This window comes from Lipophrys pholis (assembly GCF_963383615.2).
Source record: "Lipophrys pholis genome assembly, chromosome: 22".
Classification (NCBI taxonomy): Eukaryota; Metazoa; Chordata; class Actinopteri; order Blenniiformes; family Blenniidae; genus Lipophrys; species Lipophrys pholis.
In genome coordinates, this window is record NC_137644.1 from 2,675,608 (window position 1) to 2,805,607 (window position 130,000).

Sequence of the window (130,000 nt, forward strand, 5' to 3'; positions counted from 1 at the left end):
GCAGGATGAGTTCCTGAGTTCAATCCTGACATTCTTAATGTGACCTAATGCTGAAGATGGTTCTGACGTTCCTCATGTTCCTGGAACTTCTTTTTGGCTCCAATGAATCTTCAGGAAGATCCAGAACCACCTGTCCTGGTGAAGTTAGTAACGGAGGATTAGTGGATTAGTAGTGATGTGTGTTGATGTGTTCTACAGCCTGACCTCCTCTCTGATCAGCTCCATGGAGCTTCTCTGAATGCTGAGCGCTCTGGAGTGTGTCCACTGTTCAGTAGCTGCTGGGAGAAGAACTGGGGGGGGGGGGTCCTGGGCGAACACCCGCCTCCACCAGACGCACCTGAGACGGTGATTCTCAGTTCAGTATGTTTGATCAGTAGAGGGCAGCACTGAGCTTCACAACCTGTTATTTCACTGTCAAACTCCAGGATGTTAAAGACTTTCATTGAATCATCACCAGAAAACCTCTGAGGTGGAGCAGTGGTGAGAACTGTGGCCTCACGGGGAGGGGTCGTGGTTCATTCACTCTCTCTCCCTCTCTCTCTCTCTCTCTCTCTCTCTCTCTCTCTCTCTCTCTCTCTCTCTCTCTCTCTCTCTCTCTCTCTCTCTCTCCCTCAGGGGCGGGTTTTAAAGTTCCTGGTAAAAAGTGATGGTTGCACTCAAATGAAGCACAGACCATCTTCTTCCTGATTCTCATCCTCTCATCCTGCTGGGTAGGCGTCACCATCCATTCATCCTCTCATCCTCTCATCCATTCATCCTCTCATCCTCTCATCCTGCTGGGTAGGCATCACCATCCATCCATCCTCTCATCCTCTCATCCATTCATCCTCATCCTCTCATCCTCTCATCCTCTCATCCTGCTGGGTAGGTGTCACCATCCTGTCATTTCTTTCATTCACACGTTTCTTCATCTCAGTCAGATTATTCCAGGATAGAAATAGTAGAAATGGTTCAATTCCCACTGTGAAGAAAAGCTGAATCAATCCTGTTTGGACTGGATGTCAATTCTAGGAATAGCAGAACCAAGTGATTTGTGTGTGTGTGTGTGTGTGTGTGTGTGTGTGTGTGTGTGTGTGTGTGTGTGTGTGTGTGTGTGTGTGTGTGTGTGTGTGTATGTGTGTGTGTGTGTGTGTGTGTGTGTGTGTGTGTGTGTGTGTGTGTGTGTGTGTGTGTGTGTGTGTGTGTGTGTGTGTGTGTGTGTGTGGTTTCATGCTGGTTTCCTTGGTTAGACACCCTGCTGGTTCTCTTGGTGAGCGGCTGCTGTTAACCCTTTCACCAGGACTGAAACCAGCCACAAGCCCAGAACCTGCTTCAGAGTGACAGGAACTAGTTACTGAAGTTACTGAAGTTACTGAGTAACTCCCTCACCTTCAACACCAGGCACCTGGGTTCCAATCCTGGACCAGCTGCAGAAAGTTGGCCTGTAACAGGGGAGAGATTACAGTTACTATCCACCTCTGAGAAGTTGCAGTTTATTTGATAATTACTGCAAATAAAAAGTAACTAGTTACTTGGTAAAGTTCCAAGTAATATCCTGCCATAGCTGTGTTATCCTAGCATTAGATGAGCTGACAGTGCTGTATAATCTGATGATAGAGGAGGAAGATGCTCTATAACCTGGATGTTAGAGGAATATGCTCTATAATCTGGATGTCAGAGGAGGAAGATGCTCTATATTCTGATGTTAGAGGACATCAATGCTCTATAATCTGTATGTTAGAGGAGGAAGACGCTCTATAATCTGATGTTAGAGGGGGAAGGTGCTCTATAATCTATATGTTTTTGAGGAGGTTGCTCCATAATCTGATGTTAGAGGACAAAGCTGCTCTATAATCTGGATGTTAGTAGGTGGAAAATGCTCTATAATCTGGTTGTTAGAGGCCAAAGATGCCCTATAATTTGGATGTTAGAGAAGGAAGATGCTCTGTAATCTGATGTTAGAGGTGGACGATGCTCTATAATCCGGATGTCAGAGGAGGACGATGCTCTATAATCTGATGTTAGAAGAGGAATGTGCTCTTTAATCTGGATGTTAGATGAGGAAGATGCTCTATAATCTGATGTTAGAGGAAGAATATGCTCTATAATCTGAATGTTAGAGGAGGAAGACGCTCTATAATCTGGATTTTAGAGGAGGTAGATGCTCTGTAATCTGTATATTTTGAGGAAGTTGCTCCATAATCTGATGTTAGAGGACAAAGCTGCTCTATAATCTGGATGTTAGAGGTGGAAGATGCCCTATAATGTGGTTGTTAGAGGAGGAAGATGCCCTATAATTTGGATGTTAGAGAAGGAAGATGCTCTATTATCTGATGTTAGAGGTGGAAGATACTTTATAATCTGGATGTTAGAGGAGGAATATGCTCTATAATCTGATGTTAGAGGAAGATGCTCTATAATCTGATGTTAGAGGGAAAATGCTCTGTAACCTGGATGTTAGAGGAGGAAGATGCTCTATAATCTGGATGTCAGAGGAGGAAGATGGTCTATAATCAATACACTTCAGCTGGACTGACAGAAGAAGCGACTTTCTGTTCATGTGTGATCGCAGCAGATTGGAGGACAGAGCAGCGATTGTGCTGCGTCACTGCAACTCTTCCATGTGACTGCGGCTGCCAGCGTTGACTTCATAATCAGCATGAGGAGGATGGGAACCGAGCAGAAGGAATACTCAAACACCTCTCCTCCATTTCAACACGCTTTTTCTTCACTAAAGTGCTTGTCTGAATCCAATCTGCGTGGCGCGTTCACTGTCTCTTTAAGAGCAGTTTGGTCCGTGGTGCGTTCACAGTCTCTTTAAGAGCAGTTTGGTCCGTGGTGCGTTCACAGTCTCTTTAAGGGCAGTTTGGTCTGTGGTGCGTTCACAGTCTCTTTAAGGGCAGTTTGGTCCGTGGTGCGTTCACAGTCTCTTTAAGGGCAGTTTGGTCTGTGGTGCGTTCACAGTCTCTTTAAGAGCAGTTTGGTCCGTGGTGCGTTCACAGTCTCTTTAAGGGCAGTTTGGTCCGTGGTGCGTTCACAGTCTCTTTAAGGGCAGTTTGGTCTGTGGTGCGTTCACAGTCTCTTTAAGGGCAGTTTGGTCCGTGGTGCGTTCACAGTCTCTTTAAGGGCAGTTTGGTCCGTGGTGCGTCCACAGTCTCTTTAAGGGCAGTTTGGTCCGTGGTGCGTCCACAGTCTCTTTAAGGGCAGTTTGGTCCGTGGTGCGTTCACAGTCTCTTTAAGGACAGTTTGGTCCGTGGTGCGTCCACAGTCTCTTTAAGGGCAGTTTGGTCCGTGGTGCGTTCACAGTCTCTTTAAGAGCAGTTTGGTCCGTGGTGCGTTCACAGTCTCTTTAAGAGCAGTTTGGTCCGTGGTGCGTTCACTGTCTCTTTAAGAGCAGTTTGGTCCGTGGTGCGTTCACAGTCTCTTTAAGAGCAGTTTGGTCCGTGGTGCGTTCACTGTCTCTTTAAGAGCGCGTCGGAAACTGGTCCGGTGGTGAAAGTCCGCCGTCCTCCGTCAGGCTGCAGCGTTTCGTCAGTTCTTCACGTTGAGCTGTTTTTGTGGGAGCTGATCGCAGTTCGGATCCTCTGGAGCTGTTCTCACTGCTCGGCCCGTCAGATTGAAGAGCTGATCACAGATTAAAGGGTTAAATGAGAGAAGCTTTCGGGGCTGAACTCGTGATGTCTGCAGAGAAAATGGGTGAGTTCAACGATAAAAATGCCTCAAATATTCACATTTATCTCTTCAAAACCTCCGAATGGCGCCTTTGTTTTGATCATTGTGTATCATAAACTCTGTTATTTAATCCCTCACGGCTCAGAAATTTATTAAATAAATCACAGTAACTATTATTTTACTTGTAATTAAACGTATTTAGGAAAAAGATATCTGTGTAAAAATCAACTCTGAATTATTTTTACTTGTCTCATTTGTGTTTAATGAAAATATACAGTAAATATTGATATATTTAGTTTAATTTGATAACTGAGAGAAGGAAAGAGAAATAAATGACAGTTTAACTAAGGAGATATTAATGTTTTTGCTCCTTCTCTCTCTCTCACACACACACACACACACACACACACACACACACACACACACACACACACACACGCAGTCCCGCCTCCTCTAGAATGAGGATTGGCCTATTTCTGAAGTGGGCGTGGCTTGCACAGAAATCGATTTTAGGCAATTAGCATGAATTCCATAGGCCAATAATTGTAACGTCTTTATGGTAAATTCTTGTTTTATAAGAATTTCTTCCACAATATTGTCTTTAAATTCAAAAGAACATTAATTATGTGTCAGTTTACTCAATTTATCGTCTTAGCTTTGCTTCATTTTAAGATTAAAATATGTTTAGTTGCGTCGTTCGATTTGGAGGCTTTAAAGAGACAGTACTTCCTGCAGTACCATGACTGTGCATTAGGGGGCATCAGAGAGCTGCTGCTGTGCTCGTTAGCTGCCACGGCTCGCAGCGCCCCATGTGGTACAACCAGGTATTGGCAGCTGGTTACTTTGTCAGCATAGAGTCTATGGAGATGTGGAAGTGAGGTCCTAGTTGATTAAGGTGATGTGCAGTATTTTATAGCTGGGAACATGAGATATTGTGTTTTCATAAAAATAAACTTTAAATGCTCACATTTCCTGCTCAGTTCAACGGGAATAGAACTGACGGAATTCCGTTGGTACTACCAAGTACCGATTCACGTAAACTCAAATGGTCTGTGAGCCTGAGCTCAGGGCAACAAAACCCAGGCTTTACTCCTTCCAATCCTGTCCTCTGACTCTGTGTCGTCCTGCAACTCTGTCTCTGTGCCGTCATGTATTGAGACTCTGTGCCGTCATGTATTGAGACTCTGTGTCGTCATGTATTGAGACTCTGTGCCGTCATGTATTGAGACTCTGTGTCGTCATGTATTGAGACTCTGTGTCGTCATGTATTGAGACTCTGTGCCGTCATGTATTGAGACTCTGTGTCGTCATGTATTGAGACTCTGTGCCGTCCTGCAGCTCTGACTCTGTGTCGTCATGTATTGAGACTCTGTGCCGTCATGTATTGAGACTCTGTGCCGTCATGTATTGAGACTCTGTGCCGTCCTGCAGCTCTGACTCTGTGTCGTCATGTATTGAGACTCTGTGTCGTCATGTATTGAGACTCTGTGCCGTCATGTATTGAGACTCTGTGTCGTCATGTATTGAGACTCTGTGTCGTCCTGCAGCTCTGTCTCTGTGCCGTCATGGACTCTGACTACGAGGTGTTGACGAAGGAGTTTGTGAAGATGATGACGGACATGATCGTCCTCTGCGCCACGTTGGCTCTCTCTCTCTTCTTCTGGGTCGTTTCCCTCGTCTTGAGCAGCTTCTCTGGTGAGTCCTCTTCATCTTCATCTTCCTCCTGCTCCTCTCCATGAAGGGAACACGTGATATTTTCTGGTATTGAAGCTCCAATAAGACGTTGACGATGTGTTTGCAGGCTCACTGCAGCCGGTGTCGCCATGGCGATGGCTGTTCTCCATCCTGGTCCCGCTGGTGCTCACCGTCCGAGCGCTGAAGAGACGCAGTCTGGACCGTTCGGGGGCGCTAGGGGGTGAGAACCATTAGCTTTAGCATTAGCATTAGCTACTGTGACAATTAGCATTAACGACTGTCGACTTTGACCTTTAGCTTTAGCATTAGCTACTGTCTGCTGTGAGCTTTAGCATTAGCTTCTGGGCGGTGAGTTTTAGGTTTAGCATTAGCTACTGTCTTCTGGGAGCTTTAGCATTAGCTTCTGGGCGGTGACTTTTAGGTTTAGCATTAGCTACTGTCTTCTGGGAGCTTTAGCATTAGCAGAACCATTGTGTCACTGAGCATGCCGATAGCTTTAGCATTAGCAGCTGACAGCTTTAGTGTTACGATGCTGATAGCTTGAGCATTAGCATGCTCAGTGAGCATGCTGATAGCTTTAGCAGCTGATAGCTTTATTGTTAGCGGCTGATAGCGTTAGCGGAGGACAGAAGCTTTTTGTGGATCTGGAGCGTTAAAGTGACGGAGGTTTGTCTCCGAGTCACAAGACGCGATTAAAGTGCTGAAGGTCGGCGTAGCGCTGCGATGACGGAACACTAGAAAGAGCAGAAGCAGATTACTCCGCCGCTGAAAGTAGGTCCGTCAGGTTGTTGACTGCTTGCTGTCTTTCAGCCCTGCTGGTGGGATTCGTGCTGACAATGGCGAACTACAGCTTCTTCTCCGCCTTGCTGGCATTCTTCGTCACATCGTCCCGGCTGACGCGCTGGGGAGGAGAGAGCAAGAAGAAGATCGACGCCGAGTACAAAGAAGGTCAGTCTGCGTCTCCACAATCGCTGCTGAGGCTCAAATCTCCCCGCTCGTTTTCTGACCATCTCCTAGGAAGTCAGAACAAGTCTGCCTCACGTCATCAGACAGAACGAGTCAACCCAGACAGAACGAGTCCGCCTCACGTCATCAGACAGAACGAGTCCACCTCACGCCATCAGACAGAGCAAGAAAACCCAGACAGAACGAGTCCACCTCACACCATCAGACAGGACGAGTCCACCTCACGCCATCAGACAGAGCAAGAAAACCCAGACAGAACGAGTCCGCCTCACACCATCAGACAGAACGAGTCAACCCAGACAGGACGAGTCCGCCTCACGCCATCAGACAGAACGAGTCCGCCTCACGCCATCAGACAGAACGAGTCCGCCTCACGCCATCAGACAGAACGAATCCACCTCACGCAATCAGACAGGACGAGTCCGCCTCACGCCATCAGACAGAACGAGTCAACCCAGACAGAAAGAGTCCGCCTCAGGCCATCAGATGTAACAAGTCTGCCTCACGTCATCAGACAGAACGAGTCCGCCTCACGCCATCAGACAGAACGAGTCAACCCAGACAGAACGAGTCCGCCTCACGCCATCAGACAGAACGAGTCAACCCAGACAGAACGAGTCCGCCTCACGTCATCAGACAGAACTAGTCAACCCAGACAGAACAAGTCCGCCTCACGTCATCAGACAGAACGAGTCTACCCAGACAGGACGAGTCCGCCTCACGCCATCAGACAGAACAAGTCTGCCTCACGCCATCAGACAGAACGAGTCAACCCAGACAGAACGAGTCCGCCTCACGTCATCAGACAGAACGAGTCAACCCAGACAGAACGAGTCCGCCTCACGCCATCAGACAGAATGAGTCAACCCAGACAGAACGAGTCCGCCTCACGTCATCAGACAGAACGAGTCAACCCAGACAGAACGAGTCCGCCTCACGCCATCAGACAGAACGAGTCAACCCAGACAGAACGAGTCCGCCTCACGCCATCAGACAGAACGAGTCAACCCAGACAGAACGAGTCCGCCTCACGCCATCAGACAGAACTAGTCAACCCAGACAGAACAAGTCCGCCTCACGTCATCAGACAGAACGAGTCTACCCAGACAGGACGAGTCCGCCTCACGCCATCAGACAGAACAAGTCTGCCTCACGCCATCAGACAGAATGAGTCAACCCAGACAGAACGAGTCAACGCAGACAGAACGAGTCCGCCTCACACCATCAGACAGAACGAATCCGCCTCACGCCATCAGACAGAACGAGTCCACCTCACGCCATCAGACAGGACGAGTCCACCTCACGCCATCAGACAGAGCGAGACAACCCAGACAGAACGAGTCCGCCTCACGCCATCAGACAGAACTAGTCAACCCAGACAGAACGAGTCTGCCCCACACCATCAGACAGAACGAGTCCACCTCACGCCATCAGACAGGACGAGTCCACCTCACGCCATCAGACAGAGCAAGAAAACCCAGACAGAACGAGTCCGCCTCACACCATCAGACAGAACGAGTCAACCCAGACAGGACGAGTCCGCCTCACGCCATCAGACAGAACAAGTCTGCCTCACGCCATCAGACAGAACGAGTCAACCCAGACAGAATGAGTCCGCCTCACGTCATCAGACAGAACGAGTCAACCCAGACAGAACGAGTCCGCCTCACGCCATCAGACAGAACGAGTCAACCCAGACAGAACGAGTCCGCCTCACGTCATCAGACAGAACGAGTCAACCCAGACAGAACGAGTCCGCCTCACGCCATCAGACAGAACGAGTCAACCCAGACAGAACGAGTCCGCCTCACGCCATCAGACAGAACGAGTCAACCCAGACAGAACGAGTCCGCCTCACGCCATCAGACAGAACTAGTCAACCCAGACAGAACGAATCCACCTCACGCCATCAGACAAAATGAGTCCACCTCACGCCATCAGACAGAACGAGTCCGCCTCACGCCATCAGACAGAACGAGTCCGCCTCACGCCATCTGACAGAACGAGTCCGCCTCACGCCATCAGACAGAACGAGTCCACCTCACGCCATCAGACAGAACGAATCCACCTCACACCATCAGACAGAACGAGTCAACCCAGACAGGACGAGTCCGCCTCACGCCATCAGACAGAACGAGTCCGCCTCACGCCATCAGACAGAACGAATCCACCTCACGCCATCAGACAGAACTAGTCAACCCAGACAGAACAAGTCCGCCTCACGTCATCAGACAGAACGAGTCTACCCAGACAGGACGAGTCCGCCTCACGCCATCAGACAGAACAAGTCTGCCTCACGTCTTCAGACAGAATGAGTCAACCCAGACAGAACGAGTCAACGCAGACAGAACGAGTCCGCCTCACACCATCAGACAGAACGAATCCGCCTCACGCCATCAGACAGAACGAGTCCACCTCACGCCATCAGACAGGACGAGTCCACCTCACGCCATCAGACAGAGCGAGACAACCCAGACAGAACGAGTCCGCCTCACGCCATCAGACAGAACTAGTCTGCCTCACGCCATCAGACAGAACGAGTCAACCCAGACAGAATGAGTCCGCCTCACGTCATCAGACAGAACGAGTCAACCCAGACAGAACGAGTCCACCTCACGCCATCAGACAGAGCGAGAAAACCCAGACAGAACGAGTCCGCCTCACACCATCAGACAGAACGAGTCAACCCAGACAGGACGAGTCCGCCTCACGCCATCAGACAGAACGAGTCCGCCTCACGCCATCAGACAGAACGAATCCACCTCACGCCATCAGACAGAACTAGTCAACCCAGACAGAACAAGTCCGCCTCACGTCATCAGACAGAACGAGTCTACCCAGACAGGACGAGTCCGCCTCACGCCATCAGACAGAACAAGTCTGCCTCACGTCTTCAGACAGAATGAGTCAACCCAGACAGAACGAGTCAACGCAGACAGAACGAGTCCGCCTCACACCATCAGACAGAACGAATCCGCCTCACGCCATCAGACAGAACGAGTCCACCTCACGCCATCAGACAGGACGAGTCCACCTCACGCCATCAGACAGAGCGAGACAACCCAGACAGAACGAGTCCGCCTCACGCCATCAGACAGAACTAGTCTGCCTCACGCCATCAGACAGAACGAGTCAACCCAGACAGAATGAGTCCGCCTCACGTCATCAGACAGAACGAGTCAACCCAGACAGAACGAGTCCACCTCACGCCATCAGACAGAGCGAGAAAACCCAGACAGAACGAGTCCGCCTCACACCATCAGACAGAACGAGTCAACCCAGACAGGACGAGTCCGCCTCACGCCATCAGACAGAACGAGTCCGCCTCACGCCATCAGACAGAACGAATCCACCTCACGCCATCAGACAGAACTAGTCAACCCAGACAGAACAAGTCCGCCTCACGTCATCAGACAGAACGAGTCTACCCAGACAGGACGAGTCCGCCTCACGCCATCAGACAGAACAAGTCTGCCTCACGTCTTCAGACAGAACGAGTCAACGCAGACAGAACGAGTCCGCCTCACGCCATCAGACAGAATGAGTCAACCCAGACAGAATGAGTCAACGCAGACAGAACGAGTCCGCCTCACACCATCAGACAGAACAAGTCCGCCTCACGTCATCAGACAGAACGAGTCTACCCAGACAGGAAGAGTCCGCCTCACGCCATCAGACAGAACAAGTCTGCCTCACGCCATCAGACAGAACGAGACAACCCAGACAGAACGAGTCCACCTCACGCCATCAGACAGAGCAAGAAAACCCAGACAGAACGAGTCCGCCTCACACCATCAGACAGAACGAGTCAACCCAGACAGGACGAGTCCGCCTCACGCCATCAGACAGAACGAGTCCGCCTCACGCCATCAGACAGAATGAGTCCCCCTCACGCCATCAGACAGAACGAATCCACCTCACGCAATCAGACAGGACGAGTCCGCCTCACGCTATCAGACAGAACGAGTCCACCTCACGCCATCAGACAGAATGAGTCAACCCAGACAGAAAGAGTCCGCCTCAGGCCATCAGATGTAACAAGTCTGCCTCACGTCATCAGACAGAACGAGTCCGCCTCACACCATCAGACAGAACTAGTCAACCCAGACAGAACGAGTCTGCCCCACACCATCAAACAGAACGAATCCGCCTCACGCCATCAGACAGAGCGAGTCAACCCAGACAGAACGAGCCCGCCTCAAGTCATCAGACAGAACGAGTCCGCCTCACGCCATCAGACAGAACGAGTCCACCTCACACCATCAGACAGAACGAGTCCACCTCACGCCATCAGACAGAACGAATCCACCTCACGCCATCAGACAAAATGAGTCCACCTCACGCCATCAGACAGAACGAGTCCGCCTCACGCCATCAGACAGAACGAGTCCGCCTCACGCCATCTGACAGAACGAGTCCGCCTCACGCCATCAGACAGAACGAGTCCACCTCACGCCATCAGACAGAACGAATCCACCTCACACCATCAGACAGAACGAGTCAACCCAGACAGGACGAGTCCGCCTCACGCCATCAGACAGAACGAGTCCGCCTCACGCCATCAGACAGAACGAATCCACCTCACGCCATCAGACAGAACTAGTCAACCCAGACAGAACAAGTCCGCCTCACGTCATCAGACAGAACGAGTCTACCCAGACAGGACGAGTCCGCCTCACGCCATCAGACAGAACAAGTCTGCCTCACGTCTTCAGACAGAACGAGTCAACGCAGACAGAACGAGTCCGCCTCACGCCATCAGACAGAATGAGTCAACCCAGACAGAACGAGTCAACGCAGACAGAACGAGTCCGCCTCACACCATCAGACAGAACGAATCCGCCTCACGCCATCAGACAGAACGAGTCCACCTCACGCCATCAGACAGGACGAGTCCACCTCACGCCATCAGACAGAGTGAGACAACCCAGACAGAACGAGTCCGCCTCACGCCATCAGACAGAACAAGTCTGCCTCACGCCATCAGACAGAACGAGTCAACCCAGACAGAATGAGTCCGCCTCACGTCATCAGACAGAACGAGTCAACCCAGACAGAACGAGTCCACCTCACGCCATCAGACAGAGCGAGAAAACCCAGACAGAACGAGTCCGCCTCACACCATCAGACAGAACGAGTCAACCCAGACAGGACGAGTCCGCCTCACGCCATCAGACAGAACGAGTCCGCCTCACGCCATCAGACAGAACGAATCCACCTCACGCCATCAGACAGAACTAGTCAACCCAGACAGAACAAGTCCGCCTCACGTCATCAGACAGAACGAGTCTACCCAGACAGGACGAGTCCGCCTCACGCCATCAGACAGAACAAGTCTGCCTCACGTCTTCAGACAGAACGAGTCAACGCAGACAGAACGAGTCCGCCTCACGCCATCAGACAGAATGAGTCAACCCAGACAGAATGAGTCAACGCAGACAGAACGAGTCCGCCTCACACCATCAGACAGAACAAGTCCGCCTCACGTCATCAGACAGAACGAGTCTACCCAGACAGGACGAGTCCGCCTCACGCCATCAGACAGAACAAGTCTGCCTCACGCCATCAGACAGAACGAGTCAACCCAGACAGAATGAGTCCGCCTCACGTCATCAGACAGAACGAGTCAACCCAGACAGAACGAGTCCGCCTCACGCCATCAGACAGAACGAGTCAACCCAGACAGAACGAGTCCGCCTCACGTCATCAGACAGAACGAGTCAACCCAGACAGAACGAGTCCGCCTCACGCCATCAGACAGAACGAGTCAACCCAGACAGAACGAGTCCGCCTCACGTCATCAGACAGAACGAGTCAACCCAGACAGAACGAGTCCGCCTCACGCCATCAGACAGAACGAGTCAACCCAGACAGAACGAGTCCGCCTCACGCCATCAGACAGAACGAGTCAACCCAGACAGGACGAGTCCGCCTCACGCCATCAGACAGAACAAGTCTGCCTCACGCCATCAGACAGAATGAGTCAATCCCGACAGAACTAGTCAACCCAGACAGAACGAGTCTGCCCCACACCATCAGACAGAACGAGTCCACCTCACGCCATCAGACAGGACGAGTCCACCTCACGCCATCAGACAGAGCAAGAAAACCCAGACAGAACGAGTCCGCCTCACACCATCAGACAGAACGAGTCAACCCAGACAGGACGAGTCCGCCTCACGCCATCAGACAGAACGAGTCCGCCTCACGCCATCAGACAGAATGAGTCCCCCTCACGCCATCAGACAGAACGAATCCACCTCACGCAATCAGACAGGACGAGTCCGCCTCACGCTATCAGACAGAACGAGTCCACCTCACGCCATCAGACAGAATGAGTCAACCCAGACAGAAAGAGTCCGCCTCAGGCCATCAGATGTAACAAGTCTGCCTCACGTCATCAGACAGAACGAGTCCGCCTCACACCATCAGACAGAACTAGTCAACCCAGACAGAACGAGTCTGCCCCACACCATCAAACAGAACGAATCCGCCTCACGCCATCAGACAGAGCGAGTCAACCCAGACAGAACGAGCCCGCCTCAAGTCATCAGACAGAACGAGTCCGCCTCACGCCATCAGACAGAACGAGTCCACCTCACACCATCAGACAGAACGAGTCCACCTCACGCCATCAGACAGAACGAATCCACCTCACGCCATCAGACAAAATGAGTCCACCTCACGCCATCAGACAGAACGAGTCCGCCTCACGCCATCAGACAGAACGAGTCCGCCTCACGCCATCTGACAGAACGAGTCCGCCTCACGCCATCAGACAGAACGAGTCCACCTCACGCCATCAGACAGAACGAATCCACCTCACACCATCAGACAGAACGAGTCAACCCAGACAGGACGAGTCCGCCTCACGCCATCAGACAGAACGAGTCCGCCTCACGCCATCAGACAGAACGAATCCACCTCACGCCATCAGACAGAACTAGTCAACCCAGACAGAACAAGTCCGCCTCACGTCATCAGACAGAACGAGTCTACCCAGACAGGACGAGTCCGCCTCACGCCATCAGACAGAACAAGTCTGCCTCACGTCTTCAGACAGAACGAGTCAACGCAGACAGAACGAGTCCGCCTCACGCCATCAGACAGAATGAGTCAACCCAGACAGAACGAGTCAACGCAGACAGAACGAGTCCGCCTCACACCATCAGACAGAACGAATCCGCCTCACGCCATCAGACAGAACGAGTCCACCTCACGCCATCAGACAGGACGAGTCCACCTCACGCCATCAGACAGAGCGAGACAACCCAGACAGAACGAGTCCGCCTCACGCCATCAGACAGAACTAGTCAACCCAGACAGAACGAGTCTGCCCCACACCATCAGACAGAACGAGTCCGCCTCACGCCATCAGACAGGACGAGTCCACCTCACGCCATCAGACAGAGCGAGAAAACCCAGACAGAACGAGTCCGCCTCACACCATCAGACAGAACGAGTCAACCCAGACAGGACGAGTCCGCCTCACGCCATCAGACAGAACGAGTCCGCCTCACGCCATCAGACAGAACGAATCCACCTCACGCCATCAGACAGAACTAGTCAACCCAGACAGAACAAGTCCGCCTCACGTCATCAGACAGAACGAGTCTACCCAGACAGGACGAGTCCGCCTCACGCCATCAGACAGAACAAGTCTGCCTCACGTCTTCAGACAGAACGAGTCAACCCAGACAGAATGAGTCAACCCAGACAGAACGAGTCAACGCAGACAGAACGAGTCCGCCTCACACCATCAGACAGAACGAATCCGCCTCACGCCATCAGACAGAACGAGTCCACCTCACGCCATCAGACAGGACGAGTCCACCTCATGCCATCAGACAGGACGAGTCCACCTCATGCCATCAGACAGAGCGAGAAAACCCAGACAGAACGAGTCCGCCTCACACCATCAGACAGAACGAGTCCGCCTCACACCATCAGACAGAACGAGTCAACCCAGACAGGACGAGTCCGCCTCACGCCATCAGACAGAACGAGTCCGCCTCACGCCATCAGACAAAACGAGTCCACCTCACGCCATCAGACAGAACGAATCCACCTCACGCCATCAGACAGAACGAGTCCGCCTCACACCATCAGACAGAACGAGTCCACCTCACGCCATCAGACAGAACAAATCCACCTCACGCCATCAGACAGAACGAGTCCACCTCACGCCATCAGACAGAACGAGTCCGCCTCACACCATCAGACAGAACGAGTCCACCTCACGCCATCAGACAGAACGAATCCACCTCACGCCATCAGACAGAACGAGTCCACCTCACGCCATCAGACAGAACGAATCCACCTCACGCCATCAGACAGAACGAGTCCACCTCACGCCATCAGACAGAACGAGTCCACCTCTCGCCATCAGACAGAACGAATCCACCTCACGCCATCAGACAGAACGAGTCCACCTCACGCCATCAGACAGAACAAATCCACCTCACGCCATCAGACAGAACGAGTCCACCTCACGCCATCAGACAGAACAAATCCACCTCACACCATCAGACAGAACTAGTCAACCCAGACAGAAAGAGTCCGCTTCACGCCATCAGATGTAACAAGTCTGTCTCACGTCATCAGACAGAACGAGTCCGCCTCAAATCATCAGACAGAACGAGTCCGCCTCACACCATCAGACAGAACTAGTCAACCCAGACAGAACGAGTCTTCCCCACACAATCAGACAGAACGAGTCCGCCTCACACCATCAGACAGAACTAGTCAACCCAGACAGAACGAGTCCACCTCATGCCATCAGAAAGAACGAGTCCACCTCACGCCATCAGACAGAACGAGTCCACCTCACGCCATCAGACAGAACGAGTCCACCTCACGCCATCAGACAGAACGAGTCCACCTCATGCCATCAGAAAGAACGAGTCCACCTCACGCCATCAGACAGAACGAATCCACCTCACGCCATCAGACAAAATGAGTCCACCTCACGCCATCAGACAGAACGAGTCCACCTCACGCCATCAGACAGAACGAATCCACCTCACACCATCAGACAGAACTAGTCAACCCAGACAGAACAAGTCCGCCTCACGCCATCTGACAGAACGAGTCCGCCTCACGCCATCAGACAGAACGAGTCCACCTCACGCCATCAGACAGAACGAATCCACCTAACGCCATCAGACAGAACGAGTCTGCCTCACGCCATCAGACAGAATGAGTCAACCCAGACAGAACGAGTCCGCCTCACGCCATCAGACAGAACGAGTCCGCCTCTCACCATCAGACAGAACTAGTCAACCCAGACAGAACGAGTCTGCCCCACACCATCAGACGGAACGAATCCGCCTCAGGCCATCAGACAGAACAAATCCACCTCACGCCATCAGACAGAACGAGTCCAGCTCACGCCATCAGACAGAACGAATCCACCTCATGCCATCAGACAGAACGAGTCCACCTCACGCCATCAGACAGAACAAATCCACCTCACGCCATCAGACAGAACGAGTCCACCTCACGCCATCAGACAGAACTAGTCCACCTCACGCCATCAGACAGAACGAATCCACCTCTCACCATCAGACAGAACTAGTCAACCCAGAAAGAAAGAGTCCGCCTCAGGCCATCAGATGTAACAAGTCTGCCTCACGCCATCAGACAGAACGAGTCCTTCTCACGCCATCAGACAGAACGAGTCCGCCTCACACCATCAGACAGAACTAGTCAACCCAGACAGAACAGTCCGCCTCAAGTCATCAGACAGAACGAGTCCGCCTCACACCATCAGACAGAACTCGTCAACCCAGACAGAACGAGTCTGCCTCATGCCATCAGACAGAACGAGTCCGCCTCACACCATCAGACAGAACGAGTCAACCCAGACGGAACGAGTCCGCCTCATGCCATCAGACAGAATGAGTCAACCCAGACAGAACGAGTCCGCCTCAAGTCATCAGACAGAACGAGTCCGCCTCACACCATCAGACAGAACGAGTCTGCCTCACGCCATCAGACAGAACTAGTCAACCCAGACAGAACGAGTCTGCCTCACGTCACCAGACAGAACGAGTCAACCCAGACGGAACGCGTCTGCCTCATGCCATCAGACAGAACGAGTCACCCCAGACAGAACGAGTCCGCCTCAAGTCATCAGACAGAACGAGTCCGCCTCACACCATCAGACAGAACGAGTCCGCCTCACGCCATCAGACTGAACGAGTCCGCCTCACACCATCAGACAGAACTAGTCAACCCAGACAGGACGAGTCTGCCTCACGCCATCAGACAGAGCGAGTCAACCCAGACAGAACGAGTCCGCCTCACGCCATCTGACAGAACGAGTCCGCCTCACGCCATCAGACAGAGTGAGTCAACCCAGACAGAACGAGTCCACCTCAAGTCATCAGACAGAACGAGTCCGCCTCACACTATCAGACAGAACTAGTCAACCCAGACAGAACGAGTCTGCCTCACGCCATCAGACCGAACGAGTCAACCCAGACAGGACGAGTCTGCCTCACGGCACCAGACAGAACGAGTCAACCCAGACGGAACGAGTCCGCCTCATGCCATCAGACAGAATGAGTCACCCCAGACAGAACGAGTCCGCCTCACGCCATCAGACAGAACGAGTCCGCCTCACACCATCAGACAGAACGAGTCCGCCTCACATCATCAGACAGAACGAGTCCGCCTCACGTCATCAGACAGAACGAGTCCGCCTCACGCCATCAGACAGAACGAGTCCACCTCACGCCATGAGACAGAACGAATCCACCTCACGCCACAAACAGAATGAGTCAACCCAGACAGAACGAGTCCACCTCAAGTCATCAGACAGAACGAGTCCGCCTCACACCATCAGACAGAACTAGTCAACCCAGACAGAACGAGTCTGCCTCACGCCATCAGACAGAACTAGTCAACCCAGACAGAACGAGTCTGCCTCACGTCACCAGACAGAACGAGTCAACCCAGACGGAACGAGTCCGCCTCATGCCATCAGACAGAATGAGTCAACCCAGACAGAACGAGTCCGCCTCAAGTCATCAGACAGAACGAGTCCGCCTCACACCATCAGACAGAACGAGTCTGCCTCACGCCATCAGACAGAACTAGTCAACCCAGACAGAACGAGTCTGCCTCACGTCACCAGACAGAACGAGTCAACCCAGACGGAACGCGTCCGCCTCATGCCATCAGACAGAACGAGTCACCCCAGACAGAACGAGTCCGCCTCAAGTCATCAGACAGAACGAGTCCGCCTCACACCATCAGACAGAACGAGTCCGCCTCACGCCATCAGACTGAACGAGTCCGCCTCACACCATCAGACAGAACTAGTCAACCCAGACAGAACGAGTCTGCCTCATGCCACCAGACAGAACGAGTCTGCCTCACATCACCAGACAGAACGAGTCAACCCAGACATGACGAGTCCGCCTCACGCCATCAGATGTAACGAGTCTGCCTCAGGCCATCAGACAGAATGAGTCAACCCAGATGGAACGAGTCCGCCTCATGCCATCAGACAGAATGAGTCCGCCTCACACCATCAGACAGAACTAGTCAACCCAGACAGAACGAGTCTGCCTCACGCCATCAGATAGAATGAGTCTGCCTCACGCCATCACACCGAACGAGTCAACCCAGACAGGACGAGTCTGCCTCACGGCACCAGACAGAACGAGTCACCCCAGACGGAACGAGTCCGCCTCATGCCATCAGACAGAATGAGTCACCCCAGACAGAACGAGTCCGCCTCACACCATCAGACAGAACGAGTCCGCCTCACGCCATCAGACAGAACGAGTCCGCCTCACACCATCAGACAGAACTAGTCAACCCAGACAGAACGAGTCTGCCTCACATCACCAGACAGAACGAGTCAACCCAGACATGACGAGTCCGCCTCACGCCATCAGACAGAACGAGTCTGCCTCACGCCATCAGACAGAGCGAGTCAACCCAGACAGAACGAGTCTGCCTCACACCATCTGACAGAACGAGTCTGCCTCACGCCATCTGACAGAACGAGTCAACCCAGACAGGACGAGTCTGCCTCACGGCACCAGACAGAACGAGTCAACCCAGACGGAACGAGTCCGCCTCACGCCATCAGACAGAACGAGTCCGCCTCACGTCATCAGACAGAACGAGTCCACCTCACGCCATGAGACAGAACGAGTCCGCCTCACGTCATCAGACAGAACGAGTCCGCCTCACATCATCAGACAGAACGAGTCCGCCTCACGTCATCAGACAGAACGAGTCCGCCTCACGCCATCAGACAGAACGAGTCCGCCTCACGCCATCAGACAGAACGAGTCCACCTCACGCCATGAGACAGAACGAATCCACCTCACGCCACAAACAGAATGAGTCAACCCAGACAGAACGAGTCCACCTCAAGTCATCAGACAGAACGAGTCCGCCTCACACCATCAGACAGAACTAGTCAACCCAGACAGAACGAGTCTTCCTCACGCCATCAGATAGAACGAGTCTGCCTCACGCCATCAGACCGAACGAGTCAACCCAGACAGGACGAGTCTGCCTCACGCCATCAGACAGAACGAGTCTGCCTCACGCCATCAGACAGAACTAGTCAACCCAGACAGAACGAGTCTGCCTCACGTCACCAGACAGAACGAGTCAACCCAGACGGAACGAGTCCGCCTCATGCCATCAGACAGAATGAGTCAACCCAGACAGAACGAGTCCGCCTCACACCATCAGACAGAACGAGTCTGCCTCACGCCATCAGACAGAACTAGTCAACCCAGACAGAACAAGTCTGCCTCACGTCACCAGACAGAACGAGTCAACCCAGACGAAACTTGTCCGCCTCATGCCATCAGACAGAACGAGTCACCCCAGACAGAACGAATCCGCCTCAAGTCATCAGACAGAACGAGTCCGCCTCACACCATCAGACAGAACGAGTCCGCCTCACGCCATCAGACTGAACGAGTCCGCCTCACACCATCAGACAGAACTAGTCAACCCAGACAGAACGAGTCTGCCTCATGCCACCAGACAGAACGAGTCTGCCTCACATCACCAGACAGAACGAGTCAACCCAGACATGACGAGTCCGCCTCACGCCATCAGATGTAACGAGTCTGCCTCAGGCCATCAGACAGAACGAGTCAACCCAGACGGAACGAGTCCGCCTCATGCCATCAGACAGAATGAGTCAACCCAGACCGAACGAGTCCACCTCAAGTCATCAGACAGAACGAGTCCGCCTCACACCATCAGACAGAACTTGTCAACCCAGACAGAAAGACTCCATCTCACGCCATCAAATGTAACGAGTCCATCTCACTACATCAGACAGAACGAGTCCACCTCACACCATCAGACAGAATGATTCAACCCAGACAGAGTCCGCCTCACGACATCAGATGTAACAAGTGTGCCTCACGTCATCAGACAGAACGAGTCCGCCTCACGCCATCAGACAGAACTAGTCAACCCAGACAGAACGAGTCCGCCTCAAGTCATCAGACAGAACGAGTCCGCCTCACACCATCAGAGAGAACTAGTCAACCCAGACAGAACGAGTCTGCCTCATGCCATCAGACAGAACGAGTCCGCCTCACGCCATCAGACAGAGCGAGTCAACCCAGACAGAACAAGTCCGCCTCAAGTCATCAGACAGAACGAGTCCGCCTCACACCATCAGACAGAACTAGTCAACCCAGACAGAACGAGTCTGCCTCATGCCATCAGACAGAACGAGTCAACCCAGACAGAACGAGTCCGTCTCACGCATCAGACAGAACGAGTCTGCCTCACGCCATCAGACAGAACGAGTCAACCCAGACAGAACGAGTCCGTCTCACGCCATCAGACAGAACGAGTCCGCCTCACATCATCAGACAGAACAAGTTCATCTCACGCCAGACTTTTCTTTTCTGGCTACAAAAAGAAACACATTTCACTTCATATCATAACAGTTTGGACCAGACAAATCCCGTTGCCATAGCGACACTGTCAGAATATCAGACTTCTTCCTCACAAACTGAAACGTTTCAGCTGCATTTGCTTTGGTTATATTTTTCATGACTTAGAAGTTAAAGAATAGAATATAGAAAATACAAAATCTCAAAATATTTCAGAAGAGAAGATTCACTTTTTTTTTTTCAAGTTTTCTTTGATTTTTTTTTGCTATAAAAACAAAAGAAATTTACGTTTTTACACTTTAAACATTAATGTGTGTGTGTGTGTGTGTGTGTGTGTGTGTGTGTGTGTGTGTGTAGGCGGTCAGAGGAACTGGATCCAGGTTCTGTGTAACGGCGGCGTTCCCACCGAGCTGGCGCTGCTCTACATGATCGAAGTGAGTGTTTGTTTGACAGGTTCAAGTGGAGAACGAGGTCGTCAGAAATGCTACGTCGGTCAGAAACGTTACGTCGTTCGGAAACATTACGTCTGTCAGAAACATTACGATGGCCGGAAACGTTACGATGGTCGGAAACGTTACGACGATTGGAAACGTTCCGTTGGTCGGAAACGTTCCGTCGGTCGGAAACGTTCGGTAGGTCAGAGACGTTACGACGATCCGAAACCTTATGTCGGTTGGAAACGTTCCGATGATCGGAAACGTTCCGACGATCGGAAACGTTCCGTTGGTCGGCAACGTTCCGTCTGTCGGAAACGTTATGACGGTTAGAAACGTTACAACGGTTGGAAACGTTACAACGACAATCGGAAACGTTACGACGATCTGAAATGTTCCATCGGTTAGAAACGTTACGTCGGTTGGAAACGTTCCGATGTCGGTTGGAAACGTTACGCAGGTCAGAAACGTTACGACGATTGGAAACTTTCCATAGGTAACAATTGGAAATGCTAAATTGACGATCTTCTGATCAGAAATTATGTTGTGATGTCACCATGGCGTTGATGAGGTGGTGATGTCACCGTGGCGTTGACGAGGTGGTGATGTCCCCGTGGTGTTCTTGGTAGGCGGGGCCAGGCGAGATCCCGGTGGACTTCAGCAGACAGTACTCGGCTTCCTGGATGTGCCTGTCTCTGCTGGGTGCGCTGGCCTGCAGCGCCGGAGACACCTGGGCCTCCGAGGTGGGGCCCGTCCTCAGCCAAACACGGCCCAGACTGATCACCACCTGGGAGGAAGTTCCTGCAGGTGAGAGGAAGCCAACTTCCTGCACAGACGCATTCACTCACTTCTCAGCCTCCTGCGTTGATGAAGTCAAACATCCAAGCAGGTTTCTGTCTCACCCCCCCCCCCCCCCCCCCCCCATCTCACCTGCAGGCACTAATGGGGGAGTCACGCCCATCGGGCTGCTCGCCAGCTTCCTTGGGGGCGCGGCAGTGGGCGCTGCTTACTTCATCACGCAGCTGCTGACGGTGGGTGAGCTGCAGGCGGCCGGCCCACAGTGGCCCCTGGTGGTGTATGGGGGCGCCGCCGGGCTGCTGGGGTCCATGCTGGACTCTTTCCTGGGGGCTCACATGCAGTATTCAGGTAGCAGCCAATCCAACACACCAACAGAAGCCTGCTGGTTTTGCCCTCAGTTTGCACTCACAGGCTTACTTCCTCCTGCAGGCTTCGACTCCAGCGTGGGGAAGGTGGTGAGCTACGAGTCGGCCACCACTCGGCGAATCTGCGGGAAACCCATCCTGGACAACAACGCCGTCAACCTCTTCTCCTCTGTGCTGGTGGCGCTCGTCCTGCCTGGGCTGGCGTGGGGAGCGTGGCCTCGATAGACGCTGGTGCGGCGTGGGGGGCGTGGCCTCGATAGACACTGGTCCTGTGTGGGGGGCATGGCCTAGATAGACGCTGGTCCGACATGGGGGGCATGGCCTCGATAGACACTGGTCCGCCGTGAGGAGCGTGGCCTCGATAGACTGTTCTGCTGCCTTACTCATCACACAATAAATCCTGACTGATCACAGCAGCCTGCAGTGTTTGTTCCATAACAACAACATGAAACAAGTACAAATAATCACCAAATGACACGAGGACTAAACATGAACCATTAAAATATTTTAAAGACAAACGTTAGGAATGAACCAACAGACTTTCAAAAGAAACAGAATGCAAAAACTAAGAAGACAGGAAAGAGTCAAAAAGAAAATCCATTAAACACTGACAACAGCATGACTGCAACAAATCAAAGATGGCCGACAACCATGAAACAAATAACCTCAGATTAATGCGCTGACATGAACAAATATAAAGAAAACCTGCAAATTCTCCCAAAACTACAAGCTATGCATGAAAAATTATTAATTGAATACATTTGTTATTTATGTATTAATAATAAATTGGGGCACCACCAGATAAACTGGAAATAGCTAATACCAAAATATCAGTCTCGTTCGTAAAAGGTTTATTTAAGTTCGTTACTATTTCTGTGTAAAATATAACAATCTTAAATAAAAGGGAAGGTGTGAGATCTGAGCACAGACTGTTACAAACCAGTGAATGTCAACAATAAATACACAATAATCACTAAGAATCATTCAATTCAGCTAACAGGCGTTTATTAACAAAAATGTATTAATTCATAAATAATTCAGAAATCATCTCATAAATCATTCAATCGTCCAATCAAAGTGCACATTCAAGTAGCAAACGACATCAAACACAGAGATCTAATCTATTTAACAGCAACACTATGTACAAAGAGTGGATGTGTGTGTGTGTGTGTGTGTGTGTGTGTGTGTGTGTGTGTGTGTGTGTGTGTGTGTGTGTGTGTGTGTGTGTGTGTGTGTGTGTGTGTGTGTGTGTGTGTGTGTGGATGGTCTGGAGTGATGAGGGTGATGGGCGTGATGACCCCGAAAGTCCACCAGGTGGAGGCAGACGTCGGTGGGTCAGCATGATGACCGTGACGACCACTAGGGGCGTGCGGCGGCGCGCAAACGGAGAGCGCAATGAGTTGATGTGTCCACCAGGTGGACGTCAAGAGGGATTGCGATGACCCTCGCAACCACTAGAGGCGTTTGACTCGCTCTTTCTGGGGGACGCGGCGGTTGCTTAGCGACCAGATAAACAAGACGTCCGTAACGCACGCATGCACGAGGGCGGTCTCACCCACTCTCGTAACGAACCGGCGGTTTCATTGGCCCGGTTCTGAGCGCCGGAGCTCTAAGTGGATGTCAGGACATTCAGTTAGAACTCTGTGATCGATGCAGCACCAGATAGCAGTTGGTTGCTGGTTGCTGTTGGTTTAATTGGTTTTTGAAAGTGTTAAACCTGCGGGATTCCCTCACTGTAGTTGGTAAACTGTTCCACTGGAAGCTGGGGGATTCCCTCACTGTAGTTGGTAAACTGTTCCCCTGGAAGCTGGGGGATTCCCTCACTGTAGTTGGTAAACTGTTCCCCTGGAAGCTGGGGGATTCCCTCACTGTAGTTGGTAAACTGTTCCACTGGAAGCTGGGGGATTCCCTCACTGTAGTTGGTAAACTGTTCCCCTGGAAGCTGGGGGATTCCCTCACTGTAGTTGGTAAACTGTTCCACTGGAAGCTGCGGGATTCCCTCACTGTAGTTGGTAAACTGTTCCACTGGACACTGCCTTGGTAGGACAGGACATTTTGACCAAAGGTAGTTTTTCTGACAGGAACCTGACAGGCACCCCTGCTTATGGCCCTCACGGCAGTTGTTCTGTATTTAATGTAGTTATTAAGAGGTGGTGGAGCCAACCCATGTAAGCTCTTATAAATAAGACAGTATTTTTTTTTTATTTTATGGAACTTTCAAAGCTTAGTAAATTATATTTTGAAAGAATATTACAATGGTGGTATGTAGATGTTTTTTTTGTCTAAAATTTTCAAAGATTTTTTATAGAGCCTCTCAATTGTTAGAATTGTTACACCTGTCGGGGACCAGCTGGTTATACAGCAGCTTACATGGGAATAGATCTCACAGTGCAAAAACATCTTAGCAGCTTGATCAGTCATTGACCTGCTTATCTGGCTAAAGTTAAACCCATTGTGTTTAATTATTCTTGTTATCATTTTGACATGACTCCAGAAGGAGAGTCTAACAACACTCCTAAATATTTTAATTCCTTCACTAATTGCAATTGTTGATCTACAAAATACACATTAGAGTGGGCATTATTAGAGGTCTTTTTGGAAAAAATTGTTTTTGGTGTATTTAACTGGAGACCGGACCTGATGAGCAAATTCTGAATGTGACTTTGAGCTGCTTCCTCAGATGTTTTTGCACTTGTATAAATCACCACATCATCGGCGTATAGTTTCATGTCCACACCCTTGCAAACATCTGGCAGGTCATTAATGAAGAGTGAAAAAAAAATGGGCCCCAGGATGGATCCTTGGGGGACCCCGAGTGGACAATCTAAACAAGAGGATCTCACTCCATTGGTGTGAGCGCGTGAGCACGCTTGGGGGCGGATACAAGGCTTGAAAGGTGCACTCACCTGGGGGGGGGGGGGGTAAGGAGAGAGACAGTTTGGGTAGCCGCAATTTTTGTTGACCGCTTTGCCTTATTTTCTGGTTTTATTTATTTCATCCAGTATTCATCCTGACAATATTCTGGCCCTCGGTGCTTTCGTCCGCCGTGGCAGCAGTTAGTGTGCGACAATAAATCCATATCAACACTCATCCTGGATCCAGCGTCTCTGTAAAGGCTAGAAAGTGTGTCCTTCAATCTACAGGACCCAAAACTAATCTCTGGCGGCTCGTACAGGAATCAGCTGAGAAAGAAGCCGCTACAGGAGGAGTGCTAAACAGTATGGAGGGAATGAATAATACAATGTAAAGTGTCTCTGAGTTTCCAGAAAAATGCTATTTAAAACCTGTGCATTAGTATTATTATTACACCATGACATGAAAAATAATTCCAACAACAAACAAGACAAAGAAACAAAACTAAAATAAAGGTAAGATAAATTCACAGTCAAGGACAAAACAGACGAATAAAAATAGATGAATGAAAACAAAAACGAGTGAATGAACGGATGAATGCTGAGTTTCATGTGAAGAGAGGAGTCATTCAGACAATTAGAGGTATCACTGTTTTTATTTCAGACACGGAGGGAGAGAGAGAGAGAGGGAGAGAGAGAAAGAAAGAGAGAGAAAAAGAGAGAGAGGGTGGCAGAGAGAAAGAGAGAAAAAGAGAGAGAGGGTGGCAGAGAGAAAGAGAGAGAGAGAAAAAGAGAGAGAGGGTGGCAGAGAGAAAGAGAGAGAGAAAAAGAGAGAGAGGGTGGCAGAGAGAAAGAGAGAGAAAAAGAGAGAGAGAAGGCACTAAACCAAATCAGGAGGGAGAGAGAAAGAGGCTCAAAACACACACACACACACACACACACACACACACACACACACACACACACACACACACACACACACACACACACACACACACACACACACACACACACACACACACACACACACACACACACACACACAGGGAGGGCGGAGCTCCTCTGTCTGCTCTCAGACTTCACAGGAAGTCGTTTCTCCCTTCACAAACATTATATAAACATGCTCTTATTGTCTTAAAACTACTTCCTGTGCAGACTTCATCATCATCATCATCACCATATTCATAATATAGTCATAAATTACATCGGAGCTGTCAACCTAATTGTTGAACCTTTACTGTGGAGGACAAACAGAATAAATGTCACTTTAAAAGGTTTGAAAATGTTTACACCCACTCACACATATATATACATATATATATATATATGTTCTCTATAGAACACACGTTCTATAAGCGTGTATGCATGTGCAGACAGGTCTGAATGGACTTGAAGATAATCGTGTTTTCTGCTCGACACAGAAAAATGAAATCTCAACCTCACATGACGAGTCATTTAATTTGAAAATCTGGGGACAAAAGTGAGAAGAGAAACTCCACATTTCAGAAAAATGCTTTCTTTGATGAGAAAAGCTAAATTAAGAGAATAAAGTTGAATATTTCAAATTTTGGAGGTAAAATAATCTGAATATTTCAACTGGTTAAATTTGAACTGGATTATTTGGAAAAAAAATGGATGTGATTTGATGATTAAGATGTAATTCTGTGAAGAAAAACTAAATTCAGAGAATGAAGTTGGATTTTTAGTCAAACTAATAAAACATTTTAGATTTAGTCTGTAATCTGGAAGAAAATAATGAATTCATTACATTTCTGCTTTTTGTGTGATTTTGTTGACTTTGATTGTTTAAAGACGCAGAATGTCCAGAGAAGTGAGCCTGTTTGGTGTTTCCACTTTCCACCAGCAGGTAGCGCCGTCACCGTCACATGGGAGACTAAGAATAAATGGACTTTATTGTGAAAAAGAAATTCAGTTTTTCTGCTGAACTTAAATTTTACAATTATGCTGTAGCAGATATAGCTAACAAAGCTAACCAGCAAGCCTCCTGTAATACCACTTTGTACCACCAGGTGGTGCAGTGAGTAGAACTTACTTCAACTTTATCCTCATAATCAAATTATGTCAATGTTTATTGATGTGGGTAATATTTTTGAAATGCTGACGGAGAAGAAGCTAACGGAGGCCCACATTGGGCCAGCAGGGGGAGCCGGGTTGTAAAACCACATTGAGCCAGCAGGTGGAGCAGGGTTGTAACACCACGTTGGGCCAGCAGATGGAGTCGGGTTGTAACACCACGTTGGGCCAGCAGGTGGAGCAGGGTTGTAACACCACGTTGGGCCAGCAGGTGGAGCAGGGTTGTAACACCACGTTGGGCCAGCAGGTGGAGTCGGGTTGTAACACCACGTTGGGCCAGCAGGTGGAGCAGGGTTGTAACACCACGTTGGGCCAGCAGATGGAGTCGGGTTGTAACACCACGTTGGGCCAGCAGGTGGAGCAGGGTTGTAACACCACGTTGGGCCAGCAGGTGGAGCAGGGTTGTAACACCACGTTGGGCCAGCAGGTGGAGTCGGGTTGTAACACCACGTTGGGCCAGCAGGTGGAGCAGGGTTGTAACACCACGTTGGGCCAGCAGGTGGAGCAGGGTTGTAACACCACGTTGGGCCAGCAGGTGGAGTCGGGTTGTAACACCACGTTGGGCCAGCAGGTGGAGCAGGGTTGTAACACCACGTTGGGCCAGCAGGTGGAGCAGGGTTGTAACACCACGTTGGGCCAGCAGGTGGAGTCGCCACCACTTTCTGTTCCAATCCTGCTTTTGCTTCTTCGTCGCTGCAAATGGGATTATTTAGAGCGGAGGTCGTTTCAGGTACTGATCATAGTTTCCTTAGTCTTTCCTTTGTCGTCAGAAACAGGAGGGGGCAGGAATCCAGTTCTGAGGGGGCGGGACTCCAGCTTAGAGAGTCTGCTGTGATTGGACGAGCCGTCCGTCCAGGTCACAGCTGGTCTTTGTAGTAGCCGAGTTTAGCCAGAGACATTTCTCTACGGAGCTGCATCACCTCCCAGAACATCTGCTCAACTACACAACAACAACACAACAACAACACAACAACAGGGTTAGGACCTAATCCACCACTCTTTTTTTTGTCTTACCCAGGTAACTTCAGGATTAACTTTGGTTTTCTAATATCCAGGTAACTTCAGGATTAACTCTGGTTTTCTTTTATCGAGATAACTTCAGGATTAACTCAGGTTTTCTCTTATCCAGGTAACTTCGGGATTAACTCAGGTTTTCTCTTATCCAGGTAACTTCAGGATTAACTCTGGTTTTCTTTTATCGAGAGAACTTCAGGATTAACTCAGGTTTTCAAACCTGACCCGTCTCCATTTGGTCTTAAGTGCAAAACAGACACGGTACCCTCAGGCACTGCTTTTGGTCACGTCCAGAAGTTCTGGCTTATGATTGGACTGGAGGGAAACAAAATCCTTTATTCTTGTTGTCGGGACGAAGTGACCCGGTGGTGAGCGGCAAACAACAGGAAATTATACAGAATGTATTTTGGTTCACTGGACATCAGACAATGTTCCTTCAAAGACTCAACGGCAGAAAATGGTTCTTAGTTTTTGTTTCTGAAATTTACATGGTAGGTGCATGTCCACTGTGAGAGACTGAAGTAAAAAATAAATCAGGTAGTCACATAAATAATTTAATTGTATTTTATTGCTGCACATAAGTATTTGAACAGCTGCCGTTCAGCAAGAATTCTGGCTGTCAAGACCCGTTACTCTGCCTTTAAAAAGTCCACCTCTAGTCCGCTTGTTAATCTAAACTAGTAGCACCTGGTTGAGCTGGTTAAAGACACCTGTCCACCCCACAGTCGGTCAGACTCCAGCTACTACCTTGGAGACCAAAGAGCTGTCAAAAGACACCAGAGACCCAATGGTTGACCTCCACAAGGCTGGAAAGTTCTCCGGGGACGTTGCCAAGCAGCTCGGTGAAAACAGATCAGCTGTTGGAGTAATGGTTAGACAATGGAAGAGGCTAAAGGGGACTGTCAGTCCCCTTGGGACTGGGGCTCCATGCAGGATCTCACCTGGTGGGGCATCACAGATGATAAGGTGAGGGATCAGCCCAGAACTACACGGGAGGAGCTGGTCAATGGCCTAAAGAGAGCTGGGACCACAGTTCCAAAGGTTACTGTGGGTAGAACACAACGCTGTGTTGGGCCTAGACCACCATGCTCACCCCCCCCTCCAGACAAGGGGGGGGGGACACGACTATGACGCACAACTATAAAAGTCCAACACGCGAAAATTCAACCGTCTCCAAGACGGACTCGCGTTGATCCAGATGCAGAACTTCGTATGGGAACACAAAGGGCCGTATTAACTCACACGGACTGGGCCGGAACACTTCCAACTCGCAGGACGAGCTGGAGAAGCTGTGGAAACGTACTTTTGTTCTTTTCTTTATCTTCAAAGGGACCCACATAGTGCCACAAACCTGAAGACCTAGAGAAGATGTGAGGGGTGGAGTGGGCCAACATCCCTGCTGCAGTGTGTGCAACCCTGGTCCAGAACTCCAGGAAACCTTTGACCTCTGGAATGGCCAACAAAAGCTTCTGTACCAAACATCAACACTGATTTTCTCAGCCGGCTAGCTCAGTAGGTAGAGCATGAGACTCACAATCTCAGGGTACTGGGTTCGTGTCCCACGCCGGGCGCCACCTTCCCGTGGACTCTCCACCTGCAGGAAGGTTCTTAATCAGGTGCAATGTGATCTGGGTGACGGTGCTCAGACTGACACCCCCGTGACCCGGAAACGGATAAGCGGAAGAAAATGGATGGATTTTCTGTGTTACTTAAAAATCATACAATGTGATTTCCTAAACGTTTTTTTAAATTCTGTCTCTCACAGTGGAAATGCACCTACGATGTAAATTTCAGACCCCTCCATAATTTCTAAGTGGGAGAACTGGCAAAATCGCAGGGTGTTCAAATACTTATGTTCCTCACTGTATGTATATAGATAGATAGATAGATAGATAGATAGATAGATAGATAGATAGATAGATAGATAGATAGATAGATAGATAGATAGATAGATAGATAGATAGATAGATAGATAGATAGATAGATAGATAGATAGATAGATAGATAGATAACATAACGATCCATAACGTACCGTAATGATTCATAACGTTCTATAATGATCCATAACATTCCATAAAGTAACTTAACGATTGCTAACATTCCATAACGTAATGATCCATAATGTTCCATCACGTAACGATTGGTAACATTCCATAATGTAACGATCCATGATGTAACGATCCATAACATTCCATAACGTAATGATCCATAAGGTAATGTAACGATCCATAGCGTAACTATCCATAACATTCCATAACGTAACGATCCATACCATTCCATAACGTAACGATCCATAACGTAATGATCCATAACGTAACGATCCATAACATTCCATAACGATCCATAACATTCCATAACGTAACGATCCATAACATTCCATAACGTAACGTGACGATCCATAACATTCCATAATGATCCATAACGTAACGTAACGATCCATAACGTAGCGGAAAGTAACATAACGATTGGTAACATTCCATAATGTAACGATTGGTAACATTCCATAACGTAACGATCCATAACGTAACGATCCATAACGATCCATAGCGTAACGTAACGATCCATAACATTCAATAACGTAACGATCCATAACATTCCATAACGGTCCTTAACAAAACGTAACGATCCATAACGTAACGATCCATAACGAAATGTAACATTCAATAACGTAACGATCCATAACGTAACGATCCATAACGATCCATAGCGTAACGTAACGATCCATAACATTCAATAACGTAACGATCCATAACATTCCATAACGGTCCTTAACATGACGTAACATTCCATAACGTAACGATCCATAAAATTCCATAACAATCCATAACGTAACAATCCATAACATAACGTAACGATCCATAATGTAATGTAACATTCCATAACGTAACCATTCATAGTGATCTAGTAAAAATATAGATAATTCCATTACATCCACTGACCACAACAAAAAAAACTTTGAAGTGTAAATGTAAAGGTTATTATAGTAATATTTTACCAGTCTGGTCCACTCAGGATGAAACTGGACTGTATGTGGTCCTTGAAGTACATTAAATCTTATTTATGAATTATCTTATATACATCTTATATACATGTATGTATATGTATTTATATAGTATACATCTTTGTATTGGTTCAGTTATGTGCTTTTAAATAACCAGAACATATTTGGTGTTTGGTTCCTTCAATATCAACTGGTCCTACAATTTGTCCTTGTGACTCGTCCTTCCGAAGAGAGGACACCTGTCTTCAGCGGACACTTGGCCTTGGATTGTAGGGCGTCCCTACATCACAGGTTTTACTGTATATACAGGAGACGTGCTAAGATCTGCTCTGATGTGCGTGCATGCCCGCGGTGTGTGGCGTTGCTGAAGAGAATGTTCTTAATCTGGGCTGAAGACTCTCTGGCGACATGAAGCATCGTGAAATATTCCTGCCTAGATGTCAATCAGGTTTTGGAAACAACGGACGATACATTTCTGGGAGAGTTTCAGGTGGGAGGAGCCAGAAGAAACTCTGGGTTTTCTCTACTAAACAGGTTCTGTTCAGTCGGTTACTGTGATAACTGACTGAACAGGAGTCATCATCTTTTCAGATTGTGTGTGTGTGTGTGTGTGTGTGTGTGTGTGTGTGTGTGTGTGTGTGTGTGTGTGTGTGTGTGTGTGTGTGTGTGTGTGTGTGTGTGTGTGTGTGTGTGTGTGTGTGTGTGTGTGTGTGTGTGTGTGTGTGCCCTCACCATCCTGCTGTTTGACCAGTCCTTGGTGGATGTATCGAATGTAGGTGAAGAAGTTACAGACGGCTGTGATCTGAAGGAAGAAGACAGCAGAGCATTATCATTAACGCTAACACACAAGAGCATTAACGCTGCCAACACACAGGAACATTAACGCTGCCAACACACAGGAGCATTAATGCTGCTAACAAACAAGAGCATTAACGCTGCTAACTGCCACTAGCTGCTGTTTTGGACATTTGACTGGATTTTACCATCTGAGATTATTTATATTATTATTCCCATGACATTAACCTGTACCCAGCTGATGTTACCATGAGACATGAGTTATTGAACCTGCTCGGGGTGTGTGTGTGTGTGTGTGTGTGTGTGTGTGTGTGTGTGTGTGTGTGTGTGTGTGTGTGTGCGTGTGTGTGTGTGTGTGTGTGTGTGTCCCAGGGCTGTAGTCAAGTCCACTTTTATCGAGTCCAAGACAAGTCCAAGTCGGGGCTTGTCGAGTCCAAATCAAGTCCAAGTCACAAAGGTTCGAGTCCCAAGTCCAGATGAGATCAAGAGTAAACCTCATGACAGAAAAAATATATATTTTCACTACCAGAAAATTAGAGAAATGTCATCATACTCAACTCTTCTCATTGGGCTTTTCCACCAACAAGAACCAGGTTCTGGTTCAGGGCCGGTACCAGGACCAGTTCTTAAATGAGCACCACCAAAGAACCGGTTCTTTTTCCACCGTTAACGGAGCCAGTGAGAGCCACGTCACTGCGTCACTCCAAAACGTGAAACGTCATTGATCTCAACAATTTAGCGCTGACAGTGCTCGTACAAGAACCAGGAGACGGACTGAAACAGTGGTTTAGTCCGGGTCGGTCCATCTAGTCTGACCTGAACCTCTGATGCACCAAAGAGCCAGAAAACTTTGAGTCTCTTCGTTTCTCTATTGGTGTTTTTATTCACGTCCGTCTTGTTTTAGTCCTAACCCGAACCCGAACCCGAACATCGAGGGATCAAAAAGCGACGTCGCTATGAACGCTTGGCCGCCACAAGCTAGTTGTCCTTCGATGTCCCGGCTCTTCCTCTCATTGTGAAGCAGAATTCACGACGCGTTGGATTGTTCACCACTAATAGGGAACATGAGCTGGGATTAGACCGTCGTGAGACAGATTAGTTTTTCACTACTGATGATGTGTTGTTGTAATAGTATTCCTGCTCCTGCTCGAGTACTGCAGCTCTGGTGTGTGTGTGTGTGTGTGTGTGTGTGTGTGTGTGTGTGTGTGTGTGTGTGTGTGTGTGTGTGTGTGTGTGTGTGTGTGTGTGTACTCACTCTGTATCTACAGTACGGAGAAACGTAGTAATAACTGGACGAATCTCCAAACTTGATTCTGTGCTTACAGGTTTTGGTCTGACCGCTCAGGGCACATTTCCTGTCAGGAGCAGGAAGTCACAGGTCAGGAGGAAGTAGGAGGGATTATTTATCTGCTGTGATGAACCTGGGGGAACTGGTTTTGGGGGGGGTTGGGGGGAGGATGGTAGGGGGAGGGGGGAGCCTGGGCCAGGTGGAAGAAGTGAAAGGAGTTAAAGATTTTTATGCAGAGGGTGTGTGTGTAAGCTCTCTCACTTTGGTCCTCCACACTCCACCGCTGACGCTTTGACCACAGGCAGTGGTTGGAAGCCCACTGGCTCCACGCTCAGAGTGTTTTGCTCCACCGCCTCCAAGATGGCCGACCCCAGCTGAGGAGGAGGAAGATGATGAAGAACACGATTCATTGTTTTGGATTAAACTGACGTTCTCATGACAGAGTGAACCGGGAGGGGAGGGGGTACCTCACTCTTGTTGAAGGTGAGAGGGTGTGAGACAAGTGAGTACCTCACTCTTGTTGAAGGCGAGACAGGGTGTGAGATAAGTGAGTACCTCACTCTTGTTGAAGGTGAGACAGGGTGCGAGAGGTGAATACCTCACTCTTGTTGAAGGTGAGATCGGGTGAATACCTGACTCTCGCTAAAGGTGAGACCGAGTGTGAGACAGGGTGAGTACCTCACTCTTGTTGAAGGTGAAACAAGGTGTGAGTAGCTCACTCTTGTTGAAGGTGAGACAGGCTGTGTACCTCACTCTTGTTGAAGGTGAGACAGGGTGTGAGACAGGTGAGTACCTCACTCTTGCTGAAGATGAGACAAGGTGTGAGACAGGTGAGTACCTCACTCTTGTTGAAGGCGAGATAGGCTGTGAGACAAGTGAGTAGCTCACTCTTGTTGAAGGTGAGACAAGCTGTGTACCTCACTCTTGTTGAAGGTGAGACAGGCTGTGTACCTCACTCTTGTTGAAGGTGAGACAGGGGTAAATGTCCTCTCGATAAACTCGGTCCAGGAAGCTGCAGCTTCGCTCCAACGTTGGATCTTCCTTCCAGGACCTGAACTCACTGAACAGCTGAGAGTCAATCTGCATGAGACATTAGACATGAGACATTAGACAATAGACAGACATGAGAGACACATGAAACATGAGAAACATGAGATATGAGGAGACATGTTGCGCAAAACGTGATTTCGTAACATGCCGGCTGTGATTCAGCTTATCATCATCATGGTCTCCAAACTGTAAACTTCATGTCGTACAGTTTGGCGGCTGAGACTCATAAGATCGTTAAAATCACACAGTGTGGAATGATTCAGGTCAGAGGTCAGAGGTCAGAGGTCGGCCCACCTCTCGACACTCCCGTACAATGGGCTGCGTGGCGGCCGGGTCGGGCTGCGTCCCCAAGATGGCGGCCGAGGTGCTCTTGTTCCTGCTGTGGCCCTTCCTGAAGGGAGTCCTGCTGGCCGCCGGCAGCTCCCCCACCGGGGACACGGGGGACGACAGCACCAGGGTCTTCAGGGCCTGGACCTCCGCCTGGAGCACGTCAATCTGCACATACAGGGACAGTCCAGCTCAGACCTGGAACCACCAGTTCCAGTGAGTGAGTGAGTGAGTGGGTGAGTGCTCACCTTCCCCAGAGCTTCGTTCAGCTGCTTCTCGGCGGCGGCCTGCTTCACGTTGGCCTCCTTCACCATTCTGTGAGCCTCCTGGACAACAACCACTGTAGGGTCAGAGACCGGGCTCTGATCCAGAACTACAACCACTGTAGGGTCAGAGACCGGGCTCTGATCCGGAACTACAACCACTGCTGGGTCAGAGACCGGGCTCTGATCCGGAACTACAACCACTGCTGGGTCAGAGACCGGGCTCTGATCCGGAACTACAACCACTGCTGGGTCAGAGACCGGGCTCTGATCCGGAACTACAACCACTGCTGGGTCAGAGACCGGCCTCTGATCCGGAACTACAACCACTGCTGGGTCAGAGACCGGGCTCTGATCCGGAACTACAACCACTGCTGGGTCAGAGACCGGCCTCTGATCCGGAACTACAACCACTGCTGGGTCAGAGACCGGGCTCTGATCCGGAACTACAACCACTGCTGGGTCAGAGACCGGGCTCTGATCCGGAACTACAGGAAGGTGAGGAGGATATGGAGGGTGAGGAAGGTGAGGTGAGAAGAACTACAGTTCAGAGGTCACATCATGATGCTTAAACACGTTGTGCAGCTCAGAATGTGATCCAGGACCAAGGCTTGGTTCTAGTTCCGTCCTTAACATCCCGCCAAAATAAAACACCACAGAATGCCATCAGATCAGAGTGAGGAGGAAACCTCGTTGGAAGAGGTGGAGGAGAGGAGAGGAGAGGAGAGGAGAGGAGAGGAGAGGAGAGGAGAGGAGGAGGGATGAGGAGAGGAGAGAGGAGAGGTGGAGGGGAGGAGAGGAGAGGAAGAGAAGAGAAGGAGGAGGTTAGGAAAAGGAAGAGTAAGAGGAGAGGAGGCGAGAAGAAGAGGAAGAGGAGAGGAGAGGAAGAAGATGAGGTGGACCGACCTGGAACAGACTGGCGGTGAGCTCCTCCAGCTCCAGGCCGAGCTGATCTCTGACTTTAGACAATCTCTCACACTCCTCATCTTTCAACAGCAGCTCCTTACACACACACACACACACACACACACACACACACACACACACACACACACACACACACACACACACACACACACACACACACACACACACACACACACACACACACACACACACACACACACACACACACACACAGAAAACAACACAACAGAAAAAATGGAAAATGAACACAAAATAACTTAAAACATGACTGATGAAACTAAAAATGTAAAATTATAAAAACTAAATTTCATAAAAAAAAAAAGTTGATATTTTTTAAAGTTCACCCAGCGACCTCAACACGTTCATGTGTTCGCATGTTAGTGTGCTAAAAGTAGTGACGTAGCAGGAGGAACTCGTTCTCTCGGTCTGCAGGGAATGCTGTTTTCATATTGTGTTCGTTTTTTTGAGGGGATTTCCAACACAGAATGATCTAATACATAGACATACAGTAGTAGACCTGTACCTATACTCTAGGTCCGGAGATCGTCCACTATATGGTGTGGACTAGAGGCTCTACACATATAGTGTAGGATCTACTAGCATATGTCTACGCTGTCGGCTCGTTGGAGCAGACATTCACTACACAGGACAAATTCATGGCAGAGTTTATTTATTATTAGTTTCTCATTCGTCCTCCGACGGGACATTTCTTCACCAAATAGACTGTCTTCAGCAGCCACACAGCACAGCGCTGGGGGAGGTGATGGAGGCTGGGGGTGTAGCTCAGGGGGTGATGGAGGCTGAGGGTGTAGCTCAGGAAGAGGTGATGGAGGCTGGGGGTGATGGAGGCTGGGGGTTTAGTTCAGGAGGGGGTGATGGAGGTCGGGGTGTAGCTCAGAAGGAGGTTACGGAGTTGCTAGGATGATCGTCAATATTCCCCCAAATCTGTTCGTCTGACCTCCATCACTCCTCCATCACTCTCTCTTACTCTTCTACTTCTTCTTTAGTCTGACCTCCATCATTCCTCCATCATTCTTCTTCTTTAGTCTGACCTCCATCATTCTTCTTCTTTAGTCTGACCTCCATCACTCCTCCACCACTCTCTTACTCTTCTTCTTCTTTAGTCTGACCTCCATCACTCCTCCACCACTCTCTTACTCTTCTTCTTCTTTAGTCTGACCTCCATCACTCCTCCATCACTCTGTCTTACCCTTCTTCTTTAAAAAAGTCTTCAACTACCGCTGAACAGTGTGAAATGTCTGAAAATATTTCTGTTTCTTCACTTTTCTGTGTGTCTGCCACTGTGAGTCTGTTACTGCCGGAGCCTGTTACTGCTGTGTTTATAGCCTGTTACTGCCGGAGCCTGTTACTCCTCCTACGTCACAGCAAGATGAAGGAGCTTGAGAATCCCGACTTATCTAGTTTTTCATAGTTTTTTACTTGCGGATGAAGAAGGTATGACAAAATAATTGTAAGTATTTTCATAATAAAACCTTTTTATTATTTTGTATTGCTTTTTTTCAAAAATGTTTTGGCGTCATACTCTCTTTAAATACATCATGTTATGCCCCGTTAGCAGCCCCCCTTTAGAAGGCACCCGTTAACCCCCCCCCCCACTGTTAGAACGTCCCCTGTTAGAATCCCCCCCATTAGAACATCCCCCCCCTGTTAGGAGCCCCCCAAGTTAGCAGCCTCCTGATAAAATCCTCGCCCCCCCCGTTAGCACGTCCCCCGTGAGACACCCCTACCAAGTTAGCAGCCTGCGGTTAGAACCCAATTAGCACCCCCCCTCATTAGCACGTCCCCCGTTAGAATCCCCCCATTAGCAGCCCCTCCGTTGGAATCCATCCCCGTTAGGACACCACCCCCCCACCCTTCTTAGAATCCCCCCCAGGTTCAGACCATGGACTGTGGCCCAGTAGTTCCGTGGTCTGTGAGTTGGACACGTTTCTAGGAGAAGCCAGCAAGATGCAATTCCTGTTCTTCACTGGAACATGTGAACGTATGACTCATCGGTAGAACGTGTGAAATGTGAACGAACATAGAACACAGTGAAATCATTTGACGACCTGCTGAGGCGACTTTGAAATTAAATGAAATGATGAAATGATGAAGTAACGTCACTTCATCAGTGATGAAAGAAGACGAGAGACACACAACCACACACTCAGCCGAGGTCACTGAAGGTCACGTGACTCTGGGTCACTGAAGGTCACGTGACTTTGGGTCACTGAAGGTCACGTGACTCTGGGACTCACCCTCTGAGCCTTGGCCAGCTCGTCCTTCAGCCTCTCGTAGCCTTTCTCTCGGACCTCCATCACCGAGGGGCTGCGCAGCCGCGACAGAGCGTCGCTCAGGGCGCCGCTCTCGTCCCCGTCCTCTGGGCCGCTGTCCACTGGCTCCGCCTCCAGGCCCGGCACACTGCATGGCACAAACACAAGGTCACTGTGAGCCAGAGGGCGGCGGAGGGCGGAGGAGGAGGGCGGCGGAGGAGGGCGGCCCGTCTTTACCTTCCATTGTGGCTTTGCCGCGGTGCAGAGTAGACGGGCTGCGTGGGCAGCTGGTCGGCCTGCAGGCCAGCAGGGGGCGCTCCCAGGGAGTGTGTGCGGTACAGGGAGGTGGGCGGGGCGCTGTGGCGGGCGGGGGGGCGCTGCTGCTCCACCTGGTTCTGCAGGAACACGCAGAAGTGAACGTCACTGATGGTTCATCGGCGGGAATGAAAATCAGTCAGAACACTCCCACTGTACACATTAGAAGAAAAACTACAAGAGTGATTGATTGATTGAATGATTGATTGATTGATTGATTGATTGAACAAAGAGCTCATAACTACAGGACAAGATTTAGTTTCAGCTCTGAACTGGACTTTCGTGAGAGTTTCCAGGTTGATCATAAAACACTGACCATCGTTTTATTGCAAGGATTCGAACAAAGGTTCCTGGCGTGAGGCTGAAGACTCACCTGGAGGTCAGGTGTGGTGGGCGAGGCCAAGAGACTCACCTGGAGGTCAGGTGTGGTGGGCGAGGCCAGGTTCACTTCCTGGAAACCCTCCAGAGTCTCAGCACTGGACTGATCGCTGCTGCACGCCATCACTGCTACTGCCACACATCATACAGTCTGAACACACACACACACACACACACACACACACACACACACACACACACACACACACACACACACACACACACACGTTAACAGAGGAAGGTTCAGAGTTGAAAGGTCGTGACCTTAGGTAGAAGACGTTGACCTCATGAGCTCTGGACTAAAACAAGACGGAGGTGAAAAAACACCAATAGAGACACGAGAAGACAAAGTTTTCTGGCTCTTTGGTGCATCAGAGGTTCAGGTCAGACTAGATGGAGCGACCCGGACTAAACCACTGTTACAGTCCGTCTCCTGGTTCCTGTCTGAGCACTGTCAGTGTGAAATTGGTGAAATCAGTGACGTTTCACGTTTTGGAGTGACGCAGTGACGTGGCTCTCACTGGCTCCGTTAACGGTGGAAAAAGAACCGGTTCTTTGGTGGTGCTCATTTAAGAACTGGTCCTGGTACCGGCCCCGAACTAGAACCTGGTTCTTGTTGGTGAAAAAGCCCTATCTGTAGAGTCATTTCAGTAACAGTGAAGCAGACGAGGTTTCATGGATCAGAAATCTCCGCAGGTCGGATCGGAAATTTCTGATTTTGCACTCGTCCCACGGACTGACCATCGGTAATGTGTAGTAGTCCGTAGAAGTATGTACTAGTATCGGACTGGCGTTCAGATCGACCCCTGAACAAGCAGAAAACACAATCTATAAAATAAGAGCGCCAATAATGAGTCAATTCATTGTGGATTAAAAGACATTCAGCAAAAGATTATTCACACAACCAGGATTAGATGGAACAAACATTGAATCTTTTCTTGACCCGTTGAAGCTACTGAAAGTAAAAGAAAAGCGAAATATAATTCTAACCAGTGAAATCACAGAAAGAGAAATTAAAAACACCACATCAACTTTCTAAGCTAATGAAGCAGCTGGGGGGGGGGGGGGTTTCCATCTGAGAGGAACAAGGAGCTGAAAGAACTCGTCCAATCAGCTCAGTGATCCAGCACAAGGTCAGAATAAACTGGATTGTGGAGGTAGAGACCTACTAGTGTATTCAACCAAGACATGTGAAGACTAGTTCTTCCCCAGATAATAAGTCTTGATCCGACGGGTTTTACCCAGCGAAGGCAGACACAAGACAACATTCACCACACATCACATGTAATCGATTACTTAGAAACTACTAAACTCCAAGTATTAGTGAGTCTCGACGAGGAAAAAGCCTTTGACCAAGTGAACTGGGAGTTTTTATATCAAGTATTACAAAAACTCGGATTTCATCAAACGTCCATTACAATTATTCAGGGGTTATATAAAAACCCAAAAGCAAGAATAAAACTAAATGTCAAACTCCTTCAGTTCAGAGAGGGACAAGACAAGGCCGTCCAGTCGGCCCACTGAAGCACTCAGCCAACCAGCATGAAGATATTACACGTATTAAAAGAGCAGGTCAAGGAAATAAGGTTTGCTTGTTGGCAGATGATATTTTAATATATCTTTCGATGCCAGAGATCTCAATTCCAAAACTATAGTCACTACTAGATGCTTTTAGTGGGTCTCAGCATAGAAACTGAACATCTCTAAGACACAAATGTTGACTTTCCTTTATAAACCAGCCAGATAAGCTCCAACTGTCAGTTATCCTGGGCTCTAGAACATATCGGATATTTGGGGGAAACAGTACCGAAAGATCTCACTAAGCCGTATACCCTAAATTGAATTTAAAGTGGAAGAACTCTTTTTCGGCTCGCGACAATCCACATCCACAAATAACAAATGTCAAGTGCTTATTTGGAAAACTGACTCTCGTGGCCAGAAAGGCAATAACAAAAACATGGGTTAAACCATCCGGCCCGTCTGTTAGTGAACGACATGAGATCACCTTGGAAATCTTTGTAATGAGAGAATCACTTCCTCAATCAGGCTACAGAGTGGAAACAGGTCCTTTTCCCAAAACGACCGTATTTCGTTTGATTTATTTTTCATTGTTTTTACAATATATTTCACTGAGATTGCTCATTTTTGTAATTGCTTTATTTGTAAAGTACACATTGTGCAACCCTTATTTTCCTTTTTTTCATACAGTGTAAAATACCCCATGTTCTGCATTTGTGTTATTCATTCTACTTTATTTTTAAAAAAAAAACGGAGGATCACTTCTCATGTCGATTTTAAGACGAAAGTTTTGTATTTGTTGTTAAGCGACTCCAAATAAATAAATAATAAAAAAAACAACAATTTCAAGTGAAAACTAAAAGTCTTCCCACAAATCTTCAAACTTAAATTAAGAGAAAATAATTACAATTCAAGACGATTGTGTGTCTTTGAAAGAGGTCATGTGAGGACTAGATTAGTGTTGGGCAGCAGAAACCATAAGAACTTGGCCCACAGTAGAGGTTCTGACCGTACCGGCTTGAGGCCCCAGCATCCTCCCTTTTGAACCAATAAGAACAAGAAGAAAATTCGGCAGTGACGTCAGCCAGCAGCAGAAAAAAAATGCTTTTTCGGCAGGACTGTTCATACTCCGATAAGAAGCTGCCGAACTCGCAGGCCACGCCCCCTCACAGCAGGCCACGCCCCCTCACAGCAGGCACAAGTCTGTGAAGCGGCGTTTAAACTTTTCAACTGCACAGTTTATTTCTGGCCTCCAGTGCTTTCAGAAATACATTTCTCTGAACTTTTTCAGTTATAAAAAAGTTTTTGTCCGACCGCGATGTTAGTCCAGTTTTAACTCCAGGAGCTGACAGCTGTTCGTGATGCGTTCAGGTGCATCACGTCAGCCTACACTCCGACATTTTAACGAGCTGCGGCGCTCGTACAGTAGCGCTGTTACAAGCTAAATATGATTACAATATTATCGATAGTCATGAGCGAACTAGAACACGCATGCGCAGCACACGGCAGTGTAAAAGTTTCAGCAGTGCGGCTCCTACATAGTTCGGCCAGGGCGGTTGGCACAGCCCAAACAAATTTGTTCGGCCAGAAGGAGCTGGAAGAAGGAAATGACGTCATTTTGTTCGACAGGACCCGCACTGCCCAACTTTCGTCTTGTTCTTATGGAGGATGAAGAGGCCTTTATCGCGACACCGGATGTTAGTGATGTCATCAAGCAGCACCTGGTATGGTCGATAGCATAGCAGCAGCTAAAGCAGATTGACAGCCCTGAGTGATGCATTCAGGTGCATCACCCAACGCTGATCCATGCTACATGCTAACGGGCTTCGGGGCTCACAGAGCAGAGAGGCTACATGCTAACGGGCTCACAGAGCAGAGAGGCTACATGCTACATGCTAACGGGCTCACAGAGCAGAGAGGCTACATGCTAACGGGCTCACAGAGCAGAGAGGCTACATGCTACATGCTAACGGGCTCACAGAGCAGAGAGGCTACATGCTAAACGTGATTAAAATATGACTGATATGGTCATTATCAAGCTGCAGCGTGTGTGTAAATAGACTCCACGCTTAGCAATGTCACAGATTTCTGCTTCTGGAGGATGAATTGATCTTTACACGGAGGAGCAGAAGGAGAAACGGGAGGAAGAGGAGGCGCTCATAAAGAAGACTGGTGCAATGTGGGTCATATGGACTTGCTTTGGGTTTAAGGAGTCGGACGTTGAGCAGAGAGACAATCTAAAATATTGCGGGCGACGGTAATAGCAAAGAGAGGGAATACATTTTATTTTTCTTCTAATGTCTAAGGCCTCGTTTCCACGACAACGTGACAAAACCTAATCTGTTAAATAAAGTGTTGTTTCCACAGCAGCAGCAGACACACTGACACCCTGTAGATTTTATGCCGGGCACCCCAAGGCTTGCACTCGTGCGCTGCGCGTCTATTGGGAGTACTATGCTATCGGGAGTACCGTCGGTAGTGTCTGCTCCCGAGTCCCGGTCTCCGTCCAGCCTCGCGTCTGCTCTTTTTGGTCCAACATGAAAGTTGTGCAGCAAAGAAAAAAAAACAAAAAACAACCAGTGCAAAGCTGAATATGTGAACAACAGAGGATTCATACTGCCACATATATTAATATATTGAGGGCGAGTAGTAAATCACTACCCAATCAGCGGATTTGATTATCTTCAAAATCAGACCCGTTTTATGGTCCCGAGTACCCCGATGGAGGGGCGACAGAAAAGCCTCAACTTTTGGAGCGGTTATTAGTTCCCAAATTCTTGCGGTGGAAACCCGAACCGTACTGGACCATACCACTCCATTCCTGCACTTTTTGTGCAGTGGAAACGGGGCTTCCGTGGTTACACCAGGAAGATGTGGGGAAGGTTTAGTGGTTACACCAGGAAGATGTGGGGAAGGTTTAGTGGTTACACCAGGAAGATGTGGGGAAGGTTTAGTGGTTACACCAGGGACGTGTGGGGAAGGTTTAGTGGTTACACTAGGAACGTGTGGGGAAGGTTTAGTGGTTACACCAGGAACCTGTGGGGAAGGTTTCGTGGTTACACCAGGAACCTGTGGGGAAGGTTTCGTGGTTACACCAGGAACATGTGGGGAAGGTTTAGTGGTTACACCAGGAACCTGTGGGGAAGGTTTAGTGGTTACACCAGGAACCTGTGGGGAAGGTTTCGTGGTTACACCAGGAACCTGTGGGGAAGGTTTCGTGGTTACACCAGGAACATGTGGGGAAGGTTTAGTGGTTACACCAGGAACCTGTGGGGAAGGTTTAGTGGTTACACCAGGAACCTGTGGGGAAGGTTTAGTGGTTACACCAGGAACCTGTGGGGAAGGTTTCGTGGTTACACCAGGAACATGTGGGGAAGGTTTAGTGGTTACACCAGGAACCTGTGGGGAAGGTTTAGTGGTTACACCAGGAACCTGTGGGGAAGGTTTCGTGGTTACACCAGGAACCTGTGGGGAAGGTTTAGTGGTTACACCAGGAACCTGTGGGGAAGGTTTCGTGGTTACACCAGGAACCTGTGGGGAAGGTTTCGTGGTTACACCAGGAACCTGTGGGGAAGGTTTCGTGGTTACACCAGGAACCTGTGGGGAAGGTTTCGTGGTTACACCAGGAACCTGTGGGGAAGGTTTCGTGGTTACACCAGGAACCTGTGGGGAAGGTTTCGTGGTTGCCCTGGGCACCCAGATCAGCTGAAACTGTGTGTGTATGTGTGACTGCAGTGACTCACAAAGAGAAAAGGTTCAGTGAGTAACATTCATTAAAGCTTACTGTTTCAGTCCCTCCTCGGTGAAGTACACTCCTCCCGAACACACACTCCTCCCGAACACACACTCCTCCCGAACACACACTCCTCCCGAACACACACTCCTCCTGAAGTCTGCTGCGCTGCAGAGCCTCGTGCTGCATTCAAGGCCAGTCAGACAGAAGAGCGTTGCCATGCAGGCTCGGTGGCTGTATGACATCAGCCAGGTGAAACTCCACCTGCCTCTCAATCAGCCAACCCCAGCTGCTCTCATCCAGCCGTCTCCATGGCAACCAGTCCTGGCGAGCCGGCGTAACAGGACCCGCTGAGATGCTGGTAGAGTATCCTGTTACTCCGGCCACCCGGCGCCAGTTCACTTTCTTCGCCTCGTATTGTTTAAATCTCCTGAGTTGCTTGCAGTCGTGTGAACGTTACTGAAACTACGTACGTTACCAGTTACTTCACTACCTGAAGGTTTGACTGAAAGTGAAACGTTTCTGGTGAAATTAGGATGAAAAGTCTCCGTTAAGTAAGAAGCCCCAGTGATGAGCCCTGAGGAACGCCACGTATTTTCATTTGGATTGATTAAAAAAAATTTGTGTGCAAATGTTTCTTTTTTATTTCATAGAATTTTTATTGAGGAACAGATTTATTTTTTTTTTTTTAAACTTACATTACTGGAACCAAGTTGTATACTAGTGATCATGTGAACTACTAGTGGTACTAGTGAACTACTAACATTTGGTCGGTCAATTTTCAGAAGAGACGTGTGATGACATGTTGCTCAAAGCCTCTAAATCTGTTATAACCTCCGTCACTACGTGTCACCGTCTAATTTTGATTAATCTTTTTTTCGCCAAAAAATAGCGAATAATCGGCTCGAGTACACAACTCACAACTGACTTCCTGTTTGTATTACGCCCAGTAACGAGCAACGTGATTGGTCCATTCCTACCATGTGGTCTATAGCTGTTGAAAGGCGGCCTCTGATTGGTTGGTAATTCTCTGACTCGTCCTGATGCCTTCTAATGTTCGGGCAAAGAGGAGGAACTTCCTTTCCAAGATGTTGAGGAACTATATCTGCAGAATCCACACAGGTGGGACTAAATCTATAGATCTATGATCTCATTTCCTAAACATGGACACGTTTGGATAACTGCACATCCTTCATGCTTTTCATTGAAGAATAAAATGTTCTTTGCTGTGAAAAAGTTGATTTTGATGTAAATGTTGACATCATGCTGGTTCCCTCTCCAGTTTAATTCAGTGTGACTGTGACGCTGTAAAGAGCTGGACTGAGCTGGAATAAACAACTACATGTAGTGATGTTTGGAGTGAGGGGAGTCAGGTACAGGTACAGGTACAGGTACAGGTACAGGTACAGGTACAAGTGAAAACCATCACCAATGAAAAGAAGCTTTTACCTTTAATAAAATTTTTTTACTTTTTAACAAAGCAAGAAGGTTTAATAGATGTTCACCAAAAATGTGAGGACAAAAGGAAATATATTACTATTAAGAAGTAAAATCTACACGCCACAATGTAGTATTTATAGTCCAGAATACATTAGAATGAACCATTTAATGTCTATCTCGCTCTATAGTTTTCTTTTTAAATAGCGACCCCCCCCCCCCCCCCACCCCCCCCTCACCCCCCCTCACACACACACCCACACACACTGGTCACTGATCCCTAAAATTTTGGACACCCAGATTTTTCTTTGGACACCCAAAACACAGATTTCTGCCTGAAACCATGACTCGTAGTAATACTGGTGGACTAGTGAACTACTAGTAATAAGAGTGGTAACTACTGGTGATATCAGTGAACTACCACTAATACTAGTGGTATTAGTGAATACTAGTCATACGAGTGATATTAGTGAACTACTACTCATACTAGTGGTATTAGTGAACTACTAGTCATACTAGTGATATCAGTGAACTACTACTCATACTAGTGGTATTAGTGAACTACTAGTCATACTAGTGATATCAGTGAACTACTAGTCATACTAGTGGTATTAGTGAATTACTAGTCATACGAGTGATATTAGTGAACTACTAGTGATATCAGTGAACCACTAGTCATACTAGTGGTATTAGTGAACTACTAGTCACACCAGTGGTATTAGTGAATTACTAGTCATACGAGTGATATTAGTGAACTACTAGTGATATCAGTGAACCACTAGTCATACTAGTGGTATTAGTGAACTACTAGTCACACCAGTGGTATTAGTGAACTACTAGTCATACGAGTGATATTAGTGAACTACTAGTGATATCAGTGAACCACTAGTCATACTAGTGGTATTAGTGAACCACTAGTCACACCAGTGGTATTAGTGAACTACTAGTCATACGAGTGATATTAGTGAACTACTAGTGATATCAGTGAACCACTAGTCATACTAGTGGTATTAGTGAACTACTGGTGATATTGGTGAACTACTAGTCATACTCGTGGCATTAGTGAACTACTCGTGGTACTAGTGAAGTACTGGTCAATAAACGTTACATCATCTCTGCGCGTCGTGTTAAACGTTGGTAAACGTCGCACTGTGGAGGATTACTGGTGAGGAGACGATGTCTCCATCATCGGCCACCGCACATACGGTGTGCTAGTTTTAGAAAAGATGACTCACAGCAGCTAAATTCAAGCCCAAAACAAGTTACAAAGCTACTTAAAATAATCCTGATCCATATTAAGCGGGAATAGCAGCTCGGGTGAGACAACAGACCGATAAGACCAGACCCTGTCCGATAATGGACGCATTAGCATGTAGCCGGCAGTAGGGAGCTGGCGCCGCAGCACTTTGCTCCAACTTGAAATGAGAATAAACGGATGAAGGTGACGGCTCACTGGAAGGAGACTCACCGGGGCTCAGCGGCCGGGTCGCTCTGTGAGTTTGGACCCCGTTAACGAGTTGGAATTATCCTCAAAACAAACAAACAAGCAGCCGGATGCACGCACAGAACGGAGCCGGTGGCGCGTTCAGGGCGGCTCGGAAAAGAGAGAAGCAAGGCGCGTTCAGGGCGGCTCGGAAAATGGGGAATATTAAATGGACTTCACTTATAGAGCGCTTTTCCACCATGTGAGCAGCCCCCAAAGCGCTTTACATGGTTCATCACGTTCACCCAGTCACACACCATTGGAAGCTGCAGCCATGCAAGGCGCTGTCACTCCAATGGGGCCAGTTTAGGGTTCAGTGTCTTGAACCAGCGCACCAGACAAAAACAAATACCCCTTTAGAATATTTACTTTTTTCACACCTTCAAAAATATTGTATGCAAAGTGCGGAGAACATCTTTCCTTTCTCTTTCTTTAGGATTCCTAAAGAAGTTAGTGAAAGGTGATCAAGGTGGTGTGACGTCCACCATGGTGGGGAAAGAACTACAAGTTTCTCAAAATGGACTACAATAAGTTCATTTGGGTTCTAGAGGATTTCAAGTTGTTCTAGGCAGATTATTACTTTGGTAACTTACATGATCTGCTCCTTTTTCAGTCATCCTGAGTTTCCCTGAACGCTCCGATGAGCGGGTCCCTTTAAATGTTGTCGCTGCAAGGAATTGTGGGGGAACATGAGCTGGTCTCCTTTGGTAAAGGAAGCATCAGAGGTTCCTAGGCTAAAGGAGGTTCTAAAGGAAGCATCAGTGGTTCCTATGCTATGGAGGTTCTAAAGGATGCATCAGTGGTTCCTAGGCTAAAGGAGGTTCTCAAGGAAGCATCAGTGGTTCCTATGCTAAAGGAGGTTCTCAAGGAAGCATCAGTGGTTCCTATGCTATAGGAGGTTCTAAAGGATGCATCAGTGGTTCCTAGGCTAACGGAGGTTCTAAAGGAAGCATCAGTGGTTCCTAGGCTAAAGGAGGTTCTAAAGGATGCATCAGTGGTTCCTAGGCTAAAGGAGGTTCTAGAGGAAGCATCAGTGGTTCCTAAACTAAAGGAGGTTCTCAAGGAAGCATCAGTGGTTCCTATGCTATAGGAGGTTCTAAAGGATGCATCAGTGGTTCCTATGCTAAAGGAGGTTCTAAAGGAAGCATCAGTGGTTCCTATGCTATAGGAGGTTCTAAAGGATGCATCAGTGGTTCCTAGGCTAAAGGAGGTTCTAAAGGAAGCATCAGTGGTTCCTAGGCTAAAGGAGGTTCTAAAGGATGCATCAGTGGTTCCTAGGCTAAAGGAGGTTCTAGAGGAAGCATCAGTGGTTCCTAAACTAAAGGAGGTTCTCAAGGAAGCATCAGTGGTTCCTATGCTATAGGAGGTTCTAAAGGATGCATCAGTGGTTCCTATGCTAAAGGAGGTTCTAAAGGAAGCATCAGTGGTTCCTATGCTATAGGAGGTTCTAAAGGATGCATCAGTGGTTCCTAGGCTAAAGGAGGTTCTAAAGGAAGCATCAGTGGTTCCTAGGCTAAAGGAGGTTCTCAAGGAAGCATCAGTGGTTCCTATGCTGTAGGAGGTTCTAAAGGATGCATCAGTGGTTCCTAGGCTAAAGGAGGTTCTAAAGGAAGCATCAGTGGTTCCTATGCTAAAGGAGGTTCTAAAGGAAGCATCAGTGGTTCCTATGCTGTAGGAGGTTCTAAAGGATGCATCAGTGGTTCCTAGGCTAAAGGAGGTTCTAAAGGAAGCATCAGTGGTTCCTATGCCAAAGGAGGTTCTAAAGGAAGCATCATTGGTTCCTAGGCTAAAGGAGGTTCTAAAGGAAGCATCAGTGGTTCCTATGCTGTAGGAGGTTCTAAAGGATGCATCAGTGGTTCCTATGCTGTAGGAGGTTCTAAAGGATGCATCAGTGGTTCCTAGGCTAAAGGAGGTTCTAAAGGAAGCATCAGTGGTTCCTATGCCAAAGGAGGTTCTAAAGGATGCATCAGTGGTTCCTAGGCTAAAGGAGGTTCTAAAGGAAGCATCAGTGGTTCCTATGCCAAAGGAGGTTCTAAAGGAAGCATCATTGGTTCCTAGGCTAAAGGAGGTTCTAAAGGAAGCATCAGTGGTTCCTATGCTGTAGGAGGTTCTAAAGGATGCATCAGTGGTTCCTATGCTGTAGGAGGTTCTAAAGGATGCATCAGTGGTTCCTAGGCTAAAGGAGGTTCTAAAGGAAGCATCAGTGGTTCCTATGCCAAAGGAGGTTCTAAAGGAAGCATCATTGGTTCCTAGGCTAAAGGAGGTTCTAAAGGAAGCAACAAGCCCCCTTTCCTTTGCTTATTGAGAATTCAGACAGTTCTTATCATGGTCGCCACACTAAACACTTCTGGGGTGAAGGAGAAGAGGACAGAGAAGGAGACAGGAGGGACAATTCAGACGTGAAGCTTCTTAAAAGTCCTCCTCACTACTCTTAGTGGTTAGCGGTACGACCCGTAGCGGTACGACCCGTAGCGGTACGATCCGTGGCGGTACGGGCCGTAGCGGTACGGGCCGCGGTCCATATTCTAGTTTTATCTTCCAGATCAGTAGTTTAATAGTTGAGACTCTCCCTGATACCATCCGATGTGTCATCAGTCCATACGGATGTCAGGTTCTCTCCATTTTCTTCACCTTTATAGTGTTTTGTTCTCTGCACACGTCTGTGTTTACTACCCGGAAGACTAACTACGTTGTTCTCTCTGTGTCCGCTGCTGCAGTGGAAACGCACTCCTTTTTTTTTGCGGATTTTAGCGGACCTTTGTGTTGTCATGTGAAACGGTGTCGTGTAAACAGGGCCTCAGCCTTAGGATGCTTGGTGAATACTTTGTGCATAGGCTGCTGAGCGTCACTGCTGAACACATGGTGCTGTAGCACGCTGCGGCCAGCAGGGGGAGCCACAAACAAACAAATGACTTGAGAGTTTTCTGACACGTTCATAGTTTTCATCAGATTTCTGATGAATTTCAGTTTAACAGCGTAGAGGGGTTGGGGGGGGGGGGGGGGGGGGGGGGGGGGGGGGTCACGGGAGTTAAGAGTCAGGGTAAGGGGGGTTGGGGGGGTCAGGGGGGTTGGGAGTCAGGGTCAGGATTTAGGGGGGTTGGGGGGTCACAGTTAGGTCACCCTTCATCTCTCAACAATAATGTTTCTATAATTAGAAATTGATCTATAGTGTGTTTTCATTTTGTGGTTGAGACTGTGGAGCAGGAAGGAAACTCCCTGGTTCACACTGTCACTCTGTTTCTGTAGAAACTGTCCCTGGTTCACACTATGACTCTGTTTTATTTGAAACTGTCCCTGGTTCACACTGCGACTCTGTTTCAGTAGAAACTGTCCCTGGTTCACACTGTGACTCTGTTTTATTTGAAACTGTCCCTGGTTCACACTGTGACTCTGTTTCAGTAGAAACGGTCCCTGGTTCACTCCATGACTCTGTTTCAGTAGAAACCGTCCCTGGTTCACACTATGACTCTGTTTCAGTAGAAACGGTCCCTGGTTCACACTATGACTGTGTTTCAGTAGAAACTGTCCCTGGTTCACACTGTGACTCTGTTTCAGTAGAAACTGTCCCTGGTTCATACTGTGACTCTGTTTCAGTAGAAACCGTCCCTGGTTCACACTGTGACTCTGTTTCAGTAGAAACGGTCCCTGGTTCACACTGTGACTCTGTTTCAGTAGAAACTGTCCCTGGTTCATACTGTGACTCTGTTTCAGTAGAAACTGTCCCTGGTTCACACTGTGACTCTGTTTCAGTAGAAACTGTCCCTGGTTCACTGTGACTCTGTTTCAGTAGAAACTGTCCCTGGTTCACACTGTGACTCTGTTTCAGTAGAAACTGTCCCTGGTTCACTGTGACTCTGTTTCAGTAGAAACTGTCCCAGGTTCACACTGTGACTCTGTTTCAGTAGAAACTGTCCCTGGTTCACACTGTGACTCTGTTTCAGTAGAAACTGTCCCAGGTTCACACTGTGACTCTGTTTCAGTAGAAACTGTCCCTGGTTCACACTGTGACTCTGTTTCAGTAGAAACTGTCCCAGGTTCACACTGTGACTCTGTTTCAGTAGAAACTGTCCCTGGTTCACACTGTGACTCTGTTTCAGTAGAACCCAGTCAAGAGCAACAAGGAGACAAAGCTAAAATGTCCCACTGTTCTTGAACCCGTCCCAATTGAAATCTAAAGGTGTGCAACGCCCACAACTCACACACACACACACACACACACACACACACACACACACACACACACACACACACACACACACACACACACACACACACACACACACACACACACACACACACACGCAGTGGGCGGAGTCAGTGCTCGTGGTAAAAAGGAGCGCCCCGCCCAGCAGCTCTTTACGCAGCAGCAGCAGCACGAGAGGAAAACACGTCTTTTAATGAAAACCGGGGGATTACTCGCCGCTGCTCGTTACTTTTGAAGGAACTTTACCGTCATGATGGGTGAGTACTGACAGGAAAAGTAACTTCTTCTTCTTTAAGAAACATGACGATTGGTTATGAAACATTTAAAAAAAGTTTTACTTCCATTTGATTTAGTTTAACTGAAAGTACCGCCTGACTTTATCTAACTGGATTATATATTTAATTTAGTCTACCTGGATTATATATTTAATTTAGTCTACCTGGATTTTATATTTTACTTTACCTGGATTATATATTTAACTTTGTCTACCTGGATTATATATTTTACTTTATCTACCTGATTATATATTTAACTTTATTCACTTGGATTATATATTTAACTTTATCTACCTGGATTATATATTGTACTTTACCTGGATTATATATTTAACTTTATCTACCTAGATTATATATTCAATTTTATTCACTTGGATTATATATTTAACTTTATCTACCTCATTATATATTTTACTTTACCTGGAGTATATATTTAATTTTGTCTACCTGGATTATATATTTTACTTTATCTACCTGGATTATATATTCAATTTTACCTACCTGGATTGTGTATTTAACTTTACCTGGATTCTATATTTTACTTTACATACCTGGATTATATATTTTACTTTACCTGGTTTATATATTTAACTCCAGATTATGTAATCTGTTTGATGAAAAGAGAAATAATCCTAGAAATGTTAAGAGTATGTCAGTAATCTGATTACATCACAAACAGGATATAAACTTATTTAGTTTTTTAGTTGTTTGGTCTCTGGAGAACCAGGGTCCAGACCTGGAGAACCAGACTTGAAGAACCAGAGTCCACACCTGGAGAACCAGAGTCCAGCCCTGGAGAACCAGGGTCCAGACCTGGAGAACCAGACTTGAAGAACCAGAGTCCACACCTGGAGAACCAGAGTCCAGACTTGGAGAACTAGACCTGGAGAACCAGGGTCCAAACCTGGAGAACCAGCCCTGGAGAACCAGAGTCCAGACCTGGACAACCAGGGTCCAGACTTTAACCTGGAACAGTTTTAGATCAACCAACATAATTCATAGATTAAACACAAGACGATTGATTGATTGATTGATTGATTGATTGATTGATTGATTGATTGATTGATTGACGGGTCGTCGAGGAGATTGAAGCCAAACTGAGGCCACGTTAAACGTACCCGGGTTTTTACAACCGAGTCATTTCATTTACACAGACCCGAATGTCCACCTGGTTCAGAGCTGCTATGAGCGGCCAGACCTGTAGGGGGCAGTGTCACGAGAAGCATGAAGCCTTGAGAGCCAATCAAGGTCCTGGAAAAAACACCACGTCATGAATGGCACTCGTTACTTCCTGTTCTTTCAGCGAAACAGTTAGTTTGTTTGGAGCGATAAAGAGGCGGAGCTCCGTCTGAATGCGGCGGCAGAATAAAACGTAAAATGTGAAACCAAACAGCTTCACTGGGTCGTCTTCGTCAAGGTCAAACCAGAAACACGAGTCACTCAGTGACAACGTCTCATATTGTGACGTGAAGCTCCGCCTCCCAAACGGAGACAGAGCTTCTAAATCTCCACGGTGGGCGGAGTTTTCAGGAATCATCGTTTAGAGAGAGAGAGATAGAGAGAGAGAGAGAGAGAGAGAGCAGGTGAAACAGGAATCTCACCTGAAGGTTTCGGTGTCAGCAGCTCGTTTCAATACTTCAGGGTGAACCTGTTGATCAGGTTGATCAGCAGCACGTCACGTCACAACACACACACACACACACACACACACACACACACACACACACACACACACACAGTTTCAGAGTTTACAGTGATGATCAGGAGAAACGTTTTTCGTTTTTGAAAGTGTGGGACCGCTCGACCCCACCCCCACCCCCACCCCCAGTCATGTCAGTTGTTCACTGTCAGGTCAGTAGTTCACTGTCAGGTCTGTAGTTCACTTTCAGGTCAGTAGTTCACTTTCAATTTGGTTGTTCACTGTCAGGTCAGTAGTTCACTGTCAGGTCTGTAGTTCACTATCATATCAGTAGTTCATTGGCAGGTTGGTAGTTCACTGTCAGGTCAGTAGTTCACTTTCAGGTCAGTAGTTCACTTTCAATTTGGTTGTTCACTGTCAGGTCAGTAGTTTACTGTCAGGTCTGTAGTTCACTTTCAGGTTGGTAGTTCACTATCATGTCAGTAGTTCACTGTCAAGTCAGCAGTTAATGTTTGAGAATCAGTTTGAGAAAATCGGATGTTTGTTTTATTACATTTTATGAGAAAACTCCACCTACTTGTGTCTCGTCCCTCCACTAACGAACGCCGGCGCCACCAGAAGTCCGAATGTCGGCCGACCTGTGACGCCGTCGTCATGGACGTCCGTCTGCAGAACTCGCAGCTCCGCTACGCCATCAACGGGGGCGCCACCGGTCCCAACGCCAGGCTGGGTGTGAGTATCAAAGCTTGTGTCTTTCTCCCACTGCACAGTGACCTCTAGTGGTGACGACCAAACTGCACCTCTGTTACACTGATTGATTCACCCCGCCCCACCAGGAGTCCCAGGCCCCCGGTGAGTCCCGCAGCCTGGTGGTCTGTCTTCAATCGGTGACCCCAGTAGTTCTGGGAGTGAAACAGCAGTGGTTGTTACCAGATGTGTCAGGCCCCGCCTACATGAGCCAACGCCATCTTTTTTCGCCGTGGCGTTCTAAACTAAAACAATTCTGCTAACACGTCACTATGAACTGAGCCTAAGGACATGTAGTACATATGCCAGGCCTTTTAGGGGCGCTGTGACTCACTAAATAAACCAAAAACGCAGAAGAAGACGTGGAGCACATAGAAATTTAGAAGTAGACTCCTGCTCATAGAGCTTCCTTAGAACTCTGAGTTTGATTGTGGTTAATAGATGACATCGCAGGGAGAAGGGGGGGGGGCATCATCAAGTCCAAAATACCAGAGAGTATCAGAGTACCAGAAAGTATTAGAGAGTAACAAAATACCTGAAAGTATCAGAGAGTATTAAGCCGCTGTTCCACCGCGCAGTACGTTGCGGAGCGGGAGGTTACGGTACGGCAAAGCGCCCCCAGGACCAACTCTGTCTCACGGTCCCACCACAGAAAGTACGACAAAAACGTAGGCGGGGCTGTGAACGACTCGGAGAACGTACAGCGGAGAACATGGAAGCGGCCGGCAGCCGTCCGAGTCGTTCTCTGTGACTCATATTAAACTTTCTCATTGTGAACAGCAACGTCCAGCTCCTGGTGAATCTCCTCCTGTTCCTGAGAGGAACGTCTGTGTCTCGTTAAACGACCGCGATGTTGTGTCGCGCGCCGACGTTTCAGTAAACCAGTTAACAAATCGTATGTAAACAACAACGAAGGTTTACGGTCGATGAAATGATTAAATATTGTGGGCAAGTCGAGTGACGATCGTCACGACCAATCAGCAGACGTATGCAAAGTGCGGTTCCTTGGTGCTAGGTACCTCAACGGAGGGTTAGCGGAAAATCGTAGCCGGCGGTCGCGGGTTCTTAATGTACCATCCACAACTTTTCAATCGGACCGCGCGAAAACCCGTCCCGCCCCGCAACGCTCCGCGACAGAAGGTGCGGTGGAACAGCGCCTTTAGAGTACCAGAAAATATCAGAAAGTATTAGAGAGTACCAGAGTAACAGACAGTACAGTGTGAAGTAATCCTGGCTCCGCCCCCAGCAGGACGACTCCCTCCACTTCCTGACCCCAGAGGAGAAGGACTGCCTCCAGTTCTTTGAGAACACCATCGACTCGCTGGAAGAAAGTCTGGACGACGCCCCCCGGAGGCGGGCCGGAGCCCGTACCGACAGCCGCCCCCCCGTGGAGGAGATGGACAGACCCCCCAGTAAAGACCAGGACATCATCGACCTGGTCCGGCCAGACCCGGACCTGGTGCTGACCAGAGACCACTTCAGTCCAGGTGGAGCTCCGCAGGGTTTTGACTGAGAACTGGTCTCGTTTATCCAGCAGAACCTCGAGCAAACTGGTTCCTCCTTTCATCTCTCGTGACTTCGATCATTCAGCTGTGACTCCGAGTCCAGAGGTCCAGGGGTCCAGAGGTCCAGAACTTCAGAGGACTAGAGGTCCAGAGGTTCAGAGGACTAGAGATCCAGAGATTCAGAGGACTAGAGGTCCAGAGGACAAGAGGTCCAGAGATTCAGAGGACTAAAGGTTCAGAGGTCAGGAGGACTAAAGGTTCAGATGAATTGAGGTTAAGAGGACTAGCAGTCCAGAGGACTAGAGGTTCAGAGGACTCTCTAGAGGACAAGAGGTTTAGAGGACTAGAGATCCAGAGATTCAGAGGAATAAAGGTCCAGAGGTCAAGAGGACTAAAGATTCAGAGGACTAAAGGTTCAGAGGACTAGATGGTCAGAGGACTAGCTGGTCAGAGGACTACAGGTTCAGAGGACTACAGGTTCAGAGTTTAAGAGGACTAGAGATTCGGAGGACTAGAGGTTCAGAGGTCCAGAGGACTAGAGGTCCAGAAGTTCAGAGGACTAGAAGTTCAGAGGTCCAGAGGACTAGAGGTCCTAAGGACTAGAGGTTCAGAGTTTCAGAGGACTAGAGGATCAGAGGTCCAGAAGACTAGAGCTTCAGAAGTCCAGAGGACTAGAGGATCAGAGGACTAGAGGATCAGAGGACTAGAAATTCTGCCACAAAGTCACTTCAATGTTCATAATCATTCACGTTTCCCATCAAAAAGTCTTAAATAAAATTGTCTTACTGCAGCAACACTTAGTGAAGGAAAACCTTTGTTGGATCGTTAAACTTCAGACTTGATCAAATGTTTCCTGGATTTTTTTTAAAAAGCTTCAAACACGAGTTTGTCTCTCGTCGACATTAAACACAAATTCAGCAGTGAAGACATTTTGTCACTTTCATGACCATTTGTCTCGTTCTCCGTTCAGATTTCCAGAGTCTGATGCCGAACCCTGACAGCCACTTCGAGATCCGGCCCAGACGGGATCCGGACGGCCTGCCTTCAGACTACGACCCCCCCTACACCATGGACCCCCAGGCTTATCACCCCCCCGGTTGCATCCCCACCCCCGTTCTGATTGCCCAGAAGATTGCAGAGAACCGCAGCGGCGGGCCCTCCAACGTCGACACGTCTTCTGTCCTTCGTCGTCTGAGCCTGGAATCTGAGAAACCGCAGAGCTTGGGCACCGACCCTCCGGTCAGACCCGGCCCCCCCACCTCGGCCAAGCCCACCCGGCTGCCGTCCAACATCAGCCTGGTCTTCAACAACAGGGACTACCAGACCCAGTCCCTGGCCAACGTCAACATTCAAGAGAGGCGGGCACAGATGCTGGCGAACCTGTCGGGTTCGACCCACCCTCTGCTGCAGGACAACGCTCTGTCGGCGGCCGAGAAGACCCGGAACTCCCCGACTCGCAGCATCTCCTTCAGGGACCCCACACCCGATAAATCCAGGATGGAAGCTTTGTCCATGCTGGGTCTCAACAGGAACCGAGCCATGTCCGGGGGTCCCACGCTCTTCGACGACCCTGATGGCAACACCATGAAACTCTCTTATGGTGCAGATGCTGGTGCCAAATATGCTGATCCCAGTTCTGCCCTGACCACTGAAATCCCGGCTCCGCCTCTCAGCCACGCCCACTTTGACAGAAAAGTAGAGGTTCTGCGTAGTGATTCTCGAAGAAGCTACGAAGAAGGAAACCCCCAAAAGAGTCCTTCACCTAGCTCAGTGCCCCAGACAAGCTACCTTCCTCCTCTGGATAAGCCCACCGTTCCCCCCCCACCAGAGGTCACCTCCATCGAGCTCAACAGCTACGGTGGGAAGTCCATCGTGGTCAACCCGTCTGTGAGCTCCCGGAACGAGCCTCCATTATCTCCACCCACCCCTGAACACAGACGCGGGTCCAGCCCCACCGAGCTAAGTTCCTACGGTGGAAGGTCCAGGGTGGCGCCCCCCCCAGTGGCCATGAGCAGGAGCGACCTCCCCGACATCCTCAGCTCCCACATCGACAAGAGCCCCCGGGACCCGCCATCGGTGGAGTTCAACAGCTACGGCGGAAAGAGCCTGAACATCAACCCCCCCGCCGGCTTTGGGAGCCGTCACTCGGACACCCCCGCCAGCAGTTGTAAAGCCCCACCCCCAACCCCGGCACCAAGACCCGCTCGGCAGTCTCACCACGCTGATGCGACTCAGAAGCTGCCGGCATCCCGGGCCTTATCGCCCGACCACAGGCGCAAAGCCAACCTGTTCCGCCCCCAGTCCATCACCGTGGAGTTCAACGGGCAGGGACCGACAGACGAGTCCCGCAAAGCAGCGCTGAGGAAACTGGGCCTGCTGAAGGAATGAATGTGGAGTCGGGTGACACCGCCGGTGGAGACACTCGCCCATCAGGACACTCGCCCATTAGGACACTTTATCACCGACAGACATGCACCAGAAGCTTCCTGCTTCCTGCTGCTGGTTCCTCCAGGGTCCAGGAGACACCCGTAGCTTCCTGTCCAGACTCTGCAGGACTTTTCTATCTGAGGCGTCTCGTCTCACCGACTTGGCTTCATCTGGTTTCCAGAAGGACATGAACTGAACAAATTTCTACTTTCATATTAAAAAGACTCTTTAACCTTCGGTAGCTGGGGGTTGTGGTTTTCAGAGATTGATGTGAGAAGTTTCACGGTCCAGAACTGAATAAGGTCCGCTGATCCAGCAGGTAAAACCACTCCGTCACCCTGACGACAAACAAACAGCTCAACAACCAGTCAGTTCAGTAACGTGATCCACCGACAGGACCTTGAGACTTTGAGGTCATGGTCTCCATGTGGACTGAAGGGTTCAGGATGTGACCAGATCTGCCTGTGCTGGTTGGAAATTCTGTCTCACCAAAGTTTCCATTTGCTTCCTGCCTGATCGAACCTAGACGCCATCAGAACCCACCAAGAGTCACCAGAACCCACTAAGAGTCACCAGAACCCACCAAGAGCAACCAAGTTTCAGAGAGGAACAAACTGCTCCGACTGAGATCCTGGAAGCAGACCAGGCCTTCAGACCACCATGACAACGTGACTGGTAGTTTGTATGGTGACTCTGGTAGTTTGTACGGTGACTCTTGTAGTTTGTACGGTGACTCTGGTACTTTGTACAGTGACTCTGGTACTTTGTATGGTGACTCTGGTAATTTGTACAGTGACTCTGGTACTTTGTATGGTTACTCTGGTACTTTTTATGGTGACTCTGGTACTTTTTACAGTGACTCTGGTACTTTGTATGGTGACTCTGGTAGTTTGTGTGGTGACTGGTAGTTTGTACGGTGACTCTAGTAGTTTGTACGGTGACTCTGGTACTTTGTACGATGACTCAGGTAGTTTGTATGGTGACTCTGGTACTTTGTACGATGACTCAGGTAGTTTGTATGGTGACTCTGGTAGTTTGTATGGTGACTGGTAGTTTGTACGGTGACTCTGGTACTTTGTACGATGACTCAGGTAGTTTCTATGGTGATTGGTAGTTTGTATGGTGACTCTGGTAGTTTGTCTGGTGACTCTGGTAGTTTATACAGTGACTGGTACTTTGTACGATGACTCAGGTAGTTTGTATGGTGACTCTGGTAGTTTGTATGGTGACTGGTAGTTTGTACGGTGACTCTGGTACTTTGTACGATGACTCAGGTAGTTTGTATGGTGACTGGTAGTTTGTACGGTGACTCTGGTACTTTGTACGATGACTCAGGTAGTTTGTATGGTGACTCTGGTACTTTGTACGATGACTCAGGTAGTTTCTATGGTGATTGGCAGTTTGTATGTTGACCTTGGTAGTTTGTACGGTGACTCTGGTACTTTGTACAGTGACTCTGGTACTCCTCTGTCAGCAGACGTGTGATTGGTCACCAGCAGGTTTGTGGGCTGGAGGATTCAGAAGTTTGAGGCACTTTGAGAAGCGCTGCAGCGACGAGGCGTTCAGGACTTCTGTAAATCTCGTGCTGGCTGGTGTCGAGGAGCTGCAGGATATTTTCACTCCTAGACCAGGAGGGGCTGCAGCTGCAGGATATTTTTAGTCCCAGACCCGACCACAGCCTGCAGGGCGGTTTGAGGGCTGAACTACCACTTCATCACTTCACCATGTCTTCACAGCGAAACTCCAAACACCAGACTTCAGAAACCAGATCCCATCCAGCCTGAGAGCTTCTGACGGCTGTGTGTGTGTGTGTGTGTGTGTGTGTGTGTGTGTGTGTGTGTGTGTGTGTGTGTGTGTGTGTGTGTGTGTGTGTGTGTGTGTGTGTGTGTGTGTGTGTGTGCGTGGTGACTCCGGTCCCCTGTAGTCCACCTACAGTAACTTGAAGTACATTTTGTTGACGACTCCGGTCCTCTGTAGTACAGCTACAGTATTTGAAGTATGCGACGGTGCAACGTTCAGCGTAGCGACTCGTTGTTCCAACAAACTGACACGAACAGCTCAACTGGTTTGGACTGCAGTGGAGAACGTTGGTGGAACTCGAGGAGACGTTTCCGGGGTAATGCTGCTCGTCGCCTCACAGCAGTCGCGGAAACACGACGTTGGTATCAAGCGCTAACATCAAGTTTGCTGCTAAAATGTAATCACAGACCAACACAGTTAGCGTTATGCTCATGTGTTAGCATTATGCTCATGTGTTAGCATTATGCTCCTGTGTTAGCATTATGCTCATGTGTTAGCGTTATGTTCATGTGTTAGCATTATGCTCATGTGTTAGCGTTACACTTGTGTTAGCATTATGCTCATGTTTTAGCATTATGCTCATGTGTTAGCATGATGCTTCTGTGTTAGCATTATGCTCATGTGTTAGCATTATGTTTGCATAACTGATTATTTAAAAACTCAGTACTAGCCCTGAAGCTAGCAGAGTACTGCTAACCTCATGATAGCCAGGCGAACTGTTAGCATCCCAGCTAACACAGTTAGCGACCTTCTTCTGTCTGATTATGATGGTAAAGTTCAGTAAAAGAATCTTCAGATTTTGATTTAAATGTTTCGTGGTGACGTTGTTTCTTTGGGTTTTAACTTAAATCACAGAAGCGTTTTATTGTGGCGCTTGAGGAATTTGCATGTCCCTGTGCTTCCTGAACGTCTGTCCTCACACTGCAGCCAGAGTTCTTACTGATGCTAACTTGTGTGAACATGGTTTCCTGCTTGTTTGTCCAGGTCAGGGTCTGGGTCCGGGTCCAGGTTAGGGTCTGGGTCCGGGTTAGGATCAGGATCAGATGTGCTGAACGGGAACTTTGGTGAAAACTTCTTCTATGTCTTTTTTCTGCTTCTTGTGACAAACGGTAACTTCTCGTTACTCAATAAACAACAAAATACAAAACCGATGTTTGTCTCCGTGAGTTTCTTCCTGAGTCATCAATAAGATGGTGAGGCTGGTGTCAAATAACCAACAGAAGCCAATTATTTCACTTCAGCTTCACACACCCAGATAAAAAAGTTTTCACCTGGTGGACTGGAATTCACTGTAACCGAGAACAGAGGCTGGTGTCAAATTACACACCGTGGTCAAATAAACTGGAAAAAATACTTCAAGTTTTTCTGACTGTTCAGGTTGGACAGATGATGTCAGATACTGAGGCTGGTGTCAAATTACACACACGACATTTATGTGCATCAAAATGCAGGGAAAGCAGAGTAGAGAGGTTCTCATGAAACTACTGAGTGAGAGGGTGAACAGGTGTGTAAGTAACTGACAGAAACTAAAGTAACTGATGGGGAATTAAAGTAACTGACAGGAACTAAAGTAACTGACAGAAACTAAAGTAACTGACAGAAACTAAAGTAACTGATGGGGAATTAAAGTAACTGACAGAAACTAAAGTAACTGACAGAAACTAAAGTAACTGATGGGGAATTAAAGTAACTGACAGAAACTAAAGTAACTGACAGAAACTAAAGTAACTGATGGGGAATTAAAGTAACTGACAGGAACTAAAGTAACTGACAGAAACTAAAGTAACTGATGGGGAATTAAAGTAACTGACAGAAACTAAAGTAACTGATGGGGAATTAAAGTAACTGACAGAAACTAAAGTAACTGATCGAAACAAAAGTAACTGACAGAAACTAAAGTAATGGAAAGAAACAAAAGTAACTGATGGGGAATTAAAGTAACTGACAGAAACTAAAGTAACTGATGGGGAATTAAAGTAACCGACAGAAACTAAAGTAACTGATAGAAACAAAAGTAACTGATGGGGAATTAAAGTAACTGACAGAAACTAAATTAATGGACAGAAACTAAAGTAACTGATCGATACAAAAGTAACTGACAGAAACTAAAGTAATGGACAGCAGCACCGTACATTTTGTCTTTTTGACAAAGTTTTGGAGAAATTTATTTAAATGAACAAGTGAAGGCGTACAGGTGTAAATCAGCAACATTCCACATATCAACCCCAAATTCACGTCACACAGCCGTCAGTCTGCTGACGAGGCTGGTGTCAAATTACCTGCTTCAACAGAGGGGAATTTCCCCTGGCTGCTGGAAGGATCAAATGAACACTTTGCTTCAAGATCTGTAACGTGGAACTGAGCGGTAAACCCGGAGCTGAAGCTCACAGTGAGGCTGGTGTTAAATTACATGCAGGAAGAAGAGTTTGGATGGTTCTGTGCTGCTGTTCACATTAAAAAGCTTTTTTTTTTTTTTTACAGCGTTGAAGTCGGAGAAATGGAAGAATAGTAAGAATCACATTCACACACAACTGGAACAGAGTGAAAACCCCGCGTGTCCGTCGACCAAAACCAGAAAATCGTCTTCCGCCACTCAGACCCGACCTGCTAACGGCCGGTGCTCCTCCGTGGGCGTCGGTCAATCCCACTGCACGAGTCCAGAAAGAAACTAACTAAAGTCATACTTGTTGCTCGTCTGGTGATTTTGCCTACACGAGTGCCGGCGTGACGGCGGGAGCTGATCCCGCCCCTTCCTGTCCGGCCACGCCCCCGGCACCGCCCGTCCGGCCGCAGCTTCCTGGTTGTGGTTTCTTGTGTTTTTCATTTGTTTGTCGTCTTAGACAGCAACAGACCAAACAGAGAAGAGAGCCACCTGTGTGACCTCTGACCCCGGCTCCTCCCCTCTCCCAGCTGGTGGTCTGTGGGCGGGGGCAGCGGGCGCCTGTGGGCGGGGTCAGCGGGCATCCGGAGGACTCGCTTGCTGGTCATCGACCGGTTTCCTTCCGATCTTCTGGCTCTCGCTCACTCAGCCCGGACCCAGACTCCCATCAGCGTCTCCTGGAGGACAGACAGGACGATCACTGTAGAGCAACCAACCAGCAACCGATCACGAACCAACCAGAAACTGATCAGCAACCAACCAGCAACTGACAACCAACAAACAAGCAACCAACCGACCAACAACCGACCAGCAATGGCAACCAACCAGCAACTGATCAACAACCGACAAACAACAGACAACTAACCGACAACCAATGAACAGCCAACAACCGACAATCAATGACCGACAAACAACCCACAACTGACATACAACCAACGACACACAAACACCCAACAAACAAACAACCGACAAACAACGATTAACAACAAACAACCAACAACTGGCAAAAACCAACAACTGATTAACAACCAACAACCGACAAACAATTGACAACTGACAAAGAAACTACACCTGACAACCAACAACCGACAAACAAACGACCAACAACCAAAAACAAACAAACAAACAACAACTAAACAACTGACAAACAACCAACAAGCAACCAACATACAACCGATTAACAACCAACAACCGACAAACAACAATTAACAACAAACAACCAACAACTGGCAAAAACCAACAACTGATTAACAATTGACAACTGACAAAGAAACTACACCTGACAACCAACAACCGGCAAACAAACTACCGACAACCGACAAACAAACAACGACCAACAACCAAAAACAAACAAACAAACAACAACTAAACAACTGACAAACAACCAACAAGCAACCAACATACAACCGATTAACAACCAACAACCGACAAACAACCGACACAATCCTTGACAATTCCCCCCCACTTTCCTAGACCTCCTAGACCCCAAGAGCCCCCCCCCAACCCCGCAGAGTCTGCCGCCGCTTGGCGCCTCACCTTCCTCCGGTCTTGAAGATCAGGTCTGCGTTGGGCGCTCCCTTGGGGTGCTGGTAGCGAGGCCGGCGCTCCCGGTTGGTGTTGGCCGGCGCCGGACGCTGAGCCAGAGACTGCATCATCTCTGGAACCACAGAGCAGCATGAAGACCCAGTCCTGAACTACTGCGGACCCAGTCCTGGACTCTACAGACCCAGTCCTGGACTCTGCAGACCCAGTCCTGGACTCTGCAGACTCACCACTTCATTTAAAATAAAACTCAACTTGTTCCTCTGGTGACTGGATGAGTGGAGTAAGTGACTGGATGAAGAGCAGTAGTAGAATGGAGAAGAGAAGAACAGAAGGAGAGATGAAGAGAAGAGGAAAAGAAAAGAAGGGGGGAGAAGATGAAGAGAAGAGAATAATAGGAAGAGAAGAGGAGAAGAAGAGAAAGAAGAGAAGAAGAGGAGAAGAGGAAGAGAAGAAGAGGAGAAGAAGAGAAGAAGAAGAGAAGAAGCAGAGGAAGAAGAAGAGAAGCAGCAGAGGAAGAGGAAGAGAAGAAGAGTACCCTGGTAGTCCTCCTGCTCCTGCCGTTCGTTGATGTCCAGCGTCAGCTTCTTCATCCTCATTCGCTCCTCCTGCTCCGCCTGCTGCTGGTTGAAGTGATTCGCTGCCAGGTGGGACGACAGCGGAACGTTGAGGATCTTATACTGAGGACAGAGCAGGTAGAGGGTCAAACCAACTGTACTGAGGACAGAGCAGGTAGAGGGTCAAACCAACTGCACTGAGGACAGAGCAGGTAGAGGGTCAAACCAACTATACTGAGGACAGAGCAGGTAGAGGGTCAAACCAACTGCACTGAGGACAGAGCAGGTAGAGGGTCAAACCAACTGTACTGAGGACAGAGCAGGTAGAGAGTCAAACCAACTATACTGAGGACAGAGCAGGTAGAGGGTCAAACCAACTGCACTGAGGACAGAGCAGGTAGAGGGTCAAACCAACTGTACTGAGGACAGAGCAGGTAGAGGGTCAAACCAACTGTACTGAGGACAGAGCAGGTAGAGGGTCAAACCAACTGTACTGAGGACAGAGCAGGTAGAGGGTCAAACCAACTGCACTGAGGACAGAGCAGGTAGAGGGTCAAACCAACTGTATTGAGGACAGAGCAGGTAGAGGGTCAAACCAACTGTATTGAGGACAGAGCAGGTAGAGGGTCAAACCAACTGTACTGAGGACAGAGCAGGTAGAGAGTCAAACCAACTGTACTGAGGACAGAGCAGGTAGAGGGTCAAACCAACTGTACTGAGGACAGAGCAGGTAGAGGGTCAAACCAACTGTATTGAGGACAGAGCAGGTAGAGGGTCAAACCAACTGTACTGAGGACAGAGCAGGTAGAGAGTCAAACCAACTGTACTGAGGACAGAGCAGGTAGAGGGTCAAACCAACTGTATTGAGGACAGGGCAGGTAGAGGGTCAAACCAACTGTACTGAGGACAGAGCAGGTTGAGGGTCAAACCAACTGTACTGAGGACAGAGCAGGTAGAGAGTCAAACCAACTGTACTGAGGACAGAGCAGGTAGAGAGTCAAACCAACTGTACTGAGGACAGAGCAGGTAGAGGGTCAAACCAACTGTACTGAGGACAGAGCAGGTAGAGGGTCAAACCAACTGTATTGAGGACAGAGCAGGTAGAGGGTCAAACCAACTGTACTGAGGACAGAGCAGGTAGAGGGTCAAACCAACTGTATTGAGGACAGAGCAGGTAGAGGGTCAAACCAACTGTATTGAGGACAGAGCAGGTAGAGGGTCAAACCAACTGTACTGAGGACAGAGCAGGTAGAGAGTCAAACCAACTGTACTGAGGACAGAGCAGGTAGAGGGTCAAACCAACTGTATTGAGGACAGGGCAGGTAGAGGGTCAAACCAACTGTACTGAGGACAGAGCAGGTTGAGGGTCAAACCAACTGTACTGAGGACAGAGCAGGTAGAGAGTCAAACCAACTGTACTGAGGACAGAGCAGGTAGAGGGTCAAACCAACTGTACTGAGGACAGAGCAGGTAGAGGGTCAAACCAACTGTGCAGACAGTCAGTAAATCTCCAACCACCAGCAGCTCCTGAAGGTTAGTCTAACATCACTGACCATCTTGTGTCTGTGGTTCTCTGGAGCAGCTGAGGATTGAGGGAGTTTCCAGGGTTCTACAAAGACCAGGAAGAGCAGGACTGAACAGAACCAACGTGACTGAACAGAACCAATGTGACGGGAAAGAACCAATGTCACGGGACAGAACCAAGCAGTTGAACGCTCTGGATGGTTGAAGGCCCCTGCAGCTCCCAGAAGAACAATCAGAACAAGAAGAAAGTTCTGCTGACGGCAGCCGGCAACGCAAACCAGTCTTGTTCGTCAGGAGGATTCATACTCCAAGAAAAAGCTGTCAAACTAACAGGCCACGCCCCCTCGCGACAGGGAGCGTCTGTGAAGCAGCGTTTTAACTTTTCAACTACAGCTTATTCCTCGCTTGGAAAGTTTTCAAAAACATTTCTCTGAACTGTTTCAGTAGTAAAAGTTTGTTTGTGTCTGAGCCGCCATGTTGGTTGGTTTTCACTGCAGGAGCTGACAGCCCTGAGTGATGCGTTCAGGGGCATCACGTAACTCCGCCCTCCCACATGTTAGTGAGCTGCAGGGCTCACAGAGCAGCACGGCTACAGGTTTAACAGGATTACAATATGACTGATACAGTCGTTAGTGAGATGAACGAGCAGCACAAGACGGTTGGAACAGCCGGACAGAAGGCCTACAGCCAGACGGTTGGAACAGCCGGACAGAAGGCCTACAGCCAGACGGTTGGAACAGCGGGACAGAAGGTCTACAGCCAGACGGTTGGAACAGCGGGACAGAAGGCCTACAGCCAGACGGTTGGAACAGCGGGACATAACAGCGGGACAGAAGGCCTACAGCCAGACGGTTGGAACAGCGGGACAGAAGGTCTACAGCCAGACGGTTGGAACAGCGGGACATAACAGCGGGACAGAAGGCCTACAGCCAGACGGTTGGAACAGCCGGACAGAAGGTCTACAGCCAGACGGAGCTGAACAGAGCCTCAGAGCTCCATCTGCAGCCTGGAGTCCTGGAGGACCAACACACACTCTATTCACCTGCTGGAGTGAGTGTGTGTGCGTGTGTGTGTGAGAGTGTGTGGACACAGTGCCTCCTGTGTTGCTCCATTAAAACACGGCAGAGTGGACACACCCTGTAGAGCTGAGGCCTCAAACCACACACACACACACACACACACACACACACACACACACACACACACACACACACACACACACACACACACACACACACACACACACACACACACACACACACACACACACACACACACACACACACACACACACACACACACACACACACACACACACACACACACACACACACACACACACACACACACACACACACACACACACACACACACACACACACAGCAGTGCGTTCAGGGGCTCAGCAACAGTCCGTCACACAGAGCAACAGTCAGTAACTCTGCAGAAATAAATACGATGCTATAAGATGATTCAGGAAATAAAGACCAGATCCAGACCAGAACCAGACCAGAACCAGACCCCACAGTTTAGAAAACATCTGATCAAATCAGTCAAGACAACACAGAGCCATCCTCACAGTCATCCTCACCTGTACCTGCTGCTGTGTGTACCTGTACCTGTTGCTGTGTGTACCTGTACCTGTTGCTGTGTGTACCTGTACCTGCTGCTGTGTGTACCTGTACCTGCTGCTGTGTGTCAGTTGTGTACCTGTACCTGCTGCTTGTTGCCCTTGCGGGTCAGCATGACGAACTGCATGGTGTCAGAGATGTCGGACTCTCCCTCCATGCTGGGCTGAACAGCGCCCCCTTTCTTCAGCTGGCTCTTCAGCTGCAGCGGAATGGCCACGTCCAGCTGGTGCACCTTCACCGTCTCTCCACTGCGCTGCTGCGAACGCACAGGAAGCACGGGCTAATGCTAACAGGCTAATGTAGCATACAACACACTCACAGGCTGATGTCGCACAGGCCAATGCTAACACAAGCTAATGCTACCAAAGGCTAAAGCTCACTGTGAATGGGACGTTGCTCCACCTGTTGTCAGGACTGAGTTAGTTCAGCTCCTGAAAGCTACTGCTAAGCTCATTGAGCAGAGGAGAGCGGGATTCAGCTAATGCTAAAGCTAACAATGGAGACAGCAGCGGACCTATCAAGGGAAGCTAATATTTATTTCAGCCAACTAGCGTCCTCAGACTAAAGGTACGTCTGAATTGTCCCTCCTGTCTCCTTCTCCATCCACTTCTCCTCCACTCCAGAAGTGTTTAGTGTGGCGGCCATGATAAGGACTGTCTGAATTCTCAATAAGCAAAGGAAAGGAGGCTTGTTGCTTCCTTTAGAACCTCCTTTAGCTTAGGAACCACTGATGCTTCCTTTAGCCTAGGAACCACTAATGCTTCCTTTAGAACCTCCTTTAGCTTAGGAACCACTGATGCTTCCTTTAGCCTAGGAACCACTAATGCTTCCTTTAGAACCTCCTTTAGCTTAGGAACCACTGATGCTTCCTTTAGCCTAGGAACCACTAATGCTTCCTTTAGAACCTCCTTTAGCTTAGGAACCACTGATTCTTCCTTTAGAACCTCCTTGAGCCTAGGAACCACTGATGCTTCCTTTAGAACCTGCTTTAGCTTAGGAACCACTGATTCTTCCTTTAAAACCTCGTTTAGTTTAGGAACCACTGATGCTTCCTTTAGAACCTGCTTTAGCCTAGGAACCAGTAATGCTTCCTTTAGAACCTCCTTTAGCCTAGGAACCACTGATGCTTCCTTTACCAAAGGAGACCAGCTCATGTTCCCCCACAATTCCTTGCGGCGACAACATTTAAAGGAACCCGCTCATCGGAGCGTTCAGGGAAACTCAGGATGACTGAAAAAGGAGCAGATCATTACTACTCGATGACGCCGGGTTTGGCGGGTCGTGATATTGACCCGTGGACGTTCGAGCGGAGCAGCATTGACGTAATTACGTCAGATGACCTCAGACTCCAGCTTCGACTACGGTGTGGGATGAGGATTTTCTAGGATCTTGTAATGCGGGAACAGTGTGGTGCTCAGGACAATACTAAAGATTTACACGGTTCTATCTTCAATCCCTGGTGTGGTTCCACATGTCCAGTGCCACAGTGTGAGCTGTTTGGACCAAACCTCCAATCGTCCTACCTGCAGGTTCTCCAGCATCATCTTGTCCAGAGCCTGGATGAAGTCCTCGTCCTCGGCGCAAGCTACGTGCTTCAGCCCGCCGCCGCGGATGGTTACTTCCTGCAGGCAGACGGCACGGTTACCACGACAACCACAAACACTCATTCATGTAGAGTTTGTACCGGCACATCATACGTTGTTCTCCTCGTCTGTCTCGTTCTCCTTGTTGGAGTCGGTCAGGTAGTCGGTGTTCTCCTCTTCCTCGTCCTCACGCTCCTCTTCCTCATTGTCAGACCCCTCCTGTGGAGAATAACAGAGATCACAACTGACCGGGTTCCTTCTACTGTTTCTACAGACGGGACGCCCAATCGGGCTGGTGAATGAAGGGACTCACGTCATCCTCCTGCTCGTTCATCTCACTCTCGTTGCCCGACTGCTCCTCGGTCTCGGCTCCTCCCTCCTCATCGTCGTCCTCGTCGTCCTCGTCCAGGGCGTCCCCTTCGCTCATGGCACTGGACCGTCCGTCCTTCTCCATGGCCAGACCTTCACCAAAACACGGCAGCATTCAGCCATGATGCAAACAACCCACTCATTTCTCTCATGATCACATCACCTGAATGTAGTCAGACCGTGTGCAGCTGTCAGAATCTCAGTAACATTTAGTACAGAACCTCAGTAACATAGAGCACAGAACCTCAGTAACATCGAGTACAGAGCCTCAGTAACATCGAGTACAGAACCTCACTAACATAGAGTACAGAACCTCAGTAACATCGAGTACAGAGCCTCAGTAACATCTAGTACAGAACCTCACTAACAGAGCACAGAACCTCAGTAACATAGAGCACAGAACCTCAGTAACATCGAGTACAGAGCCTCAGTAACATCTAGTACAGAACCTCACTAACATAGAGCACAGAACCTCAGTAACATAGAGCACAGAACCTCAGTAACATCGAGTACAGAGCCTCAGTAACATCGAGTACAGAGCCTCAGTAACATCGAGTACAGAGCCTCAGTAACATCAAGTACAGAATCTCAGTAACATCTAGTATAGAACCTTACTAACATAGAGCACAGAACCTCAGTAACATTGAGTACAGAACCTCAGTAACATCAAGTACAGAACCTCAGTAACATTGAGTACAGAACCTCAGTAACATCAAGTACAGAACCTCAGTAACATCGAGTACAAAACCTCAGTAACATCGAGTACAAAACCTCAGTAACATCAAGTACAGAACCTCAGTAACAGAGTACAGAATCTCAGTAACAGAGTACAGAATCTCAGTAACAGAGTACAGAATCTCAGTAACATCGAGCAAAGAACCTCAGTAACATTGCGGGTCACTTTTCTATTTTGGAATTCTGACCCGCGTCATGGAAAAAGGACCTATGTCTCAACATGTTACATACATACTAAGGAAATCGATGCTATAACATTAAAATACACTATAGCATGGAAAAGGGACCTATGTTTCTTATTTAGTTATAAACATAATAAAAATGTACATGTGTAATCTCACTAATACACCTTTAGAATTGTATAGTCTTCACATTCGATTTTAGGAATTAATTAAAAAAAGTTTAGATTTCTATTTTGTATACTTGTAAGCTTAATTTCTGTGCATGTGATGGGATTTAGCCTTATTTTGGAATTGTATATATGAAAGGAAGGATCAAATAATACACAAAAGCAGTGGCCTATGACATGTAACAAGTAATATATATATTAAATATCTACATTAGAACATTCTTTTTAGCAAAAGGTAAAGTTTCATATTAGTGGTCAAAATTCTATGGGGCGGCTCATTTTTCCATATGAGAAGGCGTCATACAGAATTGTGGCCCCATGAAAAAGTGACCCACGGGTCACAGTTCTATACGACACCGGCTGCTGCGGGCCACTTCTACGTTCTTTGCCCGACACGCCCCGCGACGTTCACAACCCCGCCTACATTTTAACTGTACTTTCTGCGGTGGGACGGCGCCACAGAGTTGGGCCTGGGTGCACTGTGCACTTTGCACACTGCGGTGGAACGCCGGCTTTACAGGAGTACAAGTACAGAAACAGAGTAAAGTCAGCTGGCTGGTCGGTTGACAAGGCTTCAGTATCTGGAGGAACTCAATCAAAACCATCAGCGTCAGCAGCAGTTTCTCTCCCTCCCTCCCTGGTCCATCGTGTCATTGTGTGTGTTATTGCGTGTTATTGCGTGTGTGTCAATGTGTGTGTCGTTATGTAGCAGAGAGAAGAATGAAGTCGGACCAGTGATTGAAGCTGAGAGCAGCTCTGCTGTGACTGAAGTACTGAGGAATGTCTCCTGGTGAGGAATGTCTCCAGGTGAGGAATGTCTCCAGGTGAGGAATGTCTCCTGGTGAGGACTTGAACTGGAACAAAGGTAGCAGCGTTTGGCTCAACGTCACCATAACACACCGTCACCGTGAACACACAGTCACCGTAACACACGTCACCATAAATACATTGTCACCTTAACACACCATCAACGTAACACACCATCAACGTAACACACCGTCACCGTGAACACACCGTCACCATAACACACCGTCACCATAAATACATTGTCACCTTAACACACCATCAACGTAACACACCATCAACGTAACACACCGTCACCATAACACACCGTCACCGTGAACACACCGTCACCATAACACACCGTCACCATAACACACCGTCACCGTGAACACACAGTCACCATAACACACCGTCACCATAACACACCGTCACCGTGAACACACAGTCACCGTGACACAGTCACCATAAATACATTGTCACCTTAACACACCGTCAACGTAACACACCGTCACATATCGTCACCGTAACACACTGTAACTCACTGTAACACACAGTAAAACACCGTCGCCCTAACACACAGTACCACACCATCACCTAAATGCACCGCACCGTCAGACTTCACTTGGAGACACAGAGCCGGTGGAGCTGCTCTTCTCATTGTTCTGTGAACATTCCTCCAGTGTTTCAACCAAGGAGCTGCAGCTCAGCAAGTGTTGAGGAGCTCTGCAGCTTCCTCCTCTTCCTAACAAGACTGCTTCCCCCTCCTCTTCCTCACAGGACAGCTTCCTCCCCCCCTTCCCTCACAGGACAGGTTTCTTGTGTTCGCTACACAACACACTGAGTGCCCTCTGGAATCACTAGTTGTGTTTCCTCCATGACAGGAAGCAGCTGACTGGCTGTTTCCTCCACGACAGGAAGCAGCTGACTGGCTGTTTCCTCCATGACAGGAAGCAGCTGACTGGCTGTTTCCTCCACGACAGGAAGCAGCTGACTGGCTGTTTCCTCCACGACAGGAAGCAGCTGACTGGCTGTTTCCCCCACGACAGGAAGCAGCTGACTGGCTGTTTCCCCCACGACAGGAAGCAGCTGACTGGCTGTTTCCCCCACGACAGGAAGCAGCTGAATGTTGACCTGAGCTGATTACAGCTGTAAGTTTCAGTCAGACAGAAACCAGCTCAGAGATTTAATGTTGACAGCTTTTCCAGACCTTCGTGTTGTACCAGATAGATTCATTTGAGGGGTTTAACTCCAGGAATTAAGAATTAATAATGTGCAGATTTGATGAAACGACAACAAACACGTACAGATGCTGACCAACTGAAGGTCGCTGTACTGATGGAAACATATTGAAAAGTCTTGCAGCTCATCTTTTTAACAACGTTACATTTATGACTGTCAGAGAAGATAAAGACTTTAAGACATCATGGAGTCAGACTCCAGGACTTCACTGTGTGTGTGTGTGTGTGTGTGTGTGTGTGTGTGTGTGTGTGTGTGTGTGTGTGTGTGTGTGTGTGTGTGTGTGTGTGTGTGTGTGTGTGTGTGTTGGTTCTGTGCTGTGACTCAGAGAGCAGCAATGTGCTGCCTCCTCCTACTTATGGAGGAATGAGGCTCTACTGGCTCTACAACCGGCTCTACAACCGGCCACCGCCTCATCGCTGATGATTACTAACACGCCGGACACAGACGCCCGTTTCGGGCACTGGCCGAGGACACGGGAGGCGGAGCTACGTAGCATGAGGAGCCTACCTAGCTTGACGAGCACCTCCCGCTCCAGGTCCAGGACCTGCCTGGTGGCCTCGTCCAGCGAGCAGCTGGGCCTCATCTTGGGCCGCAGCAGCTCCAGAGTGTCGCTGATCATGTAGTCGATGTCGATGGGGAAGGGGTGCTCCTTGGTCCACACCTCCAGGCTCTTCTTCCACCAGATGTAGCGCTGCAAGACACCAAGCAACCACAACATTATACCTGGGGGGGGCACCTCTGGGGGGCACCAGAGAGGTTTGAAGCAACAGGAACAACAATGAGAAACCACCTGAACACAGGTCTACAGCTGGTAGCGTGAAGCTGGTAGAGTGAAACCCATTTCTAACAGAAAAACACAGAATCTCAACGTATTCGGCTCTTTGACAGGATAAGAGGTTTGTTTAACCACAGGACAGGATTGATGATTTAATTCTTGTGCCTGACTCTTTAAGAGGCGCAAGGATTACTATTCCTAGGACGGCGTATATTTTAATCTCATTCCGCCGGTATTTCGGCGCGTAACTCGTCCCGCACCGTTTGGAGCACGTACACAAAAAGCACATCAAAACGTGAGGAAAATTTGGGAATGGTGTGCTATGATTTTTATAAGCGACACGGCTGATGATTTCCGAAAAAAATCGCCAAAAACGGTGAATAATTTTACATTCAAAGCGGATGGGAAACAAGGGGAAAAGAACATAAAGAATCCTCACTTTTCAACAACAGATTAAGTCTCCATACTATCAGCTAGAGACTTTATTTTTTAAAACGTTGCCACTCTTCTCCTCTATTCAGACATGAAAACATATTTTTGTTATCTTTGAACAATTTTAATCTGTGAGCCTTCAAGTTTGATAACGTTTTCAGCCGTTTTTGGAGTTTAACATGGGTGTGTATTGGAAACTTTAGAGTGAAGAGATTTTGGTTAGAGTGGGAGAAGCTGTCAATTTCCCCCCCAAAAAACATCTCTCTCAAGTCGCCATGGCTACATTTCTTCCTCTTTCTCATCGTATTATACATGAAAACGTAGCTACAGGTCTTGTGCTTCTAAGGGGTCCCTTTTGTCTGGGAAAAAAACGGTTCTCTCTAAAAAAAATCCTTAATTTGCAGCAAGTGCACGATTTCCTCCCATCCACTCTCATGTATTTTGGTGAGACATTTTCTCACTCAAACCTAAAAGTTGAGACATTTGTCTCAACTCCTCATGGGGAGACGGAACGTTTCTAAAACATGAGAAGCTCACTATAAGTCCTTCTGACTTCTTCTGATTTTATTTCAACGAGGTATCACGGTTCTCGAACACTATCAGTTGAGGTGCATATCACATTTGGCTACTGTTTGTGAGCCAGCCTCTGCTTCTCAGTGACAGGTGCTGAGCCAGTTTCAGGAGCTCCGTCTCCATGGCAACAGACACTGCTGCACCTAATCTGCCTGACAACACACACTGCTCCTTTGATAATACTTTTCCATTACTTCTGGTACTTCACAATGAAAACGTGGACATGTGATGTCATGGTTTACCAGGCAGTGCTCACACCGCACACAACACACAAACGTTAGCATCGCTTGGTAGCATGCTTTTTAACGCGAGTTCACGCAACAGATTAGCATATGAGATAAGACGAGATTCCAAGTTAGGGACACCTGGGGAGTCCCCTGTGCCATTTTCAGGTAGATAACAGATACGAACCTAGCATGTTAGTTAGCATGCTAACAAAGTTTGTTCAATTGAGCTGCTATTTGAGGGGTGGCCTAAAAGGGGGCGAGGGTTACCGATCACTAGCTAATTAGCCCTGTCCCGCCCACTTTTGACCTCACCCTAGGGTTAGGGTAACAGGACCAACCCTAGCTAAAAGTGGCTTGCTTTGCTTTATCTTAACACCAGCCCCACCATCCACGCCCACTATAGTAGATAGTAGGGGGTATTGGTTGGCAGCAGGAGGCAGGCACAAAATATTTCCTCAGAAATGTTCTAGTTTACATTATGAGTGTGAAGTAACTGAGTAACCTTTGACCTTCTGAATGAAGGAGTGATGTTCAGCCATGTGACACAGTGGGATGAATAGCTGCAGTGACAGACGCACCTGGAAGTAGATGAGGAAACAGTCCAGCTTCCTCTTGCTGGAACCACGGTCGAAATACTGACCGCAGGTGTCCAGCAGGGTGCACACCAGCCGGATGCGGAACAGGTGCTCTGGGGGGTCCAGGGGGCCGGCGCTGCCGTCCTGGTTCACGCCGAAGGAGATGAAGGAGAAAAGGGTGCGGAAGATGACAGCCGACTCTACCATGCGGTAGTTGTAGAGCTCTCCCAGGAACTTAGCACTGCTGATCCGCCGCTGGTTGAACTTGGGCTGGTTGACCTGTGGATGGTTGAAAACACTCAGTTCTCCCGGCTGCTGGTTGGAGCTTCCTGTGGTTCCTAGCTGGAGGCTAACGTTGTCTCATTCTGGAGAAAAGTGTTCTTATTGGATGGAGCTGACCGTGGGGGAGTTGCAGGTCTTTGTGGAACCTAAGTTTAGCTTTATGAATATAGCAGCGAATGCCATGCAGTCCTAACTAGTCCACCTGAGGAAGCAGCGGCTGGAGGGAAGGAAACTCTAACAGGAGGACAGAGAGAAACAAACACGTTGCTGCCATAGAAGTTTATCCCCTTATCGCCCATGATTATTGTCTAATTTAAGCTGCTATGTGTTTATTCTGTTGTCACCCTGAATCTGCTGCTGTAGGTTCAACGTACAGTCACCCATGACCAACAGTTTCACTCTGAACTATGGCATAATTGGTGTAAATTGCTGCCACTCATGACTTCCTTCAGAGTTCTGCTGCTATAGGTTTAGACACTAGTGACCCATGACGGCTGCCTTATTTCTGTTTCTAATCTGTTACTGGTGCTTGCTTGTACGAGATGTGAATGTTTGGATTGAATTAGAAAAGGGTAGTAAGTAGAAGTGAAGAGCACCTCCATGCCCAGCCGGATGTCCTCCAGCACTCCGTCCACCACATGGATCCCCACGTCCTCCTGGTAGGCCACCAGCCCGGCCAACAGATTGGCCACGCAGTGGATGCTGTTGTACTTGACGTTCCAGATGTTGACCATGCAGCAGATCAGGTAGCTCTTCACCTCGGGGTCCTGCCAGGGCAGCTTCCTCATCTGGCGGAGCACCTTCTCCGTGGTCACCTTGGACAGGTCCTTGTAGAGCAGCTTGCGGATGTACTCCTGCAGCGGCGGGCGCTTCTTCTTCACCGTCTTCTCCATGGGCGGAGGGTTGCAGTAGTAGTAGGCGTTCTCCACCATGGTGACGTAGCGAGCGTCCAGGTGCTGCGCCTGCTTCTTGCGCATCATTTGCTCCTGAATTTGAACAAAATGTATCAAGATGAAATGCAAAGACCACGCCAGCACCGCTGCAGGAGGAGCCCTGAGCTGGTGCTCCACAAACATTCAGAGAAAACAGAGAGAACAGGGATCACTGACTAGGAGGACGCTGGTACGCAGGTGAGACTCGGGGGATCTGAAGAGGAAGCGGCCGCACGTCTCCAGCAGCGTGCACGCCATCTCGATGTGGTGGTGGGTGAAATCAGACAGCAGCATCTGCAGAAAGAACAGAGTGAGGCTTCAGGTGGAGAGCCACAGTGCAGAAGCTCCGCAGTGTACAACAGAAGAGCCACAGTGCAGAGAGGACAGAGGCAGCAGAGTGACCAGCTCACCTTCAGGCAGTGCAGCGTGTCGGTTTTGGAGAACATCTTGAACTTGGCCAGCTCCCCGATGAATCTCACCGTTTTGTTTTTCGTCTCGATGTTGATCTGATCCTTCTTCCGAATCTACAAACACAAAGACCCTGAGCATCCTCGCAACAAAACATTGCTGCTACTTCGTCCTCATGCGTCACTGTGGTCTGACTGCATCTGGAATATTTAGTCGTTAATAATCCATTCAAAAGTCCACTGAAGTGGGTTCAGATGTTACACCATCAGCTCCGTGAAGATACTGTTAGAGTATTCAGGATGGTTGGGTTTAACTGGAGCCATCAGACATTTAACAGGGAAATCAAAAAGTAATGAGAAAGAATGAAAGAAAGAGGTGATTTTTCTTCTCTGAAAGCATCTCCTCCTCCTCATTCTCCTGAGAGCAGCTCACATGAAACCTGAAGTCTCCCTTCAGCATGGAGCACAGGTCCTCGGCCACGTCCGACATGCAGGGGTGCAGCGTGGCCACCAGGCGGGAGTAGAAAGGCAGGAGATCCAACCTGCAGAGGACACACCGTCAGAACCACAGTGCCCTCTGCTGGAGCTTCAGGGGACAGTCACAAGACTGCTGACGGTTTGTCTACTGCTCACAGACACTAAAGTCTGACAGTGAATCTGATGGACGTGTGTGTGTGTGTGTGTGTGTGTGTGTGTGTGTGTGTGTGTGTGTGTGTGTGTGTGTGTGTGTGTGTGTGTGTGTGTGTGTGTGTGTGTGTGTGTGTGTGTGTACCTCTGTCTGGGGACAGTGAAAAGGGCTCGAACCAGCTTCCTTCGGTTGGACTTGGTGTTCATGTTCATGCAGAAGTCCATGGCGGCCTGCAGGGGGCAACGTTCAACAACAAACTATTTGTAATGGAGTTCATTGAGAACAGACAACATGTGTGTACCAGAGAACAGGGACCAGAGTCCTGAGTCCTGAGACCTGAGACCTGAGACCGGAGTCCTGAGACCAGAGTCCTGAGACCAGAGTCCTGAGACCAGAGTCCTGAGACCAGAGTCCTGAGTCCTGAGACTAGAGATCTTAACCTCCGCTAAAAACATGGGCTGAGGCAATTATCTTGGTAATACACAAGGATGGGAAAGACCCCGCACAATGTGCCTCTTAGAGGCCAATAACTTTACTGTGCAATGATGTGAAAATGTTAAGTGCCATTTTGGCGAGAAGGCTTCAAAAGATTATAAATAAACTCATTATCCCAGATCAGACAGGTTTTATTCCTAAAGGGTTGGGAATAAATAATATGAGACGCACTCTGAATATAATATCAACAGCCCTAAAAAGTCCCCACACATGGATGCTTCTTGGCCTGGACGCTGAGAAGGCATTTGATCAGGAGGACTGGACATATCTCAAGTATGTTCGAAAAGAAATGGGCTTTGATTAAAAGTTTTATTGATTGGTTTGGAGTACTGTACTCAAGTCCTACTTCTAGAGTACGTTTCAATGGTCAGCTGTCAGATAGTTTCCCCTTACAAAGAGGAACACACCAAGGGTGCTGCCTGTCACCGATGTTTTTCGCTATCAGCATAGAACCACTTGCAGAACTAATTAGAAAAGATCCATTAATTGTTGGCATATCAGACAAAATTAAGACCCACAAATTGTCGTTGTATGCTGATGATGTCATACTGCATATTAGTGAACCACAGACATCTATACCGGAGCTTTTGAAATGTTTAAAGGATTTCAGTTTTGTTTCAGGGTATAAAGTAAACGAGGCAAAATCTGAAGCCACGGTGATAAAGGGAATCTGGCCTTCAGAATGATCCAAGTGTGTTAGATTTAAGTGGTCTCCTAATGGTTTTCAATACTTAGGAATTATCATTACACCTCATATGTCTCAGCTATATAAAGCTAATTTGGGGAAATTGACTGATCAAATTCGAAAAGACTTAGAAAGAATAGGAAATATTACCGCTGTCTTTTTTTGGGAGGATTGAATCTGTCAGAATGAATATCCTCCCCAGAGTTCTATGTCTGTTTTCATCTCTACCAACTGGATCTCAGCATCTAATCTTCAAAAGATGCAAAAAATGATTTCCACTTTTATTTGTCAACAAAAAAAAGCCCAGAATTAAATTGACTCAGTTGACCAGCATGCGACAGCCTTAACCTACCAAACCTGAAACTATACTACCAGGCAGCACAACTACGTGGGGTGGTGGGGTGGTGGGGTGGTGGAGTGGTGGAGTGGCTAAAACAGACTGAAGAAACAACATGGTTGACTTTAGAACAAAGTTCATGCCCGAGAATATCTCCACAGGCTTTAGCATTTTGTTCAAACGATATATGGAAACAGGACAAAATTACGAATTCTTGGATGAACTAAACACTAAAAAGGTTTTAAGTATCATTGGGAAAAAGAACAACGCTCCTCAGTCCGTTTCCAGGGTTATGAAATGACGGACATTCTAGACTTCCTACCAGGGGAATTAGATTCAGGATGTCAAGAATGGGAAAATAAAGGTCGAAGTTACATGAATGACTTATTTGATGGGGAGACTTTTAAATCATTTAGTGAGATTCAGGAACAATTTGGTTTAAGTTTAACTGATATTTTTCAGGTACTTGCAGCCGAGAAGCGATCTGACATCCCATAAAGAACAGTCACTTCTTAACACTGCACCTTCAGACCTGGAAACTCTTCTTGTAAAGTTTACTAAAGTAGGAAAAATTGATGAGATTGTTTCACTCATATAAGTGTTTACAGTCGAAGAATTTTGGGATAAAGAATAGGTGGGGATTAGAAATGAACATTGTAATTGAGGACGAAGAGTTGGAGCAAGTTTGTGAAAATGGTCACAAATTGACAAGCAGCCCAACATGGAAAGAATTTATTTGGAAAGTCAACATTGAGATACTTGAAAACGCAACTCACTATTTCAAAATTTGATAAGACTAAAACAAATTTGTGTTGCAGGCAATGTGGACAAATTGGAGACCACACACACATTTTCTGGGACTGTCCAAAACTCAAATCATTCTGGGAGGAATCAGGAAGGAAATTTCAGATATTCTACATCTTTACATCGGGTGGAACCCGCTTGCCTTTGTCTGTGGAATACTCCCCAACGATCTGCTAAATAAAGAAAAAAAATGATTTTTGTCATGTTCTGGTGGCTAAAAAAATGAAAACGGGATCATGGTGGAAACCTCGACCTCCTACAGTAAACCAATGGAAAGAAAGAAGAGTAAAGGTCTATACACTGGAGAGAATAACAGCAAAGTTAAACCTTACTATAGATTTGTTAAGAAAGAGGTGGAATCCTTTGATAACATAAATGGACTGAACATTGTAATATGCTTTGGAATGGGCTTTTATATTGTGAACATCTGAGTGGCTGAATATTGACATGTATGGGAGAGGGACGCTTTTATTTTGGGAGTTGAACCTCTAATTGGACCAGAATCCCTCTTTGCCAAGAATTCTGTTTTGGGTTTTTTTTTCTTCTCTTGTGAAATAGAAAGTTAAGATTGTGAACTTTATTCAAAAAATAAAAGAACTGTTTATCTAATGAAAATATATAGTGATTCTAGTACAGTGATTGCGTTCTATTGATATTCATAGTTATCAACCTGTAAACCAGTGTCAGCTGTGACACACACACACACACACACACACACACACACACACACACACACACACACACACACACACACACACACACACACACACACACACACACACACACACACACACACACACACACACACACACACACACACACACACACACACACACAGGTCACCTTGTCTATCAGGTCTCTGTTGACACAGTTGGGGAGCTGCTGGATGAAAGCGTCCACGATGAGCTTGAGGTGTGATCCGGTGTTGGCCTCCTCGTCCTCTTGTTCTGCACAAACACACAGCCACCTGAATGACACAGCCCGTCCCCCCCCTCGCCCCAGTGTGTCTCAGGGTCCTGCTCACCTTGTTCGTCCAGAAGCTTCTTGGCCAGCTCCTCGTTCTCCACCTCCTCCTGTCCCTCCAGCTCCAGCGGCTCGTCTGTGATGTCCAGAGCCTCCAGCTCCAGCTCCAGCTCCTCACTGGTGCTGGCAGAGTCCTTCACCTCTCTGCTGTCTGCAGCCAGAGCACCTTCTCAGTCCTGCTCCTCCTCCTCCACCTCCTCCTTCACCTCCTCCTCCTGCTCCTCACACTTACCTCTGTTCTCCTCCCTGGCCTGGCTGCTCTTCTCGTTGTCCTTGAAGAGGATTGCAGGGACGAAGGCCTTCAGGTCCACCAGGTTCTCATAGAAGTTCCGAGCATCTTCATCTTCCCAGATTCCTCCTTCCAGGTCGAAGTCGCCGGGTTTCCCAGGAGTGAAGATATCGATGCCAGGGCCGTGTTCTGGGAGGGGCAGAGATAGTACTAGGGTAGTAACAGTACTCTAGGAGGAACAGAGATAATACTGCAATAGTAGCAGTACTCTAAAAGAAGCAGAGATAGGACTAGGGTAGTAGCAGTACTCTAGGAGGAACAGAGATAATACTGCAATAGTAGCAGTACTCTAAATGGAGCAGAGATAGTACTAGGGTAGTAGCAGTACTAGTTGAAGTACTAGTTATGATAACTCAATCAGTCCTGGTAGTAGTAGTACAAGTTAAAATACCTTAATCAGTTCTGGCAGTAGTACTAGTTATAACTGAATCAGTAATGTCAGTAGTACCAGTTACAAAATCAATAGAAGTAGCTGTAATAGTAGTAATAGTTATAATGGCAATAACATGAATAGTACTAGTAGTACTGGTGGTTGTAGTAGTAGCAGTAATTTCAAGATAGTTGTAATTTCCCAGCTTCATGAATGCACCACGGCTCTCCCCAGAAGAACTGCACACATTTCACTTTCCCCCGAGGAAACTCTGGGTCAAACATGGAGACCCCCACCCCCACCCCCTGCAGTCCCTCCACCTCCTGTAGACCCCTCTCACCCCGCCTGCCTGCTGCAAACACACACACACACACACACACAAACACACACCCTCCTGCACGGTCTTGTCCTGCGGCAGCTCCGGCATGTTCTCGTCCAGCAGGTCGGCCAGCGTCTGGGTGTTGGCCAGCAGCTTCTGGTAGGACGTGGCGAACTCCTCGTACTGCTTGTGGCGATCCTCACTCAGCTCGCCTTTGGAGTGAAGGATCCGCCTGAACAACACAAACACACAACAAACACTCAACACACAGTGGCAAACACTGACGCTTCAGTCTCCACCGGACGAAGAACCTCCATCTGTTCTCACTGGACCACGGCTTCATACCACGCTCATTTTTTAAAGTTCTTCTTCCCTCATTTCACACGTGATAAATACAGGTTCCTATTCAAAATACACACAGCTTCAATAGGTACACAAGCACACAAATATACACATACATATGTACACACACTGTTTATGCATCTGCACACAAAAACAGGCAGACAGATTAAATGTAAATACTCATGAGTACACACACAAACCTATGGTGATGATAAGATTAAAACTAGAAAATACCAGAGGAAATTTTGTTGTGCCTGCCTCCTGCCGCCGACTGATACTAACCCTAACCCTAACCCTAACCCTAACCCTAACCCTAGGCTGGGGTCAAAAGTGGGCAGGACCCAGCTAATTAGCTAGTGATCCGTGACCCTACTCCCCCCTTTAGGCCACCCTCCAAATATTAGCTCAACTTTGTTAGCATGCTAACTAGCATGCTAGGCTAATACCTGTGATCTACCTGAAAATCGCACAGGTTACTCCCCTGGCGTCCCTGACCTGGAATCTGCGGTAGATCCGAAAAGTCCCTCCTGTCTCCTTCTCCATCCACTTCTCCTTCACCCCGGAAGTGTTTAGTGTGGCGGCCGTGATGAGGACTGTCTGAATTCTCAATAAGCAAAGGAAAGGAGGCTGGTTGCTTCCTCTAGAACCTCCTTTAGATTAGGAACCACTGATGCTTCCTTTAGAACCTCCTTTAGCTTAGGAACCACTGATGTTTCCTTTAGAACCTCCTTTAGCCTAGGAACCACTGACGCTTCCTTTAGAACCTCCTTTAGCCTAGGAACCACTGATGCTTCCTTTAGAACCTCCTTTAGCCTAGGAACCACTGACGCTTCCTTTAGAACCTCCTTTAGCCTAGGAACCACTGATGGTTCCTTTACCAAAGGAGACCAGCTCATGTTCCCCCACAATTCCTTGTGGCGACAATATTTAAAGGAACCCGCTCATCGGAGCGTTCAGGGAAACTCAGGATGACTGAAAAAGGAGCAGATCATGTAAGTTACCAAAGTAATAATCTGCCTAGAACCACTTGAGATCATCTAGAACCCAGATGAACTTATTGTAGTTCATTTTCACAAACTTGTAGTTCTTTCCCCACCATGGCAGACGTCAGTAACTTGAGCCGCCGTCGCATTATTATGACGTCACTAAGTGAAAGTCTGACTGCCACACCACCGTGATCACCTTTACTAACTCCTTTAGGAAGCCTCCTAACACCTTTACTAACTCCTTTAGGAAGCCTCCTAACACCTTTCCTTAACCCCGTGATGTCATCCAGGGGTTAAGGAGAAGTCCATAGATAAGGGGATAGGAGGGACTTTTCGGACATACCCCTGGTCTTATCTCACATGCTAATCAGCTAAGCTAACTAGCATAGCATTAGCATTAAAAACCATGCTATCTAGGAGCAGTCTGTGTTATTTATTGTCTGTATATTTGCAGACAATAAATACAGACTATATATATATATATATATATATATATATAGAGAGAGAGAGAGAGTCTATATATAAATATTTGCACAAGTATATATGTTAGTATATTTGCAGAAATACATATATGTGTGAGTACATTTGCAGAAGTATATATATGTGAGTCTATCTGCAGAAGTACATATATATGCGAGTATATTTGCAGAAGTACATATATTCGTGAGCCGACCTGTTCTGCCTCTCGATGTTCTGCAGCTCGCGGTGGTCCTTTTTCAGGTGCTTGGTGAGTGAGGTGAAATATTCCCTGAGCAGGTTCTGGAAGGGCTGCTGCTTCTCGCCGCTGATGATTTCGCTGGGGGGGAAGGTGAGGCCCCACTTGTCGGCCGCCAGCTTCACCCTGCGCGGCAGCAGCCCGGCCACGTCATCGCCACAGTGCTTGCAGAAGCTGATGACCACCGATACGTGCGTGTGCGTCTCGCGGTCTGCGCTGATGATGTTCTTGAGCTGCTCGTAGATGAGCGACAGCCCCTCCTTGTCGGTGAAGAGGCCCACGATGGTGAGCTCGGCGATGAAGCGCAGGTCGGTGCGCAGCTTGCTCACGTTGGGTGCCTTCTCCTCCTTGCGGGCCTCGAAGTGCTTCTTCCAGGCCTGCAGCAGCAGCGGCGCGAACTCGGCGTAGCGCTGGTGGAAGAGCGAGCAGAGGTGCACGGCGCAGCCCACGTCGGAGATCTTGGGCTTGGCCTCCACTACGGAGCCCACCGCCTCGCCGATGTACTTGCTGAGGTTGAGCGAGGAGAAGTCGTTGGAGAGCGAGTCGCGCTGCTGCTCGGTGAGCGTGCGCAGCTTCTTGACGAAGGCCGTGTTCTTCTTCAGGCTGGAGTCCAGCCGGCTGAAGAAGGCCTCCTCAGGCCGGGCCTCCTGGGCCTTCTGGTTGCGGCTGCGCAGCTCCTTCCTGCTGTGGTGGCGCTCCCAGGCCTCCAGGTGGAGCTGCTGCCCCTCCTCCTTCTCCCTGGAGACAGTGAACAGGAGTGGCTTTAATCCCCCCTAATCCAGGCCTGACTCAAATCTGCTCTGATCCAGTTCTGAGTCAGATTATAGATCATCTTCTTAGTCTAACACCCAGATTATAGAGCATCTCCCTCCGCTAACACCAGATTATAGAGCACCTTCCTCTAACATCATATTATAGAGCATCTTTCTCCTCTAACATTGGATTATAGAGCATCCTCCTCCTCTAACATAAAGATTATAGAGCATATCCCTCCTCTAACATCAGATTATAGAGCATCTTCCTCCTCTAACACACAGCTCCATGAGAAGAACCTTCAGAAACGTTCACTCACTTCAGCAGAGCTTCCTCCTCCTCTAACATCAGATTATAGAGTATCTCCCTCCTCTAACATCAGATTATAGAGCATCCTCCTCCTCTAACATCATATTATAGAGCATCTTTCTCCTCTAACATTGGATTATAGAGCATCATCCTCCTCTAACATAAAGATTATAGAGCATATCCCCCCCTCTAACATCAGATTATAGAGCATCTTCCTCCTCTAACACACAGCTCCATGAGAAGAACCTTCAGAAACGTTCACTCACTTCAGCAGAGCTTCCTCCTCCTCCCGCTGACGTTTGGCCTCCTCTTCCTGAACCTTCTTCTCCTCCTCTTCCTGCCGTCTCTTGTCCTCCTCCTCCTTCTTCTTCAGCTCTTCCTCCTCTTTCTGCTTCTCCTCCTCCTTCTTTCGCCGCTCCTTCTCCTCCTTCTTCTTCTTCTCTTCCTCCAGGCGCTTCCTCTTTTCCTCCTTGCCGCCCACTCCTCCTCCTGCTCCGTCTTTTTTGCCGCTCATCTTCATCTCCTGGTCTTTAGGTTTGTCACGAGGAGGCGCCGCTCGTCTCTCTGCCTCCTTCTCCTTCTCTTTGCTGCTGAAACCACAAACTTCTTTCTCGTCCATGTTTACTGAACGCTTGTGTTCAGCAGGCATGCTGCAGGAGGAGCACCAGGGAGGAGGAGCACCAGGGAGGAGGAGCACCAGGGAGGAGGAAGAAGACGTTAAGAAAAGCAAAGTTAAAAACCATGTCTATAATCAATTCCACATTAAAATCTATTTGGTGTCTCCCAAACAACATGATCTTTGTTTTGCTTCGATTTAATGATCATTTATTTTTGTCAAACCATAGTTTTAGTTTATCTATTTCAGTTGCGATTTTCTCCAAGTCTGCTTCAAATTCTCGCCGGAAAAATAAATAGTGGCGTCGTCTGCAAACAAAACAAATTTCAGTACTTGTGAAACTCTACACAAATCATTGATATATAACATGAATAATTTCAGACCTAATATTTACCCCTGTGGTACCCCGCATGTAATGTTAATGAAATCAGATTTATGGTCACCGATCTGAACAAAGTGTTTCCTGTTTCTTTGATAGTTAATACCATACTTTTCTAGTTTTCTTAATAATATGTTATAATCAACTGTATCAAATGCTTTTTTTAGGTCCACAAATACTCCCAATTGCAATTTTCATATTGTCTATACAGTTTGTGATTTCCTCTATTAGTTCCATTGGTGCCGCGATGTTGATCTGTCTGTTCTAAATCCACATTGACTGTCAGTATGGAGGTTATGTTTTATAATGGATTTATCCCGTTTTAAATAATGGTATCACTTTTGCAATTTTCATTTTGTCTAGAAATGTACCTAAATGAAAAGATAAATTGCAGATGTGGGTGAGAATTCCCCCAATAACTGTCTTTATTGTTGACACGTCTATATCATTCCAGTCAGAAGAGGTTTTGTTTTTACATTTTCTTACAATTTCCATAATTTCTTCATTATCGACTGCACTTGGAAAAAATGGACTTGGATTTCTGTACCCCATATCTGCTATGTCCCCACCTTCTGTCGTCTCTGGTTCCTTTATTTTTGCAGCTGAATCTGGTCCCACATTTACAAAGAATTGGTTAGAACATTCACCACATCTTCCATATTATTAGTGGTCTTGGCATTTTCGGTGAAGTACTCCGGGTAATTTGTAGTTTTGGATCCATTTCGCACAATGCCGTTTAGTACAGTCCATATACCCTTAATATTGTTTTTATTTTGTTTGTTTATAAACGTTTTGTTGTGATCACAGCAGTTTGTTTATCAACGTTTTGGTATGATCACAGCAGTTTGTTGTTTATTAACGCTTTGTTGTGATCACAGCAGTTTGTTTACTGAAGTTTTGTTATGATCACAGGAGTTTGTTTGATTATCAACGTTTTGTTGTGATCACAGGAGTTTGTTTATCAACGTTTTGGTGTGATCACAGGAATTTGTTTATTAATGTTTTGTTGTGATCACAGTAGTTTGTTTGTTTATTGAAGTTTTGTTGCGATCACAGGAGTTTGTTTATTGTTTATCAACATTTTGTTGTGATCCCTGCCGTTTGTTTGATTATCAACATTTTGTTGTGATCACAGGAGTTTGTTGTTTATTAATGTTTTGTTGCGATCACAGCAGTTTGTTTGTTGTTTATCAACATTTTGTTGTGATCACAGGAGTTTGTTTGTTGTTTATTAACGTTTTGTTGCGATCACAGCAGTTTGTTGTTTATTAATGTTTTGTTGCGATCACAGCAGTTTGTTGTTTATCAACGTTTTGTTGTGATCACAGTAGTTTGTTTGTTTATTAATGTTTTGTTGTGATCACAGTAGTTTGTTTGTTTATTGAAGTTTTGTTGCGATCACAGCAGTTTGTTTGTTTATTGACGTTTTGTTGCGATCACAGCAGTTTGTTTGTTGTTTATTAACGCTTGAACCTACAATGCACCTGATCCTGATTCACAACAAGCAGCTGTCAGTTCGCAGTGTCGCGGCGCTCAACAGTTTATTTACGAAGTTGTGAAGTTTGAAGGTTTGAAAAACGGAAACAACATTAGCATTAGCACTACTAGCAGTTAGCGTTAGCTGCTAGCGCCTTTAACTGCGCCACTTGAATGAAACGCACGTGAACAAACGGTTCAGACGGGACGTCGCAGGGAGTCAGGGTGTAATCGACAGTGCAGGGATCAATAATACCCATTGATATACGTTAATATTCGGTGTAAATTGTAGAGATTTACCTGCTAACTGTAGCGTCTGCTTCCGTGTCTCCAGGACCCCGTGGTGGGGCTGCCCCTCAACATGCCCGACTAAAAACATCATCACCAGGCGACGGGTGAATGAGTGAAACTTCAGCGTTTATCACATTGTGTTTAATCAACTTCTCAACTTTTCTTTAGTTAAAAAGTTCCAGTATTATTAAAGAAATCGGACATCATAAAAAAAAAACGCAAACAGCCAAGTTACCGTATTTAATACAAAATCAAGGAAACATTTTAATAATTGGGGTTTCACATTATTTTTTATTTACAAAATGTCTCCCTCATTATTTTCAAACTGAAATTTTAAGCATTTTGTAGCAGATTTTTCAGATGTTTTCAAATTTTCTGCATATTTTTTCCAGCATTATTTTTCAGACTATGTTGGCTTATTAAATAAAAACTATTTATTGTTTTTATTTGCCTTAAAAAAACAAACTTTTAATAAGTATTCATTTTCAACACAACAATCCGAAAACAAATGAAAATGAGATTGTGAATTACAAGGAAACGTCAAAAACCGTTGCAAAGCTGAAGCACTAAAGAGCTTTCATTAAAAGCAAACATCATGTGATGCTCCCAGGTTTTCCAGTTCCTCTCAACTTTTAATAGAAATAATGTCAATCTCATTTAAAGCTCAGAATCAAGGTGAAAACTGCTTTAAATGGACAACAAATCACAGTTTTCATGCTTTTTGGGTCTGGATGACTGGAGTTAAGAGGATTTTCAAATAATTATCTTGTATTCTAGAGACTCATGTTGGTGCTGCAGCTCCGGCTGTTGAACACTGAGTCTCAGTGATTCGCTCAAACTGGACCTTTCAGAGGAAACCTGCAGAAACACAAGCCACCTTTTTCCTTCATTCCCAAGAGACGGAAGGTTTTACAACCTTCACTTCTTCATTTAGACGCCATTTCCTCTCTGCTGCTGTACACTGAGTTTGTGTGTGTGTGTGTGTGTGTGTGTGTGTGTGTGTGTGTGTGTGTGTCCAGGAGTTGGACAGGAGATCTGTTCTCTTAGGTTCGGTGTGATTATAAAAACCTGCTGTTTCCTGTTTGAGAGCAGTACCCATTGCAGTAACCATTGCAGTAACTATTACCCACCATTGTAAAATTTGCTGGTATTATTTTGTGTTACTACATGAAGTGAAGGTTTATTCCACCAGGGGAGTTGATGGCGTGTTTCATGATCGTAGTTTAATCTGATCAACCTTCGCAAACTGCTTCCAGGAAAAGTCTCACTGCACCACCTTGTGGTACAAAGTAGAATCAGGAGACCAGTCAGAGAGTTTGAGCTCAAAGTGTTTCAGGTTTGTTTTTTATCTAAAACAAACAAACGTCACCTTCAAACGCATGGGATCACGAGGCAACATCTGGACCAAAGGCGTGGAAAACATCGGCTTCAACCCGATTTGGATTCATGACCTCGCGAACGTGTTTCAGCCACTCGCTGTCTGAAGTCGTTGAAAATCAACACGGAAGAATCTGTTGAGTTGAAATATTCGTGGAGGAAGAAGTCAAACCACTGCTGCAGGTCTTAACGGATCAAAAACTTTTTTAATATTTGAGTTTCAGAAACAGGAAACGAGAAGCAGCGTTTCGGTTTGACGTTTAACGCGACGAGTCGAGAGGAAGCCGTCTGACTGATGAACACGTCCCCTCGTCATCTGGGCCGAGCAAGAAGCCGTCACCTGGAAACCAGTTTGACGGAAGTTTGGTTTGCAGTCCTGCCGTTGTGACAAGCGTTGGTTTCCTCGGCGGTGGATCCTGTCGCACGATCAAAGCTTCAGGGATCTAAGAAGAAACCTTCCTACAAAAATATTTATCGTAGAAATGTACAAAAATATATAAAGATGTTTCTTCACCCGATGACACTGGTGGTGACTGAGTCAGGAGGCCCTGCTGACGGCTGCCCCGATGGACCGAGGACCAATCCTGGTCCTGATGGACCGAACCTCAGACCTGACAGTCCTGAAGGTCCGGTTGGCGGTCCTATGTTCCTCGGTCCTGATGGTCCAGTCCGTGGACCTGACGGTCCTATGGTCTCTGAGCCAGGCGACTCTTGCCCTCCTCCTGCTCCGCCAACTTGAAGTGAGTGTAGGACAGGATTCCTGCCAGAGTGCAGAGGATCCCCAAGGCCTGAGGGAGACACAGGACAGGATTCAGAGGAAGCAGGACTGCAGGGGAGGATCTTGTCGATTCGATCACCGAGACTCACCTGGTTGAGGGACAGCGGGTCGTGGAAGAGCAGGTATCCTCCGATCAGAGTGATGCAGAACTTAAAATGACCAAACATGTTGTAGCTGCAACTGGAGTCAAGAGAAAAACGTCAGTCTGAAAAATTTGGAACCTTCTCAGGAAGAAGGGGCTGGTCGGACCGCCGTGAGAGGATACGTGACCGCCGAGGTGTTTCCAATGATCCAGTAGATGGACAAGTTGACCAGGAACGCCACTACGCCAGAGAACAGGACGGTCACCTAGAGCAGAAGACGACACCGTTACCCAATCAGTCCGGCAGCAGCCGCCAGTACCGAGGCCGAGTGTCGGGTCTGACCAGAGCCGGCAGCGACCAGGGTCCGAAGATTCCTCCATCTCCCGTCAGGGGCTCGAACAGCGGGACGACACAGAGCAGGAAGCCCGAAGACAGTGGAGCCTGCAGGAACAGGCACAGAGTTAACGCCCCGGTCCTTCAGTCCGTCCAGGAACAGGAAAACGTCAGACCAACAGCCTGGAGGACCGAGACTTCGCCCCGTTTCATCACGTATGTTTGTTCCGCTGTCAAGATTCAGTGCTGAAGAAACCAACCAAACCAACTAGATCCTTCATGAAGAGCAGAAACACCCGACCAGTCCGAGCTAAAACCCCAAATCTTTTTGTTCGCAGGTCAAGGAAACATCTGGAAGAAACTAAAGTACCAAGTCAGGCTCTGAAGACTTTAAATGATAAGATCAACAAGTTCACTGACTCACGAGTCTAATGACTCAACGAGACGTCCTGTTGTGGTGTTTCAAGTAACGAGATCAATAACATCAGCAGGTCAAATCCACCAAGTCCAAGGTCAAATCCAAAAGTACTTTCTAAACAAGACAGCGAGGTCAAAGTGTCAAACGTCGAGCAACAAGTTCTGAGTCGTGACCTGAAACCTGAAACGGAGGGAAAAGAAATTAAGTCTAAAGTCCAGGAAATGTCTCGGTAATAAAGTCCTATCGGTCCTAAACCAACAAATGATTGACTTAATCTGAAAATATCGGACATGAAAACGATCTTCAATCATTAATAATCATCAAACGTCTCCAGCTAGTCTCCGATTGTCAAGAGATTCAAGATCAAACAACAAACTTCAGCTGTGAAGAACCAATGGCTTCGATCAGCAGTTGCTCCAGATGCTGACTGACCTGACAGAACAGCTCCAGATGTTGAGTCTCACCTGATAGTAGAGCAGCTGCATGGAGTTCACCTGGAGCTCATGTTGTTTGGCTCCAACCCACTGAGAAGAAACAAACTGGTGATTTATATTGTTTCTTCATCTCAGGAATCATTTTCTGGTGTCAGATCGTTGGTCAGATCGTTGGTCAAGTCGGTGGTCAGGTCATTAGTTGGGTCGGTGGTCAGGTCGGTGGTCAGGTCATTAGTTGTGTTGGTGGTCAGGTCGTTAGTTGGGTCGGTGGTGGGGTCATTGGTCAGGTCGTTGGTCAGGTCACTGGTTGGGTCGGTGGTCAGGTCGTTGGCTGGGTCGGTGGTCAGGTCGGTGGTCAGGTTGGTGGTCAAGTTGGTGGTCAGGTCGGTGGTTGGGTCATTGGTCGAGTCATTGGTTGGGTTGGTGGTCAGGTCGGTGGTCAGATCAGTGGTCAGGTCGGTGGTCAGGTCGGCGGTCAGGTCGGTGGTCGAGTCGTTGGTTGGGTCGGTGGTCAGGTCAGTGGTCAGGTCGTTAGTTGTGTCGGTGGTCAGGTGGGTTAGTTGCGTCGGTGGTCAGGTTGGTGGTTAGGTTGGTGGTCAGGTCGGTGGTTGGGTCGGCGGTCAGGTCGGTGGTTGGGTCATTGGTCGAGTCATTGGTTGGGTCGGTGGTCAGGTCAGTGGTCAGGTCGTTAGTTGTGTCGGTGGTCAGGTCATTAGTTGCGTCGGTGGTCAGGTTGGCGGTCAGGTCGGTGGTCAGGTCGGTGGTTGGGTCGGCGGTCAGGTCGGTGGTTGGGTCATTGGTCGAGTCATTGGTTGGGTCGGTGGTCAGGTCGTTAGTTGGGTCGGTAGTCAGGTCAGTGGTCAGGTCGGTGGTCGAGTCGTTGGTTGGGTCGGTGGTCAGGTCAGTGGTCAGGTCCTTAGTTGTGTTGGTGGTCAGGTCGTTAGTTGCATCGTTGGTCAGGTTGGTAGTCAGGTTGGTGGTCAGGTCGTTAGTTGTGTTGATGGTCAGGTCGGTGGTCAGGTCGGTGACCAGGTCGTTGGTCGAGTTGGTGGTCAGGTCGTTAGTTGAGTCGGTGGTCAGGTCGATGGTCAGGTCGTTGGTCAGGTCGTTGGTCGGGTCGGTGGTCAGGTTGGTGGTCAGGTTGTTATTTGGCTCCGTGGTCAGGTCATTGGTTGGGTCATTTTTCGAGTCATTGGTTGGTTCGGTGGCCATGTCATTAGTTGTGTCGGTGGTCAGGTCGGTGGTCAGGTCGTTGGCTGGATCGGTGGTCAGGTTTGTGGTCAGGCCAGTGGTCAGGTCAGTGGTCAGGTCAGTGGTCAGGTCGTTAGTTGTGTCGGTGGTCAGGTTGGTGGTCAGGTCGGTGGTTGCGTTGATGGTCAGGTCGGTGGTCAGGTCGGTGGTCAGGTCATTAGTTGGATCGGTGGTCAGGTCGGTGGTTAGGTTGGTGTTTAACTTACCACCTGGTAAAGCGACGTCACCAGAACGCCCAGCGCAGCGAACACAGTTCCAAGCAGGTTAAACCGCACATCATAGTAGGAGTTCAGGATCACCCCCAGAGTGATGGGCACCTGGGGAGGGGAGAGGGGACAGGGACCATCACACACCTGGACCACCACACACACCTGGACCACCTGGACCCAGCAGCAGTCCAGAGCCCAACGGGGCTTTAGGTCTCCTCACCAGAGTGAGTTTGATCCTGGTGGAGAAGGTCTGGCGGTAGCAGCAGGTCTGGATCAGGATGATGGCGGGTGTGGTCATGGCCTTGGCCAGCTGGTACGTTCCGATGGCGTTGTTCTCCAGTGACAGGTTGGTGAAGGCCACGAAACCACAAAAGCTGAGCGCCAGCCACACGATCCTGCGCAGCGGCAAGCTCTTGGGGGCGAAGATGTCCATCTTGTGGCAGATGAAGATCCCCAGCCAGGTGACCAGGAAGTGGACCAGGGTCAGGGTCATGTTGGGGAAGCCGTAGTGGACGTAGATCCACTTGTTGATGAAGACGATGCAGATGGAGGCCAGCAGGTTGACCAGCAGCCCGGCCGCAATGCGCCTGTTGGCCGAGAGGTGGAGCATTGTCGCTTCTGGAAGCTTCTCGGATTAAATCATCCAGCCAACAACTGTCCAATGGGAAACCAGCTGAGACTCGTTCAACAGGAAACCAGCTTCGTCCAACAGGAAACAAGCTTTGTCCAACGAGAAACCAGCTGAGACTCGTTCAACAGGAAACTGTCAAAATAAAGAACTACTGATCAGCAAACAGAAACTAAGCTTTAAGTTAAACTTTACAGAAAAACACTGGAGGAGTTTTAGCTTCAGTCGATTTCAGTTTTAGAATCTGAAGCAGAAGAAACACAAAGTAACAAAACCAGGGGCCTGAACTACAACCTGGATTAACATGATATCAACAGGATAACAGGATATCTGTTACCTGGATTAACATACCAGGATATCTGTTACCGGGATTAACATACCAGGATATCTGTTACCGAGATTAACATACCAGGATCTCTGTTACCGGGATTACCAGTTAATCTCTGAGATTATGAAGAATTCAAACACATCCAGCAGCTCAAAGCAACACTGCTGCTGCAGCCAAAGCCAGAACCTTCCTGACTTGTTAATGCTGATTTGGTGAGATTAGAGCAGAATAATTCATGGGACAATAGAAACGGACTCACTTTCACTTTATTCCAGCAGAAGGGTTCCAGGCAGAGCTTCCTCACTGCTCTTCTTTTACTTTACATTTTACATCCACGTGTTCTCAGACGGAGTTTCCGCCGTGTGAGTGTGTTTTGTGTTGGAATATTAATTCATCACCATGACAACAGGAGTAGTTCTGGTTCCATAAATTCCTGTTTGTGCAGTTTTGTCAGCGTGAGCATTATTATTAAGCTCATTATGACAGATCAACCCTCGTGGAGCCAAACAGACTTGGGACAAGTCAAGAACAACAACAACAACATCCTTCAAAGTGAACCAGGGTGGTGGATTAGAAAACCAGAGATAATCCTGAAGTTACCTGGATAAGAGAAAACCAGAGTTAATCCTGAAGTTACCTGGATAAGAGAAAACCAGAGTTAATCTGGAAGTTACCTAAATAAGAGAAAACCAGAATTAATCTTGCAGTTACCTAGATAAGAGAAAACCAGAGTTAATCCTGAAGTTACCTGGATAAGAGAAAACCAGAGTTAATCTGGAAGTTACCTAGATAAGAGAAAACCAGAATTAATCTTGCAGTTACCTAGATAAGAGAAACCCAGAGTTAATCTTGAAGTTACCTAGATAAGAGAAACCCAGAGTTAATCTTGAAGTCACCTCTCGATAAGAGAAAACCAGAGTTAATCTTGAAGTTACCTAGATAAGAGAAAACCAGAGTTAATCTTGAAGTTACCTAGATAAGAGAAACCCAGAGTTAATCTTGAAGTCACCTCTAGATAAGAGAAAACCCGAGTTAATCTTGAAGTTACCTCTAGATAAGAGAAAACCAAAGTTAATCCTGAAGTTACCTGGGTAAGAGAAAACCAGACTCGTAGTTTCGGCCCGAGAAGAAACACAAAACAAAACAACAGACCAACAGGGTCAGTTATTGGTTTCTACTATTAATTAATCTATTATTATTATTGTTACTTAAAGTAACGTCTCATTATCAGAGCAAAATATGACGGGAAACCTCCACCTGCTAAAACACAGTAGAAGGTAAGTAGAAGACGCAGAAGGTAGTAGAACGCAGTAGAAACCAGTAGAACCTCATCACACAGTTTCACTGCAGATGCGAGTTTGTCTTTTCCTCCTCAGGCTTGAATAATAATAAATAATAATAAATCTCTAATGTGGGACGAACTCAGCAAACTGAATTTAATATCTGTTAAATATTTACAAATAAACACAAGACGAAACTAGTCAATAAAATCAAGTAAAATAGAGTTTAACAGCGTTAACATGAATTCACATAATCCTGTTACAGCTGATTATTAATTTTATGATTCATGTTAACATTATTATCAATGTTAATATTATTATTATCGATGTTAATATTATTATTATTAATGTTAATATTATTATTATCGATGTCAATATTATTTAGACAGAAGTTTCGTGATTTTAATAAAAAATGCAGTTTATGTGTTTGACTGATATAAATTAACACGATTATTCCTCCGGTTTGAGAAACATCAGGAAAACTTTACCGGGATTCGGCGGCTCGACCCTCCGTGGCCCGGTTCTGTCTACGCCCCGGTCCGGAGCTCCAGTCCCGGCCTGAGCAGCACTGGATCCCCGCAGCTGGAGGACTGGAAGCTTCTGTCGACCCGAACACCAGACCTCCCTCCCCGGTCCTCCGTTACTCTGCTGCCCGGTCCTCCGTTACTCTCCTCCGGTCCCCGCCGTCCAGCTCAGCCGTGACTCAAACAGCCCTGTTTTCCGGGTTGCTCAGTCTCCGGGTTGGACACAGCGCCGCCCCCGGCCGGAAGACCACACAGACCTGCAGGACCAGGGGAGCCCAGGTCCTCCCGCAGGACCAGGGGAGCCCAGGTCCTCCCACTAGGAAGCTGCTGGTCTTCAGACGGCGACTCGTCAAATTAAAAATCAGCAGCGAAGTAAAGAAAAAGGAAATAATTGACTAAAATCACCATTTTATTTGAGACAGAGTCAGAAACTCGTTATGAGTCGAGCAGATTGAACTTTATCTTCTGAACACTTTAAAACTTTACTCATTTATGTTACCAATGCTCTTACATTACGTGTAGTATTGATCTGAAGTACTTCTGAACGCTTTATTGATCCAACAGGGGGAGGGCCTGTGATGTCATCATGTCACGACAAACAGGGGGAGGGCCTGTGATGTCATTATGTCAAGACAAACAGGGGGAGGACCTGTGATGTCATTATGTCACGACTAATGGGGAAGGCCTGTCATGTCATGACAAACAGGGGGGCCTGTCATGTCATTATGTCATGACAAACAGGGGGAGGACCTGTGATGTCATTATGTCACGACGAATGGGGAAGACCTGTCATGTGATGTCACGACAAACGGGGGGGCCTGTCATGTCATGAAAAACGGCGGGGGGAGTTCATGTCAGAACAGTCTTTCGATAAACAAACTTTCCAGTTTGAAGAAACTACACAAAAACTCACGAAGAAAACTTTTATTATGAAAATTACACAGAACCAAGACGTGTGTGTGTGTGTGTGTGTTCAGGGCTGCAGCTCGTAGCCCAGTGGGTCGAAGCCTCGGTCCAACAGAACCAGAGACGAGTCTCTCAGTTTGTGCAGCAGCCGCCTCAACTCGTCTCTGGAGAAAACCTGCAACACACCTTAGGGTGAGACTCTGAGGGTGAGAGGGTGAGACTCTGAGGGTGAGAGGGTGAGGCTGTGAGGGTGAGACAGGTTTATTGTTTGGACTCAGGAGGAACCAAGAGAACCAAGAGAACCAGGGGAAAACCCACAGGGAAACAAGCAACCCACGATCTTCTCACACTATCCCATAGGCGTAGGAAAGGGGGGGGGACACGGACGGACGTTACCCCCCACCAATATTAGACACTTGCGCATTTGTCCCCCCAATAATCGTACCGGAGGAGAAAAATATTCAGATTTTGAAATTTCTAACTGGCGTTTTTTTATTTTGACGGTGCAGCACAGCTTCCTGTCGAAGCCCCGCCCACTCCCTCAGCGGTTCTGAGTGTTTGGGGGAGGGGGGGAGAGCAGCAGTGGACAGCGGGATTGTTAATTACAGGAATTCTGAAGGAGGTAAAACAGTCTGTAGAGAACACTGCAAAGACTACGGCTCATTTATTATGTCATGTTGTTCGTTTACATTCATATTTAGGAACAAAATGTGTTGAATGAAGTCTTACTCCTGGGACGGTCATTGGTTACTTATTTAACTAGTAACTTAGTCAGTGTTCCTGAGGATCATCAACATTGGACTAAGTAGTTTGTCATCTTATTTCAGTGCAACGCCACCGAAGAAAAGGCTGAAACTGCAACAAGAGTGTTTTTTTTTTTTTTTTAAGAGTAATGTCAGTGTGAGTAATGTTCTACTACACAAGGTGAAAAACTTAATCACTCCAACATGTATCAACATGAAGTACTTTATATTAGATATTATGTGTAGAATGTCTCATCAGGAATGTGATGTCTGTTGTAAATACATGAATGCCATGCAGGGACATGAAGGACTGGGGGCAGTGAATCAAAGTGAGGGAGGGACAGGAGCAGAGTAACAGGTATGAGAGGACAACATAGAACAGAGCAGCAGGTGAGAGAGGACAACATAGAACAGAGCAGCAGGTGAGAGAGGACAACATAGAACAGAGCAGCAGGTAAGAGAGGACAACATAGAACAGAGCAACAGGTGAGAGAGGACAACATAGAACAGAGTAACAGGTATGAGAGGACAACATAGAACAGAGCAACAGGTGAGAGGACAACATAGAACAGAGCAGCAGGTGAGAGAGGACAACATAGAACAGAGCAACAGGTGAGAGAGGACAACATAGAACAGAGTAACAGGTATGAGAGGACAACATAGAACAGAGTAACAGGTGAGAGAGGACAACATAGAACAGAGCAACAGGTGAGAGAGGACAACATAGAACAGAGTAACAGGTATGAGAGGACAACATAGAACAGAGCAACAGGTGAGAGAGGACAACATAGAACAGAGCAGCAGGTGAGAGAGGACAACATAGAACAGAGCAGCAGGTATGAGAGGACAACATAGAACAGAGCAGCAGGTGAGAGAGGACAACATAGAACAGAGCAGCAGGTATGAGAGGACAACATAGAACAGAGCAACAGGTGAGAGAGGACAACATAGAACAGAGCAACAGGTGGGAGAGGACAACATAGAACAGAGCAACAGGTGAGAGAGGACAACATAGAACAGAGCAACAGGTGAGAGAGGACAACACAGAACAGTAGATATTTTATTAAACTTCACTAAAAAGTTACATATTTGAGTTACTTGCTCGTTGTAAGTTCAAACTTATTCTACTGTTTCGGAGCCTTACTGGATGTGAGACACGAGGAAGAACCATTTATTCTGCTCCGGTCAGAGGTTTTCTATCTTTGGTGTGTCGGTTCCTGTTTGACTGAAATCCTCTGACATGCAGATTATTGAGAGCCGGGCTGTAACGTGCCGGAGCAGACTGAGCGTCAGCGAGGCGCTGAGCTTGTCTATTAGATGTGAGAGGGATCACTTTGATTTATTTTCGATGGACGGACCTTTACACTGAAAATATGAGACATTGGAAAAGAACAAATCTTGTTTTATTTATTAGGATTTATTTCCATTGTCCAAATGTTCTGTAATGAGTTTCAAACTGAGTCGGTCTACAATAGATAGTCAATCTATTGTTTTACTTAAGGTTTTAGTAAGAGGCAGAACATTAAGAAGTATAATTATATAATGTTAAGTTAACATTTTTGCATTTTAATCATCTGATATTCAAAAGTGAATAATTTGTCACATCATTCGTCTTGTTTTTTACGTGTCAGAAAGTTGTTACTGGAAGAACCAGTTTAATTAGACAACCAGTAAATACATTTTTTTACCACAATCAAATGGATTTTCACCAACATAAACATATTAACCTGTGTACCTGTGTGTTCTACTACATTTGTCTTTGTTCTACTGAAATACTTCACTTGCTGGTCGGTGTACAGTCCCGTGATGACAGAGTCATTATGTTGTGGAGGAGGAGGGAGAAGCTAAGAAAACCATTCAGATATCTTAACAAATGAGGAATTTATAGGCAAAAGAAGTTTACTAATTAGTTCAATTCTCTTAAAAGGTATTTAGTACTCAAATCTGTGACCAAAAACCTTTTACATAAAAACACTTGTAGTTTCTTTAATAATCTAGATATCTCAATGAAACCTTCAGGGAAGGTGTGTCTCTTTAATCTCTTCAATCTGAAGCAATAATAATATATATTTTAATATATTTGATAGTATTAAGATTGGAGCTGCCACACCCTATTACCATACTACTACATACTACCACACCTGTCCCTCTTCCTCCTCCTCCTCAGTCAACATTCTTTCTGAACCATATAAAGTTATTAAACTTCGGGATTAGAGAGGTCAAAATAATTAAAAATACATTGTTTTACCTTTCAAAAGCGTCACTTAATCCATTGAAGTTGTTTTTATGTGGTGAAGTCCAGTGAGTTTTTAATACGTTCTGGTGACGATCTGAATGTTGACGGAAGTGAAAAAATCAAAACGGCAGACGAGGAGAAGTTTCCCGACTACGTCATTTGAGGGAATCCCGAGGAATTACGTGACGCGATCCAATCAGAATGCATATTTTCTGTGTCAGACGCAGCGCGTCACTGTCCAAACTGCGGATCACGAATCGGGAAGAAAATAACAGCAAATGTAAAAAATGAACTTATGAACTAACTTACTGTTAGTTCATTTTTTACATTTCTGCCTAAACTATTTCTGGATCCGTCAGGTTTCCAATATGTCCCCCCACAACGTTAAACTCATTCCTACGCCCTTGGGCTAACTTCTGTTCCACTCTGGTCTGGGGTGCTGGGATACCTGGTCTGGGGTCTAGGGTTACCTTTCCTGGGGTGCTGGGATACCTAGTCTAGGGTTACCTTTCCTGGGGTGCTGGGACACCTGGTCTGGGGTCTAGGGTTACCTTTCCTGGGGTGCTGGGACACCTGGTCTGGGGTCTAGGGTTACCTTTCCTGGGGTGCTGGGATACCTAGTCTAGGGTTACCTTTCCTGGGGTGCTGGGATACCTGGTCTGGGGTTACCTAGTCTGGGGTGCTGGGATACCTAGTCTAGGGTTACCTTTCCTGGGGTGCTGGGATACCTGGTCTGGGGTCTAGGGTTACCTAGTCTAGGGTTACCTTTCCTGGAGTGCTGGGATACCTGGTCTGGGGATACCTGGTCTGAGATACCTGGTCTAGGGTTACCTGGTCTAGGGTTACCTTGCCTGGGGTGCTGGGATACCTGGTCTAGGGATACCTGGTCCAAGGTGCTGGTCTGGGTTACCTGGTACAGCCGGTGCTGGTCGGATGACAGGATGTCGGCCAGTCGCAGCGCCTCCTGGTGGCGGGAGGAGCTCTGCAGCACGCTGAGCAGCAGGAAGCTGAGGCGAGGCAGACACAGGGAGCGCAGCGCCCCCATCTGGTGGCTGCGTTCACAGTCCGGCTCAGAGTCCTGCAGACAGAGTTGGAGCAGGTCTCACTCCTGAGGGTCAGGACTAGGGATGGGAATTGATAAGATTTTTCCGATTCCGATTCCATTTTCGATTCTGTTTAATGATTCGATTCTTTATCAATTCTCTTATCGATTTTTATAATTATTATATTTTTTTTAAGATTTTATCAATTCTTCTAACAATTCCTGAGTATTTTTTTGAGAGGAAAAAAAGCAGTTTTACACAATCTTCTGCACCAAAAGGAACAAATGTATTTTTTCCAAACATGAAACTTGAATTATAATTTTTCCCTTAAAAAACAACAGTCAAATGTGTATTTGCCTTCATCGCCCCCTCGAATTTACACTTTTTCAAATTTTGTGCTGTTGACAAGTTAATCCTCTCTGGGAGGCGGAGCCTGGAGAGGAATGAGGAAGTGACATACGAGGAGGAACGTTCTCTCTCGGTCTGCAGGGAATGCTGAGTTTTCATATTGTGTTGGTGCTTTTTTTGAGGGGATATTCAACACAGAATGATCAAATACATAGATATACAGAAGTAGACCTTACTAGATTGTGTATGTCTACACAGTAGCCATACTGTAGTAGATCGTTTAGACTGTATGGTGTGAAAACTAGAGGCTCACACAATTAGAAAGATCTACTAGCATATGTCTACGCTGTCAGAGTTCATTTATTAAAAGTTCCTCATTAGTAGGAGAGAACACGGAGAGAACATGAAAACTCCACACAGAAAGGCTCCTGCCGGGATTTGCACCGAGACTTTTTTTATTTTTTTAACTTGGACCTTGTGGCTGTGAGGCGAGAGGCTGTGGACTCTGTGGATTCAGGACGTGGTGAGTGAACATGTATTACTGTATCCTATTATTTTGTAGTTAGACCTTCTTCCTCTCCATGTTTTCTCCTGGTTGGAGGAGGTTCTACGTCGCAGTGTGTGACGTCATGCAACGTACCGCAACGCGACTTGACGTCGTGCTGGAAATGAATCGTTAAGAAGAATCGAACACATATAAGGTGTTCGATTCCGATGGAATTGATCAATCGGAACCGGTTCTCGTCAGAACCGGTTTTCGATTCCCATCCCTAGTCAGGACCGTCCTCCTGAGGGTCAGGACCGTCCTCCTGAAGGTCAGGACCGTCCTCCTGAAGGTCAGGACCGTCCTCCTGAAGGTCAGGACCCTGCAGTCAGGAGGATATTTCCTGCTGCTTCAGGGTGACGACGGTCTCACCTGTCTGTTGTCCACCATCCAGCCTCCGTCCACGAACAGCAGCACGTTGTAGATCCGCTCCTTCACGTCTTCAGTCAAGACGTCCAGACGGCAGGACCAGGCCTCCAGGGACGACTGAGGACACAAGAACACACTGCAGTGACCACGGCAGGCCAGCGGGGGCGCTTTAGGTAAGAGGACAGGGACGAGGCACTGGAACTGGTTTGTGTGGATTAAAGACAGGAAGTAAAACCAGCAGACCACAAGAGGAAGTTAGTTGTCATGGTGATGGCAGGTCTCAGCCTGTACAGCTGTACCTGGTACTCTTTCTCTCTCATCTCGTTGGCGACCCTCTCAGTGAACTTGGCCTCGGAGGCCGGTGCAGGTTTCTGCGGGGCGGAGCTGCTGTGGCTGAACCAATCAGTGAAGGCCTCGTGGGCTTCCTGCAGAAACAGCCAGGTGAGTGACCTGTATCAGCAACTCAGGGTCCATCTGAGAGATCTGCAGGAACAAACCAGGTAGGCTCTGATGCACAGGTGCTCCCTGATGGCGTTCTCGTCCTCGGCAGGTAGAGGGGTGGTCTGCCCCACGCCGGACCACTGGCAGTAGATCTCCCTCATGGAGTCCTCGGGCACTTTGGAGAAGACGGCCTTGGCAGCGTCGTGTTTCTGCAGAGCTAAGAGGAGGTGGTCAGCGGCGGGCTGTGGTCAGCGGGGGGCTGTGGTCCGGGGAGGAACGCCGGACCGACACTACATACCCAGAAACTTCCTCATGATGGCGTTGGACTGCTTCAGGGCCTCGGCTCGGTGGGCGGGGTCAAACAGCAGCCAATCGATGACGTCGATCTTCCTCTGGTCATCCTGTCAGAGCAGAGCGGCAGAACAACAGTCAACGGGACAACAAACACTTCAACCTTCTGTCGGTATGCTGCGGTCCAGTTCAGCAGACACAGGCACTGCTGCAGGTACAGGGTCTGAATAATCCTGTACCTGTCTGAACAGGAGGCGTCAAGAGCAGGTCGCCAGGTGAGTCACTACGATCAGGTAGAAGGTGTTGAATGGGACAGAGAAGGTGGAGGTGTTGAAGAGGACAGTGGAGGTAGAGGTGTTGAAGAGGACAGTGGAGGTGGAGGTGTTGAACAGGACGGTGGGGGTGTTGAACAGGACGGTGGACGTGTTGAAGAGGACAGTGGCGGTGTTGAAGAGGACGGTGGAGGTGGATGTGTTGAACGGGAAAGAGGAGGTGGAGGTGTTGAAGAGGACAGTGGAGGTGGAGGTGTTGAACAGGAAAGACAATGTGGAGGTGTTGAACAGGAAAGACAATGTGGAGGTGTTGAAGAGGACGGTGGAGGTGGAGGTGTTGAACAGGAAAGACAATGTGGAGGTGTTGAACAGGACGGTGGAGGTGTTGAAGAGGACGGTGGAGGTGGAGGTGTTGAACAGGAAAGACAATGTGGAGGTGTTGAACAGGACGGTGGAGGTGTTGAAGAGGACGGTGGAGGTGGAGGTGTTGAACAGGACAAAGGAGGGAAGCATCAGAAGTAGTAGTAGTAGTAGTAGAATTAGTAGTTTAGTAGTAGTCTCCCAGCAGACCCGTCAGGCGTTCCGTGGTGATTCTTGTACCTTGGTGGTTCCTGTCTCCAGGGTGTGGCTGTGGTGCAGGAACAGGCCCTGGTCTGTCTCTCGCACCGTCTCCACCACCAGCTTAGTGACGGCAGCAACATCCAGACCTGCACAGCAAACACACACTCAGCGTCGTCCCGGCTCTGTGTCGTCATGCTGGAGTGTTTCCTGCCTCACCGGCTTCTGTGGCGAGCTGCAGGCAGTGTGGGCGGAGCTCCGGCTGGGTCACGCTCTCTAGAAAGGTGGCGTACTGAGCGGTGGCGAGCTCAGAGGGGAGCTGGCCCACGTAACTGGCCACCAGGTCGGTCTGCTGATCCCGGATCAGGAGGGAGACGTACGCCTTCACCACGTCCACACACACCTCATCCTGTCAGGCAACATCAACATGGAAACACTGCACAGCGCCCTCTGCTGGTCATACTCACACACACACTGCACAGCACCCTCTACTGGTCTCTCTCTCTCCCATACACACACTCACGGTTCAGCGCCCTCTGCTGGTCAAGGACACACAGACACACACAGACACACACACAGACACACAGACACACAGACACACAGACACACACACACACACACACACACACACACACACACACACACACACACACACACACACACACACACACACACACACACACACACACACACACACACACACACACACACACACACACACACACACACACACACACACACACACACACACACACACACACACACACTCTCTCTCTCTCTCTCTCTCTCTCTCTCTTACCTTCAGCGCCAAACCCAGAGAGCGGAAAAACAGGACCAGGTGTGTCATGAAACGCAACAGGTGAGAGGGGAGGGGCTTAGAGGATGTCAGCCAATCAGAAAACTCCTCCAACAAACCTAATGGAGAAGAACAAACTGAGTGGCCTGCTGTGGTGTGCAGAGCGTGTAGAGCAGGAAGTCTCACCGTCCAGATCTCCCAGGATGACAAACTTCTGTATGACGTGGTAATGCTGCTGCGTCTCCTCCAACACTCTCTGTGCAACAACAACCTGTTACCACCACTTCAGCTTGACTGAGCTCTCACCTCCTGCTGCTCTCACCTTTGACTCTGTAGCTTGAAGCTCCTCAAACACTCTGTCCATGGTCCAGCTGCAGGAGACAAACACAAGATTCAAACATTCTGTGGTCCAGCTGCGGGAAACAAGCAGCAGGTGAAGACTGTAGAACCGTAGAAACAGCTCGTACTTTGCCTCCAGGTACTCTCGAGGCAGCGTCTCCACTTCCTGGTGAGCCATCCCTGAAGACATCAGGTCCTTCTCCACCAGAGAGTCTACCATCACCCGGAAGTACGCCCACACACTGTCCTCCCACGTCTCGCACACTGCCAGCAGCTACCCGGGAGGGAGAGAGACACAATCAAATGTTTGAAGACACCATCTCACTTAATGTTTTTTGTTTTTTCCATACTATTTACACTGTAGAATGTGTGTGTGTGTAACCTGAAACCATTAAAACCTCAAATTGCTAAAAGAGTAAAAGCAGAATTAAAATCCACTCTGAAGCTGATGTGTGTAGTTTATTCTGATAAATGAAACGTGTTGAGCTCACAGCTCGGTCGACACCATGCTAAGTCTCTAAATATTCCAGACATTTAAAACCCGTTTCAGCTCTTTCACCCGTTTTATGTCATTTTGGGCCCCATTCCCACGACAAAGTGAAAAGCCAAATCTGTAGTTAGTCTGCTGGGCCACAGGAGGGCGCAGTGGCTTGTTTGGCCTTAGCTTCTTGTTCCTTCACACAGAAATTGTTTTTTTTACTTTTTAATACTTTACATATTTAGCCACCTTCAGTAATTCATCAGTTTAAGCTTCTGAGGTGGTGACCTGGACCCTGAGCTGGACCCTGAGCTGAGGTGGGGACCTGGACCCTGAGCTGGACCCTGAGCTGAGCTGGTGACCTGGACCCTGAGCAGCAGCTTTCACTTCCGTGTAGTTTATCAGTCAGCTCGCGCTGCAGCACCAGAGTCTACTGAAAACCTGTCACTGGTTTACCGGTTTCAGGTTCCCACTCAGGCTGGCGTAGATGGCCTTCTCATATCTGTTCAGCTGCTCCTGAAACACACACACACACACACATTAGTGCAGCCGTCCAGGTTGAAGTGTGTGATGTTGACGTGGCGCCTTGCCGCACCTCCTCAGCCATCCTCCAGCAGCAGGCCTTCCAGACACCCCTCTGAGGGTTCCCCTCCACCGGATGCAGCTCCAGGCTCCCTGCACAGACAGACACACACACTGAGTCTGCTGGCAGCCTGCAGGGGGAGCTCTCTGGCGTCTGATTTCTGAATATTGATATTGAATTCTAACCTCTATGGTAAATTTTAAAACATTCCTATATGTGTAAGAAAACATTTTACTGAACACCTTGGATTTATTCACAGCTGAGGTGTTAAGGTCTGTAAACCAGACCCTCCAGGGGGTCCTGGTTCTGCAGGTTACCTGAGGTCATGTTAGGGTCATGGTACAGCCTCCATCCTTCGAGAGTGGCTGCTCTCCAGGCCTGACCGCAGCGTTTACACAGCCTCTGAGCCTGGAGAGAAAACACACACACACACACACACACACACACACACACACACACACACACACACACACACACACACACACACACACACACACACACACACACACACACACACACACACACACACACACACACACACACACACACACACACACACACACACACACACACACACACACACACACACACACACACACACACACACACACACACACACACACACACACACACACACACACACACACACACACACACACACACACACACACACACAGTGAGTCAGAGTGTCCTGGTCAGGCCAGGTGATGACAGACGTTCCAGTACCTCCTCCATCATCCCGGCTCGGATCAGAGTGAACAGGTTCTTCAGCAGGCGGCCGTCGTCCTCTCGGTCCAGGTCGGCCAGTGGACGCTGCTGCCTCAGGGGGGCGTCTGGGTCCTGGGGGTGGTGGATGGTGGTGGGGGGGGGGGCAGAGAGAGACAGACACAGGGGTGACTTTTCAGGCTGTTGATGGACGATCAATATATTTACTCCCTGTCAGACTGGGGGGGGGGGGGGGGCGGCAGAGCTGCTGTTGAGGACAACAAGCTCTCAAATCAACATGTGGCCTGAAGGGAGGACGGTTGTTTCCATGGTAACGGGTCTCACCAGCTCAGTGACCAGAGGAATGGTGAGAGTAGCACCACTCTTCCTCCTAGTCATCAGGGCGTTGAGTGTGTTCTCCCTAACACGCACACACAGAGAGAGAGAGAGAGAGAGAGAGAGAGTGTGTTGGGATCACCAGTTTGTGTGTGTGTGTGTGTGTGTGTGTGTGTGTGTGTGTGTGTGTGTGTAAACACACACATTCTTGGCGTAGTACTCGATATTGTCAGAGAAATCTCCAATCTGGTCCTTGGCAATGCTCTCCAGCCAATCAACAACCAGCTGCAACGACACGAGTCAAACAGTGGAGACTTGTTCCTAGTCTATTGGAGACTTGTTTCTAGTCTTTTTCAGTTTGTGTATTTATTCCCTGTCCCAACACATTTCCATTATTTACAATCTTTTTGGTTTGGATTATTTTCAAATCATCTGTTGTTCATTTTTTATATAGTTTGACTTGTTATGAATCTCTTGACTGTTTTTATATCAGATGTCTGAATGAGCACTGTGTGTGTGTGAGACGCCTTCAGGCTCACCTGGCTCTGTCGTATGACGCCGTCTCTCTGGAAGAGCTGCTCCACCACCACCTTCTCGCTCTCACTGGGGACCTGCAGGTGAACGTGAACACACACACACACACACACACACACACACACACACACACACACACACACACACACACACACACACACACACACACACACACACACACACACACACACACACACACACACACACACACACACACACACACACACACACACACACACACACACACACACACACACACACACACACACACACACACACACACACACACACACACACACACACACACACACACACACACACACACACACACACACACACACACACACACACACTTCAGTTTCAGTCTGATTGATCCGTCCTTCATCCTGACATGAGGGAAACTCACCACCACGTCCACCATGACGTCGTCTTCCAGCGCCGACTGGACCCGGTCCCTGCAGACCAGACAGGGATCAGTGTTTGGGGGGGGCACACACAGGGCCGGGGCTGTTAGCCTCAGACTCACCTGTAGAGAGCAGCGATGAGTCTCCAGGTGGAGTTCTCCTGCTGCAGCAGCCAGCGCACGCCGGCCGTTTTACTGCTTTGACCGGCTCTGAGGACGAGCGACTGCAGCACGTCCACCTGAACACACACGAACACACCTTCCTCTGGTCTCTTATTTGTCACATTAAGGGGATTTTATGCATCTTTCTGACATTTTTGCGTCACCGTTAGTTGTTTTACACCAATTCACTACATTTTTGGCACAATGTGGTTGTTTTGAATCTGGTCATATATTTGTGCTGTTAATTTAAAGCTCTTTTTCTAATGTGACTGTTCACATCACACATCAACACTTTTGGCTCACTTTACTTCAAACAAACCCTTTTTTGACTGATCTGATTGGTTTGGCGCCCAATATTTCAAAAGACACACACACCTTATCCTGACAGAGAGCCTGATAATCCTCCAACAGCTCGAACACCGCAGACGACGAGTGCTTCAGGTAGGACCCAAGGAATTCTGGGAACAGACTGGTGGTGGCTGAAGGGATCAAAAACTTGGCATTAAACTGGATGACAGGAAACTTCAAGCACGTATTTTAAAGTCGACGCATCTAAGACCTTTGGAACATTTCCAGCCATTGGCTACAATAAAAATATAGTTTGTTTTTTAACTTAAATACAGCTGCATGATAAAGTTCATATTTGAAGTCACACAGTAAAATATCAAAATGTTTTAGTCCCTTTTTGTTTTATTCTTCAGTTAACAAATGTAAACCATATCTAGGCAAAATGAGATGTCTTCTGTATTAAACAAAATTGTTAATTAAGTCTTTACTTTCTCGACACAAGATTATTTTCAATTACCTTTTGAGAATAAATAAAATAAAATAATTGCAGGTTATCTTTCGGTGATGAGCTAGTGATTGAACTTGTTCGTGTTGTTAAGCTGTGATTGGGTGCGTTTGTTTCACTCACAGGCCTCTCCCGGGTCGTCCTCCTTCAGCAGGGCAGAGCTCAGGTTGGCCGTGTCGTCTCGGAAGAAGCTGGTGTTCTCCAAACCGGAAACAGGCGACGTGTACACACTGGTGGTCCAGTCACTGTCGTCCAAGTTCTACACGCACACACACACACCCACCCAACCACACCCACACACACACACACACAAAGGAGCAGCTCTATGAGGGACTGCATCATGAATACAAAACTTCATTCTCACTCAGTTATTTCCAGTTACTCCCCGCGGTAGAAAGCTCTTCATTCAACTGGGCTTTAAACAAATTCATGTTCACGTAGTAAAGAAAGTTCATGTAGAAAAGTGTGTGCGAGCGTGCGTGTACCAGACTGCCGAGTGTGTTCCTGGGTGTGTTAATATATCGAGGCGTTCGAACTCCTGGAGCCAAAATGGCGGAAACATCTGGAACCCGAGGAGTTACTGAGGAGGAAGAGGAGGAGTTCAGAATTCAGTGAAAAATGTAATGAAAGTGTGTGTGTGTGTGTGTGTGTGTGTGTGTGTGTGTGTGTGTGTCAGTCTCACCGGCCTGTCTGTACAGTGCCGCGGGGGTGTTTCTCATGGAGCGAGCCGGGGTTGCCATGGAGACGACGGGGCTGCTGGGTGACGGGACTGAGACGGTTGATCAGGACAACAGGACTGACGGGAGTCGAACTCTGAAACACCACCCTCAGTAACAATCACACAAAGCTACAGCAGGATACAGGCCACCTTCTTCCTCCTCCGGCGGGCCGCCACCGTCACCTCGTCATCTCGGACCACCGGGGACGGCAGCTCACTGTGACACCTGCAGGGGGGGGAGGGGCAATTACACTCGACTCTAACACACACACAACACTAGAACTCAGAAATATTTAAGCATTAATGAAGACAAATTGTACTTCTTGTTTGTATTTATCACTTTTAAGGTGATATATCTTTGTTGAATGAAGCAGTAGTGCTGATGAGTTGACCTATTCTTCTATCCTCTCACTTAGTGGCTGTATTCTATGATTTCTCCGTACATATCTATTGATTATCTATTTGAAGTTGTCATTCACACTTAGAAAAGTGGATCCCTAGTTTTCTTTTTTATATATAAATATTTTCAATTCACATTACACTTTTCTAAACTGTTTGTGTGTCTTGTTCGACTGTGTAAAGCCCTTTGTGTTTCCTTCTGTCCTTTTGAAAACTGCTGACCACTAAAGCTTGACTGATGGACCTGGAGACTTTCTGTCACGGCCAAGGAAGAAAAGAGGTGAGGCACAGTGCCCCCCCAACAGGAAACACATACAGATGTAGAACATGGTGGTGGGAATCTGCCAAAAAGAAGCATCAACGAAAAGAAGTGATGTTTAAGAGACAGAACCATGTCCAAAGACTTGTGTTTTCTCCTCAAAGTCCAGTTGATCAGAGGTGGAACAAGTTGGACATTTTATAAACTGAGTGAAACTTTGAGGGTGGCTGACTTGTTTTTAATATCGTAAATATTTGATTTATTCACTTGTTGGTTTAATGTTTATAAACCTGTAACCTGGTAGTTTTAGCTCAACTTCAACAGCAGACTAAGCAAACTTAATGCAATAAACGTTTGAATGTTGGACTCTTCAGCAACAAACAGAGAGTTCACTCAGGACGATAACATCTATTTATTTCCAAGTTTACAGACTTGAGATGTCAACATTAGCCGTTAGCCTGCTCGCCTCTCCATTCATTTTAAACGGCAGTTAGCACAGTTAGCAGCACGAGCCACCAGCAGCGCAGTCAAACAGCCGGAAGTGGATCATTCAGCTGCACGAGGATCAGACAGAGAGAATAACAGCGCGCTGCAGAGCCGAAATGTTCAGTTGAACACTTTAATTGTTGTATAAAGATGGATTTTACCAGTCCATGTCGGCTCGCTGTCCGTTCCCGCGTCACGAGGTTTAACGGGGGGGGGGGGAGACGTTCGTCTTCTTCTTCTTCTTCTTCGGTCGGGAGGCGCTCTGCTGCTTCTGGTGGCTCAGTGTGACACTGCAGCCTTCTTCTTCTTCTTCTCTTGCGTTTTGGGCAGGCTGGGTGCCATCTCGTGCCAGGATTTAGATTGTGGGTCTAGAAAACTGGATGGACCAGGAGAGATAAAATAAGCCCCAAAAAACAAGGGGTTCCCCTTCATCTCCGTTTCAGCACTTTTCTGCGGCACTGAGGACGGCGACTCAGTAGCGTACCTGTGTGTCTCTTGTGTCGCTGTCCTCAGCTCAGCGCTGAAACGGACAAAGACAAACACCTTGTTGGCACTTGGTAGTAAGCCGAACTTCATTTATCTCTTTTGAGCGTTCAACACACAAAAAGACTGAAACAGAATTATATCTTTGGATGGTCTGTTTCTCTCTCCATCTATTTACCCAGCGCGGCGGGCAGAGAGCTGTCCAAAATAATTTATCTTTTTCTATTAATTGAGAAAGACAAACGAACTGTATCGACATGAAATAACAGGATAGATAGGACACGATAAAACCATCAAAACTTATTTCTCTTGTAACTTATTTATTCAGAATAATTAAATGAATAACACATCTAACAATATAAACAGCAAGAATATCTTGGTTGTCCAGTGAGTCAGTCAATTCCCTTTCAAGTGAAAGCAGGGACAAAGACTTCAGTCTGTCTGTCAACATTGTTGCCCTGGTGCTTGTTTGTATCCGACTGACGCTGAAACGAGTCTCTCCACAGTGCATGTGGTCATGGGCAATGTGAGGAGGGCCCGCAGGAGACTCCTCATGTTGGGGACAATATCTCGGGGGCATGCTTGGAGCACTTCTACCAGAGTTTCTTTGTTCTCGTCTGTGGTCTTGTTGGCCTTTGCCTTTCTTTTGAGCTGCTGCAGAAACACAGTGTGCTCTGCGTCTTCCAACGGGAATGGAAAAGTGGGCGCAGGCGGGCTGGATGAGAACCTTGTCACCAAAGGTGTCTGACCGTGGCGAGCAGGCTGCAGCGGCTCTCATAAAGCCGGATGCGTCGGGCTTGAAACGAGTGTTCAGCTCCATCCTCTGCTTGTCCAGTTTGTCATTCCATAATTTCTGTAGGTCCGAGTTTTGCTGTACAAGTGATGATTTGCCCCGAGGAGAATCAGCGTGCGTATTGTCTAACCTGGCCGGCAACTTCCTCTTGATGAATCCACAATCTCATGTTTATTCATCAGCTCATCTCTCAGTGCCATTACTTCATCAAATGCATCTTTTTCGTTCCTGAATTGTGCTTAACTGTCCTTGAGCCCTTCAATGTGCTGGAGGCACTTTAGCTGCTGTGCACAGGACACGGTTAAGTTTATGTGAGTTACAATGCACTTAAGAGCGCGGGGAAACGTCTTCCTCAGTATCACATGTACCCCTCCTCTGTTCCCCGACATGACTGATGCACCGTCAAACCCAAAGCCGACGCTGCGCCCCGGGTCCAGCTGCAACGGCTCCAGCACTTCCAAAATCTTAGCTGATATTGCCTCTGCTGTCATGTTGTCCGTTTCCACAAACCCCACACTCCGTTCTTTCAACGTGCCGTTGTGCAGGTACCTGACGCATACAGCCACTCGCTCTCTTTTTGACCGGTCTTTGCACTCATCTGCTAAAATCGCATAATATGTGACCGCCTCATCATGCAAATCTGCCTTTATTTTTTTGACAAGGAGTGATGCTGCGATTTCCAGTATCTCATGTAGTGTGGTGCAGTAGTTTACCGTTCCTGGGTAAGTCATCCAGTCACCTTTTTATTTCTGGGTCATATGTGGAAACCAGGTTAAGTAGTTCCTAAAAGTTACCCTTGTTTAAGGCATCTTGGTTTTTCCCGATGATGTCCTGTCTTTGTCTTTCAATGAAGGACGTGTCGCTGGCATCGTTGTTCAGCTTTTTCCAAAGATGTGTTATGCACGCTGAACCCTTCAGGCCCGACTCTACGTTTATTTCCAAATATCATGTATTAGCTTTTTTCAGCAGATATTTTGAACCCCCATCTTCCCGCCCACTCTGCCACTCTATCCAGAGCTCCTTGCATTTTCCCCACTATAAACTATATATTTTGCCCCCTCTTCCAAATTGCCCCATCATCTGCAAACAGCCATAGTCCAGAACTCCCATCAGTATTTTCAAAAACATCATTAATCATTACATCAAAGAGCATGGAATAAAGATATTGATCCTACATGTGACCGTTGCAAACAAGCTTCAGCCACATTACTACACATGTTCTGGCTATGCCCAAAGATGTACAGTTTTTGGCCGTCTATTTTTGAGACACTCTCTATAATATGTGGAACAACAGTAGATCCCTCTCCAATGATCTCACTGTTTGGTGTGGCCCCGGGGGCCACTCCTCTCCCTGGGCACTTTAGAAATATGATGGCCTTTTGCACCCTGCTAGCCAGGAGACTTATTCTATTTAAATGGAAGGATGCCCGGCCTCCAACATATGGCCAATGAATAAGGGAAGTCATGCGCCATATTCATTTAGAAAAAATTAGATATACCATTAGGGGGTCTACCAGAAAATTCTATATTACCTGGCAGCCATTTATCTCTTTTGTAGAAAACATGGCAGCTGCCAATATTGAAACATAACCCAAGTGACTATGTACCTGTTATTTTTAATTTTCCTTTTTGTTGTCAATATGTTTACAAATGTGCTTAGTAAGCTTGCAGATGGTCCAGTAACTGTGGGTGGGTGGGGTGGGGTTATTGAGAAATTGATGTAAAAGTTCTGTGATTATATTGTTTATTGGTTGTATTTGAAAATAAAAAGACGTTGTTCAAAAAGAGCATGGGGCTTATTACGCTTCCCTGGGGTGTCCCATTGTCCGCTTCCATAACCTCAGACAACGTACAGCTACCCTCACTTGGATTCTACGGTTATGTAAAAAAGCTTTTATCCAATTAAACGTGCGGCCTCTCACTCCAGCATGGTATAACTTTATCATGAGGCCCTCCCTCCACAACATATCATAGGCCTTCTCCATGTCTAGAAACGCTGCGACAACAGCCTCCTTATTGGTCAGGACCTTCTTCACTTCACTATCCAACAATAAAACTGAATCCATTGTTCCTCTTCCTAACCTAAACCCATTTTGAATTTTTAGAAAACTTTCCCTCTTTCTCCAGCTTATACACAAGTCTATCAGTCACCATTCTTTCCATAGTCATACAGATGACTGCAGTAAAAGCTCTTGGTCTGTATGACCCTGGGCTCTTAGCTTCCTTACCTGCCTTCAAAGTGGGCACCACCACTGCATGCCTCCACGCAGCTGGCACCTCTCCACTTTACCATACATTCTTTATCAGTGCTAAAATCTCATTCAGAATATTTTCATCAAATTCTTTGTAAATCTCATAACCTCACCTATCCTTACCTGGTGATGTCTTAGCTCCTCTACTTGTAGCATTCTGCAGCTCCCTTAGTGAAAAGAACAAGTTAACCGGGTCAGAATGATCACAGTTTACACCAAGCTGAAACTCCTGGTTAGACAAAGTGTTATTCCTCTCTTGGAGCCCATCCTCCACAATATTATCCCCACAATGGACTTCTTGAAACCTCCTAGCCAACATACCTGCCCTCGACCTGTCACTCCAGGCCTTTATCCCTCCCTCCTCCAGAACAGGAACACACCTATACCTGACCTTGACCTGTCACTCCAGGCCTCTATCCCTCCCTCCTCCAGAACAGGAACACACCTATACCTGCCCTCGACCTGTCACTCCAGGCCTCTATCCCCCCCGTCCTCCAGAACCAGAACACACCTATACCTGCCCTCGACCTGTCACTCCAGGCCTCTATCCCTCCCTCCTCCAGAACCAGAACACACCTATACCTGCCCTCGACCTGTCACTCCAGGCTTCTCTCCCCCCGTCCTCCAGAACAGGAACACCCCTACGCCTGCAGACACCCGACATACGCCGCACAGCTGACCAAACTTCTGCCACTGAAGTCTGCACACCCAGCTTACTACAGTACTTCCTGCAGCATTCTCGTTTTGCTGTCTTTATTATTCTATGAGCCACGGCCCTCAGTCTGTTATACTCAACAGCATTCTGCTCTGAAGGGAACTTCCTTAATATCCTTTAGGCTTTATTCCTTTTTTACAGCCTCAGTACATGCTCTGTTCCACCAGGGAACACTTACCCTTGTCTTTGCTCCTGTCTTCTGAGGGATGAACTTACAAACATTTTGAGCAATAATCCCACACAGAGACTTCCACCATTCATCCACAGAACCCTCGTCAACCTGGTCCAGGTCCCTGTTGATGACTCGGTCATCACTTGTTTTTCTCACTGTTCAAACCGCTCCCCTGTCAGTCTGGGGCCATATCGGGGATCCGAGGCTAACAGGGGCAGAAGAGGCATCACTCTAGAGACCAAGCTGAAGGTCTTTAAGGCTATCGTCCTCACCACACTGCCCTATGGCAGCGAATCCTGGACCGTATACAAACACCATGCCAGGAAGTTGAATCACTTTCACACCACCAGCCTCAGAAAGTTCCTCGGCATCAGGTGGCAAGACAGAATCCCAGACACTGAGGTGCTCACCCGTGCCAACCTACCCAGCATCCACACAATCCTAATGCAGTCACAGCTGCTGGGCAGGGCATGTAATGCGCATGCCAGACCATCGGCTCCCAAAGAAACTGATGTATGGCGAACTCCAACATGGCAAACGCTCCAGAGGAGGCCAAAAGAACCGCTTTAAAGAACCTTAAAGCTTCACTGAAGGCCCTCAACATTGACCCTACACCTTGGGAGAGCACAGCAGTTGACAGATCGAAATGGCGCCTCGTGGTTCAGAATGGTGCTAAATCCTGTGACGCTAGCAGAACAGCTGCAGCAGAACATCGCAGGCAGATAAGGAAGAACTGCACAAACAGTTCTCAATCAGCTGCCTCAATTCCCTGTCCACACTGCACAAGAACCTTCAGAGCTCACCACCCATCTGCGTACCCACAGGAACCAGTGAATTGATGTTCATTGTCATAGCGGTGGAGCCTGGATCAGGAGAGACTGGACCAGGAGAGACCACTTTCTGGGGAAGAACCAGAACCAAAACCAAAACCAAGATGATCAGAAGTGGACCTGCAGAGTCTCCAACTTCCCTCCTCACTGCTGGATCATCTCTCATTCTCTCAGGGTCCCTGCTACGGCAGGTTTCCTTCACTGTTACTGCAGGTTCTCTCAGGGTCCCTGTTACTGCAAGTACCCCTGTTACTGCAGGTTATCTCAGGATCCCTGTTACTGCAGGTGTCCCTTCCTTCCTGTTATTGCAGGTGTCACTGCAGGTTTCCAGTCTGATCCTGCAGGTTTTCAGTCTGTTACTGCAGGTTTCCTTCCTGTTATTGCAAGTGTTACTGCAGGTTTCCAGACTGTTACTGCAGGTTTCCAGCCTGTTACTGGAGGTGTTACTGCAGGTCTCCTCCCTATAACTTCCTTCCTGTTATTGCAGGTGTTTTTGCAGGTTTTTAGCCTGCTACTGCAGGTTTCCAGCCTGTTACTGGAGGTGTTACTGCAGGTTTCCTCCCTGTTACTTCCTTCCTGTTATTACAGGTGTTACTGCAGGTTTCCATCATGCTACTGCAGGTGTTACTGCAGGTTTCCAGCCTGTTACTGGAGGTGTTACTGCAGGTCTCCTCCCTGTTACTTCCTTCCTGTTATTGCAGGTGTCACTGCAGGTTTCCATCATGCTACAGCAGGTGTTACTGCAGGTTTCCTGCCTGGTAATGCAGGTTTCCTCCCTGTTACTTCCTTGTTGTTATTGCAGGTGTTACTGCAGGTTTCCAGCGTGTAACTTGTAGATGTTACTGGAGGTTTACAGCCTGTTACTGCAGGTGTTACTATAAAAGAAGAAGCCATCTTCTCTGATATCTCATCACTTTCAGCCTAAAGTAACTTTTATTTACAGTCACAGGACGTCCAACATGGCGGCCCAGTAGTACCGTTAGACGTCTGACGTCACGGGTACAACCTCAATAGGCAACGACACTACACAACACAACACAGTACAGTACAGTACAAGTCAGATATAATAGGATAAACCTGATGTGTTCTAAAGTGTAAAACCCGGTATATCTCATACAAAGATGTGTTTTAAACAGACTAATGAACTGTGCAGCTGTTTTTTTAAATTATGAGAGTGTGTTTTCAAATTCTAGTTGTTGTTCCGCTCATGGCTCTGTGCGGGGTAATTATTTATATTTTAAAATTAAATCTACATGTTACTTGAGCTAATAATTAGTTATTTTTTTGGTTTTCTTAAAAATCTTGAAATAGAGAATCTTATGTTGTCATTGTCCGCTCTGTCTTCGGTGGAGTTCCGTGGATTCTCCACTAGAGGCGCCACGCCCGCTCACGCGTTACCCGTCGTTAACACACCGAGAATTGGAGTCTGAACTGTTCGCGGAACTTGCTGGATAAACACACTTTACTGGAGGTTTTTTAACCGGGAGTATCTGCACAGGTGCGTAAACTCCACTAGTTCTCACCCGCAGCAACCTTTCTGCGCTGTTTCACCGGGAGCATAAGATAAGGCCAGCAGCGCGGCTCGTAGGCCTCAAAGCCTCGGCTTTTCCTGACGGATTGCAGGCGGGATGAGCGTGGCTCCGCACTGTTTATTTACACGCTTTCACTTGTCGACTGACCGGGTGAAAACAAAACCAATATATTCACGTATAAAGGCTTAAATCAGGACACTTTGGTCCACTGTAGAAGTTGTGTTTTCGAGTAATTGTGCAATCCACGTGTGCAGAGTTTTAGGATCGTTCCCGCTGAAATGAACGTCAGTGAAAAAATAACATTATTTACGTAGTTATTATGAATTAATAATGTGCATTAGCTGGTTTATAGACCCGTATAGCAATTATTATTATTGTTGCTCCAACTGCAAAGACTGTTTTCACTAGTTATCTTCTGTAAAAGTGGAAGTGAAACTAATTTAATTTTACTAGTAGTTAATTCTTAACACGTTATGTCGTACAGGTGTCTTAATTCAAAGGAGTGTGTGTGTGTGTGTGTGTGTGTGTGTGTGTGTGTGTGTGTGTGTGTGTGTGTGTGTGTGTGTGTGTGTGTGTGTGTGTGTGTGTGTGTGTGTGTGTGTGTGTTTTTTGAGTGTGTGTGTGTGTGTTCAACCAGTCGAGAGAAACAAGTCCGGGCATATTTTCCGTGTGTGTGTGTGTGGTAATGTCGCTGACTCATACAACCTATCAGCTGTTTGTTAACTCGTCATATTTTCTGTACACTCACACTGACCGATGTCTGGACATATTCCACCAGGTCAAAGGTCACACACCACTAGTTAACCTCAGCTGCTTTTCTAACCCACCAATGTGATCATTTTTAATCGTATTGATAACCACAATTTTAGTACTGAAGTTCAAAATGTAATCTACTGTTTTCCAAACATTAATATTATTGTTATTATGATGGTTATTATTTTACAAATCCTATCACATTGTGTGTGATCCATCATTTTGAATTAGTCATTAATTGTCGGTAAATGTTGTTCCGGGTTGATTCTCACAGATCAATGTTTATTAAACATAATCACAGAATAGTTTAAGATGTTTGGCTGCTGGATAATCCTCTTTCCTGTTCGGTCACTATGATGAAGCGTTTCACTCAAATCTTACTAAACTGTTCCTGGGTGAAGCGTTTTAAATATAAAAGTAGAGCAGATGATGTTATTAAGTGATATTACATTCAGTTTTTAAAGTGAACGATACATGATGTAGTGGGGGTTTGGTGCACAGTAGCTCCTAGTCTGTTTGTTATAGTGAAAACTGGAAACCATCTAGGATTTTCTTCATTTTAACTTATTTCATGAGCTTTAAATGGGGTGTGTTGGAGTTTTACTGTGACTTCTGTCCTCAGATTGATGAACGGACAACTCGTCCACAAAACTGCAAACGCAGACAACTCGTCCACCACTATTTGTTTTCAGCATTTTTGATTTGAAGGATTGGATTTCAAAGTATATTTGATACATTTGGAAGGATTCTTAAGTATATTTGACACAAAAACATAAACATTGGCAGCTGTCCAGAGCCAAACTCAACAGGCGCACCGTGCACCGGCTCAGATACGGTTTTCAGAAATGTTCTTCTGAAAACAAATAAGCCCTAAAGTTAAAACGCCGCTTCATAGATGACGGCTTTGAGTGATGCGTTCAGGTGCTCTTTAAACTGTCGTAAGTCTGCCTTCTGACATGTTAACGAGCTGCAGGGCTCATACAGCAGCAACATTACATGATAAACATTAAAATATGACTGATAGTCATCAGCGAGCTCGAACCTGCATGCGCACAGTGTACAAGATTTATTTTAGTTGTCCTACAATCCCTCAGATTACACTCTGAGGTGTGTCACGACACACACACACACACACACACACACACACACACACACACACACACACACACACACACACACACACACACACACACACACACACACACACACACACACACACACACACACACACACACACACACACACTCTAAACCAGGGTGTTGGATGGTTAAACCTCAGTGCACATAAATAAACCTACTGTTGTGATGTTTAATGTGCTGAAGGTTGGGCTGGAGGATAATCTGGATTATTTGGAGCAGAGAGCTAAAAGCTGTGTTGATGTTAGGGATGAAGCGTGAGCAGTGTTCAGGAGGTGGCCTGGAGGTTGATGTTGGATCCGGACTTCATGTTGGTTGTGCTGAGTCGTGACTGTACGACTTGTTTCAGGAGACAGAGCGTCTCTGAGGCAGTCAGCTGACCCCCGGGGGGGTGAAGGGGGGGTCAGGACACGTTGCTCCTACAACAGGCTTGTTTCTCATTTCACAACATGAGAAATCAACTCATGTATTTCTGGCCTTTGACCTGCTCAGTCATTCAGTTTATTCACTAAATAAACTTCAGTTCAGGAAAACTGGAATTCCACGACATGAGCTCACTTCTGTTTTAAAGCTGAATGAAATGTGGTTCGACCTTCTGCACATCGTGAGGCTTTTCAGAACAAACTGAACATCTACAAATAAATCAGTGAGAAAAAATTTAAACAAGTGTGTGCGTGCGTAAAACACAAGGCTCAGTGTGAGGGACCAGGGCTTATTTTTCAACATTTGGGCATTACATAGTGAATTTCTGCTGCTTTCACTTTATTTCTGGACGTGTCTGAATCGAATGCTTCAACATGGAGGAATGGAGGTGTAGAATGATAGAACGCTGCTCTGAAACTGTTTCCAACGGCAACCTCCATAAACACTCTGATTAAAGTTCTCTTTCACATGAAGCCGTTAAAAGGCTCAATTTATGTCTAAAAACTCCAAGCTTTCATTTACAGTAGTTTGTTTTTTTTCAGTTGCTGATGAACCAAAAATATTCATTATAAAGAAGTTCTGTGGGTTAGAAAATAATATTGGAGCGTCTCGGAGCGGAGCGGAGCGCCCCCTGCAGCCTCACACTGCCTGCGGTCAGAACGTGAAACAAGACCTGGACCTAGTGTGAAAAAAACAAAGGAAAACTGCTTCTAAATTATATCTGACGTAGCTGACTGACAGGAGGGGCTCTGTACCATCTCAAGAGCCACGGTTCCGCGAACGCGGATTAAATGATCCCGTTCCCTCGTATTATTAACTTCAGGGAACGACTCATGAAAAAGTCTGGCTTCATTATAAGGAAGTTCTGTGGAGCGTCTCATAGCGGAGCGCCCCCTGCTGCCTCATGCAGACCTCAGCCTGCGGTGAGAACGCCACACAAGACCTGGAAGTGAAGTTAGTTACAATGACGTCATGAAAAGCCTGAAAAAAACCTGATTCTAGATTCTAGATCCACCAGCTGACGTAGTGTGACAGCTGGAACTCTGCAGCTCAACAGTTCAATTAGTCACGGCTCTGCTATCGCCCTTTAAATGATCTCCCTCCCTTGTATTATTAACTTGGGGTGCGCCTGTACCTCGTCTGAACACCAGGGGGCAGTGGAGCGCCGACATTTCAATAAATCCAGTTAACAAAACAACCAGTGAGCAAAGGAAACAACAACAGGAGGGTTACAGCCGATGAAATATTTAAATATTGAGGGCAAATCCAGAGTGACGCTGGTCACTGACCAATCAGCAGACGGCTGCGTTGTAGCTCCTCCTCCTGAGACCCTTCCTCAGTGCTGGGTACCTCAATGGAGGTGTAGCGGAAAATGTAACCGGTGGTTCCGTTTTTTTCCATACTATCAACAACTTTTGTGAGTGGAGACGCAGGAAAACCTGAACCGGCACAAACAGCGAGGAGGAACCGCGGGTTTCTAGGTACTGACCGAATTCAGAAACAAAGTGATCCAGAGGCTCCACTTCTCAACATGCAATGCAGATTACGCTCGCTGAAATATGTGACATGAAGTGCGAGGCCAGCGGCAAGAATACTTCTAATGTGAGGAGGAATACTTCTAATGTGAGGAAGAATACTTCTAATGTGAGGAGAAATACTTCTAATACTAATAATGTGAGGAGAAATACCTCTAATGTGAGGAAGAATACTTCTAATGAAGAATACCTGGTATGTGAGGAAGCTCCTGGTTGGGTAGTGGATGTTTCTCCAGGCTCCATGGAGCCTCGTCTCACCATGTTTCCAGAGGGGAAAGGAGCAGGAGGACATGGAGCTTCGCTTTACTTTGAGCTTATTAAGAAAAAAAACTCTGCAGAAAGTTGTGAAACATCTGCGACGTTACAATACAAGCAGTTGGATGTTTTGATATATTTGTTAAAGTTTATATATTGAGAAATACACATGAATTTTTTTTTTATTATCACACAAATTAACATTTGTTACCACATAAACACACATAAGTCCACAGTGGGTCAGGCCCGGTCCATTAGTCAGCAGGTCAGACTAGTCCTGGCATGTCTACATATATGATGGAATCAGCTGGTACAGAATGTGCTGACTCAGCCCTGCCGGGCCTTGATAGGCCCACTTGGACGGTCTAGTCCTGACATGTCTGTGCTGCCCTGCAACACCTCCCCCTGCTCCTCCTCCTGCTCCTCCTCCTGCTCCTCCTCCTGCTGCTGTTGCTGTTGCTGCTGCTGCTGCTGCATGGATCTGATCTCACTACTTTTATGTCTGTTTCTGCAGGATGAGCTGCTGACACTGTTTTCACTTTAAAACCTGGTGAGTACACACACACACACACACACACACACACACACACACACACACACACACACACACACACACACACACACACACACACACACACACACACACACACTAAATTGACCAAAATGTCTGGATTCAAGTAAAAAGGAGATTGTTAGACGTGTTTCTAATGTAAATATTGAGTCTCCAGATGTTGCCATTGAGGTTCATATTTTCATGCGTTAAGGTGGATGATCTGCTGTGTGTCTTATATAAACTGATTTCATTGAATTCAGTTTGTTGGACCAGACCGTTGTGGGCTAATGACAGTTGTACACAAACTGAGTGACTTTTGTATTAAATCATTTCCAGATGTGTGAGTGTAGAAATCCTGTTAAAGACGACGTACGTGTGCTGCGTTACAGTTTATTGGTGAACTGCTGAGGATTGAACTCTTGGAAGTTTTGTTGAAGCGAGATCTTAATTGAGTCCTATCCTCCAGATGTTCTCCTCCTCCTCCTGTTCACCTCCTCCTGTTCACCTCCTCCTCCTGTTCTCCTCCTCCTCCTGGTCTGGTCGCTCCAGAAACCTTCAGTATTCTAAGTTTCTAGCTCCTCCTTGATTTTCCTCATTTGAATATTGGATCATAAGAGCTGCATTCAGAATCTGCTGTGTCTGTGTGAGCTGGACTGGCTCCGCCCACACATGCCCATCTTGGGAAGAGGAGGAAGTACTTCCTCTCGTGGTGCCATGTGCCAGAGCAGAGCTGCCTAATTGTGGGAGGAGTCAAAGGGAGGGCCTACCTTGATTGGGATTGGCTAAACCCCCGATGACACTATATAGGGTTTGATTTCTGATTGGCTGGTTGGAGCAACACACTTTTTAAAACCTGAAACAAGCCAGGGAGAGAGAGGACAGACTGTCTTCACTTCTGGGACATCAGTCCAGGTATGGGGACGATTAGTACTGCTGGAGAACCTTTAGGAAGTTGATTTTGTATAATATGAGCCTCCAATGTAAATGTAGTAACGTGAGACAAAGAGCTGAGCCCTCGACTCTCTTCACTCTTCCAGTTGTTGTATCTTCAAAGATGTTCTGCACATTTCTCACAATAATTGTATTTTTCAAATGATTTGGAGATAATTTAGTTCTTCTGCAAAACGTCAAATGAGCTGATCAGATATTAAGTGTTGTGTCCTTTTATACTTGAGACCTTTTCTCCTCAAATCGTCCGTGAGACTGAAGTCTGACTCTTGGCCGGCGGCAGTCGGTTTATTCTGACTCACGTTTCTCAGATTCCTGCTCAAAGTTGGTTACTGGAGCTGGACTGACTAGATTTGTTGTGTAAAGCGTCCTGACGAGGACTGACGGTGTTTCTCATCCAAACGTCTTCAAGATGGAGAGTCAGTCTCTTCGTTTTCATGTTCAGCAGGAAAACTTTAATCCTGTTTTATTTCTAGACGGGTGAAGTGTTTGGGTGTAACAATACATTAATCCATCGATTCATTTATTAATGATACAATTACATCGATTCACATTGTCATCTTTAAGACACGCCTTTATTTTGAAATTCACGTAGCACATCTGTACGTCGGTGTCACCGTTTCCTCTCGCTCTTGCCGCCTTCACACAACGTGCACGACAGCGTCATGGCTAGCGCGAGCAGCCTAAAAAAGGACGACGTACGCTCACCTCTTGGAAATAAATCGGCGGTATGGAAATATTTCGGATTCCGACGGAAAGACGGCTCAATAGACAAAACCGACGCCATATGCAAACTGTCAGTGTGAGTTAAAATACTCAGGAAACACGACGACGTTGGCCGGGCACCTAAAGAAGAAGCACGAGCTCGACCCGCATGCTAGCTCCGCCGTAACCGTGTCTGACGTCACGCTAGCTTTGACCAGGTTCTTTACAAAAAGTCTAACAGAGCGATGAGGATCCCAGGAGCCATTTCATATTTCATTTGTAAAGATAAGAGACCTCACAGTGTTTGATTGTTACACCCAGACTGTTTACACTCTTTATTTAATGCCTGGAAGACTCCAGATGTTTTTTGTGGTTTGATAGAAATAGAAATGATTGTGTGAGATGGGCTCATGACCTCACATCATATCGATCGCAGGCTTGTGAATCAAATCTCATCGAGATCGTATCGTGACTTTGGGATATTGGCAAACATCGTATCGTCGTCCAAACATATCGACCTCGTATGGTGATTAGCTCCTCTAGTGAACGGTTTATATTTCACTGAAGTCAAACCTTTACTCTTGAACTAAATCATCAAACTGCAGCTCAGATTCATGATTTTAATGAAAAACCTCTGACAACAAGTTTGAATTTAAGTCCCAGCAGTTAAAATTAATTTTCTTTACCTTTTGAACAGACGACAGTCTTTGTGTAAATAAACCTCTTAAAATCTAAAACTCTTTAAAATGTCTTCAAAGCTTTTCTGCTGTTTACTTACTCAACTAATCAATAATGATCAGTTCTAAGAAAATGAACTTCAAACACTTTGTTTATTGATCCAAAGAGAATTGTTATGATTTAATAGAATATAAATATAGACATCGTCTACTTTTAAATGTCTTGCAGTGTTTTGTTTTTTCTGTGGTTCAAATGTGCTTTTGATGTTGATCCATGACTTTACTGAACAAGTCGTTCATAAAATCAGCTAAAAATGTTTGAATTTAATTTGGAAAGATCCCAAAACTTTAAAAATCTTCTCTTGAAAATGTATTAAAAGGCAGTTTTCTGTGGTTCTGAACGTTTTCACTGCTGCTGTATGATCAGTTATCGATCAGTTGATCAGCTGTGATTGATTCAACTTGTTAAGATCATGTTTGTGTTCAGTGACCGTCTGCAAAGGAGCAAAATTAATCACTGGAGTCTGAAACACTTCAAGTTCCATCAGTCACTTCATTCACTCAATTATTAAACTGATCAGTTCTGAAAAAAGCAAATAACAGAGCGACGTGGTGACGAGTTAAAGTCCTGTTGTTGTTCTTCCCTCAGCATGCATTTTATATTTGATTTAACCTGGAAACTTTACAGTCTGTCAGTGTGAAGAAAACACTTCAATAAGATGAACTGATCAGCTTGAGATGATTAACAACTGAGGACGGTCAGCTGTTTGTCCTGAGTGGACTGAAGCTTCAGCAGAGGTCAGAGGTCAAACAGCAGCTGACTGTCAGCCCCCCATGTTGACCCTGTGTGTGTGTGTGTGTGTGTGTGTGTGTGTGTGTGTGTGTGTGTGTGTGTGTGTGTGTGTGTGTGTGTGTGTGTGTGTGTGTGTGTGTGTGTGTGTGTGTGTGTAGGACCGATCAGCTTCACGATGTCCTCAGACAGGGAGCTGGACTTGGTTCACACTCTGGACGACAACAACCTGGTGAGAAGTGCTGGACTTGCTTCAGCTGCTGCTGAGCGTCCGTCTCTTCTTCTCTTCTTCTAACGCCGCGTTCTGATTGGCTCAGGTCCGACCCGGGGAGGAGTTCTGTTCTCTGCTGCAGCTCGCCGGAGCCACGAAAGACGTCTTCACCATGAAGGAGGTACGACCACGATCCTCCTCACTGCCCCGCATCCATCACTCAGTTGCTATCATGCTCCATCAGTTAGCGAGTTAGCATTAATGCTACCATGCTCCATCAGTTAGCGAGTTAGCATTAATGCTACCATGCTCCATCAGTTAGCGAGTTAGCATTAATGCTACCATGCTCCATCAGTTAGTGAGTTAGCATTAATACTACCATGCTCCATCAGTTAGCAAGTTAGCATTAATGCTACCATGCTCCATCAGTTAGCGAGTTAGCATTAATACTACCATGGCTCTGTGTTGAACTGGTCCCAGTCCATCATCAGTCCATCAGTCCAGTCCTGACCCAGCAGAACGGTGAAGCAGTGAGCTGCTGGTCAGTCTGCTCTGTGATGTGAAGCAGTTCCTCTCTCGACCTGCAGGTGATGTTCTACCTGGGCCAGTACATCATCCAGAAGCAGCTGTATGACCAGAAGCAGCAGCACATGGTCCACTGCTCCCAGGATGCACTGGGGCGAGTGCTGGGCGTGGACAGCTTCTCTGTGAAGGAGCCACAGTGAGTCAGAGCCTTGCCAACATGGCTGCACTTCCTGTCAGCTGTTCTGGTGGACTGACCAGCTTCTGCTCCCATTTCAGAGTTTTGTTTGCAATGATCACAAAGAACCTTGTGGCAGTGAAGAGCCCAGGTAGGACCTCTCCTCCTCTTCCTCCTCTTCCTCCTGACACACACACTGCAGGACTTCAGACCATCAGAATCACGTTTCCTCTAAGAACTCGTTTGTTAAAGTTCAGGCTGATTCTTCTTCTACTGCTCAGTTCAGTCTGACTGTTTCAACCTGAACTTTAGTGAAGCGCTGCGCCCCCAGTGGCCCAATCAGGAACTGCAATCCCTTCCAGAGTTTGTTGTTTCTCATAGTGTCAGCTCATTTCTCTCTGCTTTATATTGAAACTGACGTCTTGTTCCTGCGAAGGCACAGACACACTGACGTGAACACATTTTCTTTATTAACGGGCTTGTTCGCCTGCATCACGGTCAAAAGTTTGGTTTTATAGAGATGTATTGTTTACATGGAGGGACTTTTTGTGGAAAAGTGTTTTTTAAAGCAAACGATGAGGATTTGAAAAGAAAAAGACATGTTACTGTTGTTTACTTTGAGTGCTGTCTGGTGTGACTAAAGGTTTAAAATCGGGTCAGAAAGATAAAAATCTAGAAATATGAGAATGTTTTTACTTTAGATGCTAAAAGTCACATTGTCCTGCTTTGAGCATTTGTCAGAATCTCTGTCTGTTTGTTCTCTCTGCCGAGTTTAAACGTTTCTTTTCCGTCTCAGACTCTCCGACTCGTCATGAAGCAGCCAGCGGCCGAGCGACGGAGCGAGGACGAGAGGTAACACTGCTACACCAGCTTTCTGCGCATTCCTGAGGAAAGACAAACTCACCTGCAGTACCTCATTATGGCCACCAGGCCAACCAACACGGGATCATTTAAGTTTATTAAGACAACACAAGTATCTGAAATAATAAATTAACACTGTAAAATTTAGTTTTTTTATAGTGTAATTTCTTGAATTGTGTCCAAATTAAAGACAACTCATGATTAGAATTTAGAAGTTTGAAGGTTTATATGGGATTTTTTTTAACTTGTGAAAGAAATGAAACGAGTAACTCAGATGCAAACTAGCTAGTAACAACCCGTCCAGTGGCGTGAAGACTCACTACTGCCCGCTACTGCTCACCAGTGGAGAAACGTTTCATACTGGACCTTTTAAAGTGGAGCTTTGCTTCCAGGGCGCCGACACAAGAAGTCATTCTTCGTCTCCAGACCGCCGCAGGCGACGGAGGAGGAGGCGGAGCCACCGGAGCAGCGACCCAGGTGAGACCGCAGTGCTTCTGCTCAGCGATTGACTTCCTGTGACATCATGGCTGAGGCCACATCCACACGAAGCCAAAATGATCACGAGGCTTCAGGGCCTGTAGTACATATGCCAGGCCTTTAGGGGCGCTGTGTGCGAGGTTTTAGAATTTCCCCACTCTGGGACCCGTGTTAAAAAGAAAAACTGTTTTCGTGCTTTGAAAGCGCCGCCTCGTGTGGAGGATCGGCCAAAACCTGCTCGTTTACGTAAACCGGCGTCCTCGTGTGGACGGCTCCTAAACTCCTCCCACCGGTGACACCTTGACTAAACTCCTCCCACCGGTTGTCCTCAGGCCCGTCATGCAGCATAGACACCGAAGGCGAGCAGCAGGAGTTGGGGGCGGAGTCTGGAGATGAGGGGAGGAAGAGGAGGCGGTCCGACAGCTACTCCCTGACCTTCGACGGCAGCCTGTCCTGGTGTGTGATTGGTGGACTGGGAAGTGGGCGGGACAGACACAGCAGCCAATCGTCGGACTCGCACAGCGTGGTGAGTGGGCGGAGCTGCTCTCTGTTGCCGTGATGACTGTTGTATCGGTGTGTGACACGGTCTGTGTGTGTGTGTGTGTGTGTGTGTGTGTGTGTGTGTGTGTGTGTGTGTGTGTGTGTGTGTGTGTGTGTGTGTGTGCGCACGTGTGCGTATAGTCTGCGAGGTCAGAGGTCACGGTCGCAGCTTCAGAGTCCGACAGCGACAACTTCAGCGTGGAGTTCGAGGTGGAGTCTATCGACTCCGACGATTACAACGAAGACGACGCCTCTCTGTCTGCAGACGACCAGGTGGAGAAAACAAACACACCACAGTGAGACGCAAACACAACCCGGCACACACACACTCACCTGTGTGCGTGTGTATTCGTGTGTGTGTGTGTGTGTATTCAGGTGTACGAGGTTATCTTTGAGGCTGAGGAAGACGACTCGTTTGATGAAGACACAGAGATTTCTGAAGCTGTGAGCGCACACACACACACACACACACACACACACACACACACACACACACACACACACACACACACACACACACACACACACTCTGTTCTAACTGTGTGTCTCTTAGGATTACTGGCGCTGTGTGAAGTGTGAGGAGTTGAACCCTCCGCTTCCCAGGAACTGTCAGCGCTGCTGGGCCCTGCGTGACGATTGGCTGCCTGAGCTCTCAATCAGCTCCTCCCCCTGCAGTCCCAAGTCCCTCCCCCCGAAGCCCACCAACCAATCAGCCGCCAAAGAAGCTCCCGGTGAGTTTCAGTTAAGAAAAGACGTCTGATCCAAACGTAAAAGACTTGTTTGGTAGAAATACTCTGTCTGGGGTGCTGGAGGTCCTGGAGGACCTGGTGGTCCTGGAGGACCTGGAAGTCCCTCCAGTGTGTTAACCAGAAGCTGGTGTGTGTCTTGCAGGCCTGGACGTGGACGAGAAGGAAGGAGTCGACGTTCCTGATGGAAAACGAGCCAAAGCTACGGTTCAGTGTGAGAGTCAGTCAGACTCATCGCAGGAGGTGCTGTCGTCCTCCCAGCCTTCCTCCTCCTCTTCCTCCCAGGAGAAGCTGTGGGCCTTAGACTCCCAGCCCTCGTCCTCCTGCTGCGACTCCCAGGAGCTCCCCCCACCCCCCTCCCCTCCCCCGCCCGTCCCCGAGCTGGAGCGCAGCGTGTCGGACGAGTGGCGGCTGCCGGATTCGTGTCTGGACCCGTGTCTGATCTGCCAGTCTCGGCCCAAGAACGGCTGCATCGTCCACGGCCGCACCGGACACCTCATGTCCTGCTACGTCTGCGCCAAGAAGCTGAAGAAGAGGAACAAGCTGTGCCCCGTGTGCCGGCTGCCCATCCAGACCGTCATCCTCACCTACGTCAGCTAGTAGACCCCCCCCTCCCCCCGTCTCTCTGGTCTACCTCAGCTCAGACTCAGTCCGTCTTGTCCTGGACGACTGGTCTTCTAGTCCACATTTGAGACCCGATGTTCTTCTCTCACGGAATTTGCGCAATAATCGCCTGGTTCCTCCTCCGGTTCCTCCTCCGGTTCCTCCGCTGAGTAATGTGATCTGTGTTGGTGGTTGATTGTTGGAATGAGGAAGTCGGAGCCGACTGGAGAATGTTTCCTCCTCCTGTTGGATGTCTCTGGTTTGCCGTGTGCTCTCTGTCAGTGGACCCTCTTCATTGTTTGACTTCTCCTCTCTGCACTTGAGTCTGACTGAGGATGGTGGATCAGAGTCAGCAGCGCTTTATTTTACCGGATCTAATTTCACTGGTTAGAGGTTTGTTCTTTTCGACCGAATCCATTCCTGCAGGAAACAACTCTTGAGTATTTTTATATTAGAATAATTTAATCCCACAGAGAAATTATTGCCGTTAAAATAAAGCGTTATTTATTTATTGAAGATGCTCATTTTTATTTAAGACCATTTTTCTCTGAGCTCTTTAAATAAGAATATTAATTTTTTAAATTTTGTGCTGAACTGAATAAAATCTAACTTGTGATTCTGTTTGTTTGATTTCTTTGAACCATTAAACTACATTACCCACAATACCCCTGGGTTATACCACCCATTAAACTCCATTACCCACAATGCTCCTCGATTTCCTCCACCCATTAAACTACATTACCCACAATGCCCCTGGGTTTCCTCCACCCATTAAACTTCATTACCCACAATGCCCCTGGGTTTCCTCCACCCATTAAACTTCATTACCCACAATGCCCCTGGGTTTCCTCCACCCATTAAACTTCATTACCCACAAGGCCCCATGGGTTTCCTCCGCCCATTAAACTCCATTACCCACAATGCCCCTGGGGTTCATCCTAGTAAAAAAAGACCAAACGTTAAAAAACATTAAAGTTGAATCACACAGAAACTTTACTTGTAACTGAAGTCGTACACGAGAAAAGAGGAAGAGACATTAACATGTTTCACGTTTCTCCTTCATTCACTTCTTTTTTCTCCATCAAAAATTACTTTCATTTCAAAAAGGACAAACTCTGAATCATTGACAGGAAAAATATGAAAGTTTTAAATTACATGGAAGAAATAGAATAAAATAAAATTAAAATACTTTGAAGTGTGAAAAATTACTGAAGAAATGTGAGTATTTTTAGGTATTGCTAAAACAAGAAATTAAAAAATTAGACAGTTATATTTAATGTGATTTTACTGTTTGATGCATTTTAAATCTTCCATAAAATAAAACCTGGAGCTCAATCCCACGGATTACAGAATAAAAAAGTAAATGTTCAGATTAAAATGGAATTTGAAAATAAAGTTTGAAATTCAAAACATTTTCTACTTTAATGTGGAAATGTCAAAAATAGACTCAAATTATTCAGGAATTTAAAAAAATCCTCCTTTAATCCAAATATTGATCCTAAAGTTGAATTATTGATAAAATTATTTTAAAGTTAAAATCTAAAATTTCCATTTGAAGTTTCAAATGTCAAAAAAATCAACTTTTTTACCGATTGAGACTTTTTGAAAGTTTTTTCAAAATGCAAAACTAAAAAAAAACTTAGTGTTAAACTTTTGTTAAAACGTGCGTTTATTGTTTTTTAATGTTTGTGCTGCTTTACTTTGGTAAAAAAAATGAACTTGTGAGTTTTTGAAAGGACGTGAAGGTGTTCAGAAGATGCTTCAGTTAAACTGCTGATCAATAAAAGAGAAGTCAGATATAAAACGATGGGTTCAGAGTCGGACAGTCATAATTCTTTTCAAAATAAAACAATGCTGGAGCTCCGACGGTGATCAAACATGTTGGATGAAATGACGCGTTGGCGCCTCCGCTACCTCCAAGCTACAACAAAGTGAAGCTGTTTGATTCCGACACGCAGCCAATCCCCCGGGACTCCGGACCTACTGTGACTTGCTGTACCTGAACGCGCCGGCCTCTGATTGGCTGGTCTGTACCGTCGTGGCGTCTCATTGGCTGGTTCTTTGGG

General features: G+C 47.4%; 8 protein-coding genes across 27 annotated transcripts in view; 3 read left to right on the forward strand and 5 right to left on the reverse strand.

Moving 5' to 3' along the window:
- The first annotated feature begins 652 nt into the window (after positions 1–652).
- Positions 653–22,220, forward strand: tmem19 (transmembrane protein 19). 3 transcript variants are annotated; one of them, XM_080492144.1, is made up of 9 exons: positions 653–710; positions 785–864; positions 5,199–5,346; positions 5,453–5,566; positions 6,157–6,294; positions 20,565–20,641; positions 21,271–21,448; positions 21,578–21,787; positions 21,869–22,220. In XM_080492144.1, exons 3-9 carry the CDS (start codon positions 5,217–5,219, stop codon positions 22,027–22,029), a joined length of 1,008 nt encoding a protein of 335 aa, XP_080348270.1. In that variant the 5' UTR covers positions 653–710; positions 785–864; positions 5,199–5,216; the 3' UTR covers positions 22,030–22,220. The 3 variants fall into 3 exon arrangements, with proteins under 3 accessions (XP_080348270.1, XP_080348271.1, XP_080348269.1); XM_080492143.1 differs by lacking the exons at positions 653–710; positions 785–864 and adding exons at positions 2,517–2,828; positions 3,248–3,675; XM_080492145.1 differs by lacking the exon at positions 785–864 and having other exon boundaries at positions 653–780.
- A 3,876-nt stretch (positions 22,221–26,096) lies between these two features.
- On the reverse strand, positions 26,097–46,656 carry rab3ip (RAB3A interacting protein (rabin3)). Its single transcript, XM_080491555.1, has 12 exons — positions 46,538–46,656; positions 38,416–38,532; positions 37,926–38,083; positions 37,674–37,836; positions 35,395–35,490; positions 34,474–34,551; positions 34,193–34,393; positions 33,800–33,928; positions 33,110–33,222; positions 32,816–32,915; positions 31,498–31,567; positions 26,097–27,690 (listed from the first exon to the last, which is right to left on the reverse strand). The coding sequence occupies exons 2-12, from the start codon at positions 38,503–38,505 to the stop codon at positions 27,608–27,610; spliced, it is 1,281 nt and encodes a 426-aa protein (XP_080347681.1). The 5' UTR covers positions 38,506–38,532; positions 46,538–46,656; the 3' UTR covers positions 26,097–27,607.
- A 4,274-nt stretch (positions 46,657–50,930) lies between these two features.
- On the forward strand, positions 50,931–60,298 carry proser2 (proline and serine rich 2). Of its 8 annotated transcripts, none has more exons than XR_013936486.1 (5): positions 50,931–51,013; positions 53,289–53,402; positions 54,664–54,904; positions 55,893–58,684; positions 58,727–60,298. XR_013936486.1 is itself a non-coding variant. In XM_080492152.1 (4 exons), the coding sequence occupies exons 2-4, from the start codon at positions 53,325–53,327 to the stop codon at positions 57,308–57,310; spliced, it is 1,737 nt and encodes a 578-aa protein (XP_080348278.1). In that variant the 5' UTR covers positions 50,931–51,013; positions 53,289–53,324; the 3' UTR covers positions 57,311–60,298. The 8 variants fall into 8 exon arrangements, 5 of the variants coding, with proteins under 5 accessions (XP_080348278.1, XP_080348279.1, XP_080348281.1 ...); XR_013936487.1 differs by having other exon boundaries at positions 55,893–58,541; positions 58,685–60,298; XR_013936488.1 differs by having other exon boundaries at positions 55,893–58,541.
- Positions 60,299–61,566: 1,268 nt separating this feature from the next.
- Positions 61,567–86,913, reverse strand: upf2 (UPF2 regulator of nonsense mediated mRNA decay; the record flags this gene model as incomplete). Of its 3 annotated transcripts, none has more annotated exons than XM_080491770.1 (21): positions 86,869–86,913; positions 84,364–84,747; positions 82,994–83,773; positions 81,064–81,224; positions 80,247–80,432; positions 80,016–80,165; positions 79,835–79,938; positions 76,815–76,900; positions 76,476–76,584; positions 76,046–76,159; positions 75,813–75,929; positions 75,300–75,689; positions 74,425–74,700; positions 72,347–72,530; positions 68,678–68,826; positions 68,479–68,583; positions 68,305–68,403; positions 66,867–67,037; positions 63,610–63,751; positions 63,066–63,186; positions 61,567–62,206 (listed from the first exon to the last, which is right to left on the reverse strand). In XM_080491770.1, the coding sequence occupies exons 2-21, from the start codon at positions 84,744–84,746 to the stop codon at positions 62,197–62,199; spliced, it is 3,837 nt and encodes a 1,278-aa protein (XP_080347896.1). In that variant the 5' UTR covers position 84,747; positions 86,869–86,913. The 3 variants fall into 3 exon arrangements, with proteins under 3 accessions (XP_080347896.1, XP_080347897.1, XP_080347898.1); XM_080491771.1 differs by having other exon boundaries at positions 61,567–62,203; positions 86,869–86,907; XM_080491772.1 differs by lacking the exon at positions 61,567–62,206 and having other exon boundaries at positions 63,062–63,186; positions 86,869–86,907.
- A 1,264-nt stretch (positions 86,914–88,177) lies between these two features.
- Positions 88,178–94,822, reverse strand: slc35e3 (solute carrier family 35 member E3). Of its 8 annotated transcripts, XR_013936503.1 has the most exons (10): positions 94,467–94,676; positions 92,958–93,131; positions 91,963–92,505; positions 91,740–91,850; positions 90,313–90,372; positions 89,440–89,538; positions 89,280–89,362; positions 89,104–89,188; positions 88,751–89,024; positions 88,425–88,652 (listed from the first exon to the last, which is right to left on the reverse strand). XR_013936503.1 is itself a non-coding variant. In XM_080492416.1 (9 exons), the coding sequence occupies exons 3-9, from the start codon at positions 92,350–92,352 to the stop codon at positions 88,923–88,925; spliced, it is 930 nt and encodes a 309-aa protein (XP_080348542.1). In that variant the 5' UTR covers positions 92,353–92,505; positions 92,958–93,298; positions 94,467–94,684; the 3' UTR covers positions 88,416–88,922. The 8 variants fall into 8 exon arrangements, 6 of the variants coding, with proteins under 6 accessions (XP_080348541.1, XP_080348542.1, XP_080348545.1 ...); XM_080492416.1 differs by having other exon boundaries at positions 88,416–89,024; positions 92,958–93,298; positions 94,467–94,684; XM_080492419.1 differs by having other exon boundaries at positions 88,417–89,024; positions 94,467–94,693.
- Positions 94,823–94,895: 73 nt separating this feature from the next.
- nup107 (nucleoporin 107) lies at positions 94,896–109,484 on the reverse strand. Its single transcript, XM_080491711.1, has 27 exons — positions 109,406–109,484; positions 108,244–108,326; positions 108,065–108,151; positions 107,868–107,962; positions 107,506–107,641; positions 106,965–107,068; positions 106,551–106,666; positions 106,431–106,479; positions 106,030–106,101; positions 105,693–105,775; positions 105,500–105,575; positions 105,176–105,289; positions 104,767–104,857; positions 104,462–104,541; positions 104,323–104,382; positions 103,517–103,662; positions 103,372–103,420; positions 103,236–103,305; positions 103,053–103,168; positions 102,473–102,662; positions 102,296–102,402; positions 101,431–101,533; positions 101,189–101,349; positions 100,991–101,116; positions 100,695–100,808; positions 99,298–99,465; positions 94,896–95,583 (listed from the first exon to the last, which is right to left on the reverse strand). The coding sequence occupies exons 1-27, from the start codon at positions 109,411–109,413 to the stop codon at positions 95,476–95,478; spliced, it is 2,712 nt and encodes a 903-aa protein (XP_080347837.1). The 5' UTR covers positions 109,414–109,484; the 3' UTR covers positions 94,896–95,475.
- Positions 109,485–115,878: 6,394 nt separating this feature from the next.
- mdm2 (MDM2 proto-oncogene) lies at positions 115,879–128,555 on the forward strand. The gene is made up of 13 exons (XM_080492302.1): positions 115,879–115,987; positions 120,638–120,673; positions 123,958–124,028; positions 124,114–124,188; positions 124,595–124,728; positions 124,809–124,858; positions 125,504–125,559; positions 125,961–126,045; positions 126,378–126,571; positions 126,727–126,858; positions 126,961–127,029; positions 127,139–127,316; positions 127,477–128,555. Exons 3-13 carry the CDS (start codon positions 123,975–123,977, stop codon positions 127,929–127,931), a joined length of 1,482 nt encoding a protein of 493 aa, XP_080348428.1. The 5' UTR covers positions 115,879–115,987; positions 120,638–120,673; positions 123,958–123,974; the 3' UTR covers positions 127,932–128,555.
- A 350-nt stretch (positions 128,556–128,905) lies between these two features.
- LOC308127365 (plexin-B2-like) overlaps positions 128,906–130,000 on the reverse strand; it is a 95,724-nt gene continuing 94,629 nt past the window's right edge. For both annotated transcript variants that reach the window (XM_080492378.1, XM_080492377.1), the window contains exon 44: positions 128,906–130,000. This exon is cut by the window's right edge and continues 489 nt beyond it. The gene's annotated coding sequence lies outside the window, so the exon portion shown is untranslated.

Excerpts from the sequence above, each read along its gene's own strand:
- rab3ip (XM_080491555.1), bottom strand. The coding sequence starts at position 38,505 with ATGGCGTGCAGCAGCGATCAGTCCAGTGCTGAGACTCTGGAGGGTTTC. Across the intron at positions 37,837-37,925 it reads CGGCAAAGCCACAATGGAAG|TGTGCCGGGCCTGGAGGCGG; the intron begins GTAAAGACGGGC and ends TGTGCCATGCAG. Across the intron at positions 34,552-35,394 it reads TCACCGCCAGTCTGTTCCAG|GAGGCTCACAGAATGGTGAA; the intron begins GTCGGTCCACCT and ends GTTGTTGTCCAG.
- proser2 (XM_080492152.1), top strand. The coding sequence starts at position 53,325 with ATGGACGTCCGTCTGCAGAACTCGCAGCTCCGCTACGCCATCAACGGG. Across the intron at positions 53,403-54,663 it reads GTCCCAACGCCAGGCTGGGT|CAGGACGACTCCCTCCACTT; the intron begins GTGAGTATCAAA and ends CTCCGCCCCCAG. Across the intron at positions 54,905-55,892 it reads CAGAGACCACTTCAGTCCAG|ATTTCCAGAGTCTGATGCCG; the intron begins GTGGAGCTCCGC and ends TTCTCCGTTCAG.
- slc35e3 (XM_080492415.1), bottom strand. The coding sequence starts at position 92,352 with ATGCTCCACCTCTCGGCCAACAGGCGCATTGCGGCCGGGCTGCTGGTC. Across the intron at positions 89,363-89,439 it reads CCTGGTCGCTGCCGGCTCTG|GTGACCGTCCTGTTCTCTGG; the intron begins GTCAGACCCGAC and ends CTTCTGCTCTAG. Across the intron at positions 89,189-89,279 it reads GGAAACACCTCGGCGGTCAC|CTACAACATGTTTGGTCATT; the intron begins GTATCCTCTCAC and ends CTCCAGTTGCAG.
- tmem19 (XM_080492145.1), top strand. The coding sequence starts at position 5,217 with ATGGACTCTGACTACGAGGTGTTGACGAAGGAGTTTGTGAAGATGATG. Across the intron at positions 20,642-21,270 it reads CGCTGCTCTACATGATCGAA|GCGGGGCCAGGCGAGATCCC; the intron begins GTGAGTGTTTGT and ends TGTTCTTGGTAG. Across the intron at positions 21,449-21,577 it reads CTGGGAGGAAGTTCCTGCAG|GCACTAATGGGGGAGTCACG; the intron begins GTGAGAGGAAGC and ends TCTCACCTGCAG.
- mdm2 (XM_080492302.1), top strand. The coding sequence starts at position 123,975 with ATGTCCTCAGACAGGGAGCTGGACTTGGTTCACACTCTGGACGACAAC. Across the intron at positions 124,729-124,808 it reads TTCTCTGTGAAGGAGCCACA|AGTTTTGTTTGCAATGATCA; the intron begins GTGAGTCAGAGC and ends CTCCCATTTCAG. Across the intron at positions 124,859-125,503 it reads TGTGGCAGTGAAGAGCCCAG|ACTCTCCGACTCGTCATGAA; the intron begins GTAGGACCTCTC and ends TTTCCGTCTCAG.
- nup107 (XM_080491711.1), bottom strand. Across the intron at positions 104,383-104,461 it reads GCTGGAGGATGGCTGAGGAG|GAGCAGCTGAACAGATATGA; the intron begins GTGCGGCAAGGC and ends TGTGTGTTTCAG. Across the intron at positions 99,466-100,694 it reads GGATGGTGGACAACAGACAG|GACTCTGAGCCGGACTGTGA; the intron begins GTGAGACCGTCG and ends CTCTGTCTGCAG.